At 39.7% G+C, this 139,427-nt stretch overlaps 1 protein-coding gene across 1 annotated transcript; it reads right to left on the reverse strand.

Annotated features, from left to right (window-relative positions):
- Positions 1–5,185: 5,185 nt before the first annotated feature.
- On the reverse strand, positions 5,186–105,923 carry AMMECR1 (AMMECR nuclear protein 1). Its single transcript, XM_054169702.1, has 7 exons — positions 105,752–105,923; positions 79,310–79,844; positions 44,958–45,068; positions 20,928–21,042; positions 12,847–12,937; positions 11,124–11,220; positions 5,186–7,338 (listed from the first exon to the last, which is right to left on the reverse strand). Exons 1-7 carry the CDS (start codon positions 105,921–105,923, stop codon positions 7,224–7,226), a joined length of 1,236 nt encoding a protein of 411 aa, XP_054025677.1. The 3' UTR covers positions 5,186–7,223.
- Positions 105,924–139,427: the final 33,504 nt, after the last annotated feature.

Consider the following 139,427-nt stretch of genomic DNA (forward strand, 5'->3'; position numbering starts at 1 on the left):
TGTGTGCTTTGTACTCAAAGTGATTTTGCTGTAAATCTGTCCCGCAGCTTTTAGAGTATCTTAGTCAAAGCCCTTTTTTAAATGATTTACTTTTTCTTCAGGGTCAATTTTGTACTTTTAAACAATTATTTCTGCATTTACTGAGTCATTATTTCAGTGCTGCAGAGGATGCAGCAGGCAGAACAGGGAGCTTAGCTACACCACCATCACCAACCAAACTGTGCTGGGGAGCTAGAGTTGGCTTAGGCACTGGACTGAATCACAAAGCAGTTCCAGTTACCCAAGCCCAGTGTTATCCAGGCACGGACTGGTATGGCAAGGGCACGGAGGAATGTGAAGAGAGGCTCAACTGCCACAGAATGCTGTTCCCTCTGAATACTGAGTGTCAAAAATTTTGTAAACTTTCTCATGTGCTAAAACTCAATTATGAGGTAACATTTACAAATAAGGGGTAGTTTGTGTACTTGTTTTTGTATTTTGGTCTGATCTTATTTTTCCACTGTTGTGCTCTAAGTCCAGGGCAAATAGTTGTTAAACCTTTGAACTAAAACAAATAAATGCATTTTAATGGATCCTGTACAGTTTTGTTATCATTCTTGTGGTGGGTTGAAGTTTCCCCCCCAGGCTCTGACTCTGTCTTGTTTGAGACTTTTTAAAACCAGGTAAGAAAACCAAACCTGATTTTCCAATTCAGTTTGTAGATAGGGGAATACATATTCTTACCTGATTTGTTGATTTTCTGTCTGGGGCAGGCTGTACTGCTAGATGTAGCTTACCGTGCACAAGGCAGTTTCTGTATGTGAGAACAATGATTACTGGGATTTCTGGAAGGTTGAAGCATTTAGGTATGACCTATGTCTGTTATCTGTCAATCAACACAAACCAAGCCTGAGTTCACTGACAGACCTCTCTGTAGGACATAAACGCCTTAATTACTGTTTAAATAGTCCCTGTTGGTGTAATTCAGTTGAAGAGCTCAGGACACAGTATTATGATGCTTTCTCTCCACTACTTCTACTGTTCTTGCCCAAACTTCAGTAGTGTCTTTTCTTTCCTGTTCTACGTGACTTCAGTAAAAGATAGCAGAACATGTACAAAAGTTTTCAGCTCAAAACTTTGGTCTGAAAGCAACTGTAATTAAGGTAGTCAGATAATCTCACACCAGGTATGGTGGCAAAGTACTTTTAATGCACTTCAGAAAAGTTTCAGGATGTATTTAGAAGTACATTTAAATAGACTGCAGTAACATTGTGACCCAGTACATGTCAGACAAGCAGGTATTTCATTGTGTAAGATTTCTGCTAATCGTGTTCCTGGAAAAAGAACATGCTGGTTGTGCCCAACCTGTATTATTATACATGCAAGGTAAGAGTTTTAAGTTTCCACAGAGCTGGAGACTAGGAACTAATTCTCCAATTTAATTTCTCTTTAACAGTATAGAGACTGATGCAACAGCTGAAGTAGAAATCTAGTGTCAAGTGCTGGAAACTTGAGATGAACTAAGCAAGTAATTTCCTTTTTCAGGTACTGCTGATTATCTGCATCTCTAAGACTCTAATTGTAAGTCAGCCTTTCATTGTTTAATACCAAGCTATATGTAAGAATAAGCAAGTTTCCACCTCTGAAAGTGTTGAGCTAGTTTTATTTTAATAGTGGGATAACTACATAGCTGTCTAAAGTAGCAAGAGTGGGAAACTCTTGGTAGAAGCTGTGCCTTCTCTATGAGCTGAGAGTTTTAGGCAGGTTTAATCCAAGTCAGACCAATACGGAATCTGTGAGGTACTAAAACAATGGAAGCTATTTACTCAGTGCATTAAGAATTTGGCTCAGGGAACAAAGGTCTCCAAGTCAGTTTTACCTGCCTGGGTACTTTTGTGATCAGCAGGACCATGGATGTTTTGGTTCACAGGAACATGTTCCTTCCCTTCTCAAACAACTCCTTGGGATCAGCACAGTTATCCATACCAACAAAGTGGTTTGCCAAGGCTTCCACATCCAAGAAGCTCTGCCACCAAGCCAGACTTACTGCAGAGACACAGTTAAGGCTGTGCAGCAGGTTCTGGTGTGCTGTTCTAAGTAAAACAATTTAAGGGGCCCCACTGTGTTAAAACAAAAAGCTTTTGGGGAAGGGGAAAAGACTTCATCCCTGGTCCTCTGTTCTTTATAGGAACCTCCTCAGTCACTGCAAGCTCTACATTGTAAATTTTTTTCCTGCTGTAAAATTTGGCCAGGATGACAGTCTATATGTTAGCTAGATATGACATGAATGAAGCATATTGAAGTTATTGTAGGTGATACTTGGAAGATAGTCTCTGCTCACTACTTTGCCTACATGGCAAAATGTGTTACACACCAGTGTAACTGGTTCTGCAACAAAGTTTTGCTTCTAAAGGTTGAAACAAACCACTTACCCCTCTCAGACAGTAAGCAGCTCAAGCCTAGACAAAACTCCATGTCTAAAATTAAGACATTAAAAATACAAAACCGAAACAATAACTGACACAAATACTAACAAATACACTGCTATAAATAATAATGCAACTGATAAAAATGCTGCTTAACTTGGAGCATTCACTAAGTTCTGAACTAGCCTGAAAGCTGCAGGCACCTGTCCGCAATCTGTTCTGACAGTAGGCAAAACGGGAAGGCGGAATTAACCCCAGGGAGATATTTCTAACACATTGTTAGCCTTTAAGAGTAACACTGAGGAGAAATGCTTACATAAAAACTGACCAAGCCGCGGAATTAAGCAGACAAACGTGAAAAGAAATCGTGATTCTTTTTCCTTATTTTATTGGGTAAATGATTTAAAAGGTAATAACAATAGTGTTAAAACTACTACAATATCTTTCCACAGTCATATCTCACAGACCCACAGATAACCTTCTATATATTTTTTTTTTTAAACTTTTTTCCTCATTTTTCTCTTTTTTTAAGCCATACTTATATTAAAATGCCCATTTCAACAGTTTCTTCACACTAATAGCAATTAAATGTGGAAGGAAGAAGGATCTAGTTATAAAGGAAGGGGGTTCAGGTAATGTGTGATATTATTGTAATCAATCAAGTTACTAAGGAAGGAAGGAGAAGACAGAGGCCTTACAAGCTACGCCAGGTAGCTCTAAGCCCATTGCATGTCACCATTGCATTAAAGATAACTCAAGATGCTGGTGAACAATTTAAAGTAAAATTTTTTTTTTTTTTTTGTAACATATAAAACACTAAAATAACTTAGAAACTAGATCCAAATATCTTGAAAAGAATCAACTTTGATATACAAAAACAGTCATAAGTTGTTATAAAAGTTCCAAACAAAAGTTTGTTTTCTCAGTGCGTTTATGTACCAGCACAATTACTGGGTCCAGAGCAAAGAAAGATTTTTTTTTTTATCCTTTTTTTTTTTTTTTTAAATTTTATTTAACAGTAATAAAAAAAAAAAAAAGAGGAAAAACATATCTTTGTATATAAAGAATCATTGCTGGTCTTAAGAATAAATGTAACCAGAAACCCTTAAATCTGAGAGGCACACTTTGGGGTTTCTCTTTTTTTTCTTTTCTTTCTTTTTTCTTTTTTTTTATTTTTTTTTTTTAACTTTTTTTTTTTTTCTTAAACATAAAAGGAAAGTCACCAGTTTATTTAAATGGAGGAGAATTTCAGACTCCCCAAATAAACAATTCAATTAACATCACTAGCAAAAATCAGTTAGAAACTGTACAAAAATAAAAAAGTTAACATAATCCTGCAGGGTTTTTGTAAGGATTGGAAGGCAGGCTTTAGGAGCAGCATTTGGGCATGGCTGGAGGCTTCTTTGGTTCGATCTAACACACATAAGAGATGTAACCTACTCCAGACAACAATTTTAAAAACCTGCACATTTGAAGACGGTAAAGAGGTCTATATACAAACGCCAGGGTGTGCAACGTGATTCAACTGCCTGGATTTAATAGTGTATCTGAGGTCAGAACTCCAGTGTGCCCTCCTCCTGCTATGACCAGCAGTGGGGTTGAGATGGTGAAAAGTCAGTGCTACAGCAGTCTAGGCAGAAGGAAGGCCACTTGAAGCATGACTGAGTAAGAGGTTCATGTAGAGTCTATGGTTGTGTTGTCAAACTCGGCTTACAGAACAGGGGTTTTAGGAACATGAAGCAAAAAGAACTTAAAAAACCCCAACCCCAACAGTCTCTTTAATGAATAAGGCAAACTGAGTAGTACTCATAAAAAAAATAAGCATTCCAACTTAACAGTGACATAAGCTACTTGGCTGTATGCTCACACCTAATAAAGTAGTCCAAATTAAAAGAAAAATCTGAATCTAAACACATCAATCTACCCAAAAGGGTACTAAACAGAACTATCTGGGAAGGATGTTTAATGAAAGTAATGCTTGATCAGCTTTAAGCAAACAGACCTATTCTGTCCCAGTGCATGTCACAGTGAACAGCATGTTTTGTACAAATAAACCCACAATTACACAGAAACAATCCGTAGCATTTTCAGCACTTGCATGCTGAGGAGGTAGGTGCCCTAGAAAGACTGCCGACTGATTATGCTAATCTTGCTAAGAAATACCGTACAATCTGATTGACCACAGACTCCGTAACAGTTTTTTAATTAGCGATACAAAACTCTGGTCCAGAAGGGTCTGGTATTACCTCATTTCAGAAGCACACCTTTACGGTTTGTATAACACCTTTTCAACTATATTTGTAAGCAACAGCTACTAAGAGATAGACAAAAATGCATTGTGCATTATGCTGTATACAAAAAGGAGACAAAATTATCCTTTTCTCCCCCAAGCCATGGTGGGAAGTATTGCTGACCTTGTCCTTAAAAACCTGCAGGATTGTTTATTCATCAGTATATCATCCTTATTACACTGGTAAGAAATTCTGTATAACATCTGCATATATCGAAGATCTTTTAAAAAATCTGATATGATTTTAGATCCGCATGACCAGTCACGTGACCTGCTTGAGGTTGATTAGCACCTTTCAATACATATATATTTTTTTAATATATAATAGATCTTTTTAAAAAACTTCTAACAATGAGCTCATCACACATGAGCGTGCTGTAACGAGATGACAGATAAAGATGGGGTTGGATGACTTTTCTTCTTGTTTTGTGGGTTTTTGTGTGTGTGTGTGTGTTTTTTTTTCCTTTTTTTTTTTTTTTCCTTTTTTTTTTTTTTTTTTGCAGCAGAATGATTCAGTTTGTGCTCAGTTTCCCTATAAGGGCAAGAAAAGAAACCAACACAACTCTGTCAGGTAGCCACTTGTTCGCTATTTCCACTTGAAGACTAATCCATTTTAAAATGTTCCCCAAGTAGAAACAAGACAACGGTATCATCCAAAATAGCCTCTGTATAAACATCTATTAATTGTTGCAGTTTCTGGCTGGCATCTCATGGCTCCTGAACCTTCAGGCCCTCTGCTTGTAAATTAAGGCATCACAACTGAAAATGTTATATTTGGACATCAAATGCTGTGGATGAAGGAATACCAAAGACCTTCCACAAGAACCTCCATAGACATTAAGTAGCAAAGCTAATCTCACATAAGGGATGAACATAGTTTATCCGTGTCTGGGGTTTTGAAACCTTACTGAAATATTGTTACAATTAGGGTTTTTTTTTTAAACAACTGAATTTTAAATGATCTTACCTATCTGAATTGTAAATATCCATCTATTTACAAACATTCATTACTTAAAATCACTGGGATTTCTGCTTCCTGTGGATTACTCACTCCTATTAGGAAGGTCTTTTCTGTAAAAATGGCATGTATTGTCCCCTAGAATATGCAATGAACTATAGCAGGTATCAGTGGGAGTTCTGCAGGCACATAAGCAAGGAGCTGGGGCTTGCAAATATACCACACATACCTTTTACTAAATCCTGTTTTTACAGCAGGATAAAGTTCCAATCATTTTTTTTTTCTTCTACTATGTGGAGGGGTATCAGAATTATTATACAGTACTTAGAGCTCTCAAGTACTGTTTCTGTAATAGATGAAAATGTGAAATTATGGCATACTTGTCCTGTGCTCTTTTACAACAGTCTTTTTAAAAATGACCATTACCATTATCTAGCTATTCATGACTTGATAAAACTCAACAAGTTCAAAAGCAGAAGAAAGAACAAACCAGGGATATTTCTTTTTCCAAACCAGGTTTGCTATAAGAAGAAAAAAAAAAAATCACTTTAAAAAAATCCCCCCAAACCTGATGCCAGAGCAGACTCAATATAGTTTGCTAGAATGTCTGGCAGATTTGCTATATTCTTCTCTATGAATCTTATATATAAAGTATATAGTTATGTCATAGTCAAAGGCACTAAAATCTAAATCCATATTCTTCCTAATATGACATCTGCTACTCACCAACCTGCTTGTAAAAACAAATGTCACTTCTACTATGAGATCATCAGAAAGGCATCATTTCATTACAAACGTATTTTTATGACGAGTCTTGACAGAGCTGGATCGCCCTCGATTCCCAGCACAGCATGGGAGACAAAGCTACCTGGTAGCCCACTGTATTAGGTCATGCCCTATCAATTAGACCACTGGATTCTGAAAAGGCTTCAATGTTAACATCACCTCTCATTGTACATGTAATTGCTTTTCTTCATCCCAAAAAGCATTTTGTGTGTCAGCCTTGACATTTGGGCTGCATATGCTGGATCTGAAGATCAGGTACATAGCTACATGAAATCTTTACCATGAGGGTGAGACACTGTACACACAACATTGTTAATGAACGTTATGAAAATGCAGTTCATTGTCTAGAGTAATACCTGAATCTGATATGTTTCATTCCCTGTCACACCTAGTAATGCAAAAGCCAGGAATGCCTATTTGCAAAGCAAAGAATCCCTAACTGTAACCCTTAAACTCTTCCTTCCATCCACAGTTACAGAAAGCCTTGACTGATATAATTCAATGTTAATGAAGTAGAAATTTTAAATTCCATAAAAAACCCCAAGGGCTCTATATGCTGCAAAAAAATCTGCAGTGACTCAATAATAAAAAAGTATGGGATCTTTGTAATAATGTAGTTTCCCCACCCGTTGCCATGATGAGCCTAACCAAGAAGCCTCAACATGGCAACGGAAACTATCATCATAAAATGGTACAGTAATAGAGATAGCTAGACCAAGAAGGGGCAGGGTCTCCTGGGAAGAGGTCTGCAGAGAGGTCCAGTGACTGGTCATGCGGCTCAGTGTCAGGAATAATGGTTGTATGGTGGAAGGGGGTGCCCAATACCATTTTGGAAGTGATGATGCTGACGATGGGCAAGGTACTCTGTGTAGCTCATTGTCATCTTCTCACTACGGTACCTAGAAAAGAGCAAAGAAGCAAATTCAAGAGCTATTACCAGGAAACTACAAGTAGCACTAAAAATATTGCAGTCATGGTATGTTCAGTAGTAACAGCTCTGTACTTCAGATGCTTGGAATAAGACTGTCTTCAGTTGCACAAGGGCAGGCAGGGAACTGTCATGGCTGTGTCATTCTTGAACCACATGGCAAACTGCAGCATAAGTGCTTATCAAACAAAACTGTTAAAAACTATTGCCCACTATGCTGCTTCAAGTAGAGGGAAGAGAAACTCATGACAATTTATTGAGAATGTGTCTCATCTTCAGCCAACTCTCTACGTAAAACCTAGGAGAAAAACTGTAAACAAGCACTACAGATTTTTGGGCTGTTTTTAAGTAATATATTGTCTGCCAAATTCCACTTTTAAAATAAACCCAGCTATATTAAATGAGTTACATTCTTTCTAGACTAGAATAATAGAATATCTCAAGTTGATAGTCCTTAAGGATCCCTTCTATGTCCAACTCCCTGCTCCTCACAGGACTACCTAAAACTAAACCATATGCCTAAGAGCATTGTGCAGATTCTCCTGAACTCTTGGCTGGCTTAATGCCAAGACCACTTCCCTTGGGAGTCTGTTCCACCCTCTTAATGAAGAGCTTTTCCTTAATGTCCAGTCTGAGTCTCTCCTGATGCAGCTTCATTCCATTTCCTTGTGTCCTGTCATTGGTCACCAGAGAGATCAGCACCTCCCCACTCCTCTGCCCCCTTGAGGAAGCTGTAGACTGTGATGAGATCCCTCCTCAGTGATGTGGTCACCCCTCAGCTTTCTCCTCCAAGCTGAAAAAAACAAATGACCTCAGCTGCTCCTCCCAAGTCTTGTCCTTGAGGCTTTTCACCATCTTAGAGAGTCCAGAGGGGCCACACCAGTGCAGTATGGTGGGACAATCAGCTCCTTCAACTGGCTAGCAATTCTCTGCTTAATGCAGCCCAGGACACAGTTGGCCCTTTTAGCTGACAGAGCATACTGTTGGCTCATATTTGACTTGCCATCAACCCAACACCCCAGATCCCTTTAAGTGGGGCTGATCTCCAGCCTTTCATCCCCCAATTCACGTATTTATAACCAGGGTTATCCTGTCCCAGGTAGATTACGTGGTAGTTGCTCTTGTCAGATTTCATACAGTTGGTGACTGCCCAGCTCTCTAGTCTATGCAGATCTTTGCAAGGCCTTTCTGCCCTCAAGGAAGTCCACAGTTCCTCCTAGTTTCATATTACCAGCAACCTTAATGTACTCCTGGGTCCAGGTCATTTATACAAACATTAAAGAGCACTGGCTCTAAAACTGAGCCCTGGGGAACTGCACTGGTGACTGGCCAGCAGCCTCATGTAACCCCATCTCTTAAAACTCTGAGCCTGACCTGTCAGCCGGTTGCTCACACAACATTAGGAGGGACTTGTCTAGCTGTAAGTTGAACATTTTGTCCTGAAGGATACTGTGAAAGATAGTATCAAAAGCTTTGCTACAATAAAACCCCCACATCTACTGGCTTCCTTTAATCAACTAGATGGGTGACCCTGGCATAAAAGGAAATTAAGGTAGTTAAGCAAGATGTTCCCCTCGTGAACCCAGCCTGGTTACAATCAATGACTCCATTATCTCCCAAGTGGTTTTCAGTAGCTCCCAGAATAACCTTCTCCATAATTTTACCAGGCATTCAAGTGAGACTGACAGGCCAGTAATGACCACAGTTCTTCCTTCTTACCCATCTTGAAAAATGGGACAACATTTGACAGATTCCACTCAACTTGGATCTCTCTAGACTTGAAAATTAACAGAGTGAGGCCCCACAATAACATCAGCCAGCTCTGTATGGCTAAAAGCAGCGTATTTTGGATATACTTGCATCGGTATTGCTTGACAACAAGGAATGTATCACCACAGTTACACTGATCTGTGAAAACTACACAAAACCACTATTCCACATTTCCATAAATGTCACTTAGAAAGACCTTGCATAAGAGATCTGACTGATGAGGTTTAGTGAGTCTAGCTACTGTGATGGAAAGGAGAAGTGGAAATACTTTATATGTCATTTTATTTCTGGAGTTGCTCTGGTTGTCCTCTCCTCTCTGAGTAAGGTCTGAAAAAACCACAACAGATGGCTCAAACGCTTGCACTCACAACCCAACACAAAACTTTAAACTACTGTGGAGCTCCCAACTGCAGCAATTAAAATGGCAAACACATTTGCTTCTGTTGCCTCTTTGCCAGAGGAACAGAGCAGAACACCTTATACTTTTTGCCTCAGGGGAAGTGTTTCAGAGCATCAAAGATGCCCACACCTACCTGATCCAGGAGTGTTTATTAATGGTGCATTAATTTAACAAATGGCTGCTGGTCCTTGCTGAGAGATTAGTTGAGCTCTTCCTGAGCTGATGTGAATGGTACATGGCACTCTGCGCTTGCCGAGTAAGCTGTCTGTGAATGAAATCCCCTGCCACTGGGAAACTAAACCATAAGCCTGGCAGTTAATGAAGCTGGTTGTAAGTGGGTTAAGGCAGGCCAAAGGCTGCCTGACTGGAATCACATCTGCTCATTTAAGCAGATAGAAAAGAAAATGCAGTTGCTGTCCTTACACATCCTAGGCCTCTAGAATTGGTACACTTCTTTCAGCTCTGCTGTATTTCAATTCTCTTCTTCAGAGCGTTGCCAGGACTTCTGGGTATTAACTTGGTTTTGCAGGCTGCCAACTATCTTCACTACAAGAGTAATCTATCTGAATATTTTTAGAACTAATCTTGTGACTCTGAGTCCTTAGAAGTTGATAAGAGATAGGAGGGATAACAGTTTTGGACAAAGGATTCTAACTTTGTTATTTGTCTTAATAGCATCTCAAGTGTGGCCTCCCTGAAGAGGATGAACAGTCAATACTTCCTTATGATGTAAGGTTCTAAAAATTCTTATTTCTCTGAGCACAGAACAGATAATGAGAATTTAGCAGTCATTTTGTGCTGCAAGTTTATGAAAATGTACTGTTTTAGAAGCGTTCATATAGACATTTACTCCTCCACCCCTCACCACAGCACTACAAAATTATGGGCAGAATATCTGCTGCTAATTCTAAAATAATTTTGCTCCCACTCACTAAGAAGCCCTCAAGAACACATGTTATGAAATTAGCAAAATCAAAATACACTAGTGTGTGAGAGAGTATGAAATAAAACACCAAGTTCATGTCTCCACTCCTGAGAATACACAGTTTAACTAGTGCACTGTCAGATCCACTACCTAGTTTGCATACCCAGCACCTGGTAAGAGAAGGGAAACCTGAACTGCACAGGAGAGAGAAAAGACCCAACACTTTCTTTGACAGCTGAACAGATTACTGGCTCTGAGAGGCCTCCATGACTTCACAGCAGCAGACCCATAGTGCACCATCTGCTCAAATACACATTGACAATGGCAAGAAATCCTTGTTAATAGCCCCTAATGATGTTTCAGCCAACGAAGAACCTGTAAAAGCAAGAGCTAATAAACTACTAATATTTTTCAGAGTTATTAAAGAAAATATGCAGGTACCCTGAAATATATGTGGGCTGATACTGAACAACAGCCTTTTCTTTCTTGCTTAGTGCCAATAATCTCTATGCAAGGTACAAGTCTGTACTGTTGTTATGAAAAAGAAAGCCATCATTAATTGTATATACAAGAAAGCTTACCATCAACATACGAAATAAGCACTTACCAGGAGCAAACACACCACAGTATTACAAAACCTGTAGTATCCTTTGATGCATACCTGGTTAGCTTTATTGTTTTCCTGAATTCATTAGTAATCAGAGCTTTGTAGCCTCCTTTCCTCAATAAGGAATCTATGGTTTGAATGTGGTCCCATCCTGTTGAATTTTACAGTAATAAAAATCAGTGAGAAATACAGGAATAAGAACAGATGCTGCAAAAACACAGTGCAGTGTGTAGTATTATTGATAATGGAAGAAGTGCTCTGCTGAAGTTCTATATAAAACACGGGTGGCTGTTCTCTGCTTCAGAACAGATGAAGGAAATACAACACACAAGATTTCTTTACACACAAAGTGTGTTAAGAAACACCACAGTTTGATCTTGTAGCTGAAATATTTTAGATGTGGACACATTACCTTCAGGTGTCCCAGACTGGGGCAAGACACAAAATTCAGCTTTCCTGAAATGTTCAGATATGATCATGGATCACAGTCACTTTATACATGATAAATGGGAATGACTCTATGAAAAATTAAACTTCTCTATAAAATAAAATTTAAAAGAATGATTAGTTGCATGTGTGCAGAGCACTTCAGAGATTACACTTCTTCATAAACATCACTTAACTTTACAGTGATATGTCTAATTTCAGAACTACTATATTGTGTTATAGGTGTCTGGGTAATAAAAAAGGGATGGATCAAAGAATACATGACTTTTTTCAGTAACATCTTAATGCTATTCAAAACTCCCTTTTATTGATTTAGAAAGCCTAGTATTTTAAGTAGGCGTTAGACGTGCCTATTCCAAAAGATACAATTAGGTTAGTCACATTGCTACATTAAAAAAGAGGGGGGAATTCTGGGTACACTAAAAATAAAAGCAGGTAGGTTTTGGGTACTCTAAAGAGCCAGATTGCAATGTCTGAAAGTTAAACACCATCACATGCCACCTCCACACCCTTAAACTGACTAAAACAGTCACTAAAATAGAGCTCAGAAAGCTTCTAAAGTGATTATCAATTAAATTATCTGATCTTCAGTAAAATTTTCATCCTGTTCCTTAACTCAATTAAAAAGAATAGGAAAAAAAAAAGAAAAGGCAAAAAGAAAAGGCAGCAATGCAAAATGTAAAAGATTGAGACAGACTGTCACCTTGGAAGGAAAAACCATAGTGAGTAGTTAGTCAGCTGCTTAGTCCAAAAGATTACTGTTCAACAAAATCTACTCCAGGATTTTTAATTCACAAACTTACTGTGCCTTTATTAATAGGGACTTTAATAACATTATTTTGGACTTCCATATTGGAAGTACTTCCCTTCTACACATTAAAATCTCAGAAAGCCAGTGTTCATGTGAAGAATTAAGACTAGCAGAAAGTAGCTAACTGAAAAATACCCCAAACAACTGACTTGGTCATTGCAAATTGAGGGCTAAATCAGCTGTTAATTGACCAGAAATCATGCCACTTAACAACTATATGAAAACTGGCAGCTTTTAACACCTCTGAAGTTGGCTGACTGCATTGTACCACCCCCTCCATATTTAATTTTTCTGCAGCTACACCGCATTTGTGGCTTGTCTAGAATACAGCTACAGTTTACTACAGCCTTACAAAGGGGACCAATACTGGCAGGTAGTTGGCATTTGATATAAGAGTCTTCTTACAATTAAGTATCGCTCCATCATCTGACATCAGTGCAAGGTCAAATATTGCATTTTAGATTTATATGCATGTTTAAATTCTTCACCAGATCATATGAAATAAAGTGCAACAATGACCTTGCTCCTTTGCAACCTCCGGTAAGTAGGTGGCGGTGCGTTTTGATCCTTTTTCATTGATGAATTCTATTCTAATGCCATGTACACCCACCTGCAAGAAATTGGTAGCTTCATTAGTACATTACAAAAAAAAGGCTACAAGAGACTTCTAACATGATAAAAACCAACATGGGACCCTTTCAGTGCTTAATACCATTTTGCAGAGTTTCAACAGGTGGTACTGACTTGATTGTATTCTCAAAAGGAAAGCCAGCTGAGCTGCAAAAGTCATTCTGTCTCTGGGTCTACTTTCTCCCTCTGATGCAATCAGCAGCGTTGTTGCTGATAAAAGCACCTGGCCTCCAGATGCAATTTGCAGGCAACAAAACAGCTGGCAAATCTAATGACACTTTAATTAAGAGCATTAATTTTGTTCACAGTTACAGCTGAACGATGAAAGGTTTGTCACACTATGAACTCAAGTCTGGAGCCCTCAAAAGTTCTGCTGCTAATGTATGATGAGGAAAAGGAGATATTCTAAAGTGTTCTGCCTCAAACTCTTATTTCCATGCTATTAAGTACTCCAATATGCCAGTATGGAAACCAAAATTACTAACACCAAGGAATCAGAAGTCTATAGGGTTGAACTGCAAAAAAAAGGAGAATTAAACCTCATAAAAAGCAGCTAGGCACCTTTCCAGGGCATTGTTTAAACACTCCTATTTTCAATGTACAATGATTCTGAGAGTACCTGCACTTGGATCAGGCATGCCATAAAAGATACTCCATTGCCAGTAAATTTTGAGTTGCCTTTGAGTTCTGTGTGTAAACACAAAGCATTAGTAGATGGACATTTTTATTTTCATGCCCACATAACTAAGGTGTTATTTCCCTTTAAAGCCAAAAGTTCCCAACATTGTATGTGGACACAAAGAATTTATGTTTTAAAGTGTATCATGTTACTTGGTATGGCACTTCTTTTTTGGACACAAAATTAACCAAAAAATGTTGTAACCATTTCTCCAGTGACAATCTATTTTACTGTAGCTGCATGACAAAAAAAAGAAAAAAAAAAAAAAATCAAATAAGGATCATTTATACAAACTCTACCACGTGTTCAGTTAACATTTTTGCTTATATTAAGGCTATTTTTCGTTCTTTCTAATAATTATACATGACGTAAGCATGGGGAGACAGGCGGAGGAGTCTCTCTTGTGGCTGGCCATGGCTGCAGCTCAACATTTCTTAAGTAGGAAAATTTACTTTGAGACAAACAAATTTAAATCACTGCAGATTTTAATGTGACATTTCATTACCAAACACAGCTAAACCTAACTTTTGTAACTTGGATATATAATCAGTAGAGAGCTCAAATTTGTATACTCAGATGATGTAATTATGAACCCAAAGGACCCGAAATTAAAATGAAATAGTTTTAGAGGCAGAACTGACCCTACCAAGTTTTTTTTCCAAGAACTGAGTAAGTTTTTGCAGCTGCTGACCTTGTGGCTGTCAATGTTCAATTGCCTAAGCACTAAAATAAAATACTTTCAGGTTTTGCCCACCATCAGATCCTGCAGAGTATTAGAATCTAAATTCAACGCCACTGTTCTGCAGAAAAGCCATCATGTAGCATTCATGGGAGATTAACCAGAAGCACTAGTGACATCTTAAGTACAATGCAAAATTAAAGCAGGAGGTAATTGCATTGCCCTGGATGCTTCCCATTAACCATTTTAATGGAATTTTAGGCCCATCTCTGAAAAAGAGAGAGATGTAGAGCCAAATGAACAAGGCAACACAACTAAACCCACAATTCCTCTGGTTGGGAAAATTTCCTAGCATTCTGTGAAGCATGAATTCCAGCTGCATAGCTGAGCAGAACTCTGAGACCAGTACAACTGACTTCTCATTGTTTTGCTCCAGTTAATAAAAAACAGGCCTGAATTAAACAAATGGAAGCCACACACAAGCAAAATAAGAACGAACCATGCTAAGACTGGCATAGGCAGAGTTAGGAATTTATTTCGACTTCCTCAAGAGACCAATGTTCCTGCATTAATGAAAACCTCTGTGAAATTTCCCTAAATATTGCTAAATTGGAAGGTAAAGGGTAGGTATGCATTTGGAAAACATTAACTGGACTGTAACTGGTTTGCTTTACCTGGCTCAGCACAGAATTTTCACAGAATCACATAATCACTACAGTGAAAATACCTTTAAGATCATCAAGCCCAACCACGGGCATGCTCCTCACTCTTAAAAGTACTGATACACTACAGGTAAGGCTTTGTAGAATAACATCATCTGTGTAGTTCAGAAAAACCAACCAATCTCCTTGTGCAGATGGAATTGAAGATCTGTCTCTCCTATTACCATTTATTAGGGAAATTCCTACAGACAGATATCCTTCTGAGCTGCAAAAAGACCACACCAGTGCCCTTACAGCCTCCCAGATGAACAGCACAGCTGCTACTGAGAGAGGAAAGTGAGATAAGGAGAGAGACTTAGAAATGCAGCAAGCTAATCTCCAAAAGAAACTTCTGTAAGGTTTTAGAGCATAAAATACTATAGATTATTGTGGATATGGACTTTTTGGCCCACTGTATAAGTAGACATGGACTTAAAACTAGGTCCAGTTGCATTATGAATTAAAACCCACAGACCTTTCACCACATCTAAGGATTTCATGAAACCACATTTATACTTTCAATGCTGAAGTGATCTCAATAGAACTTGAGACTTTGTTGTGTATTTACACACATTCTTTCTCAAACTAATCATTATCATACATACACCTCAGGATGGGGGAAAACACACATGTACCATATCTATGGCTGTGCCAGGTGCTTCTGGCACTTGCTAGATTTCTGCCCATAATACCTCACACTCTCTCAGCTGGGCTCTGAAAAACTTCTTCCAAATCCACCCCAAAACTGAAGTTCAAGCAATTCTCATGCTCAACTGTTCTGCCTCAAAGCTCCACACAGTTTACAACTTTGTTCCTCTTGTGACCCTCCAACCATACTGGGATAAAGAAATAATAATATTCTCATTAATCAACATGGAATTAGGATAAGAATCTAAAGCATCAAGCCTTATTGAAATGTAAGCTTCTAGTCCACTGCAGAGAAAATTATCATCAAATAATCATTCTGATGGTTTTATGTACTGCACTGAAATCTGTAAGAGATTTGCAAGCAATTATGACTAATTAGTTCAAGATGAGTTACTGTAAACATTTTTATCAGAAATCCATTCAAGCAAATAAGGAATCTGGTACAAAGACTCCACACAGAATACCCCAGTGCTGGAGTAGTGCAGCACCTCCTTGGTGTTAGAAACAAGCGTCTGGCTGTTCCTTAAGTTCACTCCCCATCTGCTGTTCTCCACTGAAGACTAGAGATATGGCTGGATGCACAGCCCCTTAAACCACCACAGACTGTTGTGGCCTCTTGGTTCTACCAGCAGAAGCACTCACATAACTACATGATAAACCAGACTGGGCTGCTCTGGGCTACGGCTCATCCTTCTCTGATTTACAGTTTCTGAGCTCAGTCTTTACCAGTGACGAGCCATAAATATTTTCAGACAAACATGCTGGCCTATCATTTGTGCAGTTTTCCTTATGACACCACACAACATGCAACTTTCTGCTTTGTTGACCTAACTGGTACTTTAGAAACAGCTGTACACAAACTTGTCTGGAAGTGGAATGCTTCAGGTTGAGTATTGCTACCTATTAGAAGCTGTACCCACTTTTTATTAGCTGAATTCTACAGCTTTTTAACCCCACATTCACAGCAAATATGTTGGCTTCTTTCTGATCATCCTGAGTAGGGCTCAAATACTACATTCTGATGTAACAATGGAAGCAAAAGACAGCTCAGGAGATATGCTCTCTGCTTCATGATTTTTTCAATGAATCATTTCTTTACATACATAGTATCACTGAATATCACCCAAAGAGAATGAAATACTGAGAGCAAGACTCTTTGTTCTCTGTTCTAAGGAAAATAAGCTGCAAGAGTTGATAGTGCCACTGCACTTGCAGAAAGGAAAGAATTTTGACAACTCTTGAATGTACCAACTTTATCAACAATGAAAAGCCACCTTTCAGTCAATGCTACTGGCTGCAAATCTTTGAGCTAATATTTAAACCAGTGCATATAGGCTAAAGGCCTTTTGTATCAACACTGCAAGCTTGTACAGTTCTGCAGATTTTACTTTACTGAAGAACAGCAACTTCAGGGCAAAGATCTCATTCAGGGTATTTTAAGGAAGAGCTGTTGCTCAATTCTAGTTATTTATTACCCTGCTTTCCATAAAGTTTCATCTTATAATTGCACACAAACATTATTTTTCACATTTTAATAAAAAAATGGGGAGAAGCTCTGAATTAGCAAGTCAGGCTTTACCTTCTAGCAAAAGCCCCCCAGAGTCTTAATTTAATGAGAAAAAATTAAAACAATATAGTTGTTTGCTATAACATGAAATCAAGAGGGAGTGACTAGAGGCATTTTGCTTTTCTGTATTTCTAGGAAAAAAAGCACACAGGGGATAGATTAAATCATTGGCCATTGTCACATACCTTGCAGCCATATTCACTGGAGGAAGCAGATCCTCTAGCACCAAAGCTGGAATTACAAGACCTACAACATGATCTCACTTTATATATGCCATTTCCAGGATGGAAATGCACTCACAGGACCTCCCAAGCGTAGATTTACAAGCTTCACAAACCAAAGACAAGTTCTTTCTAAAGGACCCAAAGCACTGACACTTCACAACTATCTATTCAAAACTCATCTACATTCCTTTTGGGGTGCTGCTAACTACACACACACTTCCCAGTGCAACATGAGGGATGCAAGTGTATTGCCATTATGAATCATTATCAAAAATAGAGGCAGCCTGCAGCAGAAACTCAAATCTGTGCAGAAAAGGACTAGGTAGAAAGACAGATCAAAAAGATGAGCTCAGAGACTGGAAATACTGAGTTTATGTGGGGAAGGAATGACTGCTATCAATATCAAATGTCTTTAACAGGACTTTATGACTTGTCTCACAAGTAGTCTTTTGACATCTAATCTTTAATAAATGGGTAGTATTATCAAAAAAAGAAATACACCTGAGAGTTTCTCATGTTGCCTGTTTCTTTGAGAAGGAAAAGTTGTGAAACTCCACCCCAGCAACAACTGGCCCCCCACAATATTTCATGTGTTCAATTCGAAGCCTTACATCTGTTCAAGCGTTGCAGTACACTGCAATTCATATAATGTCACATGGAAGTAGGAATGCTCAGTTATGTTTTAGGAAGCATCCTCATGAACCATGGCACTGACATCCTTTAAAGGTTTGTACTTTCTCTTATAAAAGGTGAAAATGGCAGCAATTTGAAAAATCAAATGGGAGCTAAAAGCAGTTGATTCAGTCTGAACTTTTGTTTCCTTGGTTGAAGTTTCTGCTGCAAAACGATCTCCCATTACTTTTTACAACTGAAATATTAATTTATTTTGTTTGGGAAGATAATTCATTAATGAGAGAAAAGAAGATCTACTGATCCTGAGCCATGTCTTCAAATGATCTTGTCTCTAAGCCATCAGAACACTGTTTAGTTGTCTGAACTGGCAATTCTGAAATACTGTGACCTCTGTCAGCAGTTTGCTGAATTGGCTCCCACACATGCCCACAGAAGGAAGGCCTCCTAACTAGGGTGATGTTTTTCAGAACAATCTGGAAAATTAGCATTACACTAAATGAATCTCTCTTTACATCACATTACAGACATCTTGAAACGTCTTTTTGCCATTAATATTGCATAAGTGCAGCTCCCGAACCAGAAACACAGCTGACGTAAGCTGTCTTCACTGACAGGGGCACAAACAGTGGTGAATCATTCTTTTAAGGACTAACAATTACAAATTTTATCTTTCTCATATTCAAACGAACTCCCCTGCCCCTTTTGCATGGAAAGCTTGTGGACCATCCCCAAGTATGTATGCTACAATCTCTTGAGAAATGTGTTTAAGTTACAGGAAAAACAAGAAAAAAACCCCAGTCAAACCATGGAGCCTAGTTTGTGACCCTTTTTCATAAGAGTTCTGAGGAATTTGCTATGGGTTTTAAAAACCTATTATTAAAAAAACCTAAGTGGGACAGAGTATCTAAGCAAATGGGTAACAAGGGAATAACATTTATATTTTTGTCCCTTCCATTCATTCTTCCCTCCTCACTCAGGGCTTCCATTAAGAATTGTGACAATCCATGAAAATCAGTCAGACCACAGCTTTGCATTAAGCTTGTTTACACTACTGTTGATGTCTCAAGGATTTGGCAACAAGATATAGAAAGGGCATAAATAGTAAAAGCCTCCTTTGTTTCACACAAGTATTAAAGTTATGAATTGGAAGTCTCCTAAGAGGGAGAGTAGATTTCTGAATTCAGACTTCAGTTTCACCTCCTCTTTAAGTATGAATATTGTGGTCATCTCAGGAATTTACTATTGAGAGGAATTAAAAAAGCATCTAATCATATTAATAGAATACCACATGGAAAGAGCTAAGTGCTATTATATTACATATTTCACACAAGACACATTTTCAGAGTGTATTTATAGTCTGTTTTTTAATAAATTACAATAAATGAGGTTAAATTGGTAACATGACACTGGTTAGTACCAGAAGCCAACCTATTAAAGCAGAAAAACTATACCAGTTTTAATTTTGACTTATGGCTTGGTTTCATATTAGAAGTCACTACAGTTTTGATTACTTGAAAACATTGTCTAAAGTGTTCTTAAAGACTCACTAACAAGACTAACTGCTCTGAATCTTCTTGTAGGGAATGCACATACAGCTAAGATTTATTTTTGGTCTGACAGTACATAAAAAATGAGTAATTCTGATTATGGTGAAAATGCTGATGAACCCCAAAGAAACTTGCATCCATCTCATTCAGCCTTACCTATCAGAAAGTAAGATGCCCTTGTCATTGCCTTGAACTGGAAATGCATTTTTAATAGACTTGCAGCTGTTGTAGAATTTGTAATGCTAAGGTTACTTTTAGATACCACTATTCTGATACAGCAGAGTGTCTCATATTTTAACAGCAAGTGAAATTTCTGTTCAATATACATCTGTTGTGTGTGAATACAACAGAAAGCCTATTTTTTATCTTAGAAAACCCTAAATATTTAGTAGGACTAAGTCATTACTATCACTTGTTGGTGTCTCTGGCTCCTGCTTTCCTACATGACAACTTACGTCCTCTATAGTCTCAAAAAGCAAAACAACAGTCATACTGACTGAGTGAGATCTTAAGTCCAGTAACTTGGCTTTTTTTTTTTTGCAAATGATCAGGAAAAAAGCAAAATAATGCAGAATAACACTTCCTTCAGATTTCCTTCCCAGAAATAATTCTGAAAGCAGCATTTGCTTCTTCATCTCTTTTATACTGCTGTTCCAAGAAAATGCATGCAGGTTTCTCAGAACCTAACAATTAAAGTAGATTCAGCTCCATACAGAACTAGCAAAGGAAAACAAGAGTAATTATTTACTTGGCCTCATTCTATGAGGGCTTTGTGGCATCTGTACAGGTTGTTTGCTTTGAAAGCACAGAAAGTTTTAGCAGCAATAAATGGCTCACTCCTACAACCTAGAAAAGCCTTGTTTAGAGACTGCTGGTTTTCTGCAGTGCTTGTTTCCAGCAGCATACATCAGACCATTAACTTTCATACTGGAACATCCTCCTTCCAGAATCAATGGACTGATCTACCATGTTTCTGTAGTTAGCTGTGCTTCAAAAGAGGTCTCAGACAATACCTTGCTTGATGGAGTCTTAGACATAAGTACAGCTGTGCAGGCCACGCTGACTTTGAGTGCCTCAGTGGGCAAGAATGCAACTTTATTCCATTTTCATGGCTCAGACTTTTAAGGTGATGACAGTCCTGTCAAAATGATCTTTTGAATCTGTACACAAAACAACATGTAGAGTGCAAAACAGTGACAAGAACCCACATAGGTTATTCAAACGGTGTGACTTCTGCTATAGATGTTCATGGTATCAAAATAATTTCCTTAACAGATATGCAAGGTCCTTACCTCCCAGTCCATGTAGTCACATACATCTTCAAAGTTAGTGAGTAGAGACACTGAGCAGAAAAGCCGTGGCAGCTCATCCCTCGTCATTGGGGGGAAACGACTATCTTTAAGGGCACTGTTGAAGACAAAACAGAATTTTGAGAGGATTTTTTTTGTTTGTTTGGGTTTTCTAAGCTCAAGGATCTAGTGAATCAACTGAGAAATATAAAGGACAAAAAAAAGTAAATCCTGATGAAATGATGACCAGTTGGATAATCCAGTTGCCATTGTAACCAGCACTCCCAGCCCTCTCCTTAGACATTTGTTTCAGCTCTTGGCTGGCCAGTCAGGTGGTGTTCTGAGGGCCATTCCTTCCTGACCGATTTTGCCACCATGGCAATCTTATTAATGAAGCAGCAGAATGTTTTTGGAAAAAGTTACAAAAGCAATGTCTCTTTGACTTGCAATTTAGCAAATCCCTTGTAGAAGGGATTAAACTGTACAGCAGAGAGGGGACATTCTGTAGCCTGCAATAATCAAACACATAATACAGTAATCAAACTGCTGAACTTAATTATTCAGTGAAAAAAATCCAAACAAGGAGAGTATTCTCTTAAAAAAAAATAATAATTCATGCTTACTGGCAAAGGGGAACATGAAAAAGTAAAAACATCCAAGGGCTCTACAGGCCTGTAAACCTACAGGACTTGAAGCTGTTCTGTGAAGCAGAGGTGATGATTAGTAACAGGGAAGCATGCTAACAGCTAAGCTAATCCTCTGGCTAATGTACTTGTTCTAGAGACAAACATACACCTAATAGTAAAATTCAGCACAGGAGCAATCTGTACACATTCTAGCAGTTAACAGACAAGAAGCAGTACCGTGAGTAAGAACATCTGTAACAACCTACTTGCAGAAGTTTGGTTAAGAACCAGTTAAATTGTAAAGGGAAGGTTAAAGTGAAGATATCTCAGAATTTTTTGTTCTCTTAAGCTTCAAAATATGACATGTATGAATACAAACTTGCTCATCTCCAACAAGAACTGCTACATGAGCTTTTGGATGAGTAAGGAGAATTCAAGATAAGAAGCCTACTACAGTACTTCTGCGCTCTTCACATGGCTCATTGTTTCATCTAACAATTAGATCATTATTCCCTTTACCTGGCATACAGCCAGTGGTTGCCATTACTGATATAATTGCAGCCATAGAGTTTAGAATATGGCTGAAGTCTCTGCATCAAACACCACCATTTTCTACAAGGAGTGGTGTAACTTTATTAAGCAGCCCAAATAAGGGCACCAAGAAAAAAAAACATTAGGTAAAAGAAATTATATGTATAACCAGAAATAGCTTCCCATCAGAATTAATACCATACACTGAAGAGTTAAAATAGCACCCTTACTCTGGGGCAGCAGCATGGCAGGCTTTTCCCCTGACATGCTACAACTGCAAAAAAAAAACAAAAAAAAAAAGGATCCCAGTATTGGAATTTAGACTAGAAGCCCTTTTCCAAGAGTCAGTATTTTTATGTTACAATAGGTCATAAATTTAGGTTCTAATAATGAAGATTAATTCATTTTGTAATTAACAGCCAGCAGGCCTATGCTACCCATAATTTAAGTCCAGGCAACCCCAGAGCAAGTTGCCTTAGATGGGAGAGATGATGCTGGGACTGTAACTAGCCAAGATAAATCTTCTCGTATTTATGCTGGGATAGACAGACCTACACAGACCCGTGAAGAACAGGGAACACGTTGGGAGATTCAAAGCATAACGTGTGATATTTAACCAGTGACTTTCACTGAAGATGTTCCAAAGGATGCTATTCTCCAAGGTTTTGTTGATGGGATTTGTAAAGCTAGCTTTGTAACAGCTGGCAACCAGGCAAAGCTACCATCCTCCATTGCCTGGCCTTTTGGAGCAACCTCAGAGATCAATTCATGTAGCCACAGCATAAGGGCATCATATGAAAACATGAACAGCTAATGCAGCCTTTGCATCCCTCCATGTCAGGACAGGGAAGAACCCAACCACCTGTAAAGGGAGGATACTGACAACAAGGACAGCTCAGACCAAAAGTCCATCTAGTGTGGTGTTAAGTAATAACCAACAACAGCTGCAAAATCAATGAATGTAAGCACACAGTCAATATCCTGGGCTGCTTTCTTAGAATACTCTCCAGGAATCCAGCTACTTATAGTGGAGGTATTTGGAGCCAGACGTGGTATCTATGAACTTAAAAGCTCTAAACAGGTTTATTTAACAAATCCATTAATATGCACTTTTAACATTTTACCCCATCTTTTAGTAAAAACTAAAAAAATATGTTCAGAAACCCCAAACCTCTGAAAATCTACAGGTTTGCTTATATGCAAATGTCTCATTTCCCTGAGGTGTGCTGTAGCTCTATCATGTAACCACTGCTGAGGAGCATCCAGACTGATACTGCATGCACAGATATTGCCAATACTTCTTTAAAGCTGGTTTTCCTAAATTATGCAACCATCTTACTATGCAAAAACACTTCCTATATTGTAAGAATTTACAACCTTCAAAAGAAAGAATATTTTTTTTGCACAACTTTCTTTCACTTTCTACAGCTGCCAAAATTGCCACTTTTTGAGGCAAAAGTTGTCTGCTGTCTGGGTGTACACCCAGTCCTAATAATGCCAGCAGCAGAACTATAATGCAGATTACCCCTCTGAAGATATTCAGCAATGGCATCACTTAGATGAGAATCCATCTTTAATCTGACATGCTCTAGGTTGTACAGCAACACCATACAATGCATGTGCAAAGCAAAGCCTGCCTGCTTGAATGCTGAGGTAATAAGCTGAAATAAGATGGGTGACTCATGACAAATTTGAATATTGATGACAAGCTCAGATATGAAGCCTTCACCTGAACACAGTGGAAACACAAAGGCAAAGGCATGAAAGCCTCAGGCATACACAGCAAACAAAGTGGTTCAGATTTAATGACAGCAGAGTAATGCAGTGAGTACTGCACACTTACACAGAGCAAGCCTAGCTAGCCAATTCCATTATTCAGTAACAGAACACCAGCACAAGTATCTTGTTTTCATGTAACTACCTCATGATAACTAAAATACTGTTGATCAGATGGCAGTGCCATTTCAACTGCACCTAGTTCCTTCAGAACTGCTACCTGCTATTTTTTCTTTACAGCCTGAAAAGTTGCTCAACACCTCCATGACTATACACTTCTGTGCAGGTGTCCTGTCTCTTCAGCAGAATGAATGGTGATAAGTGAGGTATCTGGCAGAAGATCAGAGATTTGAGTAAGTCTGACACCACTGTGACTGATCAGGACAGAATACTGCTGCTATTCTGTTCCTCCTTTCCCTGTCTCCAGATCTCATATTGCAATTTGTTTTCATCTTTCAAAAAAGCTTTGTCTCCATTGTTATGTAAGTTAAGCCAAAATTTACCTGGGGAAATTTGTGTTGACAAGCCATCAGCAATGGGAACAAAGCCTGCTGAAGGGAAATGCCAACAAGAACACATTCATCTGGGCTGGCTGCACATGAAATACCCAGTCTGCTAATGCAAAAGTTTTGAAACTAAAATAGTCCAATAATTCTGTCAGGTGTCAGTTTTAGAAGAATTAGCTTAAAACTTAATAATCCTGCCCTGAAGAGGTTGATCTAGGTGTATCATATACTGCTTGAAACCTGGGAAGTGTTTGCCTTGTTAAGTACTGTATGTTACAGTTAGAGTATTGGTCACCTTCTCAATCACGCTTTTACTAGTACCACAGTTGAAACTATAAAGTGTCAGATACCTTTTGAAAACCTTAAAGAAAAGCAACTCAGTATCATCGCTTTGAAGATTAACTGTTTTAATTTCTCCATTTTTAAATGTTTGCATAGCAGGACACAAGTCTTTAGAGATGCTTTCCATCAGAATTCAGCCATTATCCTTAAGGCTAAACTTAAGCTCTGTGGGTGCTGAATACATCACCATCTACTCACTATTCTGATGTCAGTAAAACAAGTGGATGGTATCCTGTAGAGTTCCTCATGGGCAGCTGTCTACAGTGCACAAACCTAAGCTCTCAATAGCATCACCCCTCAGAAATGTCAGCAGATCTCAACACTTAAAAGGCAAAAAAAGCTTGCATGAGCTTTTTTCTTCTGGTGTTCCTGTTCTGGGAAGGAAGAATGAGAATTTCTAGAGGCAGCAGCTTGGCACTCCCTATACACTTCATATGCTCCACAAAGCTGTATGTGTGTAAATTCAGAGTTCTGCCTCACTTGCTATGTCTGTCTCTTGGTGACCAAAGTGAGTGTAAGATACAGACAAGACAGTGTCTGCTGCTTTTCCTCAAAAGCTTGTCACTGGTCTGAGCCGTTCAGAATGTCACTGTGTAATTGTGTGTGGGCTGTCTTGATGAGAAGAAGAGACTTTGTTCTGTTTATTTGTAGAATTAGAATGTGATTTTAGTCTCATTCAAAGACATTTTCTTCTGTTAATTCTTCCATTAGACAGAAGGATTTGTATGGAACCAAATCTGCCATATTAGATACCTGGTTTAAAAAAAGAAAAGAAGTACTAACTCCATTATTTTTTCAGTTGAACTTAGAATTAAGGAAAAGTAAGTGGAAATAATTAATAAAGTCAGATAAAACCACTCCTAAAGAAAAAAAAATCTCTAATTCTAAAAAGCCTTTTCTACCTCAGCTGTCCCTTAGTCCTTAATGGACAGAGCTAATTTACACATATTGCTGCAGACTACATGGCAGTACGTGGTAGCAACAAGTTGAAAGGCAACATTACTTTTTCCATATGGAGTTCTGCTCCACATTAAAAGTGAAGCAGGCAAAGTCAAAATTGAATCCTCTTCAAAGAAAACTATTTTTAGACACAAAATGCACACAACACACACACAGCCCTTCTGGTTAAATATTTATGCAGTCTTGGCTGTCCTAATAAGATCAAGTAAATTGCCAGTCAAAGAAACAAATAACCCCCCCAAAAAACCAACAAACAAACCAACACAAAACAAAGTGTTGCTCAACTATCAAGTTTTTCTTCAGCAGAGCTATGCTACACAAATCTCAGCTTCTCAAATGAAGTTTATTCGGCCAGAAGCTCTCAAGAAAGGTTTTTCAACAATTTCCTTTCCCATGTGCCACTCCTCCTGGTATCTGGGATACAGAAAAGCTTGCAAACACTTTAAAGACACTGAAAAGCTTTAAAGAAAACAAAACTGTTCTACATCTCTTGAGTTACCATTACAAACAGCATGAAGTTTAGCAAAAAGTAAAATAAAGGTTTGCAGTCCTCAAGAACACACCTTGGTTTTGTAAAATAGCACTAGAGAACCTCTTAAGAATCATCTAAAGTAACAGTATGAGCAGGTGAGCAAAAATGCAATACTTCAGTGTGTTGTCCATCTGTAATTTCTGTAGGTTATAAAAATGCTTTAAAAAAAGTTAAGTTTCATCCCTGAGAACCTACAGCTCCTAAATGTGATGGGTAACAAACAGCAGGGCACAAAATGAGGCAATAGGAAATAGTAACAGAGACACTTTACTCACTTCGGAAGTGCCTGAAAGGTCTTTGTGATAGAATTTAAAAGTTTCACAGTATCAAAGCATCAAAATCAGTAAAGGAGATTTAAGTGTAAACAAATGAGGGCATGAAAGTCATTAAATACTTGGGGTTTTTTTGTCAGTTGTTATTTAATGACAATTATTACCAATGAAATTTCTCACCAAACCTGGTTTTGGTGATGGTCACATCTACAGACCCAAACTGGATAGAGAGTTTAGGCAACACTGGATACACTGGAAATTACTTCAGAGGCTTAAACATGACAGAGGGGAAGGAGATGCAAAGGAAGCTGTCAAACAGCGTGCCTGATGTAAGTAATACTTTTATAGGAAGTGTAAATGAGGCAGAGACATGAAGTGACTCATGCAATTTAGGAGGCTTGCACAGTGACTCAGTGACAGAATCAAGAATAGAATCCAAGATCCCGGACTCCTAAAAATCTACTTTTTGTGACAGCCTCTCTTTCACAATCTGCTCAGCCCACCATGTGGAAACATAGCTCCCAGAGGATTAATCACTGTAGAACTGATACATTTAATCAAATTATTCCAATTAAAAAAACCTCTGTATCGTTACATTCTCAGTTTTCTATTATTGAATTGAGTTAAAGCAAATTTTATTTTTTTTTTTTTGGATATCTAAAAAATTCTTCAGGTATTATCAGCACTATGGGAAAACAGCTAAAGATCTCATTTTACAAACTACTACCCTCTGCTGACAAATGGTGCACTGCCATTACTTTTATGTGATAGGCGAAGGACTTAAATTCCATCTGCTCTGAAAACTCCTTTAGCTCAGTAAGAACAACTCTGAGCTTCTTTCACTGAGTAAAAGCAGAATTACCTTAGAAAACACACTGAACAGAGAAAAGGCCCTATGTCAATAAGCTGAGCCTGAAAGGGCCTCAATATTGTTCTTTAGTTAATTCAAAACATCCTGAAATTAATGAGTGTCAAACACGCTGGACTCAGGATAACTGCAAAGAGATGACAGCAACAAGGGAGACTTGGTGCCAGGGTTTCAGGAAGAAAAAAGTCAGTATTTATTGGTTGGGTTTTTTTTCCCCATTTCTGGGTTACTGATCAGTGAAGCTAATGAAGATTTTCACTTTTTCATTCAGAAGCTTCACTCTGGATGAATTTAAGGAACTCTTAAGAAGATCCCCCACCATTTTCCTAATGAAAAGCAACTTCATAACTCAGTTTGGCAGAGACCACAAAAAAAAACAAGCAGCTTCCAAGTCACGATCTGCAATTAATTTTTAAGCGAGAAAAGCAGGGCAGAGTGTGCTCTTCTTCAGAAAGTGAAATGGTTATGAATAAAATTCTCCTAGCTGGAAGAGATCAGACAGCCTAACACAACCCACATGACAGCCTTCTAACCACTTTATTTATGACTAGTGGAGTTTTGCCAACTTAAATGGAGATTTCAAGGAGTGATTTACATGCATCATCAAATCACTTGAATGCAAGGAAAAACAGATTTATTTACATTGTCTTTTTTTACTTTTTGGTCAGACTGGATTAATTTCCAGGAAACAAAACAACTGTGAATGACGTGTTTTCCCTGAACCCTCCCTTACCTTTGGGAGACAGAAAGGGAAAGAACAACATTTATACTTCCTCCACATTATGTTGCTAAGTGGCAGTCAGAGGGTAAAAAAAAAAAAGAAATACACACTTGTTGACATTTGGCATAAAAATACCTTGCTGAAGTTCTTAGCCCAATTCATAAGCACAAGTGCAGGTAATGACAACTGTGGTTAAGGGTGGGAGAAATAAAATATTCATCTGGCATTCTGGCCTTCCATTGATTTTGGGTTTTTTTAATTCCACAAAATTGATGTATGCCAGAAACTCTCCCAAATCCCTGTCTGGATCCAGACATGTACTTTAACAGGAAAAGGAACATTCTGATACTCTAACTTAGACAATTATTTTTGCTTTAAAAGAATACCCTTGCTCTAAAAGGCAAAGCATGTACATAAACTGCTTGGAAAGGCTCGTTTGAAAAGACAGCCTCTATTCACTGACTACATAAAACAATTAAGTTGCTATTTTAGGCAGCCAGGGGTACCTAAAATAAGCTGTTTGTGTGTCCTCCAAAATGCCTTAATTCTCTAGGAAGTGTGGAAATTGTTAATTGATTACTATCAGCAAGGCCACAGAAACAGGACATCATATACTAAGCCAGAAACACATCTGGTTGGTTTGCATGTGTCAAGAGTCATTCAGCCGTGCAGCACTGGATATTGTCAGAATTCTCTGAAAGATCAGAGGGCTGGAGCGCTTTTCCTATGAAGACATGCTGAGACGGTCGAGGATGTTCAGCCTGGAGAAGAGAAGGCTCTAGAGACCATATTGCAGCCTTCCGGTACCACAAGAGGGCTGCTGGAGAAGAACTTTTTATAAGGGCATAGAGTGACAGGATGAGGGGTGATGGCTTCAAATTGGAAGATTGATTTAGATTAGGCATTAAGAAAAAATTCTTCCCCATGAGGCTAGTGAGGCACTGGAAGAGGTTGCCCAGAGAAACTGTGGAGGCTCCAACCCTGGAAGTGTTCAAAAGCAGGCATTGAGCAACCTGGTCTCATAGGAGGTATCCCTGCCAGTGGCAGGGGGGTTGGAACTAGGTGATCTCTAAGGTCCCTTCCAACCCACACCATTGTATGATTCCATGATTCTTGCAGATGGCATAACAATGCTATAGAAGACATTAATGTAATACACTGATTAGAAACATACATAGTATCTGTCAAGAGGAAATCTAGAAATGGAGAGAGATAAAATGCAGTTTAGTGTTCTGTTTCAAATATTTGCCTGAGAGAACACTTCTCTTCACAAGATCCTGAAACAAACCAATACACTGAGTTTTTATTACTAGTTTCAAACTTCTGAGTGACAAGGAAGAAAAGAACCTCTGGGTAAAAGAAGAACCATCTACCAAAGAGAGAAACTTATTTGCTCACTTCAGTGGCTTCCTGGGCTCCTTTCCCAGTTAGGTAACAGAGGTAACAGGACAAGAACAACTACATCTCAAAGTCTTTTTTAAATTCAGATGTCAAAACCCCTAAAAACTTCATCTTTAGGGAGTTTGCTAAAGTCAAGACACCTAAAATTCTTGGTTGATAAAATTATTCATCTAAATCTAAGACATGCTGGGGAAAAGAAAAAAAACAAGAAAAGAAGGTTCTGACTGCTCCCTGCAGAACAAGGCCAGGGTAATTCACATCTCCCCCACAGGACGCCATCATTTCTGTAGTCTGTGACAGAGATGCCCAGCTGTGGTCTATACAAGCCATGTTCATGGTCTGGAACAAACCAGAACTGGCCGCTGCTGGTGATGACAGAACACAGCAAAACCTTACCGATCTCCACTTAGTGGGACTGCTTTCAAGAAGAAATCTTAGAGGATGGGGAGGGGAGGTGGGTGGGGACAGAAAGAAGAAATTGTATGACACCAGGAGTTAACTGAAGTGGTATGAAAAATTGTATGTATTTATGGCTGAAAACTAGAGATATGTGTCAGCCACCACTCAGATGGAAATTCGTGACAGATATATTTATCAAAATATTAAGTATTTTTCAATTACACAAGGAAAACAAAAAACTATTTCAGGTGTTTTGTTTAGAGTACTCTCGAAACCGTAACAGAGACAAAATTAGGATATACAGCCTTCAGATGTTTCCCCATCACTGCTTGCTTCAGTTGTGCATGAAGTATTTCTCACCACCTGTTTCTTGTGCTCTGTCACCTCACTGATTCTGCATTTGTGCAGAAACAGCTCCACTAGACAGCAGGCAATACAACAGTCACTACAGCATCACAGCATGCAGAGGTAAAGAGGTATGGAAATCTTAAAACATTTCTTTAATACACCCGGGGTTGATATTGACTGCAATTGGAAAAATCATTTAATGGCTTCAATTACATCCCTAACAATATTTTTATCTCTCTGTGTGTATTATGCCACTCTACCACACAATTAAAAACAAATTATACTGGTATTGCTGGTAAGGTTCTGGGTCCTTGTTGTTTTCCCCCAAACAAGTTCAGCAGTTGTTTAAATCAACAAAAGAGGTATTTACAGAGGGGGTACTTAAAACTTGCAGATAAATCCTTCCTTTAACCGCAAGAAATATCCCATGGCACTCTGCATTCTTCCAAATAAACCTGGTTTATCATTATGCCACAGTCGTGTTACTACTACGTGGACATATGCCTGAAAATAATTTATCTTTATTACTAACTACAACAGATTGGGGAAAGAACAAAGGCTTGTATGAAGAGGTCCTTGAGTCTAGGAGGATTTTATGCACATGCTGTTATGATCTTGGAATGGAAAAGTATGATCACAACAGTCACAGCTCCTGCAATCCACTCCCATTGGAAAGGTTATTGCAACCTGAACTAAAAAATATAATCCAAGACCCAATATTCTAGTGTCCTGGTTACAGTAGTTAAAAGTCAAGTTTTGATGGCCTCAACTTTTTAGTGTTTCCTGAAGCCAGAAATCTTACACTATGTTGCTTTCATGGTCCTTCTCCTTGAATGTGAAGAAAAAGCCAAGAAGCTACAGATTTTTTTCCCCCCATAGTATTTAATTTCTGCAGGGTACAAGGGGACCATTTTGCATTACTAGAGAAGATGCCCTACCACACTGAAATAAAATCAAACCCAAACAAAATGTTACATTACACTAAACTGTAACAGAGCCTCAGCACCAGTTAGAAGTATGAGTGCACAAAGGTATAGTAAATCCAAAGTCTTCACGTAACAGGCCAGTGAGAGGTGCTGCTCCCAGCACATTACAGCACAAAGTGAGCAGTTACTAAGCATGGCCCAGGTGCAGCAGAACTGCTCTAAATGCTATGTTCCATACATTCCATTCTTCCAGAACTGAACTAAGTCAGTTTGGAACATCCATGCAAAACAGTTGTCTGTACTCTGAACTGCTCAGCATGGAGCTGGAGCAGCATTTTCTGACTACAGGGGAGCACAAAGTAAAGCAGCTGTGTGCAGCAGTTTCTTAGGTGGTAGCTTCTTTTCTGCCTTTTCCCATATTGTCCCTTACCCCTCCCTGCAACATACTGGGCTAAGTAAGGATGAAGCAATTCAAAAAAGCATGACAATTTGTGTCATACTCATGCAAACATTCAGGAAGCTGGAAGGTGTCAATTGCCATGGAAATGTCCTGGTTTGATACATGAAAAGAAAATCCACAGCACTTAACCTCACAACATAACACAGTAAATTCGTCACAGTCATTCCAGATGCTTGTTTAAAAATTGCCTAACAAAACTGCCCAGGGTTTGGTGTGTAGGATTTTGTTTGGTGAACACATGATAACAGAGTAGTCACAAAACTCTAATTGAGCTCCAACTGGACTAAATTATAATGTCACTAAAAGGCTCTCCAGCAGATGGCAAAGTTTAGATAATTAACAAAAATGAACTGCTCAATTACATTTAGAACTGTACAGCCTAAGCAATGCTAACCACTCAAATCCCTAGGAGCATAAAAAGAAGTCTCTAGAATTCTCTTCATCTCCAGCAGGTCTCTCAATATTGACCTAACATCACCATTTTACCGCTAATAGTGAAGACAAAAATCTTGTAAGGCCACTTTATTGCTGAATTCAATCCTCATTTAATCAATTCACAAACCATTACTTCTCTCTAAAGATGCATTTGAGTCAATTTAAGAAAACAAGTTATCATGAAGTATTTTTAATTCTTTATGAACTTTTAGAAGCCTCATTTTATGCACATACAGAGAAATACATGCCTAAACACCTCAGCAATGCAGTGATCTATAAATACATGAATACAATTCCAACATTTATCCGTTTGATTTCCTGCAGCTCTAAAAAGGGTTTGTTTTTATTACATGGGAACAAGAGTACTTAACTTCCTCAGTATTTCTTTCCTCACCAGTAATCCCATAAACTATATTTATGTATAAAATGCAACGTAGTTGAATTTTTATTACTTGTCAATACAATTCACTTTAAAAACAATCAAGACAGTAAACGCTGGGGATGGAATTTTACAATTAAGCTCAGTTTTGTTACCGTTTGTCACAAATGCAGAAACTTGTTGATCAGGGCTTTGAACCAAAATGGGAGAAATTAAACCAAAAGGCACAGTAGAATATGCAGTAACTGAATTAAGAAGAACAAAAGAAAGATCATATTCACTGACTTGAGGTGCAGTTTCATAGAAAAGACTATGATAATAAAATATTCTGAGATATGAAGGTACTGATGAACATAGTCTGATAAATGAAAGGTGACAGAACCCAATCTTGAAACTCTTGAAAAAGTGCCTAAATTAAGAATAATCCAAGATCCACACTGTCTTACAGACTGGATATGACCACTCATAATACAGGGCACTGAGTAATATCCTGGCTCGCCTCCCAAGAGACACGTTCCATCAATATCACAACTCGGCTTGGATTATGTTGAAGCCAGATGTTTTTTTCTCTTATATATCCTGCAAAGAGATGCAAATCCGAGTGCTGTGTAAAGGTTGGTATATGAGCTCATGGCATCTTACTAAGTCTGAGTTGTTATAAATGTAGCAAAAAAGGCACGAGATTAGTCCTTTGTGGTGCATCCTACGTAACGACATACAGGGACAACAACAGGGAAAGAAAGAGCTGCTCCTTATTTCATGAGAATTGTGGTTTCTGGATACGTAATCCTGCTGTCATGGAGCCATCCTAGAATGCAGGCATGAGAATAGCTGCATGAGTACAGAACTTCATTCCCTGTGTAAGACAACAAGCAAGGCTTCTCAACATCTTTTTTTTCTGTTAATTTCATGCCTGTAGGTTTTCACTTCATACATGAATCTCATTAACAGATTAGGCTACAATTGTTCAGTGCCGTCACAGATCATCAATTAATACCAGACTGTTTAGATATATAAACACGTTCCACACAGCTGGGACTTTTGCTTCCTGCATTTCCTTACCTTGATCTTTGCACACAGGTAAGTTGTCTGCAAGCCATCCTCTTATTCTCCTTTTAGCACTCTGACACATACCTCTCATGAGAGCCCGTCACCACATCATCCCTTTATTCCTTCTAGTTTTCTACCACAATTCTGTCTGCTTAGGGTGGCACATTCAGTGCCACATGCAACTTACTCAGCTTACAGAAGTGATGGGATAGGGTATTCACTAATCATTGTATCTAAGGTCAAGATGCCTGAGCAACAGACCCTTTTGCAAGCTTAGCTGTCACTCTGTGTATGTTTTCCACTCTAAAACAGAGTCTGAGTAGCAAATAAAAACAGCTGAAGTGGAATGCAAAGGAAGTTATGAAATGAGTTCAGGTTGAGGCTATAGACAGGTGGAGCCTAAAAACTAACTTAAGTATTCAAGGCAATTAACAGCATTTGATGTACTTTACAGGTCTGCTCAGCTGCAGGATAGACTGTGACAGACCATGGAAGTATAAACACACAATGTTTAAGATTAACTGAAATGTGAAATCTGCAGTTTCTAATTAAATATTTTATATCACACCTTCGGTATGCCACCTTTTGAAGATGGCAGGAGTTTTGCCTTCACTGCAGTAAAGCATAAACCAGTCAATGGCTCCCTGCTCTGTTAGCTACCATGAACTTCTTACATTGCTACTCGTTTAACTGAGGGAGTTGGAACACCTTAAATCTGATTATTCCATGTTACATTATAATACAACATGGACACACAGAGAACTGGTTTATTCATAATTCTACCCACTGGAGCTACAATTGAACACATCTATTTAAGGTGTTTAATACTTGAACAGAAATAAGTTTCATTACCTTCCTAAAAAGCAACTCAAAGTGTTTCACCTCCTGAATGTCAGGAAAGCTTTAGTCAAACACACAGTTTTGTGGAATTGTATTTAACAGCTCTTGAAAATCTACATTACTGGTGGGGGGGAAAAAAAAATGCATTGTAGACTCCCATGAAACTGAAGAGGGTTTTCTGAGCAAGAAAACAGAAAGTCACCCTTTCAGTAATTGAAAAAGCAGCGCACACAAAGAGGGGGTTGCTGTACCGAATGAGGCTGCGTGCAGTGCAGAGCCCTCCACAGACAAAGCCCAGCTGCCGCTCTTTGCAATGAGGGATTAGCAGTCTAGGTCAAAGGAAAAAAAGCTTCTCTGTAGCTAAGTGAGCAAACTGCAGAATGCATCCTCAGCACAGATGAGAAAGGGCCATCTAACCAGCTTGCAAATTGTGCAGAAGCTTCTGCATACAAAAACAAAACCAGCATCAATTTCTTGACAGAACATGTAACACCATTTCTGATGAGAAGCAGTGATGCCCTGTCAGAGGGGTTGCAGTGACCTTGCAGTTACTTTAAAATTGCACTGCCCCTTTCTCTTCTTTGTGTTCATATATGTAACAGGCATTTTTTCTTCAGGGCAAACCCCATGTGCTCTGTGAGGCTTTACCAACAGCATCTGGAAGAAACTGTCCTAGAGAGGACAGAAGCAGCTCTTTCAATTGTCTTTCATAAGAACTGAGGCTATTGAAAATATGTGTATTTCCACCCAACTTGGTTTTTAAATGCAGACATTCAAATCTCTTTCAACCTTCAAACAGTTAAGTCAGATGACATTTTGGCTTTACACTGACCCTTCAGCTAAATGGGAGATAAGCCAGTATTTGAAGAAAAAGAATACTTAACTTTTTTGTTACATACTAAATACATTTCTATTCTAAATCATTAGAAACTTTTCTTATGGAGGAAAGAATGACTAGTCTCCTAAACTGAGAAATACTGTTTGAATGTACTAGTGTGAATATCTTTCTAATCTGGTTTTTGTTTACAAATAAAGCACTGGCAATTAGGCTGGTATCTGAAGAGGTGAATTACATGTCACAGGTAGCTTGGGACCTATTTCAGTTTATGGTATTACAGAAGTATAAGTAATTTGAATTACTTGAATTAGAAGCATCAAAAAAGTTGTACTCTTCAAAGATCCAAGAGCTTTTCTTTTCTTCCTCTGCCAAGTCAAACCAAATTAAAACTAGGTAAATGTACTCACCTGAAAAATTCAGTAAAAAGAAAAAGGTGTAACATTAGTCACTTCAGCTAAGTTCCATTTCCTCACCGAGAGAAGGCTGATATTCCTGATTCTATACACTGGCTTGCACAACTGTGAGTAAGTGCCATTACCATAAAGGCCTTTCTCAGTGAACTGGCGTTGCAACTCATGACAAACGGGGAAGTTCCCAGGAGCTATGCCCAGGCTCATCAGAGCACTCTAGAACATCTGTACAAGTTCCCCAAGTCCTTACGGGAGTTCTTTATCCACTGTACTTCTCCAGCCTAGAGATTGCTTGGCTGGCTACTGACCCTTTAGAGCTGCGCTCAGAAAAAACAAATCCTCCCAATGCATCAGAACAGTAAACCTACATTTAAGCATGTGAACTGACAGACACTGGAGCTTGGATATTGTATTTAAAACAGATGCATGTCACCATCCACTATCAGCCCTCAATATCTTTGCTTTAAGAACTGAGTGTTATCAGTCCTACTGAAATTGGTACCGACGACCAAAAAGAGCTGTTCTCCGCCACGGTCAAAAAGCTATTCTCTGCCTGTTAATTACAGCTGCATTTAGAAAAGTTTTATTTAAAAGCTTTGAAAAACTCATATTAAAGAAGGCATCTCTGAGTGTAGAAACATTTTTTGGATCCACATCAACTATTTATACACTTCCACAGCACCAAGTGCTTTGTGAACTGTATCAATACACTGGCATTTACATAGCTAAGGAATCAAGAGATGTTCAACTTCTGTTTCTAGAATAAAGGCTATCACCAACATACATTTGTATGGAGGTTATACATATATATATCACTCCCTACACTTTCATGGAGTACAGCTGGAAATGGCAGAATTTGAGAAGCACATCAAAAATTCAAAGGGAAGAGACAAACCTGGAGTGGTTCTGTCCCTAATACTGTATTTTAAAATTATGTCAGAAAAAAAAACCTAAACAAATTTTTTTATATCAATATATCCCTCATACAATGCATCAAATGAATAGTAAAACTTCTGTCATTTGTAAATGGTGAAATTCAAGACAGATCAGCTTTCTCCCACTGCTGAGATCACATGTTCACAAATACATCCATGGGAGCACTGGGGCCTACAGGACTTTTGGACAACTTCAGAATCTGATGTCTCTTTAAGCTCCAAAGTCTTCAGACATTCTTCAGCATTTTATATAGCTCGTATGTCCCACCTGAGGTAGACACGCTATGTCTTCTTCCAAGAGGTTTGCTATCATCTCATCTGTACAGCTCAAGAACACTACTTCTCTCTTCCTAGTGTCAAATTCAATGAGTTTGAAACTGGTCTCTGTTGGTATAATTTAAAAATACCAGAAAATTCTGCTGCAGTTTACAAGATCATTTTAATTCTTGTTACTCTGGTCTATGGAAAATGGTAAACTCAATATACAAGCCTTCAACATCTTTATGTTCAAGTGAACACAGATAACAAGGACTTTTGGAGCCTGGTGTCCCACACCCAGTTTGTGCTATTTCTTCTTTAAACTGTCTTAAGGAAGCATCAGAAAACACCTAAATGGAGGAGGTGCTGACAGACTGAAAACTTTAATTGAGACTCCTTTCCCACAGTACCTCCCACACAAAGCTGCAGTCTAAAGACATTAGCTGCTTATAAGCATAAGAGAATTCTTTTCCTTTAACCTCGCTTAATCCCTTAACTTGTATTAAAACAGTAGATTTCACCAAAAATTAGCTCCTTGAGCCAAACAAAGCTGTTAAGCCTTCTGCTGGGTGAGGTACCCAATATACCACTGCTACACCTCAATTTCCAGTGTCCTAGGAAGCAGGGGATAAAGTACTTCAACAGCTTTCTTGTATTTAGCATTGGTCAGTATGAGGAGCAGGAAGGTTTCTCTACCATCCCCTCACCTTAGCAATAAATCTGTGGGAAATGTCCCTTACTGTGTATTAAAAAACATCTACTGCAAAGCTGCGAACAGCCAGAGAAACTTGCCCACAAGCAGGTAACTTCTATGCCAACTTCTTCCATTCTGTCCTAGCTAAGAGCTTCCAGATATGCAAACCCTTTCCTTTACAACACAAGTGCTCCAGGACACACCAAATCTACACCTCTCTGTTGTGCGAGTGCACAGCCCTGTCTTGTGTTCTTCAGCACTACCCATAACCCCCTGTGTTTTTCTAGTGCTTAAGTGATCGCCACCAAAATTCTGTAATAAAAGCAAATTCCATTCTAAAAAGATTTGAAGAAAACATTTTGAAGATGTTCCCTTTAAGAGTATCAAACACAAAGATTAAATTGACCAAAAACTATGGAGTTCCAACAACTCTCCATAGTAGTAATGGAAAAGTAAAGAGGCATGGCAATGTAGAGCTTTGCTAGGAAAACTAGAGTGGCCAGTTCCCCTGGCCCCACCCTCTCTCCCAAATGGTTATGTCAAGGTAATATTCAAAGACAAATACAAATCTGACTTCCAACCAAACTAGCATTTCAACTCAGCCAGAATTCTGCTTTTGAACTAACAGGGTGTGCACCACTTTCTTAGCGTAATAGAGGAGACTGTGTGGGAGAAGCACAAAATTAAAGAGCATCGTGGGAAAGACTGGAGTTACAAATGTCATGGCTCCTCCCTGAAACACATCTGGAAAGTCTGCTGGACGGTCCCAGTTACTCATTCACGTTCAGTCAAATTTCAGCAATATCAGATATGCTCAAAATGCCACAAACTACATCAACTAACACAAGCTGATCAGGGCTTTTTCAGAGCATGCATTCTATGAGAAGCCTATTTTTGAAATTCCTCATTTTTATTGCATCTTTTCTTTTCTGTAAATAAGATGACGAAATAGGTTTTGAAATTCTGGACGGTTTCCTCACACCAAATTCTACTGCTGAGAGCTTAGACTTCCAACAGTCCTAGCAAGATTCCCTCCAAACTTTGCTGAGCCACTTCATAGAGATATAAGAATTTGCTAAATTTCCAGTTACCTTTCGTAAGTCAAATCACAGAGTTTTTTCCACCACAGTAATGCATTCCCTTGTGTGAATTATGGAATTCATATTCCATAATTCAGTTTTCCCAGCAAAACAGTAAAATGGTTATCAATATTTGATAACCCTGGATCTGTTTTAAAAGCTTTGGTAGGACATCATTATGTGCTCCTCCTTTTATAAAGATAATATCTAAGAACTGTCCTTCCATTTGTGCTTTCAGGAAGTGTTGCTAAGGAAACAGACTATCAGCTACCAAGCTACCATTAGTTCCAAGGGTCTAGAAAAGCTTTTCTCAGGAAAAATAGACCAACAATTACAAACCCCCCTATCCTTTTATTTTTTAATAAAGGGGAAAAAAAAAGGATTAAGGCAGCACTGCTACATCCCCAACACACACAACATACAAGAAATGTATATTCACTAGGGCATGCTGCTTCTCCCTCCTAAGCAACATTTTCTTTACATTTCAGAATGAAATAAGGACAAGTGTTTAACTCATCCTTAAAGCAAATGTTCAGGGTTTCTTCCACTTCTAGAGCCGGTACTTTGCCCTTTGAGAAAAGGCAGTAGACAGCTCTGTTAAGCAACACTTCCCTGAAATAACGACCTGGCACTGTGTGCACAAAAATCATTACAGACCTACTTACTGAACTGACTCACAGAGAGGAACTAAGCCTGGCTCAATAAATTCAAATTTGTATACTTCAATTAGAGTTTCTGGTACTGTGAGTTTACATCAAAATCCATTTTACTACTAAATAATTATATTCCACTAAAACAGATCTGATGATTTACCCAAATTAAAGCAGTGTTATTTGTAAAATTAATGTCTACACTGGTTTAGCAATAAGGTTTTTTCAGCTCAGATGAAATTTAGAAATATGAAGAGCTCCAAGTTTCATTGAAGTCTCATCTCTGTACAGATGACATGGATTTGGCTCAGGCTCCTTTCTTTTGCGAAGGAGTTTAGTGACTGGAGATTGCTACAAAGTCACGAGAATCACTTAAATCACTCTGCTGCTGAATACATGACAAGAAGGATCTGCCTTATACTAGACACTGGAAGATGCCTATGTCATGGCAACCCCCTCCACTACCAATCTTTCAGTGGGCACAAATTAAGAGAGAAGCAGTTCTGTAAATTTTTCAGCATCCTTGAACCTTCCATAGGGCCAGAGACCCAGTCCTGAGCTGAGGAAAAAACACTCAGTACACCATTCTAAGTGTCCTACCTTCCCAGGAAAGCAGGATGCTCTGAAATCACCCCTAACTGTAGCCTCTCTAGGACAGAACCTCATCACTCAGCAAAGGGATGTGATGGTGCAAGTGAAAGACACGTGCTGTGACCACCTGAGGAGCTCCAGCTGCCCTGCAGTTGTGCTGTCTCAAATGGCTTTGACAGCATCCATGGCACTTTTAGTGTTAAAGCTTAGTGGATTTTTTTAAGTTGAAATCCCACTAAAAACAACTAACTGGGGTCATGAGGGGTGAATGCAGTTAGGAGTTACACATTCCAGATGGCTATCACCACTGACTTCTCACACATTCAGTGGGATTCACTGGTTGTCTATCCACTCAGCTAGACATGAACCATGCTACCACAGATCTCCCTAAGCACCTGTTCTCACCATGACACCCTCCCTCTGTTGCTGGTCATCCTTTAGTAGGGGCAAAATCTCTGCCCTCCATCTTCATAAGGGAACCTTGAAAACTCAAGAGGCAACCAGCATATACCTGCTTTTCATGGAAACATATGAATGGGGTAGCAGCAACACACTTCATGGCTTTAAAGACAATGTTAAACACACAAGAACAGCATAATGCTGGTGAGTTTGGGCTACATTGCACTCTGTAGAGTTTAATTTGGAAAGTGACAGTGTGAGCTTCATCTCACAATTACCAGGCACTTTTCATTGGTGGCCACCAGACAGAGCAGTAATATGAGTAAAAAAAGCTGACTTGCAGCCATGGCCTACTATAAATCAAAGCCACAAAATAAGACAGCCTGCAAAGTATTAAGTGAGCACACAGACAATAACGTGCTCTGAAGTATTACATGAAATGCTATTTGCAGGAATTAATTCAGACCACGATTTCCGTGAACAGTGAAGGTCACAACAAATGTCAGCAACACATAATTCCAAAGTGGCAGTCAGATACACGAGTAGGCTTCACCCTGGATCAACAGCAATGACTCCCTATACTCATAGCAGCTTTGCCTGATGACAGTAAGAGGCTGTGGGAAGTTAGCACAGAGCTGTGGAGGTTGATTACAGAGAAGGTTGAACAAGACTATGATTAGTAAAAAAGAAAACAGGAATTAAACAAAGTAGTAACCTCAGCTGGCAACAGAGGGAAGCCACTCTGTCTGCACAGATACTTGCCTCTAGTCTTTAGTAAATAAGGCCAACGTCAATAGTAATGTGATCAGTCATTCAATATCTTTCTATTTTGCCCCTTAAATAACTGTGCCATACTGTAGTCTTGCAGCTGGATGGAGGAAAGGGTCAATGTTTTTCCACAGAAAGCAGGCAAGTTATATGGCAGTGACGAAGACTTGAAGCTGCTGACAAATATAGAACAGTAGATGATGCCACTGGTAGCCAAATCAAGGGTGAGAAAGTTGGGTTGCAGGTTTTATTTCTTTCCATCTTGTGCTTCTTATCCCAAGTTTCCCTCTTTGTTTTCTTTTCCTGATCAACCACATCTCAGCTGAATGTCTGAGAGCAGTTAGATTTCTCACAGGTGAAGTAAGTAGAGCACACAACAAAAAGACTGATTACATCAAATATTCAGTAGATAAAGGCCTATGCTAGTTAAGGAGGGTGGGCTACATATTATTTGAAAATTGAAATCCAGTTTTCAGCTGCTGTGCTAATGCACTTCAGGCCTGGAATCCTCCCAGTTTTCTTCACTGCATTCCATGACAGAAGACTCTGTCATGTAACATCTCCCTGTATCTGCTGCTTTTCTATACCACTCACAACATACATATTCTAGTCTTGAGAGGATAAAGCAATGCAGAGTTAAAATTTAATTTATACACTTTTTATATGCACTAGGTATAAAATATAACTTCAAATTCTATTAAATGAGGAGAAAAATAAACTGAAATGAATAAACAAAATTATTTTACTCAGTATCTCAAGCATCAGAGAGCAGTTTAGAAGTTCAGTACCAAACCCTAAGCTTGACTGCTGAAGAGAATACATGAAAAAGTAATTTATCAACCTGTTATGAATTTCTGTAGTAACCTGCATCCAAGTTCACTGTATTTTCTTGAAGGAGCTGGAAAACACAAGGTATTTTTCATAATCTGGATTGGTTTAATTTTACACATTCAGATGGGATATTCAATTAACACATGCAGTCTAAAGGACTATTTCGCCTACAAAACATTCAATACTGTAATACATTTTGGATAAGGTTAGAGGGTTAGATTTTTATCAACTAAATTGCCAAGTAAAATTGTATTTAAAAAATGAAAAAAATCACTAAAGCTGCATCTATCTTTTCATAAAGTTCTGCAGAAGTTTTTAATAATCTACTTCCTTTCCCCTGTGGCTCACTGAAAAAAAACTGTAGGGAAAATTGAATTGTAACACAGATTTTATTAGGAATACAGTACTAGCAGTTTTAACGATGAGTATTCTCATCCCTCCTCATGACTTAGGCAGATGCATCCAATTAATGATGAATCATTCCACACAGATTTCCTGTGTAAAACACTGGCTATACCACCACAACATCCTACACAGCTTAAAATAGGGAGGAGATACTCACTAGGTCACACAATCACCATTTTCGTTTACAGACCAGAAAAAAGGTGTTTTATTTGAGGAGTGCATGTGTGCAAGAAGGAAATTGTTCACTTCTGATTCCTGGTCGAACTATTACTGTGCTATTTTTGAAGAAACTATTGCATACAGATGGAGACATACACTATACAGAGTACAACATACAACCAGAGATCACATTTCAGGAAGTTTTATTTATTGCGACCCTAAGCACTACTCAGCATATCTGTAATAAATTCATGTCTGAAGGAAGCTGTGAATATGTTGATTGCTACAGCACCAGGGCACTTAAGAACAGCTGTTCTGTACTGTTTTACTCACTGAAAGTTGGGCCACAGTTCCACAAAAGGTGCTGAAAAAGATAAGAATGAACTAGACAAAAAACCTGGTTCTGTTTATCCAACCTGTATCTTCAGAGTAACTGAAGAAAAGTGTCAGCTAGTAAAATAAAGCCAGAAGAATATTTTCCTGTATCCTCAACTGAACTTTTTGGTCCAATTCCACTTTCTGGAGAGTCCATTCTCACTCTACCTACTTTGTTGTTTAATTTTTGCCTCCCCTGAAGAAGTTTTTGGTTTTGCTTTCAGGAGCTGTCGTATCTTCTGCAGAAGCCTGTTGCCCATGTACTGCTGGGTCAAGCCACAATGTCCTAATTTCTGATCCCTCCTAGGGAGGCCTGTGGAGCTCCAACTGAAAGTTCACAAACGTTTCAAAGGTGCTTCTGTTATTCCTCAAACGCTCTCCTCCGGAACCTCTGTCATTGAACAGACTAACACCACAAAGGAAACTGATCACAGGTACCTTTTGCTTTCTGATTTAAGCAACTGATAGAAGGGAACCACTTTTTCATATATGCAGGTATGAAATTTACATTGCAGTGGGTCACAGCTGAAGTTTGGTGGTGCCATAGATATGAAAAAGTTTACCCATAAAAGACAATAAAATCCAATATGCCACTAAATATAATCCTTTATTTAAAAAACAACTGATGATCTCTCAAAGATTTCTTCAGAATAGGATGGTGTAATTTCCTCCATTCTCTTATTTGAGGAATCACTGATTGACCCTCTTCACAGCGCAGTGTCAATATCCCCAGCATGTGGCCATCATTTAAATAGCACACTGAAAATGTTTCTGTTTCTTTTAATTTGCATTACTTCTCATACATTTGGACTTCAGCTTTCAGATTTGGAATGCAGACACAGGCATTTTTAAAGGTGTGCAGGATTTCACCCCTAGGTATCTCTGAGAATGGAAAAAAATCTACGGGCAACGAAGTCAACTTCTTTGGCTATCACCTTCTCCCTAGTCTTAGGAGGCAATTTCCTGTACAAGCTCATTGTTTTCAATCAGGGACTGTAAAGTACACACTTAAATGAAACACTCTTCAGTGCAGGGGGCAAGTTGATTTTCCTCCAGCCTGGCTCACTAACGGTTAAGATTTTAAGGCTTTTAACCTGCAACAGAGAAACCGCTTCGAATTACATTATAAGCATCGTCTCATTGACCATTTTGATTGTTGAGGTTTTAAAGGCTATAACCTGAAGCATTCCATATCACATAATAAATAAAACCAATACAATAGAGGTAAGTAGGTCTTTCAGAAGTCTGTAGAGACTCTGGGAGATGAGCAGTTGATTTCTTCAAGCTGAGCAGAGAAGCATGAAATGAACTTCAGCTTGCAACAAACAAACTAGGGAGACATGTAAGAAAGAACATGTCCCATTTTGGTGTTACTTAATACAAGAATTGACAAGGCTTTTTAACTGCAAAGAGGAAGACTCTGTAGTGGAGGAAGGCCTCAAAATCTAATGTGATCTGGAGGCACCAATTATTTTAAGTGATGACAATTATAGAGATCTACACATGCCAGAATAGAGTTTCTATTTTAAAGCACTATAAACAATCTATTGTAACCAAGTGGAACAAATTTCCATTGATTCTTTAGAAAACAAACTTAAGGAAACTTAGAAAACACAAGTAGAAAGCTTGCTACTAGCTCTAGTGATCATCTTATTAGTTTTCACTCTATGCAAAGGAAATGGAACAATATTAAGGTGAATGAATTTAGGTGTAGCTCAAAAAATGAAGGATTATGCTGCCAGGGAGTGAAGGATTATCATCACTTACCTCCCTCATCCAGAAGCTTCCCACTCAGGGGCTGGGATGTATCTGAAGAGTAACATGTAATGGAAATTTGTAGCATTAAATTAACTGCAGCTGATTGGAAGGACCTGATGGAGAAGAGGTGAGAATACCTGCTGTTTTAGGAGTGTGAATAGGATAATCCCCAAACCTGACTTTCTGGTATTCTGCCCTGAAATTAACTATTAAGGCTAAAATCTGTCTGAATACTGGGAAAAATACTATGACAGTCAGTTAAAATAAGCTACTGGAGAGTAGTTTTCCAAACCAATAAAAAGAAAAAAAGCTCCAGTTATGTTTTTTAATTGAAACCATAGCCTCCTGACACCGACAGTCAACTAACCAGGCACTTAGCATCCACAGGAGATACAAGTTTTCATTGACCAGTGACACAGACAAAAAACCCAAACACACCAAAGCACACCTATCATCTCCTCAGCAGACTAGTTAAATGTGTCAGTTAAGGCTATGGAAAACAAAGTCTTACCTAGTAAGTGTGTACTCCCTGAGTCCTGAATGCAGGTTCATGGCGGAAAAAGTACCTATGCATCCACGCAATCGTTTATCTCGACCGATCTTCCACGTTACAAACAATGGACTGTTGGGGAAGAAAGAACAGGCATGATCACAGGAGCAATACTGACAGTGTGACACTTCAGCAGCTGTGCCCTTTCATTTTGGGCAGGGGGGCAGATCTCTCAAATAACTGTATCTCAGCAGGCCATAACATTTGTAAATGCCCCTTGCAATTCTTCTGACTATCCTGGAAACATTGCTCAGTAGAAAATAAGATTAGCGTAAGAGTCAATGGACACCGAAATTGCTTGGGATATCCTCAGTGTCCCTCACTCTTAGCCATTAGCATTCTCCCATGAAAACCCTTGCCCAAGACACCCATACGTAAGGAACCCTTTACAGAAGGGAAAAATACCCCTGTCACACTAGACACCCCCTCACCTCAATACAAGTATTTTGGTCCTTCACACAAACTACCAGAAATCCTTGAAGGACAAGAAAATTTAGGAACACTCTCCTGAAACTTAAAAGAACTGCCTGAAGAAAGGATATTTTCTCCACGAATCCCAAGGTAGTATTTAAGAACATTAAAAATGACCAAGAGTGGAGCAAAATCTCAGTAAGTTGCCCCCATCTCAATTATATGAGTGGGAAAGTTACAAAGAAATACTTCTATCAGACAACGTTGTACCAACCTATACAGTAAGTTAACAAGAAATAGAGAAAGCATACAACTTTAGAATTGCAAGGACAACTTTGATCCCCCAGAGTACTCCATCAGTAAAGAAGCAACAGAAAATGACACAAGCTTGGACTTCTAAAGAGAATGCATCTAGCTCCTGGACACTCAGACCTCCCAGCTCTAATAAAGATTTCTAATCCTGAGATGATCAGGGATGTATAGAGAAGGAAAATGTACTCTTTTTCCAGAAAAGAGACAAATAAATGGATTACACAACCAAGACTGTACCTTCCCTTACTGTTAGGTTTAAAATAATGGGTTTTTTAAAAAGCACATCAGCTAAACTGCTTGGCACGGAGCACTCTTGGTCACAAACGGGTTCACACTTCTGCAGAACAAACCCCACCACACTCTCCCCAAATACAAGACACCTCCCCTTTAAATCCTGAAGTAAATCTGGTGTTAATTTTTGTGGAAAGTCACCACTCAGGCATAAACACATATTCTTTGTGGCCACACCGTGCTCAAGCTGGCAGAAGCAAGGTGCATCTCTGACATCGAGCACCTGTGACCACCACTCACAGGCTTAGGGAGGCCCAACTGATTTCTCTCCAGAGCTATTTGACCAGGCCCTGCTCTTCAGCGCTGCACATGTGTACAAACCACCAGGCTGAATTCATCTTGTCTTCCTTGATAGCTGTTTCCTACACAGTGTCCTTATTATATAATCCATAGCCACTGGTATCAAGATGTCCAACATTAGGTAACCTACCTCATGCTAACAATTGAGAAGCAGATTACCAAGCAAACAATTATCACATGTGCCTTTAAAAGGAAAGGAGCAGACTGAAAAGCACAGACAGTCCAAAAAACCCAATTCAAAACAAAACAAAAAAAACCCCACAAGAAATCAAGTCAGCTGCATCAAAAAATAAGAATTTCTTTTGTTACTACTATCTGCTGTAAATCATGAGCATATTTGCAACAATGCACTGTAAAGTTAACACCACCATGCTACACAACAGCTTTTGATAACTGTATCTGGACTGACCCCTCACCGGAAGGTTCAGTAAAAATATAATCTGCAAATTTCTCTGTACTGTAACAGAATCTCCCTTTCTAGACAGGCTGACCTTTTAACACATACTGAGGCTAAGAGCTTTCTGAGCTGCTTAGTCATTGCAAGCCTGCAAAGATGGACATAACTGTGCTGGGGGCATCGGTACCTGTGGGGTTTGGGCTCCCAGGGAGTAACTCTCATTCCTTTCTTCCTTCCATCCCATTTGCCATCTGATGTGACACAAGATACTCTTCATTATGTGGTGGCAGAGGATATGCCTCGGTCTCTACAGAACCAGTGCAGCACACTCAGTCCTCTCCTAACTTTCCAAACCAGTTATTATTGCCTGCTGGTAAGAGCAGCTTCCTCCTTATTTGATTAAACTGGACAAATTCCCTTCTTTCAGTAACGATGAATAGAAGAGGAAGCTGAAGTCATATCTTCCCTTCGGATTTCCTTTTTTTTACTCCCCCTCCTCCCTGCATCTTTTTTTAACATTGATAAAAACTGGAGAGCATGAAGGGAGTAGTACCTATCATTTAGTATCAGGCAGGTTATTACACTGTTCTCTGGTCAGATCAGCAAATGGCATTTCACTCACCTTTTCAAGAAAGGGACCACAGGCCCCCTGCAAGGTATCAACACAATTATTAGATTGTACGGGCACTGAAGACACTCTCTACCCTTGCACAGAAACAAGCTTGAATAAGATTCAAATTGGACTTTAGGATTATTCTCTTGACCTTTATCTTTGGATTATGAGATTTATTAACTGTAATACACTTAGTGGAGGGCTGTAGTTCAGGGAAAAAGACATGCATTTACTTTCTTGTCAAAATGGAATTCCTTCTAGGATGCATCAGTACTGCTGCTTTGAAAGAACAATAGAAGAAAATGCCCAGAGACATCACTGAATGTCAAAGAGATTACTGAACATTTGCATATTCTTTGGAGTCCCTGTCAATGAGTACCACCAGCAAAAGTAAAGGTTATATACATATATTTTTGCACTAGTGGAAGTATTAATAATAACCTACAGATTGGACTAAATGTAAACCTCTCTCCACTGTGTAAATGATCTACCACTGGCAGCTATACGTGCTACACATCACAAAATGTGGCTAAAGATCTTTTTCCAACCTTTTGACTTTGGTATTCCCTCACATTTGCCTTCCTGTTCCTCACGGGCCACTAAAGGTATCAGCATGTCTGCACTACAGGTTTAAGCCTACTGAACAGAATTTATTTTCTTAGTTACTATCACAGATGTCTTCGAAGTGCAATGTGGACCAAAGCATCAGTATGGGCAGTGACCCTAAAGGATCCATACTCTTAAGATCCAAGAAGTAAGGCTGAACTTTCAGGACTCATGAGGAATAACAACGTCATGTAATTCTGTTCACATATTGTTCACATTTTTCATCTTAAAAATTACTAAAGGGACAGCCCCCCCCCAAATGAAAGTGAGAAGGCTGCCTCAGAACTTCACTGAAGTTAAGAACCTCTGGAAACATTCTGATTTCCTGCTGAAATATTTTCCCAGTCAGCTTGGACCTAGCTATTCTTGTGCCAACATTGTCCTTTAGTTTAAATAGTTCTATTCCCTTCCTGGTTATTATTCCCTAAAATATTTGTAAAAAGAATTTGTATGCCTCTTCAGACCCAACTTTGCTGAACTAAACAGGTTGTGTTCATTTAGTTTCCTCTAAAAGGGGATTGTTCCATTCTGACCATCACAGCTCTTCTCTATGCCTCTGTCCAGTTTAAATTTACTTCTTGAAGATCAGTGGCCAGAGGAGTGTGCAGAATTACAGAGGAGGGGCTTGAACATGCATTAAGGATTCGAGCTCTGAAACACAAACACCAATTGCTACATTTCAGAATTAATTCTCACCGCCTAACATGAAGTCCAGATCTCCTATTCCAAACTTCACAGAGCACTCCTAATCTTACACAAAGACAATAGAAAACCTCCTCCTAGAACCTAGACAAGCTATGCAGAGAAAAAGAATGTTTCTTTCAAGTGATTTCTTTTGCTTTTTCTTGGCATTCTTGGTTTCAGATGCTTGCCCATTTTCTCCAAGCCTGCAAATTTTTTCTTGTACTTTGAAGCCAATAACCCACAAAATAAACTTGCCATCTAACAAAACTGCAAATCTGAGACCTGGGACTAAATGCCAACCTCTACAGATACCGATGTCAGGAACAGCTAAGTAAATATGTACATTTTCATCATGAGAAAAAAAAAACCAAACCTTATTTTCATCTGTTATCTGTTTTTCTTGGAATGAAAAGGAGGGCTTTCTTAAGCAACACACTGTTAGACCTAAAATTTGTACTTCTGGGCCCTTGAAAGAAACCAGAAAAGAACAACAGAAGAAAAAGTCTTCAGTAAAAAGCAGAAGAGGCGGCAGATGCGACACCGAGTCCTTCTAATCCAGTGACATACAGCAAGGATACAGCTCATATGCTGGAGGTTCAAGTGCTCTTTTTGGCTGGACAAATTTGAGCTCATATCCTACAAGAGTGGGAGTGCATATTGAACTGAATTGTGCTCACCTTTCTGACTCTGTGCTTTCCTAGGTGGGCTGTAACAACTTCAAGCAGTTCTCTTATTCAGTTTAGGGTGAAGCCTCCTCTGGAAAAGCAAAACTGCTCCAAGCTTGGGAGTGAGCATTCCTGAACCAAGAGACTTGGAAATGTTCTTGACCAATAGGTGGCCCAGCTTCTGGCAGATCTTGCTGACAATGTTAAGGGAGTGATGCAGAGCACCCTGAATACTCAGTGGATGAAAGCTGAGGAAAGATGTTTCAAACTGTACAGAAACAGGAGGGACCAAATCCAGGCTCTTAGAAACATCTGTACATATCATAATCATTTCAGAAGGGGCTTTATCAGATTTTTTGCTTGTTTGTGAGCCACGCTGAAAAAATATTTCCCTCCTAAACTGTTGACAGGAGCCACAGCAAATTCACAAGTGTCCTGAAGACTATAAACTTTCCATGCAACTGTTGCCTAATTTGCTGTTTATTGAGAAGTCTTGCCTGGCTCTAATCTAAACAGCAGGCAACTATTTCAGTTCTTTGCTACTGAAGTTGTCAGGCTCTATTCCACACAAACCAGCTGATCATACATACTGGTTTTCCCTGATCTCAGTTGCAAAATTGAATTAAAGAGACAGCTGCAATGCAGTACGAGTTTGAACTAATACAGCTTCATTGTATACAACTGCTCTCATTAAAATGGGCATGCATACATACATAGCCTGTCTGTCTCCTTGACAGGCTACTGAAATATATGTCTGTATGCAACACCCTGAACGCTGATCTTAAAGGCCAGCCAGAAATGTGTGGCTGAGGCACAGGAGCATGGGTCACCCGATCAGAGTTCTGACCCATGTGTCACTTCAGCTACTATTACACTATTTTCATTAATGAAGAAACTAAGACAGCCCTGTACTTTACTTGAGCATTAATCTGTTACAGCTTCAGGTGAAGGGCACAAGGTATAAATTTCTATAAACATTGGAAGTATAAAAAATAATCTCTTACAGAGCACGCTCAATGCCCTGAGCATATTTCTTATTCATGCTCTACAATCAAAATCATCAAACCAATTACTGGCCTGCTTGCTATATGTTACTGAAAATATTTAGACTGAAAGCAGAAGTGTGCAAGCTATTTTAGTAGTCAGTCAGCTATCACAGCAAGAGTCAGCATCCCAATAACTTACACTGACATCATGCAGAAAGCACTGTTAAAAATATCCCCTTTTAATCTAAAGCAGCACTGAATACAAGCTGTCTTTTATTTACCAGTACATTTAATTAAAAATTGAAGGGATTCTTTAAGTTGGGCCATGGGGGAGAAGCTAAGATGTGTGAACAATGTTCTTCTGGTACTGTCAGAAGCAGCAAGAAAAAGTTTTCTTTTTATGGACAGGGAGGAAAAGAGAGGGGAGGTAGATGGGAAGAACAAGGGAAAAGAAGGGTAACAGAATATTTCTTTTCTTTTCAAAAGATGAGTGAGAACTTTTGTTTCACTTGAAGACTTCTGAAAAACCTTGTAGGACTTTGAAGTGAAAAAGATTAAGCTTGATGAACTGGGAGGTAAAATGATATTTAGACAGACATGTTAATTGTAGTTCTTTAACCTACCATCTTTCATGACCAGAGAAGGGAACAAATTGTCTACAACCCTAATGTTACTTGACACCCAGGGCTGTAGGATCAGACACTTTTCAAAGTCAGCACACTTATCCCTTTGTAAGACCAGAGTGCTTCCAGTTCAGCTGTGCAGTTCACCAAGCAACAGCACGCCCCAAAAGCACTCAACAAGCAAAGTTGCAAGGGCAGCGTTTGCCTTTTTGTTTTGCAGAAGTGAACAAGCTACTGTTCCCAATTCCAGAAGTTTAAACATTTAGATTTTTTAACATAAAGCTTACTCTGTCTTATTCGGAATCATGTCACACCTTCAAATAATGCCATAATACTGTTTCAAACCAGAAGCATCTGGAGAAAGAGAAAATAAAGTTTATGATGACAACAGTACCCTGCAATCCCTTGCACAAGTAATGCCAGCCTTATGCAGAATCCCAGAAAGCAGCCTCCTGCTAAGTGATCCACACTAAATTTTGTTATACTCCAGGCTGTGCCATTCCCAGATTTCACAATTCAGGGAGTTAATTTGCACTTCTCAATCCAAGAGGTCACTGCTTAGTCATGAGGGAGGCAGGAACACATACACCCAAGAGATTTTAACCACTTTTACACTGAGGGAGGCAGGGCATTGGCCCAGGTTGCCCAGAGAGGTGGTAGATGCCCCATCCCTGGAAACATTCCAGCTCAGGTTGAACAGGGCTGAGCAACCTGTTGTAGTGGCAGACATCCCTGCTCACTGCAGGAGGGTTGGACTAGATGAACTTTGAAGTCCCTTCCAAACCAAACCACTCTGTGAGTCTACGAGGTTTATCAAAGGCATTTGTACATATGCTCTGAGGCTCAGGAGGGGCAGATGTTACCTCATTTGTGATGAAAGGGGAAACTTGATGGATAGTGTTATGGAGCTGGTCAACAATAACAACAAAATCTGGTATGTGCCTTTCTGCAACAGCCACACAAGCATGCAATGTAGTGTGGGAATGTTTTGGGTTACTAGATAAATTCAAGGACCTCCTCGAGGGAATAAGGGAGAATGGCAACAATGCCCATGCCCCAAGTATAAAGACAGAATTTGGTAAACGTAGACAATTAACATGTTAGATTTGCTGCAAGAGGAGCAAGAAAAAGTCAGGAACTCCTCAGAAGAAAGGAAATTTCCTCAAAAGAAATATGCACAAGTGCAAAGACCAACAACCACAGTAACAGATACTCTTGCAGAAAATGGAAATGAATCAGGTAATTGAAAGAAAGCAGCAAGTCACAAGGAAAAGAGGCACAACGAATACAATCTGCAACATGAGATATGAGTATTAATGAACATAAATGAAAACAACTATCATTTATGATAGAATGATAGAGAAAGACAAGGAAAATGCTGGCCAGCTACTTAACTCAGAGACTTCTGGAAACATCTGGCAACAGAAGATGCTGAAAAGATCAAACTGTAAAATGATCAATTAAAAAAATTCTAATGATAAGAAACATGAATGCTGGAACTGCCAGCCTGGGAGGACCTACAGCTGCTACGCTCAGCGTATTCCCAAGCCTCCAAAACCAGGCCACTGTTGCAAATACCCTAAATATATTTGATTCTGCCCATTAACAAAAGGAGAGACCAAATGGCCTCCTGATGTTTACTGCAGACTCCTTTTCTGATTTTGTAGGCTGCAATGTAAGAGAACACAGGGACAGTTCATGTGCAACTATCTGTTAAACTGTGGGAGAGACAACTGCTGTTACAAATCTCCAGGATTAAAAACATCTGAGCAAAACCACATTCACCTTATACTTCTATGTAGCAGTATTACAGAACTGAGAAAGAGAGATATGTAACATTAACCATATCCTAAAGATTAAAGAAAAAAGCATTATTGCTTCAAAGAACATAAGAGCGAGTAGCTTGAGAGAGATTCAAGGTGCTTTTCAACATTTGAGTGTATAAGCACTTCCTGAGTCAAGAATAGCCGTCACTTTCTTCAGCAACTTATCTACAAATTCAAAGTGAGCTCTGAAGTGAAAATTTAGAGAAGCCTTGATAACATTTCTCCTATTCTGAAAGCCAGTATAAAGAGTCTTTGGGGGCTAGATGCAAACAAGAAGCTGGTTTTCCCACTACAGTGCCACTTAACACATTTTGACACGAGCTAAAAAGCACTATTTGCTTGACTACTTTTACACACCTGGAGAAAGAATTAGCTACAGAGTAGAAGCGTTAGAAATCCATTAGCCTGCCTGTGTTCAATCACGCACAGAGAGAAAACACCCCAACTCTACTAGCAGAATGACTTCATCTAGCAAAACTCATGAAGACTGGAGCACATCGCAGGGGGGAAGCCATAGATTTTCCTGAACAGGAGAGGATTTATTCTGAGAGAACATTTTTCTTCCTTGTGGGAAATATGCTAAGATTCCTAAATACAGTCAATATTGCATTACTCCTTCAATACATTTAGTCAACAAAGAATTTTCATTATTACTATCTGAAGCTTCAGAAGCTAGAAATGAGATCTGCAATTTTGTAGCTTAAAATACAATATAACTACTGAAAACGTTATTAAATACTTCTAAGGGCATGGCATATTCTTTCAGTCATTCTCAGGACTGAATGATCAAATAAACAACTCTTCCAACTACTGCATTTCATAGAATCATAGAACTGTTTCATCTGTAAAAGCCCTCTAAGATCATTGAGTGTAACCACTGACCTAACACCATCATGCCCACTAAACCATGTCTCAAAGTCCCGTATGTTTTTTTCAGCACCTTCAGGTGTGGAGCAGCCTGTTCCAATGCTGGACAGCCCTTTGGGGAAAGAAATTGTTCCTCATGTCCAATTAGCTAGGACTGCTGGTAAATGATGGAAAGTGGCTTGGTGAGTACTTCCACCAGCTCCCTCAGTATCCTCAGGTGTATGCCCTCTATCTCCAAAGACTGTGTCTGTCTAAGCAGTGCAGCGGGTCACTAACCATCTCCTCTTGAACTTCAGAAACACACATTTAGAGACTTCTTTCCACATAGCAATGCATTTGGTGGTTTTCCTGAAATCACTACACACCCTAGAGAGAGATCAGCTTCACAGTCAAAACCAAAGCTGCTAGGTGTGAATTTGTTAGCAAGTTCTGCTTAGCTAAGCAGCTAATCTTAAGAAAGGTCAGAAAGCAGCTACTATTTAAAGAAAATCTAGTTTAAACAACAGCATAATCAGGGTTAAAAATAAGAGGGCTGACTGCTTACTGACAGGTCATTTTCTAAAGGGATCCTGCAACACCTTAAATAAGACTGCATTCAATAAATTAAAATTCATTTACAAAATTGACATATAGTCACAAGTAGAGCCAGACTGTGTGGCTTTCATTTAGCTGCAGAACCAGTGCTGCTGGTTTTGGACACAATGTTAGACAGGCTAAAGAAATATGGGCAGCATTCCAGAAAAGAGAAGGTAAAAGTAACAAATTCTAAAGAAAAGACAATGACTTTCAGGTATGCCCACACTGGACACTCAGTCAGACACTGCTCTGTATTTATTAAGTTGTTCCTTTGCACCCTCTCCCTTCAACTCTCACAAGACAATCCATCAACCTCATGAAACAAATTGAGTTTCTATGACATATGTTCTTAAGTTCACTGTTCACTTTGCTAAAATAAATATTTACATGTTACAAATTCCAGAACTACTCAGAAATCACACAAGTTGGTTATAAAGGCTTATTTAGCATTGCTAAAAAAAGATTTTAATATTTTCAGTTCCTCAGAGATGCAAATTGACAGTAAAAGTGATGATCTACACAAAGCAGAGAATCATGGCTCAGAACAAAAGCAGCTTTACCCATTTGTGTACTCTAGACAGTTTTATTGTTGCCAACCCTTAACTGTCCATGACATAACTGTCCTTTCAACAACCTTCAACATCTTAACATCTCTCACACAGATACTCCTCAAGGCAGCATGGGTGGCCATGACTGAGCACTTGGTCTGCAGCAGCACAGGTCACCTGGAAATTCCTCAGGGTGACCCTTTCCATATAGGTCATCTCATTACTTGCCTCATTGCTCTGGGTCACTGATATATCTGCAAGTCTATGTATCTTGTCTTAGAGCAAGACATTTGAATTTTCCTCCAAAATGGAAGGTTTCTTCCCCAAATTCCCATAGTGACAACTTCAAGTGGGTACAAATGGAGCTTGTCCAAGGGACTGATTCATCACAGTGTCAGTACAGACACACACAGCTGAGTATTTATACAGTAACCCAGAGGACAGACCAGTTAATCAGCTCACACTGCTTCAAATTACAGTGCTTCAACAGTGCTCCAATTGCAATTCTTGTCCACCACAAACCAAAGATCATGAAGCAGTTATACCTTTTCTATACCCCAATCAGTAGATAGGAGGCTTATACATCTTGATAGCTACTAAATCATCAAGTTAATTTAAGTCATCTAGAAGTGAGTATCTTCTAAACATCAATCCCAAGGGCTCTACTTCAGATACTTAAGTCATCTGCGTTCCCAAGGCACTAAGATCATGTTTAAGTGGGGATCCAACAATGATCCTATGCAGTTAGGTCTGAAAGGGTATAGGCATGGCTATATCTTTTAAGATTTTTAAATTAAAAACAAATAAAATTCAACCTTAAAAATAGAGACAGCTTTCAAAGTATGACCCAAGTATTAGCCAATGCAGTATCACAAGATCCCTCCAGCACCTTGGGCGCTGATCTTAGCAACAGCAAAGTTAACACAGCCTTAGAGTTTACTATTTCTTGTCAGAATCATGCCTGCAAGAGGGGAAACCATTAGTCATTCCAAATTTAAAATACTCCTTGCAATGATGAAGAACCTGGCACGAAGCTGTCACCCACACAAAGGAGGGAGGGGAGGACATGATTTAAATGTAGACATAAGGAAGGAAAAAGCAAGAAGTAAAATTGAAAATCCACAGCTCCCTCAGAAGATTGTGGAAGCAAAGGAACAGTTAGGAAAGAGGAGTTTGTTCTTCTCCCTCTGAATGCTGAGTAGAACAAATCTGTCAGTGTCAAATAATAAAAGCTAACAACATGAAAAGGAACTACCAGAATGGAACAAGGGGTTACATCCTCTTTAAAACACAGCAATGGTGATGTCAAGGCTCCTCGCCAGGGTATTATCACAGCACTTTCTGTGATCATGCACACCATGATCCCCTGCTTTCCATATTTACCTCTGACTAGTCGGTTTAGCCTTCTATCCTGTAAACTTCTCCTAATCCTATCCAAGTCCTGACCAGCAAGGTAAACTATTAACACATTCCACAGAACCAACCAACCAAATATTTCTGTTTCAACACCAAAAAGTCACTAAAGACAATAATCAGCTTTGCTTTTTTAAAAAGGCTTATTGGTTTATATATATTCTTTCCATTAAAGGTGCCCACAAATCTCTCAGCAGATGTTGAGGTGGAGCAATGCAGCTTGAAGAGAGACAACCCTGAGCTACCTCCAGGCAAGTGTGTTTATCAGAGAGGTACAGCACTGTACACGTGAAAGCAGTTAGGATGGCACTGCTCTTAGTCTGGTTGATTCTGGCTCTTATTAAACACTAGATCAGGGATTTGAACTGTACATTGTTTTGTAACAAAGCCATAACCACACAGCACCTTTCTGGATGAGCACTGCTTGTGACACACCATATACAAGGTATTACAGAATGGGAATAAATTACCAAAAATCAGAATTTATTCAACAAACACTACAGAAATAAACGGCAGAGATGGAGAAGCCACAGAAACCCATTTCTACACAGCTCAACATGAGAAGTAGTAGGGCATTGTATAGTCTTAATGTCAAATATCACTGGTATATACAAACCCCAAACCCAATTACTTATTTGGGACCTGGCCACTAAAGTGTGTGCTCCTCCTCCATGAGACTCTGACCTTCTCATGCTTCAAAACTCATTATTCTGCCCACTGTGCTTATTTAAGTATTTCAGGTATCTTTTCATTCCCTTCCCCTTTCCCTTCCATCTCCTCTTCCATTTCTGTCCTCCCTCCATCTTTGTCATACTTAATGTAACTCTCTTTGTGAACAGCTTGTGAAAATGAGGGAGAAGGAAAAGTGACACTCAAATTACTGCATTCCACACACCCATTACTAGTCAGTGAAGGCTGAGGCTTTCTCCCTGAACAAGTTGCTATTTGCTTCCATAAATTCTGAAACCCTCATTTTGAGCATTCAGCACATTCCCCAAAACTCACTAAAAAGTTATGAGAAAGTGGATTTTGAATTTTGGAATGCAAACATGAAGACTGAACTCCTCTTATCAAATAATGCTTAATCTTTCAAGACAGCACACACATGTTTATTAAAACAGGCTTCTTAATGCGTGCAGAGTAAGGACTGGACCACCAGATAAACTTGTGCTCTAATGCCAAAAGCAACCAAGAATAAGAGTCAGCATATTCTAGGTAGTTAAGACAACATAATTTCTAACATTTATTAAAATTATATAACAATATGTATATTTACATTATAAAACTGTTCACATTTATGCTCTGACCTACTTAAGCAAATCGTTTTTCCCTAATTGCACAATTATGAACCAGAGCAGAAAAATCAGACTTTATGAAGTTAATAAATCAATTCAGTATCATTACAAATTATTAACATTATTACTTCAGAGTCTGCAGTCACCTGATTACGACTTTCTATTTAAATATTTCCAAGAAATATTATTTTGCTTGCTGATACCTTTATTACTAATCATACATTACATTTCTTTTAATCCACTCAAACTAACTTCAGATTATACATTGAAACTACTGTCTCCTTAACAGAAACTACTCACAAAATCCATTAAAGCAAAGCTGCTGTTTTCTCCCTGGCTACTCCTACCTTTCTCATACCCCAGAAGACAATTCATGATTTTATGTTCCCTTTTACAGCCGCAGACAGAAAACCCAGGAAAATGCTGGGGTTTGAGCCAATAAATAGTTTGCAACAAGTAACTTTGGCTACATTAAGTGGTCTGAACTGGCCAAGTCCCAGATAAAAATCACCTCCCCACCCCATTTTCAAAGTGTGCTGTTTAAAGCCAGATGCTGGCCTCAGATCTAAAAAAATGAGCTCAAAACTCATGTACCCCATGTTTAGATGTAGTCAGATTAACAAACATGTTAACAAATTAACAAGGGTTCAAATTAACAAGCACTTAAAAGGACTTCACTACTTATCCTTCAACAACACCATGCGGTCTCCTCTGAGAGGAGCAAGTAGTCCTGAGTAAGAAGTACTAATGCCAAAGAAAAACATTGTAAAGGGTGCAATGAAGGCATCCTAAAAACATGCAATTGGAAGCTTTGCAAGTCAAAGTTGAAACGATTTTGGTACCGAAGACCTTTTGTATAGTTTACGGCCATTATACTTACAAACTGGAGTGGAGACAAAATATTTTTTCAATTAATACTTCGAAAGTATTCAGCAGAAGCCTTTCTTAAAACTCCATGAAGTAAAATACATCCAAACACAAATGTTTTAAGACCACCACATTGCAAATGCTTTAGAACACTGCATAAGATCTCCAGAACATCTACCCTGTAAAAGAATAGCGAAGAGAAGGCTAAAGGGATCAGATCAGAATAGCTCCAGCTCTTAGATTCTCTCTTTCCTAGTAAGTCACTAGTAAGAATGCAGCAAACATTAGTTTTGAGGTGCTGGTATAATGTTTCCTCTTCTTGACTAGCAGCATGTTTCAGGGATAAAATTAGTTTTGGAAGCTAATAGAGAAAAAGCATTCTGTAGGCACTGAAAGTCTGGAAGGTCAGTGTCACAGCACTGCCTGCATTCTTGTGAGAGAGCAAGCAATTCCATGCTCTCCTGGAAATGCTTCATATTAAATACAACCCAAAAGCCAGAGAATATTGTTTTGCATAGATTTCAGACAGCAGCTTAACACACAAGTCCTAGCTTAGAGTCTACACATAGTACCTTTAAAAGAAAGTCTGTTCTTATTGCCAAAGAAGATGCTGAATTTTTCCTTCTGATAGCCTGACAGTTCTTCTTAAAGCACCAATGACCACTAGCAACTGGGATGCTGGGTTCACATAAATTGCCTTTTTTTGTTGTTGTTATGCTGAAATATTACCTGAAGCAGTTAGTCAAGACATCAGAGAGTTGTAGTTTTTAAAAGGTCACACAAAATTTTATTAGAGCTATAAGCAGGATTCTCCTGCTACAGATAAATCACAGCTGAAATTCATTAAAACACGAGTTAACTGTGAGGCATGCTGTTCTTTCAATATATTAGATAAGTGAGTAGGAGCAGGTAGAAATGTATGCAATTTGTTCTGGAAAATAACTTTGTTAATTAAATTCACACACAAGACACTAGACATACAGTCACAAAGGCATCCGCTTGGACCTTTAAAATGGTTTTTGTTCATTGCCAAATACTCGATGCATGCTGAGACATAAGCACCTCAGGGCACAACATAAACAGCTGAACAAAAAATTTCTGCCAATAACTGAGAATTTGCCAAGCCTGTGAGAAATTAACACACAGGAGGTTTCAGCTTAAGTGGAACTTAGTTCAAAGGAAAGAGAAATGCTTCAAGAAACCTAAGAAAATCTGGAACTACACAGGATTATTTTTTCTTAATAGCAGTAATATGTTAGACAACTCATACACCAAGGTATCAGTTACCAGGAGCCTGCAATTCAGCCAAATATTCACAACTATGCCTTTAAAAATCACTGATCCTTCTTTATGTTAAACTACATATTCTAAAGGTCCACTGAATAGCAGCTGCTTCCAAGAGACTTGAAACTTAAGGAAGGCTACAATAACAAGATACATTAGAGTACACTTGAATATCTTCTAAATCGGTAACTCAGAAAAATTACTAAACACTCGATTATTTTGGTACTGGCTGAGGCAGCTCACCATAATGTTGCAAGACAAACTAAAACCCAAACCTCAGCAGAATTTGAATTCGCCCTCTAATTCAGACTTACTAACTCTACAGCTGGAATACATTAATCCCTTGTATCACAAGAATTACTATTAAATTGCTGCACTCCAGACTGCACTATTTGTGCAGAACTAGCCATGTAATTTAACCTAAGAGACAGCAGTTCAAAGGCAGGCTGAACACAGTGCTGGAGCTACAGCCAAATGGGATTTATGTTTTTGCCATGGAAATGATACGCTGAAGACAGCACTTCTAAGACCGACAAAGAGGGTTCAAAACCAAGGAGTTCTCTCTGGTATGAAAGTAATGTCTGAAAGTATTGTCTGCTATTGGAGGCTGGATGCTTTTAAATAAGACAGACACCTGTCAGTCAGCATAGCTATAAAATAGAGAGATGTCATGCCTTCAGATGAACTAGATGATCTCTCAAATGTCTTTCTACCCCTTAAATCACAAATGACTGCATAGATGGTTGAGTAAGAGCAAAGTTCAGAGCTATTGCTTAAACAAAACCAGCCTCACCCAACCTTCCCATTCCCAGGCAGATTGCCTCCCTCCTTCTGGAACAAATATGTGAGATTGGGGAATGGACCTGGTTAAAAATATCTCTCTCCCTGTTGCCAGTTTAACTTAGACCAAGCTTGTTTCTCTGTTCTGTTTCACTGTGCAGGAGTGCGTTTGGGGACACCAGCTCAAAAAGAGAGGAAAAGGCAAAAGGGGCAGTGAAAATGGGCAAGGACAATGACTGCTTACATCAGCACTCCACAAGAAGTGCATGCAGCTTAAACAAAAGGAACAGCAGTAAGATTTTAACAGAAATATGATTACTTTTATTAGAACAGTCTATATTGCTGGCAAAAGCAGCAGAGCTTTCAGACACATGGCTGCTTTAGCAGATTAGGCAAAGCACAGGACAGAACAAAACTGTTCAGAATGTAAACACAACCATGCTAACCTTGAACACAAAAAGCACTTGGCATTTAGGCAACAGAGAAGTTGTTATAGTGACAAGCCAGAGGAGCAGTGGCCCCTTTGAAAGAGAGAGAAACTGTAGTTAGTCAGTCTTTTGCCATCTCAAGCATTCATGTGGTCACAAGTTGGGTCAGAGATAATGACTTAAAAGCAATCCACCCTCCAGTTCCTATTACTGCATCCTGTTGAACTAGGGATCTTCCTTGCAGCAAACAGACTTGAAGACTAAAGCAGAAGCAGGCAGAAGTATCAGATATCTTTACTAGACACAGAGCTAGCTGTATTTATGACATCTGACAGTCAGTCTGCACACCACTCATCAGGTACGTTGACTACTCAGTGATTCCACAAAGAGAACTGCAGTCCACGAGATCCATGCTAGCAGCAGTAGTGTAGGAAAACAGGATGGGTGCTCTGGAGAACAAACTCAGGTCTTTGTACAGGAGACTTACAATCAGGAATTTCACAGTGTTTTTTCCAAAAAGCTGCCAGTTCCACATGCAAGGCTGGAGAGGGAGGCTAAGACAGGAAACCCATGATACAGAGGGAAAGGATTTAGGCATGATGGGAACAGGAAGAACTTGTTAGGCATGCCCATTAGTCATGCTGGTGTCAGCCAGACTGGCATGCTAATCAGAGTTTTGGAACTTAAAAACACCTACGCTGCTGCTAGAAATTTCAGAAGTAACACGTACAAAGCCCAAATGCTTGGCCTCACCTGACACCCTCAAAGTAACAAGCATCTCCAAGGCTTGATGGAAGGAGGGCAAATCAATACAGGATAACACTGACAGGTTACCAGCTAACTCAGCAATTCCAGCTGGAACAACAAACATCTGGTGGGGAATGGCACTGTATGTGACAGACACAAACATTTTATGTTGTAAAGTATTACAGGAGAAGAGAAACCAAATGAACTTACGACATAAGACACACAATCAAGTAATAAAGACCCATCGACTGCACTACCAGTTCAGGGAGATGCAGAGTTACAGCCTTAGGAAAGGTTTTAACAGTGGGTAACTGAAATCTCCCAATATAACGCAGACCCTGTGCCTCAGTGGAAAGAGATGTAGAGCATTTTTTTGTTTTACCCAGCTAATGACTGCTTCCTTAGAAACTAGTGCTTGGAAAGATGCCTTTTTTGGGTTAGCTTTGAATGGCACACAGGACTTAGTTAAAGGGTATCAACAGGAAACCCTCTCTACAACTGTGCCTGCACTCCAATTATATTTCAAAATTGTAGTTGGCTACAAGAGGCCATAAAAATATTTAGCATACAGATAATTAATTTCAAGTAAGAGAATGCTGTTCAAAAAACAAATAAATAATGAAGTAATCAGTAATCCCCTCAAGCCATTCCCACTAAAATAACCCCCAAACAAATCAACCAGCCTAAACACACAACCCTCAAAGGAGTGATCCAAACGGCAAAAAGTTTTACAGCCTGGAGGTTGTTAAAAACAAAACCACCACCTATAAAAATAATAAAATAAAACCAAAGCAGACAGAATTCTGCATTAAAATACCTGGTAATACATTCACCACAGTTAGAAGAGAAAACAAAAGCAGTCAAAAACACCTCAGCCCCCGCAACAAAAGCTTACACCTTGCATGACTGAATAATGAAAGTAAGGGGAACATCAGAGAGAGGTCAGCTTTTGAAAACTAAGTTAGACTGATGGGAACAGAAGAGATTATCAAATGCACAGTAGTCAAAAGTAAACAGTAAGTAATGAACTGAAAATGTTTGGGTAGCACCTTGAAAAGTTACTTCACTTCAAAAGCAGGAAAACAAGTAGAAAACCAGGGGCCTGTGTTGCAAACCAAGGTGAAAAAACAATACAGGGGTGATGGCACCAATGCATAGAAGCTCACTGACACCCTTTTCCCACTCTTTACTGGTGAAGCAACTGGGGAGACTTTCAGGCCATCTTCATAGTATATAGATCAGAGGGCCTAGGTCAACTTGAATTATGTACAGGGGAATACTACATGGACAAATTAGATGTAGTTCACCTCAATCAGGCATTTACAGTACAGCTTCAACCCTGAAACTGGAAAACTGCTGGGCCACTGGCTGCCAGCATTAATTCCAGTGCATATAAATGAGCCTGAAGGGACCAGCACTACAGAAAAGCAAATATGATTTCCAGTCCTTCAAAGTAATCATGGACAGATCACAGTGCACAGAGACAACCACAGTCTGGTGGAAAGAGTATGTGTGGCTTCTGCAAAAACAAAATTTACCCAAACCACACCACTGCCCTGCAGCTGGAGCCAGATTATAGATCCCTCTCAGTCTGGGACTGCGCTGTTGAATTGACTGAATATCTGGGTGGAACACTGGATAGTCTTATGGAAGGGATCAATGAGGATTGTTTTGGAAAAATACTTGTGTCAACTTAAGTCACCCAAGAGAGGCTCAAGACTTACTGTGACAGCCTGCATCTTCCACTCCTACATATTACAGGCTCCTGACAAACCTCATAAACTTAAACCCATGATGCACAGGTTTACTGTACCTCACAATGTTTGCAACTATGTGCTTAAAAGCACCATGACACACCCAGATCAACTCAGCGTGGGGGGGGAATCCCATTACCTTGTTTAGCCTTACATTGCAGCCTGTAAGCTTTGTTCTGATGACTAGGGAATTGGATGTAGGGCAAACACCTGGCAATACTGCTAACAGCAGATACATGAAAGGAAGCTTGTCAGATGTGATTGCTTTTCTTCCACAGCTTCTGGACATACTCACAGACACCAATCTACCTGCTGTTGGTGCAAAAGCTAGGAAAGGTCACTGAGGGAAGTTCACAAAAATCAAGTTGAAACCCCAGTATTTCCAGAGGTATCTCTAGCACTGCTGCAGACAATTGCAGGCAAATGGTCTCACCCAGGAGAGCAGTCATGTTCTCAGATCAGGAAACAAATCCAGGTTAATACAACTTAAGCTGCAGTTCTTGGCAGCCTAAAATTAATAAAGGACAGTTGCAATGGTCCTATCTCTTCCCAGACTGCAAAGGAAGATGCAATCTCTTAAGCCAGCTCTGGCATTTAGCATGCTGAAAGACTCAGCAAAAAGTCTTACAACTCAGCAAAAATAATAACCTAACAAAAAGTGGTAGAGTATCTGCTGCTGACTTATCAAGCTGAAACAGCACAGCAAGCACACACTGATCAATGCAAGTAGTACAAGTGAGGGTGTGGGGCACACACGAGGATGTTTTGTCTGCCACAAACATGCATTCTCATCCAAAAATTGCATGTAACTCACATTAGTTCCCCAAACCAGCAGACTATAGTCACACCATTAGTTATGCCTGCAGTAGATTTGGAATGTGAGTGAAGTCAGACTGTGAAACTACAGTCCAGTTCTGTAATGTCATTCAAGTGGCTCTCAGGATACAAACGCTATTCCACACTAACAACACCCGAGGAAACCAAAATTCTGGAAGACCTAGAATTAACCTCAAGCAAAGAGACTACAATGTTTCCACAGCAAAGCTTAACCACTTCTTTCTAAATTTAAATATTCTTTCAAACATCACATGAGATACAAACAGTCTCTCACAACTCTGTACAGAACACTTTCAGTAAGATCCCTTCAGATGTCAAAACTGAATTTCAAACGCCAGGAAAATAACCAGGGTGCATTTTCGTTTTGGTGCATTGAAACCTGTATTTTCATCATTTGTTTTGTTTTTCTTCACTAGATACAATTTTATGAAAGCAAAAAGCTAATTACATCTCCAACTCAGCTTTGGAAATTATGCAACATTTCTGAAGCTATCTGTAGCTATTACAGCTACACTGGGCACCAGCAAAACACACACAGCCTTTCCAAAGTAATACCAGAGCCCTCTGAAAACACTGTGTGCTGCATCTCTGTCACACAAATATATGGTATCAGATTGCTATTTTCGTTAAAGATAATTAAGTTTGTTTGCTACCAAAAAGCCACAACAGCTCACTATCTGTGAGCAGATTCACACAACCATAAGTCAGTTATTCTGGGAATTAACTGAAAAAAGAAATCACCAAAACCCAGCTGTGGACAACATCACTGACCTGAAGGGCAGTACTGTTTTGTTGTTATTAAATCCATACATTGGTTAGTCAATGAGGTCTCTAAAGAACAAACCACTCAATCTTTATTCCAGAAGACTAAAGATTCAACCATCCTACTGCCCATTTGCTTTTAAAATCAACACACTTAAAACAGTAGATGGCTTTTAAAGGACTATAAAAGAAGCCTATAAATTCCTTGAAAAGAGCAGAGCCATCCAAGTTGTTCCTTTTTGGATTTCTCAGTGCAATGCTTTAAGGTGCCAGGCCTCCTATTTTCATCTCTTCCAAGGCAGAGGAATTCAACTACTGCCTCACTCACTCACCAGACTGATGCCACAATTATTCAGCACACCTGACAGCTGGAGGTTGCCACCTTTTTTTCTTTTGGTAACTTGTGACAGATGGGTCTACCCTGTGATCAGCAAGTTGTACTGAAACTAAAGCATGGATTTACATGCTGGACTTTGCTCATGTACAGCCACTGGTATGACACCGACCCCAACCATAGCACTGAGCTCTGTGCCAGATGATACAGGTGAAATGGACATGGCATGTTCCACCTCAGCAGTTTACTTTGTGGTGTGAGGCCAAACACTTCCTTTGACCATCATTTCCAGTTCCCTCTCCTTAAAGGTTACCACTCCCTCAACCACATTCAAGCTGAAAACACAGGTAGCAGTGGCCATCCTTCAACCGAGAGGGGAAACCTCAGCTAAAGTGAGGGGAAACAAAGGAACAACCGTTTGAAAACACCGATAAACAAAGACATTGTCAGCTGCAGAAGCATTATTCATCTACCATCACTTTGCCCTGCTGGGGGTGTTTGAAAAAAACCAACTAACTCACTCACCGAAACTAAGCTTTGCTCAAAAGGTTGTTCACATACAGCAATTTCAAAATCTATCAATTTCAAGTTTCCTGACATCTGAATGTAAGTGTGTAAGCTCTGACCTCTCCAAATACCTCAGGGTGAAGGTGTCATTTCAGCTCCCTGTTACTCCGTTTCCTGGAACCTGTGCCCCTAAACTGCTCCATTTCTTTGCTGTCATCAACTGCTTTCCAAATCAAAACCCATTTTGTTAGCTGGGTGGGGTCAGTAGTTAAGTCTCCAATATTGCTAGTTTTAAAAAATTGCTGCTTAACAAATACTGTGTCATTGGACTTGTCATTTCCTTGGGTTTTATTCTGGCAACGCTTCTTATAAACTGCAGCAACACTCCCTTCAGAAAAGCAGCACCTCTGTTCCCTGTTCAACATGAACCACTACCAAGTTATGGTTCAGTTCCAATTCAGTGAAAAATTATTTATACACATAACATTCTCCAAATTCATTACCTGTATACAGCTCTGATATTGACCAATGTTTGCCTCTATTCATCTCCACCTCAAGAAAGACATAAATCTTACTCAAGCCAAAAGCAAAGTGAAAAGAACAATAAAAGCTTCTCTGCCAAAATGAAACAGTTCATGAGAAAACAAATCCCAGTGACTAAGTCAGCAATCCTGCTAGACCTGAATGGGTCACAGAGACCCAGCTTGTCTCTGAACTCATTCTGAAACAATTTGCTTCAAGTAAGTTACTCTGCTTTTTATCAGAAGTTGCATAGAGAGAGTTCATCTATCAATTCTTAGAGGTATGATATTAAACTTCACCTATCATTATCATTCTCCAATAGTAATAGTTCCCTTAAAAGAAAAGCATCACTGCCACAGTTTGGAAGACCAATCCCCATATTCAGAGACAGACTCCATCAGCGACAGAATCAAACTCCTCTGTCAGAGTATCTGTGGATCATTACTAACTCCTATGGCTGTACCAAAGGACATCGACAACTTACCAACTTCTGCAAGTGTCAATGTGAAAAAAAAGGGGTGGAAATAATTTTTAAGCTACAAATAAACTGACAAAATGGAGAAAATATGCTTTGTCACAGTAGCCTAATAACTGACAAAAATAACCTTTTTATTCTTGATGTTCACCACCAGTAGATCTCTCAATCTAAAACATATTACCAAAGCAGAAGCCACTAGGGGACTGGGATTATTGCCATCTGCGAGTCCCCTTCCACAGCAGGGCCACAAGAAGGAAAAAAACCACCCACCCTGATGCCTAGAACCTAAATCTGCTCCAATGAACTCAGACAGAATGAGGGACCGGTTACCCGTGGTGGCTCAGTTGGTAGCACATAAGACCCTTAATGGGAAGCTTGCGAATTCAAGCCTGCAGTGGGCACTAGTATCCTCCCTACTCTAGTCATGAGGTCTGTGGTGACAGGTTGGACTCGATCTTTGAGGTCTCTTCCAACCTTAGTGATACTGAATACCTTTTAAACTATCAAAACTATTATGCTCATTCCCAAAGGCAATGCATCATGTATTTCTGTGATCAAGTCCCTACTAACCCTATTAAAGGTTACTATAAAGCCACACAGCTCCAGTAAGTAGAAACTTTACACTCTAAAACTTAGTCACATTCATTTTATATCTGTTTATTCTTCTGGGAGTACTGGCATCAAGTTTGAACAGTTAATTTGTTTCCCAACCTTGTACCCTTACAACTCCATTACGATCTACCCCTTCTTGGGAAGTGGGGGGTGGATGAGGCATTGGGGAGGATTACTGATAATGTACATCACTTCTGGCTAAAGATAACCCAAACTACAAGTGGGTGAAGATCAGAAAAATACTTGGGAAAGTATGGTTATACAGTCAGTGCTTGTACCTTCCTTGCCATCTTACCTTCTCTTTCTGCTCATCTTCATTTTTCAATGTTCAGTGAATCAAGAAATCTTGTTTCACTACAGAACCATAGTTTGCTGGCTCTACCAGGGCATCAAATGCCTATCTGTACCCTTCTCTCAGTTCTGAAATGTCCATGAAAGAACGGCGTACACACGAGTAGGACGAACAGCATGTCTAGAGCAAAAACAATTACGCACTATGATTTTGGAAGGTCTTGTCTTTGACATGCACTAGCAGATTAAAATTGTCTGATCTCAGAAAGGATGCACTGAACAGTAGCCTAAAAATACAAAGAGTACTCAGACTAAGAGAACTCAAATAGGGGAAACTATCCTGGACAAAAAAAATAACACACTGAAAAATCTGTGACTTAATTGAGAAGCAACAGTAGCATTTGAAGGAGTCAAGCTAACATGAGTACAACCATGATTAATTTCAGATAAAATGGAGACTAGTTAAAAAGCCAAGTTGCCAATTTAGGCAAAAATATCCTGAGTTTAGTCTGCAAAGCTTCCTGGCAGAGTAATGCAGTCAAGGGAATAGAACGATTTTAACAATTACCAATTTCTCTCACTTATTAACTTAAAGAAAAGCAGGTTGAAGTACCTAACTGTTTTCAGTAAGAATGCATAGTAGAGAGACTGGGGGGTCTTGTCCAGGTTTGTCCACCACAATGACATGGTCAGGAACAAACCACAAGCCTTCCATGCCTCACTGCAGTGATTTATCCTTCAAGTCACACTTCCCTCCTAGTGGCACTCAGAGTTTTAATGGCTCATCAGTATTTTTATGACAGATTATCTATTTCTTTTTAGATTAATCCAATCACTTAAAACTAAATAGAGACCTATCTGTGGAACCATCTGACGATTACTGAATTCTCTGCAACAGCCTCTTCCAAGAAATTTCTGCATCTCCAAAAACCTAAACTCAAGAGTCACAATGTTAAGAGAACATACTGGACTGCTTTAGTTTTCTACTCCAGAGCAATTTCCACAGAACAGTCTACATAAAATGACAACCAAGAAATGATATTATGCTTATGCTGCCTAATTTTTGGATGTCTGTGATCCATACATTTCAATGACTACTTCCCAGAGGAGAAGCAAATACCTTGCATCTCCAATTTGTAACACACGGCCTTTTAAGGTGAAACTACATCTAAGTGTATTTCAATGTCTTAGCACTTTTTCTTGGGAAAAACCCCCAAGCAAAAACCAAACCAAAAACCAAACCAAAAAAGCCCACCAAAACACACATAAAAACATTTTTAAACCAACACAAAATCTCAGCGAAAACTTCAGAAAGAATCAGACATATAGCCTCCATAACTCAATTTATGAATCCTGACATTCTCTAGTGGGCTGCAAAAATTTACAGCAATCATACCAGGAACCATTCAGGATCAGTTATTTAGAAGAGACAAAAGTTCTTTATTCCAGTCACTTAGAATAAAACACATTGCAGCAGCAGAGCGCTCATCACCTTCTATCCTCGTCTATCCTGTCTGGTGTAACTACCTTCAGCTTATAACAAGTAAGACCCACCTGCTGCTGAGCATCTCTGACACATCTAAAGGGGAAGGAAACACACTTAAGTTCACAGAACAGTACTGGGCAGTACGCAGCCTTTGAGTAGGTCACTCCAAGACATTTACATTACATGTGTTAAAGTAATACTTTGTGTTTAGGAGGAGACTTGATGGGGTGCTTGGTGCCATGGTTTAGTTGATTAGATGGTGTTGGACGATGGGTTGGACACAATGATCTCGAAGGTCTCTTCCAAACTGGTTTATTCTGTTCTACTTTAAAAGAAAAAAAAGAGAGACAGACAGCTGGCACCAAATAACCTGAAGCACAGTACCACAGATTTTGTATTCTCCCAGAAAGAGGCATTACTGAGAGCCACGTTTTGCAGTGGCTTTAATTTCAATGTTAAAATACAGTCCAAGCACAGCAAACCACAATATTTCATCCTTGAGCTGCAAAGAGACCACAATGGTAAGCATAGATGGGAATACTTGTCTCACTTCAATCTTTTTCTTCTGTGAAATAAGAGAAAGGTAATTTGCATTCTATTTATCCTTCTTTAGAAGTCTTTCCTTTTAATGCTCAGTTTTATCCAGCATTCCTTCCAAATGGAAAGCACAATTTTCACTTTCTTTCAACTTCTATTCCAGTATTCTACAAGAATCCAGATATTACAGTGGCAAGTATCCCACATGAGATTTTTGCCACCTGCCTGTTTTACTTTTTAGTTATGGTTGAACTGAACCAAAGCCATCATTATGCTCCTATTTCTTAAGGAAGAGCAAGTCTAATCACTACAATTTCACGTTCTATCAGCATGTTAATAGGAATTAGTTTTAGTATCACATCTCCATTTGGGTAACTGCTTGTGCAACAACATACTGAAAGATCTTGCCTAATGTTGCCTCACTTGCAGTTTTTCATCTCAGCCACTGGCTTGATGAAGTTTTGTTCCCCTCATGCATAAGGGATGTATCACTTGCAATAACTCCCCTTCCTTCAGGCACTGCAAGCAGTCTTTGAAGAGGGTTTATTTCCTTACTACAAGTATACCTTTGCTGTGTGTTTTTCTCCCACCTCCTCAGCCTCCAACACTGTCTCTGCAGAAAGACTACTTAAGAGAAGGCTGGTGCAACACTCTTCTGACTGGTATTCACTGCCTGTTTGACAATCAAAGTACTGAGGACTAAAAAAATTTCCCTCCTTATAAAGCTTAGATGCAAGCTCTACACCTAGCACATCATCTTCCCAAACAGTCAATTTTTTAGCACATCTATTTATACAGGAAAGAATTGCCTTGCAATTTACCATTCACTGGCAGCTGAATTTCTTTTGTTCCTTTACTGGATAAGGGAAATGGTGTGGCACCCAGCCCTTATACTGGGTTGGAAGTGACCAGATTTACTTAGCTGGCCCACACTGTTGCCCATCAGTGCAGAATCACACACTTACTACCACCTTTCCCAATACACCAAAGCTTGTGAACTGTACCGTTTCATCAATACACTTCTTATCTCTGTGCAAAATGCCACATGGAAAACAAAGGAAGTGAGTGAACTCTGTAGAAAGGATGAAGCAGATCTGATGCTGATTAGAAGAGGGTTATGACAAGGAGCTTTCCTTCTCTCTCCTTTTTCAAACACAGACTCCGAGTACCATCCCAGTAAAGTAGGCAGTGTCACAGATACTGGAACCCATCATGTGCCAGCAAAGCCTGGACAGGAGGTGTCTTTGTCAGGAGAGGGGCAAAGGATACATTACAGGATTATGTCTGTGGCTCGCACATTAAAAACACCACAGCCCTAAGCAGGATGTTACTAAAAGTGCCACAGAGTTCATTGGGGAGAAGGGTTTAAAATGAGATTTTCTATGGCATTACAGATTGCGAGAACTCACTCCCTACAACACAGAAAGGCACAAGTGCTCTGAGAAGACACACACAGCTCCACACAGCTGCTGTCCCAGTGACCTTGCCACAACTCAGTGGAGCTGTTCTGCATTCTGTAAGATGTCATTCCCATGAAATTAGCACTTTAATAACCTTGGCTGCAAGTACTCAGTGTGGCAAAGCATAACCACATATTCACAACAAGCAATGCCTTCCAGGAAGCTATCAAAGCCAAGTCAGATCACAAAAATTTAAGACGTATCCTATGAGACATATAAACATACATGCAGTCTGCTAGGGGAACAGCAAGAGCAAAGAGATGTAACAAATACAACAAACACCTCAACAAATAAATGTTTATGGCCAGAGGCACAGGGGTATCGTGCTAAACAAATAAAGCCCTTGACACTGATCCCTTCTGTCAAGACCCCAGTAATGAAAGTGAGGAGCTTTTTTCAAATGGTCATACAAGCAAGCCAGGAAAGAAACCTGCTGTTGTTTACAGCACTGGTCTGAGAAACACTACTACTTGTGGTCAGTCAGCATCTACCACAGCACTAAGGAACAGTAATCTAGATAATACATCAATCCAAATCAACTGTGTGCTATCTGAACCCACCACCAGGACCAACTTAACAGCTACATTCCATTACACTCCCTCTCTAGACTGCTCTCTTATTAGGACATGATTTTGAGAAATTCTGAATTAACTAAGGTAGAGCTGCCCCATCTTGTTATTCAAATACTAACTTTGCAATGCTAAACTGAGCATCAGTGTAACACCCCACTCCTTAGGAGCATAAACATCATAAGAGAAGGTCAAGCATTTTCCTAATGCTTTGCTAAGGAAGGTCAGGGCCTGACCAAATTTGTTTTGGCCTCCTGCCTAGCAACAGTTTCTGTATTGTCCAAACTCTGACATGTCTACTATTATTTTTAAATAATTTGCCTCTTTCTTGCCTTCATACAGGCTTTTACCAAAGAAACCGCCAAGATACGGCTCAGAAAACTTTTGTATTAATATAGTAGCACTTCTGCTTCTGAAGACAATAATTTGATGCTATGGAAAACCTGCACTTAACTGCAAACAAGTAATTAATGTAAAAATAGACAGCTTGGCATACCAAGCTGGTTCCCTTAATTACAGCATGAGTCTTGAGAGCACCAAGAACTATGGACTGGATCATGCATTATTTCATTCACTGATTCACACCAAGCTGAGCTAGCTTCCAAACTTCTATTTCCTGGTTACCTCCTAGTTGTCAACAACAGCAACTACTGAACATCTTTCTGACGATGAGCAGTTCAACAGGACCTGTAAGGCTCACTAACAGAACTGTCCATACATTTAAATGAGATCTACTTGTTTCTTAACAGATAGGACAAAAAGTGCCAACATTACATTTCTCCTGCTTTGGCATTCAAGGCAAGGTAACATTACCTTTATGAATTTATAAATACATGATGCCTGAACAGGAGGCAGATCTCTGCACTTTTTCAGTAACTCAAAATATTTGCACTCTTAAAGTTCATTAAGTTCTCAACAATTTCTAATGAAGAATATTAGAATTCGATGTACACACACAGTAAATCAAATCTGCAAAACCCACAGAAATCTTTATCAGGAAATCATCTTCACAAGATAGAAGAAAGCATAACAAAAATATGAACATAACTAAAACAAAGGAGGCAACAAAAATGAATGACCAGAGTGATGGCACAGGGAGAGGTGGCTGCTGACTCCTCCTCACCCTACACAGGGCATGAGAACAATTAACTTCTGCAAAACCAGGACTGCAGTGAATCAGAGCATTTATTGTAACTCAGTGGTGACCGCTTTTAGCAGAAGAAACAAAGCCAGGGTCCATCCACAAGACTGTCTATGATGTCATCTCATGTACTAATAGAAACTACCTCATTTGGACAGAAGAACAGCTCACTAAAATGAGCTTATGAAGAAAAAGCACCCTCAAATTATAGTTAACCTAATTTGGAGTTCATCATATGAGTATCTTCACCATTCATGAATATTATCAAAAGACAAACCTATTGGCACAGCTAAGCTCTTTCTGAAGCCGTGCTGCTTCATCCTTTTTCCCCCTCTGCTGTCCAAGACACATTCACCACTCCTGCTTTCAAATATGCTGGGAATTCCCTGCTGAGCACTGCCAACACCAGCCAAAATACACATTTTCTGCTGTACTGTATTTTAAAAGCATCTACTGCAGAATGCCTCTGAAAGAACCACCACTTTGTACTCCAACATTTAATATTCCACTGTAAAGACCATATTAAGTCAGAAAAGAATACTGACGCTTACACAAAACCACACAACACGCACACAAAAAGCAGAATGAAGTCAGACAGACACACAGTCATGCAAGAACACTTCCCTGTCTGCATGTTTCGTTGCTGTGTTTTTTGGTTGTGACCAGTGTTGATCTTTAGCCATGACCAAGCGATCATTAGAGCTGTTGTGTAATGCTACTGTGACAATAAATACACATTATTTCAGAGTCTGCCACGCAAATGAGTCTCTGCTGCCATACAACTAAGTTCTCCAGAGAAACAACAAAATCTCCAAGTTTTAACATCAGGAATAGCTGAGCAGGCACTGTGGAAGAAGAACACTGTTGTTTGAGGATTTTTAAAAGACAATATGAAATTCATGTTTTGGTAGGCTTCCAGGCTAATATTCACAAAAATGCCTGTAAGGAAACATATACCCAAGGCAAGCAAGGAGTCAAGCACAACACTCTAACTTTAAAACACTGCAATAAATTGTAGGCTAAAGCAGGAAGTCAAGACTGCAGCCAAGAAACAAGAAATTGAGAAAAGCATGTAATCCTGTGAAGGTGCAAGCGTAGTATTTTACATGTATGGATACACATATGTGCATACCTACAGACAACCCTAACCTTTCTTCAATGTCTTAAAAAAAAGCATCAGACAGTAATTTATCGCTGTGGGGGGGAAGAAGCTTTGGGACTGCACAGGAAGATTTGAAACTATTTCAATCTTTCCTAGCAAATCACCACCATTAGTGGCAAAACAGTATCAAGACACAGTAACTAAGACAAAAAATGGGATGGTCAGTAATAAATCCTCAAACCACTTCTCTACTACAGAGTCAAGTCACACTCACTCTGAGCAGTCACAGCTTTGAGAATGGGAAAACTACTGGGCACAAGATTAGCTTGTTCCACTTTTTAAAATTGTACTGAATTCAAGTATCTCCAAACTTCACTAACAAAGACATAAGGTAATGTAGTACTGTCACCCCATACCATTCTAGAATATGCAAATTGGCAGATCTTGCACCTGACAGCAATGAAATACAAAGATCAGGCATATCAACATTGCAGCATGTGTATCTCTGCAGCCTGCAGTCAAATGGAACAGTTGCTGCAAAACACTAGGTCATCAACGAAGAAAGGAACTGAAGGATTCCCAAGCTAAGTCTTTAGGTCAAGACTGGAAATCACCTACAAAATATTTCAATGCAGTGGCTTTCAACCACAGAAGGCAGTCAAACCATACAGATTACTCCTGTGGCAAAGAACACAGTTGCCAGCACCACTTCTGTCTGAGGGCTAGAGCCTCCACACGTGCGTGTAGCTGGCAGCCTGTGCAGGCACAGCAGCTCTGATACTTCCCTACAGCACCAGCTCTGCCACAGGTACTCAGATCAGCTACACACACAATTTTGTGCCTCTGGCACAGTTCCCCCAACAGAAGAGGAGGATATGAGCAAGCCATCATCTAGGCATTGACTGTACTCATGGAAAACATCTTTCCCAAGAGTTCCTCAGCCAGATGTGAAGCAGGGCACAGGCTGCATCAGCCATTACAGGTGCAAAATCTTGTTCTTGGTCACTGTGTGTCAGATGACAAGGGCAGAACAAAATTTCCCACAGTAATTGTGTCAAGAATGGGTGGTTGCTGCTAAAATAATCCTGTTTGCTAGCAGGTGACCTTCAGAAAGGGACTACCAGAAACAAATATCTGGCAAATGAGTTAACTTGGCTGGATTGCCTTACAGTGTCTCCCCCACAAAGATACTGATGTTAAAATTAAGCAAACAGGATGAAGAGTTTGAGGCAGATGCTGTGCACAATCAAAAACTTGGAAAAGTGATTTCTGTGTGCCAAGGGGAATCTTCACAGTGAGCAGAGAAGTGAGAATCTTCAAGGAAAAAAAGTCCTCCTCATTGCCCACAACACAGCATCAACTGAACTCCACACGCTCACCCTTCTCATCCTGTCACAACCTCCTTGCTCACACTTGCACTTCCACTCAAACATTTTTCTACTACAAGAAAAGAAGTATTGAGTAGTGTGAATCTTAAGCCCTTTCACACTGGTTCTACAATAGAAGGCAGGACATGGTACTGGCTCCACTGGTCAGAGGCACAGGGTGCATTGCACAAGACCAAACCAGAAAGGAAATAAAGGGCCACGAGTTGCTTGTCAGAAACGTGAAAAAACACAGGGTAAAAAAAAACTTCTCCGTTTTAACTCCTCCCTAAAAGCTTTTTCCAATTCTTCCCAAATCCCCTTACAATTTATTTCTATTGCCACTTCTAAAAATCCTTGTTTTAATCAATTGCAGTGTTCCAAAATTTTACTCAAACTGAAGTGCTATTCAGACACTGTTCTTGAAACTCAAAGTCACAACTTCTTTCTGGGGCAGCATTTTTCAAGCTTTGTATCAACGTCCACTCCTCCAGGATCATTTTTACACTAGCTTGCGAGTGGGCAAGGGGAAAGCACATGCCCTGCAGGACACAGCCCAACAGAAGAAGGGAAGGAGTAGCTTAGAGAGCAACTCGAAGTACAATTCTAAGTAGAAGAAAGCTCTTCAATTAAGACAGTGATAGAATAAAATGTTGGCAGATCAATGGAAGCCTACAGCAGCAGAGGAAGAAGCCTGTGGCTGGAGGGATCTGCTGAACCTATTCTCACAAAGACAGTGCTGGACAGATTCAGTATCTTCAAGCTATCTTGGCACCATGAGTCACTCTCTCCAAGCCTTCAGCTTGCCAGCAATACTCCTGACCAACACCCCGTATCCTGTGCTTCAGGAACTACAATCAGAGACATGAAAATGGCAACTTTTCCATCCATGCATGGGCTGCACTAGAGTTCAAACTCTGCACCTTTTCAAAACAGGCATTTTGTCTCATTCCTACCAACCACTCTGAAATTCTTTCCCTTCAAGCCCTGCTGAGGTACTCATCTTGGCATCAAAAAGTTACAAAAATCCAGAGGTGTCACAAGCAGGTTTTGTTCAAAGAGACAACACAGCAGAACCCCTTGTCCAAATGATTCAGCCACCTGCTTTTCTTTGATCGTGCCCAGTTTCACATTTCAAAGACCTGCAAGGAATGAGTCATGCCTGTCTGAGGATACCTGCTCACAGGTCTTTCATCTTCCCTGTAATTAATGTAATTTAAAAACCATATTTCTACAATTCACATACAGACTTATTTTAGACTACAACTTGCAGAACAAGTATTTTGGTCTACAGACAAAACCTCCAAAAGCATTCCAGACAGAAGGCTGCAACATACACACATTGAAATATGACAGTTCTCAGTCCTTTTTGGGTTTTTTTGCTGTGCAAGATGAAGCTCAGCTTCCAAGACACCGCTATAACTTTGTGCACTACCCAGTACGTGATGACACTGCCTGCAACTCTTTCCAAGGCTGGAAGTCATGGTGCCTCTGAAGACCCAGCAGGAGTGATTTATTCACCGACCCAGAACTTTACGTGGAATACCTAACAACTTTTCCAAAGTTGCTTCCACAACTGCACAAACAATCAGCTCACAAGACTGCTGAAAGCAGCAGTTCTGCCATCTGTCTGCTTATTCCCACCTCACACTTGTGCAGGCACAAGTGTTTGTGAAGCCATGCAACCATCTAGAGGGAACCAAGATCTGTGAAAAGTAACCAGGGGAAAAAAATAAAATGACTATTCGATCATGGCTCAATCTGTAGAGCCATGCGCTCCGGCACAAGCATGGGAACCAGCAGAAAAGATAGCACCGGTTTTCATGGCAGCACCATTTTCAGAAGTCCATCGACACAACTTTTCACCAACTACATCTTAACACACATCTAAATTTCAGAAAAATACAAATCATTTTGCTTAATCTGCTATTGTGTTCTTGTTAAAGTAAGAAGAAGGAGAAGAAAGGTGAAGCGACCTACTGGCTACTAGAAAACACTCCAGTGGCGAGACCTTCACCCCTGCCTCAGTTTCCTCCACTAATAAAACAGAGACATTAGCACTTATCTGCTCAACAAAACATGCTGCAATACAATCAGAAAACATAACAACACAGTACTATTGTCAGGAAGACCCAGACAGAATTCATCTCTCTTACAGTGTGAAAGAGTTAAACAGCACAAAGCTGATGCTGTAACCTGTAGTGGTCTGGGATGGAGAACAGACACAGGACAATGAAAGGCAAAATGGCTACTCAGAGCAGCAGTTCCTAAACAGTTGGTATCTACAAAAGGACAGACATGGATTTACAAAAGACCTAGGTAAAGAAACTCACAGTGGAGTCTCCCTGCCCTCCTTTCATTATTGGTACTCTGATGTAATCACATAGGAGTTATGAAGAGCATATAGGGAAGACTTGCTGGGGTGGCAGGTTAAGTAGGAATCCACAGAGCTGGGTTGTCATGACAGCAGCTGAAAGTATGCAAGAGATGTATAGATCCTGGGTGTTAGAACAGCAAGGACTCCAAATAAGATCATTAATATATTACAGTATTTTCAGCACTGCAAAGCATACACTACACCCCATTAAGAAACATGGACTGCATGATAACCATTTGCGTTGGTGAGGGTGCTCAAGGGTCTAGGACACACAAAGACCTGTATTCACTAAATACTGATAAAGTATGGGGTCACACAGAGCCGACATGCCATACTTAGGACCGAACAAGCAACATGCACTCTGGTGGACCAATGCCCTTAAGTCTCAGCTGAAGCTTTGAAACTCACCACATGAGCTCCATCCCATTTAAAAAGAAAGTGAAACAGTGGAAACTTAATTCCAACAGCCCCTTATGTTCGCTTTGCATTCAAACACAATAGGAGCATGCAGCAATGTAGTAACTCATCCAGCTGAAAGGAAGCAACTTCCTGTAAGACCGAAGTTACTCCCTGAAGTGTCTGAACTCCTTCTCCAACAGAACACCCAGTTCCCCAGCACAGGCAGGCTGCAGGTGCTGACATGCTGGGCAATGCTATCCTGGCAGGTCACGTCCAAAGGTGGGAGGGCAGAGTTCAAGACAAACACTAAACAAGAGTGGCCAGGGATGGGAATGAAGCAGGCCCTTGGTGGACACTCTTGCAAGGAGAGCGATGGGAGTAACAGGTGTTTATGTGATCTGTTCAAAACTCTGGGAGTCTGATGTGGTGGAGTACTCAGGGACTCAGGACGTCTAACACTGGGTGATCTTCAGGGGTTGTTGCAAAGCAAGGACGCTGCGCAGTTTGAGACCAAAGTAGTGTTACGAGTGCCTGGCACAGGGAACATACTGGTACACCGGTGCTCACAAATAGCACAACAGGTCTCTTGCACTGGGTACTCACCATCCAACATTGGTGAAGCAGAGGCCCGACCTCATGCAGAGCTGGTGGACAGAAACTGCCTAATAAAGGGGTTCCAGTAAGAGCTACTGGTGGAATGAGCATGGAGCGGTCTACTCAGGCACCTCTGTACACAGGCAAGGAGCGGGGAAAGGGCACTGACACGGGGTGTGGTGTGAGACACCCGCAGCCAGACGAAACCAGGGCACCGTCGAGCCCGGCAAAACGTGCTCGCACAAAAGCGAGAGAGCTCAGGGCAGGTACCAAATGGCCCGGCCAGAGGTGTCAGGGAACCGGGATAAGATGCCACTCGGGAATTCCGGACACACCGGGCCAGACGGCAGGGACTAACAGTGCTACAGGGCACCGGGGTGCTTCCCAAGGCGAACCGGGCGAGGGAGGGCAACGCGGCCCCCAGGGCACACACCGGGGAGCCCAGCTGGTTCCCGCACAGCGGCGGGGCGGGGGCGCCCGCGGGCCAGGCCCCGGGACAGGCGAGCGGCGCGGGGCCAAGCGAGGACAGGGGCCGGGCGGCGGCGCGGTAGGTGCCGCGCGAGGAGGCGGGTGCCGGCAGAGTGCCCAGCCGGAGGGGAACCGGTTGGGACAAGCGCACACGAGGCGCCCACGAGGGCGGTCCGGGGCACGGCGGCGGCGATACTCACTAGGGGTCGTTGGTGAAGCGGGGGCTCCGCGGGGGCTGGTAGCCGTACAGGTGACAGTAGAGCACATCGAAGCAGAAGCAGCACATCTCGGCCGACACCACCATCTTCCTGCAGCCGGGCCCGCCAGAGCCGGCGCCGGGGGAGGAGAGCAGCGAGGCGGCGGCCGGTGGGGAGAGGCCGGCGGAGCCCCCGCCGCAGCTGGGCGGCAGCGGCGAGGAGAGAGCGCAGCCGGCGGCGCCCCCCGCCAGCGCCCCAAGGCCGTTGAGGCGCGGGCCCCCTGACGGGGGCAACGTCCCCGGCTCGCCCCCCGCCGCCGCCGCCCCGCCGCAGTGGGAGCCGTTGCCGCCGCCTCCCGCGCCGGCCGAGCCCGAGGGAGGGGAACTGGAGAGTTTCTGCTTCTTCACCCCGCAGCAACCCGCCGCCATCTTGGAGCCGTCTCCCCCCACGCAGCGCTTCCGACCCATGGCGGGGGGGCCGGCCGACCGGCCGGGGGACGTGCGGCGGTCCGCTCCGCCTCCTGCCGGGCCCGCTCCGCCTGCAACGGGGAGGGGGCGGGAGAAAGGCGGCGGGAAAGGGGGAAGGATGAATGGGGAGCGGGAGAGAGGAAGATGAAGAAGGGGAGAGACAGAGAGAGCTGTGTTAGAGCGACCGGGTGAGTGGCCCCGGCTGGTAGGGCCGGGTTGAAGGGGCAGTGCGGCCCGCAGGTGTGGCGGCTGCGGCGGGGCCTGGCGGCCTTGCCTTTCCCCTCCCCTCTACACGCCGAGCCACCTCTCTCGCCTTCCCCCCGCGCTGTTTCTCCTCCCTTCTGCCAGGGAAGTGGAGCAACTCCACCCCGCGTGCTGAAAAAAATGTAGAATAAAATAAAACCCACAAACCCTAGCTTCACAGGAGCCGCATGGCAGAAGTAAAGCCCTTGAGATGGTTAAAAACACCCCGCTAAATAATTCAAGTGACCTGAGATGCCTTTCTCTTGGGAAGAGAAGGGAGGGGGGAAAGTGCTGGAGTCGGCAGGCTGGCAGCCTGGTGAGAGTGCTTGGATACACCTATTAAACATTCAGTCGTGATGGCTAAAAGCCATGGTCTTTCTGTATAAATATATTTCTTTTTTAATTACAGCTTTGGTAATTACTTCACGTCAAATAAGTAGCAGCGCAGAGCATAGGCCCTCAGCTACAGGGCAAGCAGCTGTGACCTGGTGAGACCATGGCCCCTGGTGCCTGCAACACACACAGGCTTCCTCACGTCGAGACCTCTAGGGAGTCCAGAGGGAAAAAGACGGGAGTCACTGCACTGCTTCAGTCATCTGAAATTAGGAGTGCCAAACTATCCTGGTAGGAAAGGACATGTGCTTTATGTTAGTCTCTCATATAGATAATGTGTATGTATGAAGATCCTTGCAGAGGGCCATAGAGTACTTCAAAAGCTGTGTGTATGTATATTTAGAAAATAACACCTCACTCGTCAGGGTTGTGCAGCTATCTCTGGCATGGGATGTAACAGCTGTTTAACGCAGAATAGCAGCAATACAATATCAAGGAAGACAAGGGAGTGAGGATGGCCAAAAAAGAATTAAAGTAATATCACAAGTTTAGAGAGAATTGTCATTATCCAAGCTAAAATGCAGTCTCAGAAAGTTTTCACAATTCAAAGCTACTTAAGAGAGTGGAATGGTTTGGGAATGGTTTCTCCAGCATTCTCATGGTCCAAATTCTGGATCTTGAATTATGGATTTGAAGAGAAAATACCACATTATTAGAGTTCTAATAGTAATGGATTAAAAAGATTATTTGAAGGTTTCTGTCCAAATACAGGCCTAAACTTCTCTTGCCTTGACCGTGACTCATCCCCTTAAGTGAAACAGCTGCAGAGAATAATAGCAAATAAAAAGGAGAAGAATTAAATGGTGTAAAGGAATCTCTTCCATTTTTACTGTTTCTATTTGGAGCTGGAGAATGCTTGTGAAGGGAACCCAGTTTCTCTCTCTCAAACAACTTTCAAGTTTCTCTCGAAACAAAGGCAGTGTTTTCCACTTAGGAGATGCATTTGTTTAAAACCAGTTAGCAGTGACACCTTCTGTTGCTTTTGGGAAAATAGTTTCTCCAGGTATTGAATTCTGGCGTTTTCTATGTTTTTAACCATCCCACATTATTTAACACCAACATTTACAAAAAGCATCGAGTAACTGCAAAAGCTTACAGTATAGACACAAATACAAACCCTTCATTCCACTGTGACAGATTATTTGTAAGGTTTGGATTAAGTTTCAGAGCTAGGGCAGATATCCTTATGCAGTATCAAGACTGCTGCTAGTGCACAGCAATCATTTCAGAGTTTGTATTGCATTTCAGCGATGGCTGAATAAAAAGGTGAATTAAACACATTACTTACTCTTTAAAAACATCCTACTTTATTCACCTCTGCAGATGTTCTTTTCTATATTTGCCTAGAGTTGCGGTCCTATCTTACCTGAGTGCAATGTAATGTAAACCATATCTCTCTGTTGTAGAGACAATAGCAAATACATAAGCCCAACTGTGGAAATTATTTTTAGTGGAGTCAGGAAGACACAATTGTATTATCAAATATTCTTCTCAGTATCTCAAAGTAGAGAGAAGTACAGGCTCACAGAACACTTTTGTATAGCTCAGTGAAAAATTCCCATCTATATTTCAAAAAGAGTTTATTCTTTGGCTAAGATGGCTTAAGTTAACTGCAGCAGCTCTTTCATTGGCCCTTTGCTCAGTCTCAAAGACCTTTAAATTTCTTATTACAAGGAGCCCTGAATATGTTAAGTTCCTTCATGTATATAGTACTTCCATATTTTGCTAACTGTGGCAGATTTTCTCCTGTTGGCTGGTGACTGTGCTGTGCCTCACAGGCAGTCAAATGTACTGAGTGAGCTCAGTATAAAACCCACACTTTGAGCAGTACAAGCAGTCAGTGCAGTTGTGCAATTAGATCAGTTTATTTTAGGTGTGATGTAGCTCTCCTCTATGACTCCAGCTGTTTAGAACTATTGCTGACCTCAAGTCCTAAAGCCCTAGTGATTTAAGAATTGTTAACTTGTCACAAGCAAGAGACCACAATTAATTTTTTAATTAAAAATCACTCCTGGTGATTCTTGAGAAAAGCTGTTGGAGAATTGATGGTATGAAAACCAGAATTATTTGCAGAAAAATATTTCTCTCTGATCCAAAGATGCTCTTCAATTACCCTTCTTAAACAAAAAAATCAGAATGGCTAGTATCTGGGGGAAATGATGTCTTAACAGACATTGTTCAGTTCCTTTTGAATCTGAGGTTGAATTTGCATTGACTGTAGGAGAAGTCAGATTGTTTTCAGTGTAGGCCAAAAGATTTATGTTCTTAGTATCTTATAATCTAATTACGAGACAAGAACAACCAGATCAAGGAAACAATGAGCCAAAATTGGGCTGCATCAGTAAGCAGGAGTGATATAATCCTAGCCTTTTTAGTATCAATTCTTTTAATAGGCACTGTGACAGGTGAGGGATTTAAAAGAGTACTTAAAATAGCACGTTTAGGCTGTGGCTCCATGTGCATTTTTGCAGTAGTAATGTTGGCTTAAGCAGCTCTACCTCAGCTAATTGTTCTCCTTCCTGTCCCACCCATTCTGTTGTGTTCATGCAGCTGTTTGTGCAGATGTGAGGCAGAAGATCAAATTGAAAATAAGTTATTCTTTTCCTTTGATTATTTTTCAGCCAAAACAGTTCTCCCATCTGATCTATCAGAGGGCTGCACAAAAATCAGTATTGGCCTATTGGAGTGGTCATACAAAATTGAGAATTAATAGTTTGGTCAGCTTAAACAGTATTGGTGAAAAATAAGATGAAGCAAGTGGCATTGCACATATTTATGGGAAAACTGTCAGAAATCACAGAAGTGCCTGAATTTTAAATAATAGGTGAAGAAAGCCAGTTGAGGAAGGATAGGAAAGATACAGGGTGGACAAAAGGCCTTGAAAGTGAAGTAGTTTATACATGAAACTGTAGAAAAATCAGTGCTAAAGAATGGGAACCAGAAAGGCTCTCTTTGCAAACTATGTCACTTTTCACTTTCTCAGAACTGAAGGAAACAAAGTCCAAAAACTAAGCACTGTGAATAGCCAGCACCTCTGTGAAGTTGTCAGCTATTTTTGTAGTTATTATTCTAGAAAAGAATCTGTACTTCTCCCCAAATTCAAAGGTTAAATTCTATCTTCCCTTCATAGTGAACTTTTCTGGATGGGCCTGCCATAAACTGGAAGGTTTGCATGCTGAGAATTCCTTCAGTCTGAGGAGTTTCCACACTTGGTGGAGACAGTCTAGACAGCTCTTCCTTTGCCCTGCAGCACACAAGGCATTATGGGTGTAGCTTGGGAGAAAGTGAGTTTGCTTGTGTTGCCTTTTCACATTATTGCCAAACTGGTCTATCACACTCTTGAGGCTCATTTGAGTGTTGATGAGTATATTCTGCTTAGGCAGAAGAGTTTTTGTTTCTCATTCAGTGTGCTCCCTGTCTCAGCTGTCCCCAGGAGAAATTAGACGTAGCTTGGAATCTAGGCCAGAAAGTGTGCACAAAATCCAATAAAGTTAATGCAAGTTAACTTGCACATGTCTGAGAGCAGTAATTGTTCCTACCCGTTAGAGGCCATATCCTGCCATTGTTCCATATATCAAGCCTCTATTGAAGTCTCTTCTAAAAAATCTTGTACAAAAAGTCATCTCAGGATGTGCTACCAGGCTGAAGACAAAAGGTCCTCACATGTTGTGTTACTGGAATCCTGGCCCTGTTTCATATTCTGAGCTATGTTATAATTTCGCCATACTGTAATACAATCTGTGTTATTTTAAAATTAACATTGTTTTACAGACATTTTTCCCTCTGAAGCAAATTTAGGGTTTGATTCTGTTAAGCCATCTGTGCACGGAGCTTGCACCGCAAAAGTGGGCATTGCTTTGGTAAAAAAACAACCAACAAACACAATAAGCCACCCCAAACAAACAAACAAACAAGGAGCCCCCACCAAAAGAACCCCCCAAAATAAATAAACAAAAAGCACCTCCAAACTCTCACATATTCTAAAATGTTATTTTTCAAACTTGGATGGGAGAGTTTGCTACCTAGAAGTAAAAATGTTTTATGTGTCAATGGAGTCAGAGAACATAGTTAATTAAAAACTTAAGGATCAAAGAACTTGCAATAAATGAAAGGTGAGGATACTAGGAGCTTTTCAATGGAATTCTTTTCACTTAATTCTGTGAGCTGGAATTTCCTCAAATACTATGTTAATGCAGTATCCTGTCCTTTTTGAATGTATTTTTCCATTGCACAGTGATGAAAGAAGATGAAGCTTACGCAGCCATATTCTCAGTATAAGTTCACCGTGGTTTCATTGAGGTCAGCGGAGCTACAGTGATTTATGCTAGCTGATACATTAATAATAAGCCTTAGGACATAATTTTTGACATGGCTGTTTTTAGATGGTCTCCTACACAAAATGTTTTCCACTACTGTACAGCAACCGTGTGTGTTAACAGCATTCCTCCTTTTTGACCAGTCTGAGGTGCTAGTTTCGTGAGTTTTAAGTTAATACATTTAAAACAATACATGGGTGTCTGTTTATCCAGTGCAGTCATACAGCCATCCCTAATGAAACCCAGGAACAATCTAATAGGACACAACAATTGAGGTGTATTAGGAAAACAATGTAATCATGAATTTCCAAAGGTATACGTAAGCTAGGTGGGTGGAATGCAGCTGCTGAGAATTAAAATCTGGTCAGGACACCACAGTTACATGCCTGTTTATTTCTAAGAATTGTAATAGGTCTTTAGCCATCCCAAGTGGTCAGCATATGATTTAGTATTTCATCTAAAAATACCAAAATGAACCTTTCATGTATATTTATTTAATGCAAGGAGCAGAAATTTCTGCAAAGAGGGGAATGTTAGCAATGTTAATTGATTGCTAGCAGTGTTAATTGATTAGGATGACAGAACACTCCCGTGTAAGGAAGCTAACAGGCATAAATTTTCATCTCCCTTTTGATGTATGACTGTGTTGGGCATCTTTTTTCTAGGTATCATTTAATTTTCTTTTGAAATTATTTAATGTCTTCTATTTCCCACTTTTGCTATCATTCTGCACATGTTACCTAGCTTTTGGTGCAAAGAAATGCCACCTCTGTGTCTCTAATGGTCCATTCTGAACTCCAGTTCATGCACCCTAGCTCTGGTGTCTTTCTTCCTTTCAGAGAAGTGAGATACCCTTTTCTTTTCTCCAAAGACTGAATAACTTTTTTCTTTAATCTTTGTGAGCAGCAAAACTCAGTGAATTCTTCTGCTTGCCCTTTACCATTCTCACTTCTATTAAAGAACCTGTTAAGACAGCCAAAAATTACTTCCACCATTCCAGGTGGGACCATCTAATCACTTTATGGTTTTAGTCATACCTCATGAAATATTCTGGCTATTGTTTTGAAAGAAAATTCATTAGCTGCAGTAGACTATTGGAACTTACAAAAATATGCATGTCAGTCATAAGTAGTTCTCCTTCAGTATGTAATATATTATTATCAAATGTAGTTTTTCCCCTAGAATTATTAGTATTCTTTATACTTGGTGCCTAAATTACTTAACCTTAGCTCTTACAGTGCTTCTGATCTGTAGATGTCATCCTGAATGTCCTTTCTGTGGCTAGCTTTATAAAATCACCCTTTATGCCACCTTCTTGCACTTATATGTCTCTTTTCTTGCACAAAGGAAAAACTGACATATGCTAGTGTATTTCTGTAAAGGTGGTGCTGCTTCAGTGATATCAGCCTCTAACTGCTAAAAGCACTACATTCATTGTCTTAAAAGAGCCTAGAGATATAAATAGAATGTTAATTAACAGCAGATGTTGCCCTTTGTGGTGAAAAGCTAGCAGGGTTCCAGCAAAACCCTTCTCATTGCAGTTGTTAGTTTCATCGTTGGCAATTTGTGAGTGCAGCTTCAGTAAGACTGAGCCTCACAGCACTTCAGAGTCACATCTCACCCTCACCCTTCTCTGCTTTCACCTGTTCAGTCCACCAGATACTTCTGGATCTTTTGTCTTTTGAATGTGGCAGCAAAAGCCAAACAGCTCATGTGCACTGCATCCATAACTTTCATATGTCTTCAAGGCTTTAGAGGAGACTAATAAGCCTGAACCCCAAGTTCTGCAAGTTTCTGAATCAAATGGAAACTGTGGGAATTGGTAACATTCAGTACCTCACTTACTCATAGTTACTTATTCATTAGTATTACTGTTTCTTTTCTGTAGAATTAATGTTCTCCAGCATGATGCTAATGTACTTTCTATTGCAGAAGTCAGTTCTCCTTTCAGACATGTATGCATCACATTACTCCAATGAAGTCAATAGAATTTCACCATTACAGAATGATGACTTCCAAATCAGGCCTTTTAAACCTGTGGGTTCCCTTGTAAATGGGTGAATGATTTGTTTGTTCCTAGGCCTCCTGAGCTATCCTCTGCTTTCAAAGAAATTGATATAGATACATGTCCACACAGACATGAATTTCAGTAAACAAAACTGTGTGTCTTCCATTCATATCTCCTAGACTTGTATGCTCATTCTAGGGAAGGGCCTTTAGACTGCCTGACAGAAGTGATCATTTTGGTAGCTGTTATTTAATGTGCCAAATAAATACATTATATTCATTTCAATAATAAGCAACTGATAATTGTGCAAGCTTCAACAAAGTTTCACCCAGTTCTTGGCACAGTAGCATCAGCCTTTTTGTTCACCCTTCCTTTAATTCACTATTTCTGGCATTCCTATTTTTGCAGAATCTGTATAACTTAGTCCCTCCTATCTGAGATTGCAGCAGCTAAAGGCAGACCTTTTGTTTTTTAATGTGATAGTTATTTTAATGAAGTAAAAATTTGGAAGAGTAAAGTAAATAGTATTTCTTCAACTATGAAAGAAGTCATAGCATTCAGCTATTCAGCTTTTAATGTGTTTCTGTTAACTGTTACAAAACATGAAGCTACTATCTCTGACGGGTAGAAGTATCTGGGACCATCAGAACTTGAGTCTGAGCTTTGGTTTACATACTTCTTTTTTCTCAGTGCTTTCTTCCTGGTTAATATTTTAATAACCTTCTGACTGCCATAGATTGCACAGGGGTAATGTATCTTGATTTGAGGAAATGACCATTTCCATGCTGAAAAAAAGTAACTGAGATAAAACCATATCCTTCTGTTACTTCAGCTGATAAAAAAAGTGCTTTCGTTGTGTATTTTAAAGCAAGGCTATCATTACATTAATCTAGCAGTTCCAGTTGCAAATAGGATTCTGGATTTGTTACCATCTCCCTTGAAAATGCATCTTTATAATAATTCATTAATTTTGGTTAGCATTTCTAAAGAGCATGTCAGGATTGGAAAAGTCACTCTGACATACTTGAGGAAAAACCTGGCACGGCATGGCAGTTCTATGGAACTGGTGCTGAAGTATTTCAGGGCTGTCATTGCCATTGCAAAGGTAAGTCCTTACAGTTTAGATTAGGGAGTTAGAAGAATTTTGAAAATAACTTCATAATATCCCCACACACAAAACAAAACACACAGAAAAAAAAATCAAAGTCTGAATTCTCGGTTTTTCTATTGCTTAGTTTGTGTTTATTTTCACAGGTCAAAGTCCCACTCTCCAATGTTATCATACTCAAATCCTGTGGTGACCTGTGTCACACCTCTGTATTTTCTCTTGCAACAGAACAGTTGCATGAAAACTTGTGTCTTTCATTGAACCGTCTTTGGGCATTATATATTGGGGTATAGTTTGTGTTGTTAGATGCATGTGGCTCAAGCACGTGTGCTTACAGTGTATTACATCTACATTTAAAAATACTACCTCATGATAATCTCATTCACTGCATTTTAAATAGAAGACTTGGAGCTTATCAAATCTACTTCTGTTTCTAAAGCTACCCTTATTTTAAACCTGTTTCTTTACCTGGTTAAATCAGAACTGAAACTTATCAAAGAAAAAAATTACATTTGCCCTTTGATGAACAAATTACCAAGCATTACATGTTCAGAGTGAAAAATGGAGAGCATTTTATTTTATGAGTCCACTAACTAATAGTGAATTAGAATAAAACTCCAGTGGGAACACATTTGACATTCACATGAATAACAGATGAGTTCATTATGATCCCCTGCTTATAAAAAGAATGGCAAATGAATTCATAATTATTGAGCATTTAAAAATAACACATTCCCCCAAAAGATACAATTCTACGCTAAGTACTCTGCTGTAGTTCAGCTGCAGGGCTTTGAAGAACCTGAAAGGAAATGGTAGCACAGCATATAGCTGAAACTGAATGGCAGACTGATGATGTGGTCATTTGCCACATTCTTTAACTGGTTAGTAGCCAAGGTGATGAAGATTCATATTCTATTTAATGCATTTGAATTAATTCTGAATTTTTTAGATTACTCTTGCTTCCAAAGCAGAGAATGAAGATTAGGTATATGGTGCATGAGAGGATTATGCTGGGCATATGTATAAAGACAAGGATTACAGCACATATGGCTGCTGACATGTCCTCATGTTGTAAGTGCCTGTGGGCATCTCATTTGAAATATATATTAGAGCTGGATTGTAGGGCTTTTTTGTTGATGGCTATGTGGTTGTATATATGACATTCAGAACAGTTATTTTTTTAGAAGTGACATTCTCAAATACTTGCCAAGCTGTCACATTAGCATAGTGCTCACAGCCTGACAGGAGACAGCCCTTCCATGCATGGTAACCTCTGTCCTGTGGTGACACTAAGAAAAAAAGGGTATCAAAGGTTGCCTTGTCTGACAGGCGGAGAGGGAAGTAAGAGATGCCGAGAACAAAGTTCAGAGAATAACACAGAGAACTTCAAGAGGAAGGGAAGGGGAAGAAGGAAAATCCTGTTCTTTGAACTACCTGAAACAAGGACAGAAACAGAAAAGGGATCAGAAGGAGATCACATGGAGATTGTTCTAAGTTCTGTCAGCACCTAAATAGGGGTAGAATATTTGTCTCCCCAAATCTTGCATGTGATTTTGATAGCCTTTATGTAGGTGGAATGAAGATCGGGATTTTCTGTGTGAGTTCTGACACCATGGGTAGCCCTTCTTGGTTATCCAAGGAGTAGAGAGTTAATGCCATATGTGATTTGTGTATTCCTCTTCCCAATAGAGAGATGAGGAGTTATGTGCATGTAGAGTTTAAAGTCACATTGCTAACATGTTTTCTTGAGCCCCCTTCTCTTTAGCAGCAGCCTAGGTTCTATGTTGCCATCAGCTATGCTGTCATAAAGGTATCAGAAGAAAAATGTGATCATGCTGTATATCAATCAGAAGTCTGAAGCTGCAGTCCATCATAAGATAGACTTTAAGACCAACTTAGCTGGTGTACTTGAGAAAAAGGACTGTAAAACCAAAAAAAAAAAGCAGGGTAGGAAGTAGAGAAAGAAGTGTCTCAGGATTGCAGAGGGTGAGGGCCATGCTGTGCAGTCATGGTCACAAAGACTAGAAATTCACTGTCACCAGATACAGAATTCAGTAACACAGTATACTTTTCTACTTAAATAGTTGGGAAAAATATATCAAAATATCAAAAACCCCACATTTGTGCTACACAAAGTTTGTGAATTATTTGAGACACTGCTAAACGAATATAAAATTACCTGGTTTGGAACAAGAATTATCAGATGAGCTTTAGGGGTTGCATAGCTGACAGTGGAAGAATTTGATTTATACACTGATGAATTACATTGCTTTTAATGGTCTGTTGGCATTATCTGAGTTAACTTCTGAGTTTGGATGCATGTCCAGACAACTAGGGCTGAGTGGATGCTTCAGAGGGAGGTGAAAAATGCTCAAACCTAAATCTAATAGATAAAACCTAATTGTTTATCAAGGAAACTAATGGAGCATCAGGGAAACTAACTCCTTTCTGAGTCCTGTGGATTGCTGCCTGAAGTATGTGGTTTGATTACACTTAACTGTCTTAATGCAGAGTTTCAGTTCTGATGAGTCCCATGAGGACATTGCAGGAAACCTGATGTGAGTGGTATGAACTGTTATGTTCATCCATTCACAGATTCCAAGAACAAGGACATAGTAATAGCTGTTTGTTGCATATTCCTCTTCCCCACACACACACCTCCCAAAAGATAATGAAAAGATTAAAAGTTTGGAGGTTTGGGGCTTGTTTTGCAAAGCTGATACATTATGAATGCATTTCTTATGAAACCTCTGAAGTTTCTGCTTTAAAACATTTAACATCTGTTGGGAGGATAGTGACTTGTTTATACAGCATTTAGTGTTACAATAAATTAGTGATTGTCAATATTTGAAGTAATTGTTAATGTAAATGAGTGCATGAGGACAGAAATTCTGTGCTAGCCCTCCAGCTGATTACAGTGGCAAATGTCTACTTTTTACTTATCAAAATCTGGTGGCATTATCTTACTTTAACTGCTTAGAAGTTAGGACATCAAAACACAGTCTGCTTTTAAAATACTGAGTAAGACACTAAAGTCAGTGTCACACCATCTCTGGTCATCAATGTCCAACCATATGCTGTTTCAGCAAGGTCACTCTGGTCATCATCCAACATTAGTGTGCAAATCATTATCGTGAGAAACACTCTCAGATAGCTTCCTGTTCATTACCAAAGCATTAGATTCAAAGTTATTTCAGTGATTGATTTTAAACTGCTGGGTGAAGCAGGGTGTCCTGTTGCATCGGCCTTCTGTGAAGAGCTTGTAGAAAGCTGTAAATTGGTGACTTTTGACAAAATCAGACTACTGTAGTCACTAATATTCCCTTTGGAAAATGAGGAAAGGATAAGTGTTAGAAAGGAGTTAAGACTTGGAATAGGTGAGTCCTGACTAAGAGAATCAGTGGATCAGCCATCTCTGAGAAGGAAGGGAAAAATTCATTCAAGATTTACCTTTTTTTAATGTTAACAGGTATAATTGTCAGGAGATGTGGAGATTTTATATTAGGATTAAAGTCTTGGCTTCAGAATGTGCTTAGAGTAAGACAAATCTCACTCTGAATCACTTCAATTTGTGATATGATGTCTTGCAGCAGATAGCAAAACATGTTTGTTCTAAATCTTACGAAACAATAATTACAGTAAGTAAAGGCAATTGGCAGTGATTGAAATACTAATCATACACTGTTTTTCAAACAGTTCCTTAAAGTGACCTCAGCCTATGATTTTACTGCTAGGGAACAAACCTCTCTCAAATTGCATTTGTCTACCCCCGAAATGTGCTGCAAGGGTACACTACCCAAATTAAGGGTAATTGCTAATAATTCATTCACCAGAAGGTTTGTTATTACCGGTTTTGTTTGTGTGAAACAAAGATTAAAAAATAGTTCTCTTTCTTGCAAACTGCTGTGCAAATTTCATCTGCTCTTATGAGATGTCGTTATCTCATAGAAATAATACGAGATTCCTCTCAGAACAGGGGAAAAGGATAACCAAATACAATTTAGGTCTCAAATACATTTTTGGAGTTTAGTTGGTAGAATGCTATTTATGTATGTGCTAAATCTGTGATGTGTGTTCTACTCTTTATGTTCTACTTCCAAGTAGTTACCATAAAAATTCATGCCAAGAAAGGCATAAAGCTTGTCATGTGTATGTGCCATGTATTTAGCAGAAAGTGTGTACAGAATGGGTTTTTTCTTCAATTTTTATTTTTGCTTTACCCCATCTTATATCCCAGTGCTTTTTGCCACTCTCATTCAAAATGTCAAGAATCGTAGAATGGTTTGGGTTGGAAGGAACCTTAAAGATCATCTAGTTCCACTCCACTGCCACGGGCAGGGACACCTCCTACTAGACCTGGGTTGCTCAAGGCCCCATCCAACCTGGCTTTGAACACTTCCAGACTTGGAGCCTCCACAGTTTCTCTGGGCAACCTGTTCCAGTGCCTCACCAACCTCATGGAGAAAAATTTCCTCCCATAGCTAATCTAAATCTAAGAACTTAGAGAGAGGTTCCTTGGGAAAACATACATATCCACTGCAGTCTCTACATTTGTATTCAATAATGTAAAAACCACATCTTAGCTCTTGTGGAGACATGCTGTATGAAATTTCAAAGAGATTACAGTATGCAAGTTGCTCTAAGAGCTATTCCTTTTAGCTACCATGTTGATAATTATCTTTTTCTTTAGAAGATGTCTCACTGCTTTGCAGTTGTATTTATTTCAAAGGATGGGAAAGTCTCTTAAAATGAGTGGTATTTTTACATAGAAAATGTAAAAGAAGAAAAAAGCTAAAACGTCACCATTGTAATGTTCAAGCTACCTGATGGCCTCTGGATGTAACCCTTCCCATTTCCAGATTGTTGCCTTTTCTTAGTGCTAGGGGACACAGTAAATGCTACTCACAGCCACCAGACAAGATGAGGAGAATCCAATTAATTCCTTACCCGTTGTAATTTAGGAATTATATTCACCAGATGATTACAATTCAGCTATATACATCATTATATTTATTAACATATGAACACATTTGAATTTCTTACTCATGAGCTTGCATATCACTGCCTGTTCACCAGCGGTACAAGAAAATGGGGGTTTATGTTAATTTATAATGAATTTGTTCTTGCTTGCAAGCACGGGAAACATGCAATGCAACACTCACTGCAAGAGAATTTTTAAATCCAAGTGGTTTATTTTAGTAGGCTGCTTGGAAACATTTGCTTTATGTTTTTATTGTAGCAGATTTTTACTGGTTTTCCTTCTCTATGTAAACTAAGTGCAGAGGTTTAATGTTTTAGATCATGTTCCTTCAAGCACCTGCATATATACCTCTACATGTTAAACACTCAGTAACTACACTGCCTGTTTTCAAAGTATGGAGGAAATAGCCATTCCTTTTTTAGAGGTAATGTATTGATTGTAGTGTTTTGGTTTTGTTTGCCTATTGTTATTCTTCAGAGATAGGATCCAAGGATTTTGGAAACCAATGGAAAGGTCATGGGCTTTGGATTGAGGTCTCAGGATGGAAGAATAGATTCTTCCATATGTCAGAGCCAGCTGAAAAAGAAGGGAAAAAGATCCTAGTTGTTCAAGGTTCAACTATGCATGGTTGGTCTGAGCATGGGTTAGAGATGTTTAGTGGCAGTATGAGACTGAAGATCAGAGTGTGGGATTCTGCCATAACTATCCATTTTTTCCATCATCATTATGCCAGGACAAGTGTGAAATGATAGATGCAGGAGCCAACCCAAACATTCTCTTTGCTCTGGCAAGCTGCAAGTGCAGTCTGTCCTGTACTGCCTAAACTATGCAAACTGGATAGATGTGGTGCTTACCTGAGCAGAGAACCAGCTCCTGGGTGCTTGGCCTTGGTGGTGGCAACCCCTCCTAAGGACTGTGTAAAGGGCTGCAAAAGGGCAGAGCTCCTCCTGCTGTTAAACTGCCTTTATTGTCAAACGCTGTCAGAGCCTGGTACAAACCAGTGCTGCATGTCAGTGCCTATGCTGCATAACTTCTAGTTGACTGGAGAGATAAAAATAATGCCTGACATAAATCAACTTCATTCTGCCTCAGGACATAATTTAAATACCTTCTCCTGGGTGTTCTTCCCTCTTTACAAAAGAAGCAAATTCACTTTCTAGCCTTCACACTCTTAATTGTAGAAAATGTTTAATGAGGGACTGTGTCCTGGTGAGAGCAGAGCTACCACTGCACAAGGAGTTGAGCAATAGCTGGGGACACTGTGTCAGGAAACAGAAAGTTATTTTAGAAAAGCTTTTGGATATTTCCTTTCCCAAGACTATAGGAGTAAAATGTTGCTTGAATTTATAAATAGAGCTGGATTTTTTCTAAATGATTTTTAAATTCCTAGAATAACAGAGGGCTGAAAGGACTGGGGCTCTTTGTTTTCATTTTTGACATTAGCTTGAACTAGACAAATAATTTCAAGTGAAACAATAGGGAAAATGTGAAAACATTTTCTAATTTTTAAAGGAAATATTTTAACATACTGAAACTGAAATACTGTTTTCTTCTCCAAAATTAGTCACAATAAACAAAAATCTAGTGTTTCAGGTTTACCCCAAAGTCAAATGACTAGGATTTTTGGTTTATAGGAAAAAAAGATTCTGCATGAGCTCTGTGAACTGAGGTTTCTGCTTGCTTCTCTCTGACTTTTTGGTTTGATTATTGAACTGGAGAAAACTGCACTTGCTAGCTCTGTTTATGAAATCTTCACAAGACACTGTCCTGATAATTTTTATGAGACTTGTGAAAAGATATTTGCTTACACCACTGTCAGTGTGTTAATGACAGTAGCTCCTCACTTGCACTGTACCAGTGTTAGACCTTGAGCCTCGCTGCAAACTGCCTGTGCTGTGCTCCTACTGTTTTGTATGAAAATGTAGTCTGCAAGGATTTGTGATTTCAGCAGGCTACACATGAGCAGGAGGAAATCTCACTTCTAATGTGATTGTGGGATACCAACCTAATGTATCATTACCTCAGTGTACACTGAGTAAAAGTGACCTTATCCATCACAGATCTTTCACTTGTACTTTGTGTTCCTATTCTCTTTCAGGTTCCTATTTTTCTCTTTGTTCCTTGTTCTCTTGTCATCCACCAGTTCATTTCAAATAAATGTGACAGTTATATTTTTCATGTACAGTTACAGAGCAGGAGATGGGAAGAGCCAGGCTCTGTCTTTTTCTCAGGCTGATCTGGGCAACTCAAAGGCTAAATCTTGAAATCTGAGGTTCTTCTTTCATTATTTTTGTTGACCCTATGTGGCTGGCTTGAAGAGATCCTTAAGCACTTCAGGAGGTGTTTTGCTCAGTCATCATGAACACTGTGGACCTGTGGAAGCTCAAGAAGCTGATATGATTCCCACAAAACCTTATCAGATCTTTCCTAAGAGAAGTGAAGTAGATAATGAATTCAGGTACCATGTCTGCATTCAGAACACATAATGTGAGCATGTGTGTGACTACAGATTTGCGTGTATGGTTTTCTGTCTCTCATATGGTAGTTGTTTGGGTGTTAGGGTTTTGTTTGGGGGGTTGTTTTAATGTATTACAAAGAAAATTTGCTAGAGTTGATCTAGTAACTAAAATCTTCAGCAAGAGGGTGACATTGTGGACAGTGAAAAACTTACTAAGAGCTAGCCTTGTAATCAAAATAGCTAACAGGAGTTTTCAATCTAGAGACAAAAATGAGCAAAAAGAGAGGAAGGAAGCACTGTCAGTGCAGTTTTACAGATGGAGAAGGGGCCAAGCCTTGATTCAGTAAAGTATGGAGGCAGAACCTGATTTTTAGCATTTCCAAATGTGTACATTTCAACATATTCTGTTTGATACTGGGAATGCTTTATGCCTACGCAGTTCTAATTTTAACTGTTCTGATTTGTTTTTTTTTTTTTTTACTATCAAAGAGAGGGACTTTTATAGTTTCTCTTTAAGTTGATTTCTTAAATACAGCAGAACATCTCCATTCTCAGCACAACAGTAGATTTTCAGTTTTTGCTTAGGTCTGTGGGGGTTTTTCCCCCAAAATTTAACAGCATCTGTTCTATCGGAGACAGAAGCAGGGAAGAACAGATTTACATACATTGACTGGATGTGCTGACTTTTCAGTGCAAAACACCGGGGTGGTTGTGTTGCATCCAAGTAAGAGTCTTAGCCTGGAAGGGATATTGACATTGACATTGACCTGAAAACACAGGCATGGTGTAATGGATCTTAAAATTGGCTGGACTGTTTCTGGATGCTTGTGTTGTTCAGAATTCACATGAAAACCCGTGTGCCCAGCATAAGCAGGTGAGACCTCTTCTCGGTAGTATAACCTTAAAGACATGCAGGAAATCAGGAAAATGGTACATTCAAGCTGCTTGTCTTTGTCCTGTGCTCTGGTAGTAGTTTGGGTTCAACGATGCTGAGGATGGAGAGTTTTTATCCTCACATATGCCTTGACACACTCTAGTGGTAGAAACTTGCAGTGCCACTGAGGCAGTAGAGGCAGACGGTTTCTTTTCTTTTTGCTGCAAAAATATAGATACAGTGGATGAAAATTGTGGTGATCATTATTTAAAGTAACCTGGCTGTTCCACAACTACTGTTCAAGCCCTGTGCTCTAAGAAAACTTGTCTTTCTTTTTGTGTTTTAATATATAAAATACTGACACAGGGTTTTCACTCGTTCAATGTTTGTAGAGAGTTTTGAGCCGCACACTGTAACCTGACTGAATCATTGACATATGGCCACAATATTTATGCAATATATCAAAGTCAATAGACAGCACCTATCCACAAGTCCTGGGCACTTAATCCTTTAGTGGTAATGGATACAGATCTTGGGCAACCTCATCTTTTAACCAACTATCGTTAAATAGTAAATCAATAACCACATAAAAAGTTTATAGATAAACTCTAAACTCAGTGGTTTTGCTTATCGAACTAATCATAAATGATTCACTGTTTTGTCTTCTGAGCAGACATAATGGACCATTTGGCTGCCTCAGCTATTTTATTTTTTCCCTTCTTAGAGCTGCTCTGTGGTAAAATCCCTCAGATAATGCAGTCAAGTATCTAAATACATGCTTTTTCAGCACAGCAAGTATAAAAATAGCTCAGCCTATGGCCAAGTGTTTTTTCCAGCATCAAGAATTTTCTGTTGCAGTACTTTTGTTTTGGCTGTGGGCTACTTCTGATCTCTAGATTCATTGCTGTTACAGTTTGTGTTGCAGTAGGGTGGAGTACCTTTCTGTGATTTACTGCAATTACACACTAACAAGACTGAAGTGTTTTGCATAGCACAACTCTTTGAAAATTTCAAAATTCTTTTGTGGTTGCATCCTAATGAAAACAAAATCCTGTTTCACACAAAACAAAAAAGGTAGAATAGTTTCATTCTCATTTAATGTTTGAATTTATGACTGTTGCTTACACAGCCCAAGCAGATTACATGTATCTAAGGCCCTGCCTGTTCTTTTTTCCTTATTCTTCCTTCTTTATTTCAATGACTTCTTCTGTTCTTTCCACAGCTTGACATGACTGCATGTTTCCTCTGCAGTAAACCTGTCCACTAGTCAGGGTAATATTGGGGGGCTCTATGTACCCAAATTTCTCATCTTTCATTCTCTTTTTGCTTTAGATTTGTACCTTTTCCCACCTGACATTCAGAGCCCTTAACTTGGTATTGTATATTAGGCTTTATTTTGCTCATCCATTAAGCAACTTTCAAGCCTTGCTGTTTGGTTGTCTGGATATAAAACACTCAGTTTAGACTGACTGTTACTGCTCTGCCTCTCAGGCTTTTTAATCTTATGTTTTGTAAGAACTTTTCTCTTTATATGGCTAAGTTACTCCAACAACAGTAAATCTAAATGTTCTGGCTAAATGCAGATACACAAAAATATGCCTTTCCTCCAGCTCCATAGAGATGCTTGCTTTGGATTTAAGAGTGAGCATTTTTTAGCTTTTCCAATCCCAAACATTGGAAAGATGCTGACCCAAAATCAGAACCAGGGCGATCAAGTATATATCTCATTGAAGTCGTTTGGAACACTGCCAGTTTACACTGGGAATGAATTAGACCTTGGGTTTTTGTATCCTCGTTTGAACTGGCATCCTAAAATATCATTGTCAAACTAGATATATCATACATTTGTAGTTATGTCATAATAATTATGTCATTATTAGTGATTAGATCTGCTTTAAAGTTTTTGTCCTTGTCCTGTTGCCAAGTTCCATGAGGACGTAAGCTGTGAGTTAGACTGGAGCCCTGAATTATTTTTTCCTGTGGAGTGGACAGTGCTTTCAACATCAGGCATCTGTTTTTCATTCACACATATCTATGTGCAGCCCTGTTTGGATAATACATTGTTTTTCCTTACTCTTCTGCAGTAGTATAATTAGAAATGGAACAGCATTTAGCAGTCTCTGGGAGCTCTGCTGTCTGGAGACCCACGCTCCTGGTTAGCATAGCTGAGAAGGCCTAACTCTGGGGAACAACTCACTGCCCATTTAAAGGCAATACTGTTCAATCTGTCTCAGGTAACCCAGGATTATATCTATTCTTTTACATTGCTCTCTATTAATTTTGATTTGGAACCTAATCCAGGCAGAGAGTAAATCAAGTCAGAAAAAAAAGATAGATGAGTGAACATCCAGGAGTATCACCTTGAAAGATTCAGCCACTTGTGTCTAATGAATCATCAGCAGTTAGCCTGAAGTCTGGACTTTGTAAAGCTGCAGCACTGGAGGTATCTCCTGGCATTCACTGATACAATAATCACTGTTGAACTATTCAACTTTTGATAATGAATGTGCTTGCTTTGTCCATCTTTGCATTTTAAGCTAAGGTCAGATGACTCTCTAATTTATTTTAGCATCTATTTTACGTTCCCATTATAATTAAATGAACATCTGAAGTTTGCATATCAATGCTTTAAAAGTCCCCTCAGGGGCTTCCTTGATGAGATGGGGGTCTTTCTCTTTTTAAGACAGAAAGGGTCAAACATGGAGCAGAGAAATTGGTATCTAGAGAAAATGTCAATAGTTTCAGTGGACAACAGGGGGAAAAAACAACAACAAAGCATCAAACTAACTTGAATACCTTTGGGCAAGCCGTCTCGGTTACATGGAACATTTATGTGCTCTGGTACAGTCAAATGAATATGACTGTCTTGCATTCAGAGCCACTTTGGATTCCAAAATCATACAACTCTTTTCATTGCTAGTTTAGTAAAGGTGATGGGTTGGTGGAGTCTTCCATCTAATATATCCAGGCCATATCTTGCAGTGCAGATTTTACTAAAAACATATCTGTTATTTCTTTGTAAATTTCTTTGAAATTAAGATTCCTTCTTTAGTCCCTTTCCTCTGGACAATGAAGAGCTTTCTTAAAAACATCACCAAATAAAGATATTTTGGGCTATGAGACTACAAGCTTTGTTCTGTAGCTACTGTTCCATTCTTTTGCTTCAAAACGCTAATCCTAGGAGGCTTAGCTTGGAAGTTTTAAATAGTTCTTCCTTCTGTTTAAATAGTTTGGTTGCCTTCATGAAAAAAAGCCAAGTTTCTGTTAAAATACAGGAAATACATGATGGAAGTGCACAGGGATTATAAAGAAAGCCAGTGTATTATGACCTAAAAACTCTGTGAAGTGGCTCATTTATTTGCCCTATGACTCTGTAAAGTCACTAGATAGACAAATGCATTATGCAAATAGAGAACTGGAGGCAGAGGTTATGTGATGCCCAAGGCCATTCAGTGAGTCAAAGCTGAGCCAGGGTGAAGTTACCATTTTAGTGTGCCTATTAATAGCACTAGCACAGACAAACTGCGTGAAAGAACTAAATTTGGGGGCGGTGTGATGTCAGCGCGCTCTGCAAGGATGAAATATCATTTGTTTCTGTCTAACTCTAAAATGGTGACATTATTAGACATAAATATGACTAGTTCAAGGTCTTATCTGAAGGCCTCCTCCTACTTCTAATAATCTCTTTCCTATTTCGCAGCTGAGGCTTTTTGGTTTTCCTTTGCAAACAGAAATATGACTAATTTCATTAGGTTTGCACCTTTAGATTTTGAGGAGTGACAGCTGGCATCAAGAAAGACATAGTCACAGCATAAATAATTTAGGGTTAAATGTGAGACAGTGTTAGTGAAAGCTGAATTTTGCTTGCTTTTGTTGTGCTTGTTAAAATTAGTACTGACATTTAGCAAGCCATTGCTGCATTGATATATTATGTTCTTTGAGTTTATGTACTTTTCTAGCTTTAGATAAAATTAGGGACTTTAGTTACTAACAGGGCATGGCAGAGGAAATGATATCACATAGTGAGGAGAGGTTGTAGTTAGGATCTGCTGTATGTCATTGGTATGTGTAGTGACTTCCTGAGACTTAGTCTTAGATGCCTTTGCTAATGATTCTCCTTATGATTGCTGACCTGGTCATTGTATGTACAAAAACCAAAGTCAACCAAGACTTGAGAAATGTCCACTAGGGCTGGCTAAAGAAACATTGACAGATTTGTTGGGGAAGATTAAGGAGTCTATTTCAGCTGTGTTTCACTGGAGCTGATGTCTAGGAAGCCAAAAATGGTATCAGGGATTGTATCTGTCTATCTTGCAGACTACAAAGCATATTCATGAAACATTAATGCAATGATGTATTTTCCCAATTAGTTTTAAGGAAAATTACTAAGTGATTCAGCTAAGTCAGTCTTTATATAAAAACATTTTGAAGTGTCCAGCTTACCTGGTTCAAAAAATTTTGCTTATGTTTTGGCAACAAATTAGGTGGCTCACATGCCAGAAATCCAGTCTTTTCATCCAAAGGATTTTCTTATTTTCAGTGCAGTTAAGGTAAAATCAACCAGTGATTGCAGCAGAACTGCTTCTTGTAGCCTCTGTTTTGTGTAGCCTCAGACACCTCACCTTTAAACAGATCTCTGATACAGTGCACCCCCTGTTGCTCCTCTGAAGGCAGCCTGCCATCTTGAGGGAATTTAAATACTTGAATATTGTGGAATCTGCAGTGATTGATTCCAGTTTTAGGGATGGAATTTCAGTCCTAAGTTTTGCAAAGATATCTTTCAGAACTTATTTTGAAAAGAACAGCCATTTATTTCTAAATGTTAATTGCAATTGAAGGCTATCTAGCCTTCCCTTTATTAATACTGCAGCCTGTGAAAAGACAAGTCAAACATACCCTAATCTATATGGTTGTAGAATCTATACAGAAATGAAGATATGATGCTCTGGCATGGTTTTGGCCAAAAAAGAAAAAAAAAGTCTTGGTGTATGAGATCTGTTGCTTTGGTGTCAAACAGACAGATCAGTCCAGATCTGTACTATAGTCTCTGACTTTCACCCATGTGGCATTCAATTTCATTTTCTTTTGGGTAAAAGGAACTAAGGGTCTAACACTCTCAGATTTCCATACCCTGCACTTAAGAGCAGCCTGTTGGACGGCCTGGTTAAAATGGGGTTTGAACGAAAAAGGATAAGTCTTAACATGAAAACAACTTTTTGGTACTTGTTTACTCTTAAAATAAATTCAGTATACACTAATCTGTGCAGCCTTGTAATAGATTTCCTAGATACCTCAGAGTATCAGCAAAAGCCAGCTTTGCTCTGTTCATTCTTCTCTAACAAAGAGTGGCAGTTTCATTTGTGTGTCTTAAAGAAGTTGATATTATTGCATTGATGTTATCTTTGTAGAGAAATGCAAGTGATGGCAAAAGTAGCAACATCTGCTAAAGTTATAGCACCTATTTATTCATCCATGCATTACATCCGGGAACTGATTCTTTTCTCACTTTGGTTAACATGTATCATAGTAATCCAGAAAACAGTCCTGGAGCCATTACAGTATTGCTGCAACTTGCAAAAACATATGGTATTGATCATGCTCTATCTTAAAAAAAAAGGATAGGATTCTTGCTCCCATCTCACTGCTTCAGTGTATTCTCCTAATTCTCTGTTTGTTCTTGGGCCAACATTGTCGTACAACTTAAATAATTAATTTTCCAGATGATACCTTTATGAGTAGCACTCATTCCTGGCTCACTGTTATGGTACAGATTGTTCTTGCTGTATTCTGTGTGACAAAGACTATATAATATTCCAAACAGGGAATCATCAGCACTACACTGTCTCTAGTGTCTTTAGTGCCATACTGTAACATGGACTTGTCTTTTTCTGAACTGTATCACATCAGAAAGTGTTGGGTGGAAGCCACTGCACTTTGCTGTCTCCCCCTTTCTTCCCACTCTCTTTGCAAGATGTCCTGTTTCATCTCTATTCCTGTGTCACTCTCATCCTGCTGTCCAGGCCTTGTAGCCCCCATCTCATCTTTCCCAGGCAGTCCTTACTACCTCCCTGTGCCTCTCCAACTCTTCGCAAAGGCAAAAGCTGAGGCTAAGGTAAGAGCCAGAAGCAGGCCAAGGCATGCTCATGCTGTGGGCTGATGAGGGAAGAAATGAACACAGGATAGGAGGGAAAAGGGCTGCAGAGCATCTTTGTGCTTCTGCTGCCACCTGGGAGAAGGCTGGGGACTGATAGTGCTGATGGGGTCAACAGCCACAGAGATGATAAAGCTGAGCTGCTGGGACTAGCCAAGCAGTGCCTACCTCCTCACAGGCCTGTGCAGCTTGCCACTCTAGCCTGCTCCCTCATCTGCTTGCTCCAGCCTCTGGTAAGCCTTAAGTTTGTACTATTATTTCCTCTCAATTACATTACTCTCCAATAGCTGTCCTCAGGATCAATGCAGCCTCTCAGCCTATCACTGGTAAAATCTGTCTGATTTTTTGTTGCAGAGCCCCACTCAGTGACAATATTAGCATTCAGACCTAGCTCTTGAAGAATTCTTGTGCTATTCACCTTTTGTTGATGATTCCTCTTTCAATGCAGTCCCTCAACTGGATTTAATAGAATTGGTCTTATGCAAAGGGACAGCCAGGAAAAATAAAAGTGTTGCTTCAATTTTAATGAAGGTCTCAGCCACCTGATTGGGTTGTTGCAGTGTAGTTAAGTGCCTGCATGCCAATAGATCCAGTGAGGCTATAGACACTTTTAGTCTTGCCATTTACAGAGTAGTGCAGGGCCAATTAAACCTTTTTTTTTTTTTTTTTAAACTGGATTTAAACTAAAATTTAAAAGGGCAAACAAAATAGCCAGGTGGAGAGAATGGAAGTGGCCATTCATCATGTCTGGGCTCGTGCACAGTAACTTATTTGTTGTAACTTTAGTGTGTGAGGATGTTGTTAAAACTGGAGACACCTGCTTCTGCGGTTGTTCAAGTGAAGGAATACTTGTGGGTTTGACTCACGTTCTGACTCTAGACCATGTTCTATGGTCTGTCAGCATGTGTTTCATTTTAGCCATTACTCTTATTGATAGCCATTAGCCCCTTATATATACTTGTCTCTAGGCAAGGAACATTAGGTGTGAGTAACGGAGTGCCTGGCATCATAGCTGCTGAGTTATAAATTAGTACATTTATAGAGTCAGTTAATCTTCAGTATCTCGTGTGTGGCTGATTTAATGTATAGGCACAAACACACACAAAAGTGTATTAACATAGCATGAGTGTATCCAAAGTGGAGAACATCTGGAGAATTGCTAATCCCCAAGGTCTATATTCCTTCTATATTTTCAGCTTCCAGAGAGCTCCTGTGTACAGGAGTTTGTTTCAAAAACAAGAAGTTAATAATTCCTAGATGACATCTGCTTCTTCATTATTTAGATTATTTCCTTTCAGCACATATTGTGAAACAACACACATTGTCCTTCTAATAATAATTTTGAGTAACGACATTTTCTAATCTGAGCCCAAGCAAGCATCACTTGAGTAGTTATCTGTGCAGGTGTATCACTGTGTCAAGTTTTACCTCATCAAATTTCTAGAACACTCCATTCTGCACACATCTGTCCTGTTGGTAGAACTCCTTTCATTCGACTTCTGTTTGTATTGAGAGTAACTTCTTGTTTTGAGAGAGAGACAAACAGAGAGAAATACAGGATCTAGATTTCCATGCGTGCCTTGTAACTTGTCTAATGACATACAGTTAGCAGTAAACACCCAAATGCTTTTCTAACTTAGCAAAACACATCCAGCTACAATAATTTCTTTCTGCCTGCAGTCTCTGGGATATGTGTCAAATCTCAAGATCTTCAGCAAGCTGAGTGCTGACATTTGGGACTGAGTCTAAAGACAGAGGTAAGGATTAAAGGATTAATTAATATTTCTCATTAAACTAAGTATCAGTCACTTCAGTGAAACTGAGGCAGAGATGCACCAGTGGGAGGAGAGAGCCAAGCTCAGAGATCAGTTTTATGTTCATAAGCAACAGAGACAGTATCATAGAGGCTTTCAGGAGCAAAAATACCACTTTCAGAGCCTGAGCTTAAATCTATTGATACCATCTGAAGTTTTCACTTTTTGCTACTAGTGCTCTGAGCTGTAACTCTTTATATCCTGCATGGCTTTTTTTTATTTAAAAAAAATCTTTGCATATCAACATCAGGACTTTTCCCACATTAAATATCAAGCTTTAAAGACCTTCAGTCCATTCATGTGTACATGCAACATTTCTCCCATCCCATCTCTAGCTGCTTTTGTAAATCACTCAAGAAACATTTACAAGCTAGAAAATGAAAAAAAATCTCCTGTATTGAAAAAAACAAAGGTGGTGTTTGAGTGAGTTCCTAAAATGCTGTTTCAAAGATTGTGCTAACTTTTGTTTCTGCTGCAGACTATAATGTCAAAGCATTTTGACAGGAAATATTATGGTGCTACAATTGTACAGGATGCTCTTGTCTGCTCTGGCAGCAGATACGGGTAGCTTCCTATTGCTTAGTCTATCCGAGGGCCTCCCTACCTCTAGTCCAAAGTCAGGCTTTCTAAAACCTCTCCTAACAGGACAACAAACACCAAGTTGCAGTCAAATATGTGGATGATGTACATTAAGCCCTAGGGACAATCTCTGTTTGCAGTCATCTATTACTGAACATGAAAGGATAAAGCATAAAGCAATTCCTGTTTTTCTAAAAAGCCTGAAGTACAGGAAAGGACCAAAGCAATCCCTTTGCAATATCTGTCTCTAGAGATTCCCAGAATTTGGTTTGTACATTCATTAGACATGAACTGTGTTCACATTCCTGTGGTAGTATGTCTAAGTAAAATGTCTCTGAGGATCTTAAACTATTTTTACAAGTATTTCAATAAAATCGTATGTCCTATAAAATTGGAATCTCATTCTTGCAGACCTCACTCAGTGCATTTCTGTGAGCACATATAGCTGCATGATATAACCTGCTCATTTTGAGTACAGCTCAATCCCCTGCATTGGTTTTATGCTTTGTATGTCTTTGTAGTGTTGGTGCACTGCTCTGTGGCAGCTTAAAGGTAGAATAGCAGAGCCAGCACACAAGATGAACAAGCTGTGCATATAGCTGTAAATCAGCAGGAGCAGGTCTTCCTTCTAATGTTTCCATCTCCCGTACATAAAAACATTCCCTGATCTGAATAATTTGCTGAGCTAAATAATAAGGCTAGCGATATACCTAAAATAGAGATGATCAGGCAAAAGAAATATCCACAGTTTCAATCAGGATTACAAATTACAGATCTTCAAAAGATACTATAATGTAAGGAAAAAAGCCCCAGTCCCTGGAACTGATCAAAATTAGTGTCAGTCATTGATTTCTAGAACACACAAAGACATGGTGAGTATAGATGTGTTACTTACAAGTGCTGAGGATTTTAGGGAACGAAAATGGAGACCAGGAGCTGGAGACTGCCTGCCATGCCAGCAGTGTTGATTTGGAAGCGATGGACACAAATAAACGTTCAGCAAAGCTTAAAAAGCTGCAATGCAAGGCTAGCCAAAAGTGTCCATGTCCTTACCGTGCTGTGGCTGGCAGGCAATCCGTGTCTGGGAGCCTTCAGTCCCTCTAATCAGGCTCCGGGGATTTTGTTTGCTAGAGAGATTGTCCTTTAAGTGAACAGTGCAGGAAAACAGAGAAATAAAGAGAAATGAGCAAATTGTACAAGGCAAATAGCTGCAGGTCTTTAGCATGCTCCCTGCGTTTTCCTGAGCTGCATCTGCAGTAGAGAAAATATCCCAAAAATAGCTCAGGCTGCCAATGACTTGCTGAAACCTGAGAAAGAATTGCTGAATTTAAAGATCTGGGTTGCTGTGGGTGTATGATTAAAGTGAGAAATTGCTGGCAGGAAGAACCTAGGATGAAACCACTTAAGGAGTAACTTGTGAGTTCACCGGTATCAGAATGGGAGCTGACCTCTGATTTCCCCCTCCTCCACCCAATGCCAGTTAACCCTTAAGAGTTCAACATGGAAGAAAATTCTGCAATAGCAGATGGAAGGACCAAAAAAAATTCTTTTCACCTGTAGTATCTGTGAGATAGTGACAATACTTTACAGCAGTGCCCTATTTCCTGAACTTCAAAGCAGTCAGGCAAGCTGATGTTTTGCTGAGGTCTTGGAAATGGCACAGTTCTAACTTCTGAAAAGCTCTCACTCTTGTGTAGGGTTTAAAAACCCCTTTCAGCCATATGTGGTCCATCGAGTGAAGGGGATTTCAGTTGAAGTTTTGAGGAAGGACAGATAAAATAACACTTCAGGAAATTTTCTGCAAACATTGGCTCAGGGACAAAATATCAAGAACTGCCAGAATGTTTGGCACAGCCTTGGAGGAGACACTGGTATCTCTATACCCAGGACAAATTACAGTAGCTTAAGGACTACTCCAGGTTATTCTGGTCTGTAAGCGTCCCCTATGAATTCTCTGTGCTTATACAGATCACTGGACTGTAGCTTACTTTAGCTCCAGTCCTCATCTTGTCCTTTGGCATTTTTGTATGTTACTTCCCTGATTTAGACAAGAACAAGAAGCAGTTGGCACAAAGCTGGGTACATTGGCTTCACATCAGTTAAGTTTCCCAAGTAGTGCCAAAAGTAACCCTCAGTAACCTATTTAGGACAGTATTAAAGCTGCCAGAGCATGGACTAGGACCTAGTCCCCAGATTGCTTTGTGCTGACACTGAAAAGAGAAAAAGCTTCAAGTACTAGAACTGGGTTAGGTTCAGGCCACACAGGGCTGGTTTATGAGAAGCTATTGCTTTGGGAAGCAATTGTACATCTGAGAAAAGAGATGAATATTGCCCTTACTTCAGAATGTGCTTCTGTTCTGTAGTGTCAGGTTTATAAGATGTGCCAAACAATAATGGGAGACCAAATATTTATTGTGCTTCAACTATAGTGGGGTGTGTGTGTGTGTGTTCACTTAGTCACTCTGATAGGAGTGTCCACTTTAAGTGATGAAGATGTGGTGCTTTAAGAGTATCTGAGTGTTTTGGGCGTATTTAATATATACTACTTGCTGTAGTTTCACACTCACAGAGTTGTTTACTGAGGCAAGTAATTAAGCATTTGACCTATGATAATAAACAGATGTTTAAGCTACACATGTATAAGCTGAGAATGCCTCACTATGACCTTCCCATTGATAGGTTCTTCAGAGAAAAAGGCCATTTTCAGGTCGTTTGGTCTGTCTAGAGTTCTAACTGTTCTCATCCTATGTGTTGTTCTAGGAACTAGAAGAGTAGATGATACTGGAAGTAGGCTGGTTATTTTATTTGTATTTGTACCCCAGCAGGCACTTTCTGAAGGGTTTCTGCTGACCAAAAGGAAATGTAGAAAATTAGAACTTACAGCCTAAATAAATAATGACTCATGTTACAGCATTCACTCTCAGGCAGAAGGCAGTAAACACACATATCTAGTGTTGGTATATATTATCTCATAAATTTCATGGTGAGTTCAAGAAGCCTGATTACTAATCTTCTAAAACCACCTAATGCAAACCTCTGTTCCTGGCTTTGAAGGAGCAAGGGATAATACAAAAGACTTTGTAGGCACCTTTTCTTGTGAGTTAATTGTTGTAGTTTGAGCTGGGTGCCCCCCTGGTGCATTCACTTCCTGTGTCCAGAAGTCCAGCCCAGAGGGATGGACACAGGAAATTGTGTATTCCCTACCATAATTCTTTGCACCACTATAAGATCCAGTGCGGAGTCTGGCACTTCCTCTTTCCTTCTCTCTCCGAGACTTGGTAACTGGGGGAGAGATCTCCCGGCCATGGGCCTGATTGGGCCCAAGGCCACAGGGGGATGGGCAGTCTCAGGCCTGGCCAGCTGAGACTAGCCCAGCAGAGGGAGGGGGAAGAAGGAGCCCTGGGGGTTTTGGATGCACCCTCAGGTGGGGATGGGATCTTTCTTTGTCACTGCGCTTTGGGTTTTATGTAACATTCACTGCTTTCTATTTAAACTTTCATCACCTTTGCAATCCGTTTGCCTGAGTCGTTATTTCTGCCTGTGGTGGGGAGGGGACCTGCCCCAACCCATTACATTAATAAAACCCAATCCCAGTAAAAATGACAGCTAGTAGGTAATTAGTCATCTATGGTACACTGCTAGTGATATATCAGCATAAGAATACCATTAGAGGCTAGTGTCTGTGTGTTAGCAGATGAACTATGCATTAAAAAATGAGATTTTTTTTCTCCATAAATGAGGCCATTAATTCACTCTTTTTGTCTCTTCTTGCTATGAAGAGGCTGCTAATGCAACACAATAAGAAAGTGCTTCGTCTCAAACAATTGGAAACTTAGTATTTTGAGCCATCCTCTTTTTGTTCCTTTCTCTTTTGTTGAATTTCATTAGTACTGAGAGTCTAGATCATCAATTATAGATATGAGATAATGCATATTTTTGTATTTTTTAACTTAAACATACCATAGGGCAAAAGAGAATAGAACATGACAGAATTCTGAGCAGAGAGCAAATGAGTGATTTGACATAGGAACAAAGATGTTAGCATACTTTCATCGTTCTTATAGTGAGGCACTAATAGTTATGGTGCCTATCAAACAGATGTATGGAGAATGAACATCTTCCACTTAGAATGATGCTTCATATCACGATGCCTCTAAATTATCTAATATGCTCTTGAATGTTTGAATGCTCTTGTTCTTCATTTCTTCAATTCAGTCATTTCTTTAATACCATATAACTTGTGCTTTGCCCAGTGTAAGCTGAGTACTGCCTTTCATCTTGATTTCTTTGGAAAGAAGGGGAGAATTATCTGAAACCAGTGTTGTCCCCACTGTCACTTTAAAAACCAGGCCTTAAGCCTGTTCTATTGCTCTGAGCTTATATTCCTCAACCTCATGTTTCAAAAACAAGGGTTTGTTTCCCAACAGGTCACTACCTGTTTTATAATATCTAGAAAGATTCTCACAAGCTGCAGAATAAGATTGTTTATTGGACATGCTGGTTTTGAGCTTTATCTTCAGTTAGTAGGTTAGAAAGGGAATTAGGGTCTTAAGCATGTAAGAGTGACCAAACACTCCATGGATATGTAATAAGTACAAGGAATAAATGTATTGGGTAGGTGTGATTTTGTGAAAACTGCTGTATAAATAACTGTGAAAACTTTGCCACAGGATCCACCTTGCACTTTGGGGAGCAATCTCACAAAGGATGCCTCTTGAGTGCTAAATAAATGGAAAAGCCGCTTCTCGTCTAAGAATTTTTTGATTCTGGTGTCACCACCAGGAGTGATTTATCTGTGAGCTTATTGAATAGTCTTGTGTGATCAGTAAATCATCTGCTGTGTGTCCATAGGCAGATCAGGAGCTGGACTTCACCTTTTGTTAAGGTTTGAGGGTCCTTGCCTGTAGGTGTCAATTGATCTGGAGAAACAAAGTCCTGTTTCTACCAGTGTAATCGAGTCACCAGACTAATGTGGCTGTAAATGAGAACTCTGTTACAAAAATACTGAGTGAAATAAAGCAGGAAAGGTGGATCTTTCACACACTTCACTGGGGCAGGCTGTCACCAACTGGTTTTCCTATTAGACAGTCCCTAGTTAAGAGAGCTCTTTGGAGAATGAACTTCAGAATGGTGTCTGAAAACCATGTAAACCACAGAAGCAGAAGAATTTCCAGTGAATTGAGAGATAATTGGCTTTTTTATGACAATGTTGGGATTTGTACAAAACCAACATTTTGCATTATCCAAAACTGTGACCATGATTTGAAAAGAAGGGCCTCAAGTGCCAAGCCTGGTAAGGTCAGTGGTAAAAGACAGAGTAGCTTACACTGCATTATGGAAACTTGAAGGATTGATTTATCTAAGGTAACTTGGAGTTAAAAAGACCAAAATTCATATGAGAGCTTTCTGAACAAGATAATAATTAAATTAATATAATACCCTGGCTAATAGGTTGTAGAAGATTCTTGTTTTAATAACATGAGGGAACATTGAAAAATGGTCCCAATGAAATCAATAGAAGAACTCCTTTGGATTCAGGGTGCCAGAGAGGTCCTAAATAAAGTAGTAAACTTGGAGAAGATCTTCTGGGAGTTCCTGTTAATGGTGAAATTATCAATGGCCTTGAGAATGAAGTCATACATTAGCCTTTCATGAATTGGTAGAAATGTAATGCCCAGCTCAAACAGCTATGTAGTACCCACGGAGGCAGATATCTTCCCTTTATCTGTACCCTGTGAAGTGTTACTAGTTGTGCTGAATATGTGTCATTTCTATAAATCCTTTGTTAAAACAGCTAAAGTAGTGGGTAGAGCTTAACCAAGAGTTATTGTTTGAAACAGTTGCAGGCATAATCCCAGTTCTTCAATGAGAATGTGAGATGTAAAGTGAGATGTATTTCTTTGTCTTATGAAATAATTTGGAAGGTTGTATGATAGGACCAAAGAAGCAAAACCAGTAAATCTTGAGATTTGATTTGATGAAATTTAATTTTAATCTTTTTCTGAACTTAGAACTAAAAAATGTCAGTGTTCAGAGCACTTTTCATGGGTTTTACTAAGCTATCACTAAATCACACCAAAATATTTTTCCCAAAGTTTAGTATTGTGGGGTTACACTGCATCTACTTAATAAACATCATTGAAGGTTCTTTGGGGTATTTCAAAGGATTTCTTCATTTCATTTCAGGTATGAAATCAGCCTTCTTCTGTGATGCCTTTCATGTCCTATGACTCTAGATGCTGTGTTCGATATTAAAGGAAAATTCAAACCCAGTAGTTTAGAAAATGCCAATCTCTAAATATAAGGTCCACTAGATTTTGGAATAGTCTGTTGCTAAACAGAGTGAAATGCCAGTGATTCTCAGAGTGTGTGTTAGTTTCATATGGATTTTTTGGGGCTTTCTATTATGTCCCCGAAGGCATCACTGGTGTCCCAGGGCATATCATTAAGAATGAGCATCCATACTTTGAAGAATGTGAATTGTTTCAACAGTAAATGTCTGGGTTTGATAGGACAGGGCAATCTGAGGTTAATGGCTTTGATCACTGCAACTGCCCTTTCCTTGTTTCAGTACATCCATCCCTAGCTAGCACAGCTGCCTATCTTGGCAGTGTGCAAAATGTCTCAAATATTTCATGTTATGACAGGAACCTGAGAATTCAGGCCCCTTCCTGTACCTGACAGCTGATTCACACACGCTTGCTGCAATGTATTTCTCCTGCTCTGGCTCAGGCTAATGAGGCACAGACACTTGCTGTTACCTACCAGGCATTCTTCATTCATACTTTCTCCTCTCTCTGTTTTTTGTCTTTCTGCCCCTGTGTGGGACTTCTTCCTTTGTGTTTAAAACCCACTTTTAATCCTCATTTTCCATGCCAAGCACATTGTTACTGTGGCTCATCCCACCTTATTCCAGACATATACTGTTACCATGTATTTTGTTTTCTTCCTTAGCTGGAGACCTGCTGTTGTGATGGATAAGTCTCGTCCTGTGTAACTACAGGAAAGGTGCCAGTATAATAGAAACTATTTGTAGAATTTGTTTTCTTCTCTACAGAGGATTGGCTAGAAGATTTTTCAAGATCAGATAAAGATTCTGTTACAGTTAGTGAAAAAGAAAATATGACACCTAAAACGAGAGGAAAGCCACAATGCTGCCTTCCCTCTAGGCATTGAGTTTCTCATCAGTTGTCATTGCAAATTTCCACAACTGCTTTTGGCACCATTTCAAAAATTCTAACTCTGTGCTGGGCTTTGTTTGATTAATGACTAGTTCCAGAGATTTTCTTCCTGATCCTCACATGAGACATAAAGAATTATCAATTGCCTCAGCCATGTCTGGGAGCAGAGTCTGTCAAGGATATAGTTGGCTTCCCTGAGTTTATAATGAAACATCTTATTGTGTTCCCTGCCCTAAGGTACTAATTTGCTACATTCTGCATCTGATTGGCCTGAGCACTGCAGGCTTGCCTTAGCAGAGTGAGAGAATATAAAAAGAAATTGCTATTAACAGCCACTAAACACACAATTATTCCCATGTTATGAAGCCTTCAGATTGGCCTTACTCTCTTGGTTCAGTTTCATATATATAGAACAAAATAGTCCAAAGCAGCTGACACCTGGATACTAACAATTCCATTACTAAGTTTTAATATAAACCCTTGGGAAAATAATAAGCAAAATTGTCCTGGTTTTGCTCCATTGTACAGCTGTAAATCCAAATAATTCTTTGTAAACTTAGACATTTCACATCATTGTAGAAGTTGAGTTAGCTAATTGGTACATCCTTTCTTGAAATGAGCTTCACAGTGACAAAAAAGAAAGGTACTTTTATCTCACGATTAGCCCAATTTCTACATGCGGGCACTCTGTGAAAAGAGTTGCAGCTTTATTGCTGGGCTTGGTTTTCTTCTGAAGCGTACAAATCAGAAAAGGTTCTGTTAGAAGTCAGCTGCAGCCTGAAGCCCATCAGTGTTATTCTGTTAGATATGTTGACTGTGTGGAAAATTTGCTGTTGCAGTTGCTGCATTGCCTTTCCTTTCTCTTACTATCATTATCTGTCTCCAGTGCAGTGATTCTGTTCTAAGATGGCTTAGAGGTTCCTCTTCTTTAAACATACTTTTTATATCTCTGCTGCCTGCAGTCAAATGATATAAATATCCTGGGAATGTTTGCAGAGCAAAATAGTATCAAAGTAGGCCTTTGAGGTAAGGTAGTGATTCTATAACAAAGAAAAGAAACAGAGGAAAGAACTTAAATGACTTGTCAAGAGCTGCACAAGAAGAATATGTCAAGATCCAGACTACAGCCCAAGAACATGCTGCCTTTTATTTTTCCCTTTTCTTGAGTCTATAGCTTATTTGTGGTGCATTTTGAAATGGGAAATATGGAAGTGTTCAAAACCAGTTAGAAATTAAAAAACACACAGAAAGACCAAACAACAAACAAACAAGCAAGGAGGAATAAAGAATAAAATGCAATGTCAGTAAGGTTTTGTACCATCGTGCCAAAATTCCTCATCCCCTCAGATTTGTTGCTACCTTTTTTTGTCCCTTGGAGCTCTTTGCTCTGCATCTCCATGGCAGTGATATTTTTACCAGCTCAAGGTGTTTTTTCTGTGAGTGAAGATGTCAAACGCCTTCTGCGGCTACACGTACCCCCGAAGTTTTGTGTTTCTCAGTTTAGGTAGCACTGTCTGTAGGAAACACTGTGTTGACTGATACCTGGAATCAGGAAAGCTCTGAAGATAAGTTTGCATTGCAGGAGGGCTATACGTAGGACTGTATTTAGGGCTATATTTAACCATTCTTTCATTAAGTGTAATTTTCATGTCTGAGTTACTTCAGTTCCATTCTGAGCTATCTTCAGCACTAGGTATTTCTCATCTCCCCCTACATAGGCAAACTTTTGATTTCCAGAGACAAGATTTGTAGAGGTTGAATCAGAAGTCTAACTGGTTAAGACAGTTCTTCCCTTCCTGTCCAAATAGCCTGCCAGTTCCAACACCAGTTTATCTGATGTGTAAAAGGGCCAGGGCTTCATAAAATTACTCTTTTGCTTCAACAGTTTAATCCCTCAGTCTTTTTTCAATAAAAATTCTCATGGCTGCAGTAGGAATTCTGTCTGAGGCCTGTAGAATCCTACCCAAGATCTAACTGTGCTGTTTGCAATTATTAGTTATAACACACTGAAAAATTAACCAGTATGAATCCCTAGTGGATCTAATTCTGACCTCTGAGCAAAATGAGTGTAGACAAGAAGCTGAAGTGTTGTACTTAATATTAAACAAGGGAAATAATTTGATGGTATTTTAAGAATGTCACATTGGTTAATGAAAAAGAGAAACCCAAAACTAATGTTTAAAAGCAGTTCCACATAATCAGCCTCAAAGACTGTGGTACAGGATTCCTGTGTTACGGTTAATGGAAAATAATGTTTGTTTGGACGACTAGAAGTGGAGGTTTTAATCTGATGATTTGTTCCATGCAACACATTTTTCCACTACCACACCATGCTTTTCAGTAGCGTCACTTGTAAGCCCCTCCCAAGTTTTAAATGTGTGGGGTAAAGGTTAGTGTCAGTGCTTTAAGTTTAATATGAAGTTCTCATTGGATGCAAAATAGCAGCTTACAGGAAAGTGAAATTTCAGTATCCTGGTGTCCCTGGGGCAGATACATTGCTATGCTTTCACCCCTCACATGTTTCATATTTAATGATCAGGAGGTTGTTACAGTCCTATTTGCACTGTACAGAAGCCTCTTCAAATAGATGAGATTTTCTAGTGCACATGTTCTATTCCTGGTAGTCACACCCCTTTCACTTGGACTGTCTACAGAAGACATTGAAAAGAAACAGGGGAAGAAGGACATTATGACCATCTTGAGCCCGTGGGTGCCTGAGCTTGTGGCAGTCTAAATCACTTTGGGCTAATGGCAGAGAGAGAAGTAGGGAATCAAATGTCCTCTAAATGCTTCCTCAGCTCGACTGAATTCACATGACAGCAGTGATCTTTTGCTAGGTCCTTAGGGAGTACATTCTGTAAAATACAAATTTCTTTGCCTTTTGATGTATGTTTCTACTGATGCCTGTCCTTTGCTATGACGTTCCAATTCTGCATCATTTCAAAGAAGAGTTTGGTCTCAGAGGCACTTTTAGCCCAGTGCCTGCCAGCTCACCTTTGGTTTTTTGTCAGCATTTCTTGTGCTTTCCCTGGGATGGAGCTTTGGGCTTTTTTAACAGAAAACTTGTGTTTATTTATTTTCTTTAATCATGGAAGCCATTTAATCAGAATATTTAATTATGTTTCTCTCCATTTCAGCTCTGGAGCCAGTTTGGGTTTATTTTAATTCAAACAAGATTTTCTAAATTAAGCCCTTTTTCAGTGGCTTTCAACTCAATTAGAGACCAGAATCTTAACTTCTGTTTAGGGCAGACATTGACAAAAGTCTGTAAGTCTTTTTTTAACTCAGACTGACTTCAGTGATACTATGCAAGGTACTTTAAAAATGAGTGTGTGCTTTGGGGCTTTGCTAGCCAGGGAATGGGAATTTTAATGTGTTTTACCAGGCCAAAGAAGAAATGAAATGCAAACTATTTGGTTTATAACTGCCCTTAGAAATTACTGATTGAATTTTCCATGTCAATGAGTATTTTATTGACATCTTAAGTCCCAGGTAAATGGAGTTAGCAGAAGAGAGTGCTCGCAAGCCTTGAGCAGGACTGTGCCCTGAACATGTGATGTCAGAAAAAAACGGACAGTCTGTTACCTAGGTTTTTGGCAGCCTGTAGAGCCACTGCTTGAGTTCACTGGCAGCAGGCTGTTTTACTTATAGTGCAGCTTTCACTGAGTAATCAAAAGGCTGCAGCCAGATTCCCTGATAGTACACTAGGGAATTGGGTGGTCTAATGGAGCAGATTAGTCAGGTGTGTCTATATCTTTCTAAGGCAGCAACTGCCTCCAAGTATGTTTAATTTTCACCACTGCAAGTAAGCAGACATTTTTACTGTTTATCCAGGAGAAATGCAACTGGTGTAGAAAAATTTCCCAGTAAGAGCTTTAAAATGCAGCTTCAAGCACAGATGTAGCAAACAAGAAACACCTCTCGAAAGGAAAAGAGAACCTGTGCTATGAGCAAACCCTCCCTGAATGTTGTGCACTGGGTTTCATTGCTAGAGGGCAGCATTGTATAAACAATGAGAGTCTTGACAGCTTAAGGCCCTCAGCATCCAATCGCTCTGAACGTAGATGTTCCTGTCAGTGCTTTCTTAGTTTTATGATCAGGATTCAATTAAAAAAAGCTATTTCTACTATGCCATTTCAGTGATGTTGACATTCATATATCTACATTTCCCTTGTTTCTGTTTGGCTTGTCATAAATGCTTAAGAGACAGTTGCCTTCATCATTTTTCTTCTTGCAACAGTTCACATAAGTAAAGAGGTGATGAGATGTTAGGAACAGTTTCCCAATTAGTTTTATTTACTACATGAAAACCATGTACAATTAATTAATCCATTTTCCTTCTTTCCCAGTAGATAGCATCTGCAAAATATTTATGTGTTGATTCCTGAAACAGAAAGGTGTAAAATTTGTGATGAATTATTTATTGCTTACTTATGAGTGTTGCTTTGCATTCTGTCTCAGAAGGATGTGCCTGTGCTTCATGTTGTTCCTCTTTGGCTATTCCTTATTCTGCTAATTCAGTGCTTGCTCTACATGCAGCTTAAAACCAAGAATAGAATCACAGTGCTCATAAAAACCCAGGCACTGTAACAATGCTTAGGATAACTTTTCATTTCAAATACTTGTACAACCCAGTTTTCAAATACAAAGAATTATAAAATGTAAATATCTGCATTTAATTTAAATATCTGCAAATAGTTTTAGTAAAACTGTTGAGGTTGTTATGGAGGGATAGAGCCTTTTATGGCATAGAAGGCAGATTATGAAAACCAGTCTTTTAAAATGTGGGAACTGATCTGGGGATTCTAGGTGGGATATCTTTGTCAGACTCCTAAAAACATCTCCAAACTGAGAGCTACACTGGATATTTGATTATAGTTGCTGTGGGTATTGCAGCTTTTAGCCTCCTGTAGAGATTTATTTTGGTTGTTAATTCATTTGACACATTTCACAGAAGTAAGCAAAAGCATCTTCAGAGCTGCCCTAAACTTTCCTTGGCTAGGCTCACTCTCAGGCATGCTGCCTGTGTCTGAGGAGGGCTGGACTTTGCATTCCAGCCCTGACCCTGACTGTGCAATTTGTGCTGGAAAGCTGTTGGCATGCTTCATGCAGAACGGGCTGTGAGGGAGCACTTATGTAGAGTTTATCTTGCTAGACAGCCCAGGTTTCACAGGAGAATCCTCAGTGTCTTTTTAGGGAACCTTCATGTACTTGTAAACCAGTGTGAATCTAGGGGAAGATACCAGAGGTAACATTGGTCACACGGATTCTTCCATGTTGTCCCAGATCCTTTCCTTGTCGCATTTAAGCTCCGCTTGATGTCCTTCAAGATCTGTGAGGCCATGGTTACTTCTTTAAACTCCTTTACTGCCTGATGGCCTACAGGATTCCCCCTATTTTCCTTAGAGCCAGATGTTCAAGAAGCATTTTTTTCTGCCAAGTCAAATCTGGTCCCTCATCCTACCAGGTCACTCTCATCCCCCTGAACCTGTTTCTCACTCCTGAGTACAGAAAGGAGAACTCTGCCAGAGAAGATTTAAGATGTAAGATCCTTTCTGAATATGAGGATTGTCATTACTTAGACATAGTAGATATTGAGTGAATGTCATTACTTAGGCATAGCAAATATTGATACTGTTACAAATTTCTTTCACTCACATTAAAAACAACAACAAAACAAACAAACAATTTTTAATTTAGTTACAAAACCAAGGCCATCTTCTAAAGGGCAAAATAGTACTGTTGAAAACAATGGGGTGAACTGGCTCACACCAGCATCAAACATGTTCTTACTGGTCTCTTGAGTTTTGCCAGTAATGTCTGCTAATAAAAATACAGCCTGTAACTTGCAAACTCTGTGTTTAAAAAAAAATCTAAACTAAGCAATTAATCTGTATTTAGGGAAATGATGGGAAGGATGGAAAGTCAGAAAAAGTTCGGTATTGAACCCTCAAAGGTTTTTTGCTTCAGCTAGTAAGTTGAAAGACGGGCTTTTGTGTGTGATCACTATTTCCCACTGTGCTGAGGGCGGTTTGCTTAAACCACTAGGGTCTGACTCGGCAAGACGTTCCATGTATACAAACCCTTAGAACCAGAGAGAGCTGCTCTTCAGACTAGGTGCACGCTCTGGCCTCTCAGAAGGACATTCCTAGTGACTGAGCATGTGAAACCTTATTGGACACTAGTGTGGAATAAGCGGGGTTTTAGCTCTTGCTAGCCTTCTGCAACCAACCAACAAACCCCACTGGAATTAGGGCCTACTGATACCCACTGTGGACAGTCTCAGCAAAGGAGCCATGGGGATATTGTCGGTCCTGCTTCTTGGACATGAGCCCCTGTGGTGCTGAGACAACCACCTGATACTGAGCCTCACCTGAGAGCTGTGGCAGCTCCTTCCACAACCAGCAGCAGTCTTTCCACTTCTCACAGTGAGAGATGAGAGATGAAAGGTTTTTGGTACCTTCCTGCTCTTGCAGGCTAGAATAACCTTCCCAGGAGGGTCATCCCATCACTGCCTCTTGTGTGGTTTCTTCCTCTTATCTGTGCCTGCCACAAACCAACTTATGCTGGCAACAGAGTTCTGGAAGGGGTACCACACAGTTCTAATCTCCAGCATCTTTCTGCAGGGTTGAGCAGCAGACTTCAGTCTCTGCAGGCTGCCAAGCTGCTTCCTTTCTTCAAAGCTACAATCAGTTCATTTTTTAACTTTATGCCTGTATTTGCAGGCTCTTGGTATAAAATTTCTTTTGGTGGTTTGTCTAGTTTTTAATTTCACAACTAAAGAACAAAAAACACTTTTAAACCTTCCTTTAAAAAACTTTTTTTTTTTTTGAAGAACAAACTTCTGGGATGTAAAAAGCAGCCAAAGACACACAGTACTGAATAAGTCCAATTATACTGCATTCTTGTGGCTGAGTAAGACACAGAACAACTAAAACAAACTAACATAAACAGGGAATGCCAAATTAAATACTTACATTTGTATAGTGCAAGAGGATCCTGGGCTCAGGAATGTAATTCAATCTTTATTTATTTTTTAAGTAGGCAGTGCATAAAATAGTTTGGGATCTTTGCAATGCATCTCCAAGGTAGTGGAATACTTTTTGACTAAAGAGTCAGCTAATACAGTATTGTAAGGGGACTAAGTGTTTGCTCAGCGTGCAAGAGAGCTTTGACAAATCTAAAGAAAGGATCACTGAGGCAGTCATGGCTCTTCATAATGCAAAAGCAAATTATCAAATGGATACCTGACACCAAATGGGGAGAGAGAATTTGGGTGTCTAATTGACGCACACAATCTGCTTAGCATTGGAAGTGTGAAGTTCTACTTGAAGCAAAAATGATTGTGGTATGTAAGGAATGCAGATGTTTATCTATATATCATTGCCACTGGGCCTTCTCACAGTCCTCCTAAGAACTGTGCTGCAGAAAGGGCTTTTGGACTTTTCCAAAACAAATCTGACCTTCCCATCACTCCCCACGTCAATGTGCTTTGTACAAAAGGAGATACACGACAAAATAGCTGCAGCATAATAGAGATGTTAGGAACTGGCCCTAGTACATAATTTATGTAGAAAGATTTCATTTGGAGGTAGTGCAATTCACTCCCAAGCTACTCACTCTATGCCAGCAACTTCTGCACTGCTTCTAAGGTCTACCAGCCTTGTATCAGATGCTGGCAACTGGTCCCTGAAGCACTGACACCCAAAATGGCTATTTCTTGCTGTTAGGTTGAATTGAAGGAACTACAGTGTATTAAATATTTTACTAGTTATTTTTCTATGCATACAAACGCCAGCAGCCATTACTGGGGTATTTGAGGAATGTGGGATGTATCCACAAATGATAATGCAGGTGAATTATAACCTGCATTAAGTGGTGGTCCTGTTAAGATCTACATAGGTAATCAATATTGCCAGATTCGTCCGCCTTTATGGAGAGTTGGTTTCTGCTCAACCTTGTTTTCTCTACTCAACTCTACTCAAATTTTCTGTCTGCTCTATATTATCTCAATAACAATAATAATCAGGAATTCCAGACCCATACTCCAGATTTACTCTGTTACAAATGTGTATAGAGTTTGCCTTGAAGGCTGTGATAAAATGGTTCTATGGCTTAATGTAAATGTAAACACTGAAGGGAAGAGGGAGTCTCTCATTATCCTCCTTTGTCAAACTCTTACTCCAGTCATTATAAAGAATCTCTGTCAATGTTTTTTATTTCTTTGAATCAGTCACTAAAGGAAGGTGTCAGAGAACTGCAGTATTTGGAGTCCTGTCTTGGGGTTTACACCTTACAACCTCCTGGAGTTATAATCCCCCTATCTCTGGCACTTTGCCTGGCATCAGTTATGAGAACAATCACAGAATCACAGAAGGCACAAAACTCTCAAGCTAGCAGGTCCAAGTGTTTGTGAGGAATTAAAAAATGTTGTCATCCTGAATTACTTCAGCCTATCAGTCTATCAAAGGAATCTTTAACCTTCTGTTTTCCTTCCCATCTTTTTTTTTTCTTTTCTTTGAACATCTGTTTTATTCTCCTTCGTCTCTCCAACTGGCTGTAGCAAAGCAAATCTGTCAGGTTTTTCTGGAGTTTTTCCCCTTTAATATTCAGTCTGCACAGCCTCCACACAAAAGGTCACCAACCTTGGCTTTCTCTTATGCAGTTAATACTGGCTTTATGTTGTAATCCCACTTGAGTTTGCTGATCAGCCCTGCACCATCCCCAGCTGTTATGATATGTAAACCAAAGCATTGAGATGTCATTGTTAAGAACAGTGGCCTAGCTTTAGCTATTCAAATGCATATTTAGTGCCTTATAAGAGGCTGTATTCTTCCATAGCAGTTTCCACAGAACTGCCATGGTTCTGGAAATCAGGCCACTCATCAGTGTGCCTACATATGGATATAGGCACTTTGGTGGAGATGAAAAATAAAAAGCAAAGCTGATATTAGAGTTAATACCCCTTTGGTTCATATCCCATGTTGTTGCTTTGAAATCTATGGTACCCAGCCAGCTTCAGTCCCTGAGTGCCTTGCCCACTGAACCAGGCCAGAAGTGATCTGTCTTTTGGCTGTGAAACATTGGTGGCATTTAAAGAGAATCCAGGGTCCCCTGCAGGATTGCAAGTCCTGCCAGCAAACCTGCTCCAGTACGGGCTTTCCAAGGGGTCCCAGCCTCCTTTGGGCACATCCACCTGCTCCACCATGGAGACCTCCATGGGCTGCAGGGAAATAATGCCTCACCATGGGCTGCAGAGGAATCTCTGCTCTGGCACCAGAAGCACCTCCTTCTCCTTAAATCATAGAATCATTCAAGCTCGAAAAGACCCCTGGGATCAAGTCCAACCATTTACCCTGCTCTACAAAGTTCACCCCTAAATCATATCCCCAAGTACCAGATCTATATGACCTTTAAACACAGCCCAGGATGGTGACTCAACCACATCCCTAGGCAGCATATTCCAATGTCTGACCACTCTTTCTGTGAAATTATTTTTCCAAATGTCTTCCTTCTTTATTGACTTTGATGTCTGCACAGCTGTTTCTCTCACATTCTCACTTCTCTCTTCTGGTTGCTGTTGGACAGCAGATTTCCCCCAGAGGTGCTACCTGGTCAGCCTTGACCAGCAATGGGTCCGTCTTGGAACTGGCTAGTTGTATCAGACATGGAGGAAGCTCCTGGCATCTTCTCACAGAAACCATCCCTGTAGCCCACCTGCTACCAAAACCTTGCCAAGCAAACTCAATACAACTATTTTGAAAGGCATCTTCACCTCTTGACACTATAAGAAGAACGCTTTCCCTAGGCATCACGTATGTCAGTGCTGTTATGGAAACACTGGGGAGAGCTATTTGCTCCCCATGCTCATCCATGAGGGATGCTATTTGCAAAGCATGGTAGGCATTGTGCTATTACAGAAGCTTCTGGGGCTGCTGTAATTCTTGATAGAATTCTTGGTCTTTTGGAGGGTCAGGATCTTCTCATCCAAGTAATCTGCACTGGTGGAGTGGGAAAGTTAATGTACAGTAATCATCCTAAGAGTGTAAGACTGCGTGTGGACAGAAAGTGAGATGGTATACTGGAGTGTATGTTGAGATATATATAATCCCTGTTTACCTACCTTCTTTTCTACCTTCAAATCCTATTAATGATATATTAGAGCAGAGTGGAGCTAACACCATAAAGCACATTGCACCCATTTGCATTGCCTGTGCAGTCTGTATTATGGGGCAGGACATGAACTCATGGATACTGAGAAGTGCCCCAGAATTGTTCTCCCTGGAGTACATATGTATATACGTATACGTAGGATGAATGAGCCTGTGAGCTTCAGACTTTAATAGGCTTTCTGGGCCTAAGAAAGCAACCTCATTTTATCCTGTTGTCAGGGAGCAGCTCACAGGGTTTAGCTGCAGATGTGAAGGGAGCATGTAGGGCCTGGCTGCTCTGGCAGCACTGCTTCCTGTGCACTCCTCTGCTTCCCAACAAGGGAACCTCCACATTCTACCCAGTGGACTATGGTAAAAATTAACAGAGTAAACTTGATGTTTATGATTTCCTCCTCTGCAGCATTTCTATCAAATTTGGTACCTGAATTCCTAAAGGGCTGTGATTTTCTAGATATAATTGCCAGGTTTGGGGGGCTCACAGGATGTCCGCATAATCAGTGCCCAAGGGAAGCTCCAAGAGAACAGCTGGAGCCTTGCTCAGAGCTCTGTTCTGTGAAAGGTAATGGAAAACTTTACTGTTCTGTTTTGGTGCTGAGTAACTTGATCTATGTGGTTATTTTTATTCTTTTCTGTTTACATTCTTAGTGCCTTTTTCTGATTTTTAGACATATATGTACTTTTCCCTTCGATCTCCTGGTAGCTCCTGGATAGAATTCTCCTTCCCCCTAAAACCACAGACAAATGCAGATTAAAGGTGTTTTTGCAGGAGATCTATATTCATACTGTCACTCTCTGGATTAAGATTACAGTGGTTTATGTATGTGCAGCTGCTTTCTAATTAAAGCCCACATCTGCCCTGGCTTTAACACCAGTCAACTCTAGTGAAGCCATTAACCCTCTCTGTTACTTCTGTCCTTTGTCTATGGGCACATGAAAGGATAAGTGGATGGAGAAATGAAAACCCAAAGGCACAGATCTCAACCTTATTGTGTTTATGCTCGGTGCATTTTGAGAGGGAAGGACATGGAAGCCAGGTCTCTTTCTGTTCCCTCAATCTTGATAAGTTTCTGGCTTTTAGTCTAATGTAGCACGCATTCAAGGCTTGGCTGCAGTCTTTCATTCTGCTACTCAGAGACTTTTTACATTATCATGTTGGCTCCCCTTCACCCATTTAGTTGTTTACAACCTCTGACAGGGCCCATCTAGGATGGACATGCATTGTGTAAACTGGGTTACCCTGTCATCCATCCACCCAAAGGATCCCTGCTGTCAAAGGAAGGAATCTTTAGTAATTTCTCACATGTTTTCTGTTGCTTCAGCTGTACAAAAGAAGTAGGAGAGCCCTGTGGTCTGGCTCTGGAGACTGCTCTTTGCTTATGTCCAGCCTGTAGAATTCAGCAGGCAATGTCATCCAGAAGGGATTTTTATATGATTCCTCTAAATGATAGATGAGATAAATGAGTACAGATGAAAGTTTTGTCTCATTTCCTTGGGACTGAGCAATAAAATAGAGAATCTGTAATATGAATTTTAAAAAAACCACAACCAAATAAAAAACCTAAGGAAAATTTGACCTTTTTGACTCTCTGAGCACTGTTTAGACTTTGAAAACTGAGTCAGCCCAAGTTTATGGCTTATTATGCAGGCTGCACTTGATAACTTCTGAAACTTCATCCAAATGAACTATTCAGATCCTGGGTGGAGTAACACTAATGGTGATGATGTAACAGACCTGAGGTCAACGCATCTCCTCCCAGTGTGTGGTCTGTGAATAATATGTGGGCCTGTGGGTCCCAGAAGCAGTGATCTCTTTGTGAAGGAATTTGTAAAAAAGGGTAGCTGTATCACACTTAATACTCCCATTTCCTCAAAGAATCCATTCACTGCTAAGGAGGAAGGAACATGCCTTTTCACCATTCATCTTTCAAAGAGCACTGAAAAGTGAAGAAGTTCTGGCCAGGTGTAGCTGGGTACACCTGAAGAAAGTCTCTGTTTGGAAGGAGTGCCTGCAAAATAACCTGAAATCAATGTATGGTGTGGGTGGCTGACAGTTGCTGAGTGCAGAACATTTTTGTTTTGATGCCCACAAATGTATTGAATTGTAATGGGTCGGCACTGACAATCCCAGAATATAACAGAGGCTATTAAACAGTCTCTTCTCTCTAAACATGACTGCTATAGCACTGCTACAGATGTTGCACATTTCAGAACATTAGTCCTGATGGCTTCTTCCCTCACTTGACAAATGTCCTGCATAGAAGTGAATGGCTACATGGTAGATTTAAGGGGAAAATAGTGGGATAGTTTTTAATGTGAAAGTTTAACCTTCCTGTATATTTTCTGTTCCCCAAAACACTGCTCAGATTTGAAATGTTAAGTTCCAGAGTTTAACAGAGCAGTTCTACATCTTGCTCTTTAATACTGTCTCTTCCTGTGTATAGCAGAATGGGTGCTATCATGATTTTATCCTAGCTTTTTTTTATATCCTGTACTTTCATGTTGTGAACTGCAAAAATTATTCTTGACTTGTTGAAGTAAAGCTTGTGGATTGATAAAAAAAATCAGTGGGCCTCATGGGTGGATGGATGTCTTTGTGCATATTCAGATGGGCTTTTTTCAAATGTCTTCACACACACACAAAATCACAGAATGGTAGAGATGAAAGTGACCTCTGGAGGTCATTAAGTCTAAACCCCTCCCCACCCACCCCCTCAAGCAGGGTAAGATAGAGAAGGTCACACAGGAACACATCCAGGCAGGTTTGGAATGACTCCAGAGTTGGAGACTCCACCAGCTTTCTGGGCAGCCTCTTCCAGAGCTCTGTCACCCTTAAATGAAAGAGAGGGCTTTTTATTTGCCTCAACGTGACATATGCATATAAAGTACATATTGCCATATTGATAAACATTCTTTGTAACCTCTCATGATACCCCTTGCCTATCTATTCTAGGGCCCATGGAGAAGTTCAGGTGAGAACCAGGGCACCGTGAAAGCGATGAAACAAGGCCACAGTATGCCTTAAAGCTTCAGAGTAGCTGCTTCCTATATACTTCTTGATGGCTAATGTGTTACATGCAACATATAAGATAAATACCATCATGTACATTCTTATTTGTCAGTAGGTCCCCTGGGAGCACTTGTGCAAGTTTTGCAAAAATGTAGCAACTTATTGAAGTATACTAATGGCTAAGGAGCATGGGCACTGCCAGACAGATGAGTCCGTTTGGACTGATAACTGTGTTCCTGTTTTGTTAGCAGAAAGACACCTTCAGCAGAGGTACTTTTACCTCAGGTATATCCCTCATATGGCCCTTTGTGTGCATCTGCGTATCTGTTTGTGCCTAGAGGCCACTATATTTATTTAAGAATGGTATCCTGTTCTTCAAAATAAGTAGAAAACTGAATACCAACCAGCCTTGGTACTTGGGAGACATGTTTGCAGGGTTGGAATTCTGCCAGTGTTTCTAGGCTGTTCTCTCTTATTAGCGATTGAGAGAGGTGTTGCAGTGAAGAGAGAGAAGTATGCTTTTCTGGAAAATGACTCAGAGAGGATCCTCATGTGCTTTTTAGTTATCATTTGTATGCTCAGTCATGAGAATTCCTGGGTTTTTACCAGTTGCTGTTGGACTGTTGACTTGAAAGGGAGAAAATAAAGAGCCTGTGACTACCCACTGAGGCTTGGGCAAGAAAACTCATTCTGAACACGAAAAAGGGACTTTGAGAAGTTCTTGCTGTGGATGGAGCGTAGCAATCTTGTGGGTGATAGTTCTCATGAGTAGTCTGTTTTCCTCACATTAGGGGTTTTTTTGTTACATTCAACTGACATTATCTGTTTTGTTTGGGAACTGATTTAGATCAACACGTTTTCAGAGACGAGGAGTGTGCATTGTCACCCAGGCCTGGTGATAACTATGATGCATGTTAGAGTATAATAATGAAAATCTAATAATCAAATGCAGCTTTTTTTCTGTTAGTTTTAATAATTCATAACACATCCTCTGACTTAGGAATTTATATGTGTAAAATGACTGTGGCAAGCTGGGTCTCTGAGGAGATAGAAGGTCTGAATAAGCATAATTTATGTATCATAAAAGTGTAGGCAACTGGCCTGTGTATTGATATTTGACAGGGAATGAACTGAAAGCAAGAGTGCACGCAATTTTGCAGAGATATGGATGGATTAGCCAGACTTGTTATTTTTTATGAAAATTATACTTAGTCATACTTTATGCTTAATTATGCTTAGTCATACCTTAGATGCAGTTACTGGAATAAATGTAGATTATGCCCTAGAGGTAAGAGTCACCTCTGTTCCAGCAGTGCCTGTGCAATTAAAACCACATTGGAGGGAACGTATTGCTTTAATTCATTGGTATAATCTTCAAGTGAGGCCTTTCTCTAAGTTAATGACCAAACAGACCTTATGTCCTAATGGTCAACACTCTTTACTGCTTTACTGTGGTAATTAAACCATGTTTCTTCCACTATACTAGTTTTCTGAGTAATGTTCCATTTAGTAACTCCATTTCCAGCCATTATTCCTTGTGAAACTGAGAAAGAGAAACCAATATATTTATTTTTTTTAATCTGAGGAGAATGCATCTCGAAACCAAACTTGCTAAAGCTTATTGTTGCTCTTCCTATTGTTGCTCTTTCTTCAAGTCTTGCCTCTTTATTGCAGATTGTCAAATTGTGTATGAAATCTCCTGTCCAGCATTTATTCACAGACTGGCTTTGGACCAAAAATGACCCCTTTATTTGTTCAGAACTCACCTTACTCATGCAAGAATGGTGTGTTATTTTCCTAATGAACAGCTGCATTTTAATTACATGGTCTGGGAATAGCTATCGACTGATGAAATACAGTGTGCTCAGCCTTCAGTGAATAAATGCAATCACCACTCTTTTGTCACAAAACCCCACTCTCTTGTCTGGAATTGTTGCAGCAGCATTCCTCAAAAGAGGAATTTCTGAAGGGAACTATGTCCCTAAACCGGCTAACCCAACAGCAATTTCCTTCCTGTTCTTACCCATTGTGAAAATAACCCTGGCAAAGCTGAATTAACATGGCCTCATACTCAGGACATTTGTAAATAGAAAGTAAAACCTGCAGAAGTATGAAATACACACAACTGAACAACAAGCATTATAAAAAGAAGCTCTGCATTTCAGAAAACAGATTTCCTTTTCTCTGGCCTTGTGCTGGCATGGAAGGCCTTTCTGAATCTGTAGGACATGCAGAAATAGCTAATAATTTTAAAATTAGTTTTACTGTTCTTTTTTTCCTAAAGCCTGAGCTGCCAGAATAATTTGATTCTACAAGCATCTTAGTTTTCAAAATAAGCCCTCGAGCCCCTTGATGTGAGAAAAGCTCAGAAACACAAACTAGAAAGACTTCAAATCTCATGGTCGATTAAGAAGAGCATTTCAGTTTGGCTTTTGCTTTAAGGAAGGAGAAGTTGATTTATTTTTTAAATGCTTGAGATGGACAGATTTTAGTATCTCTCACACTTTATTACTGCTTAATTATGGCCCTTCTGAAATGGTGAGAGACGCTCAAACTGTGGCAAAATGTAACCAGTTCCAACTAAAACCTTTTGGCTCCACAAATAACCTCATTATATATTGCCACCAGTAGTTGCTCTGCTGAAGCAAGGCTGACTCACAGCGCTGAGACACCTTCTTGCAGCTGCTGAAGGCAAAAGCATATATCCCCATGACACTGCTACTTCTAATGGGATCCTTCCAGCACACGTAGTGCCAGGAGCAAAGTAAAAGCTCTTTCCTTGTAGCCTTTAATTGAACTAAGTTCTCTTTGATTCAACAGTTAGTTTTGCCTGAGCAATGAGTGCAGAACTAGGTCATACAAATAGTTTCAGTATAGATCAAAAGATTATTGTATGTGAGTATTAGCAACTAAGATTATGGATATTAATGAAGAGACACAGTGTGCTTACCATCTGCAGATGTTGGAGTGGGTGGATAAGGTTTGGGTTTTAGCAAATTGGAAACAACCTGATACTTCCCCCCCACCCCCTTTTGTTAGTTATTAAATGATTCTTAAACCAGATAACAGTGACTAATTTGGCCAATGAATGTAATGGAATGAAAACAAGTACAGAAACAAAGCAAAGAAAGAAAGGAGAGAGAAAAAACAACAACACAGGAGCTTTACCTTGTAATTAGTGATATGTAATTGCTGGTGGTGCCAGAAGGAAACTTCTCCATAACTAGTAAGGGTCATTTTTCAGTTTTAGCTGTTCAGATTTCAGTCAACATTTGAACACATGATAAATATGAATGGCAGAGATTGTTGTTTCTGACTTGTACAAGGTTTAGAATACTCATGTATCCTGTGTCAGACAATAAATCTACGGTTCAAAGGAAGAAATGTATGTACAGAAATTGTTATCCATCTTATTATAGAACTAATTATGTAATATTTTCTGATCATAGGCTCTTATATTTTAAGAATTTGATACAGAAAATCAATCTTCATATTTTGTTTAGAGAGTTGCATGGGTTTTGCTGGTGTTTCTTTCTTCCTGCTGCTGTGAGAAAAATCTCCTATATATATTTTTATGTGCTAACTGTGGCAGAGTTGCTTTTCTGACACTTTGCTTACTTTAAAGAAGGAAACAGTCCCCAACCCATGGAGCACATCTGTCAGTCTTGACTGCTGTTAGGGCAAGAGTCTGCTTCTAAAGGGAACGCTGACTGAATTTTCCTGGTGTTATAGATCATGTACCATCAAACTCAGATGACAGCAGATTTGTTTAAACATAGATTAAAGAGGAATCTTAGCTAATTTCTGGCTGTTTCTGGCACACAGAACCAATTTATCTTTATGGCTCTTTAAGAGAGATTTGCAGTGAACACAATCCGCTTGTCTTCTTTCTCTATGATCCCACATCTTTCCTGGACAACTTTTCAGCTTCATTGTTTTTTCTTAGGTTAGTTACCTATTATTTTCTTTTTCTTCCTTCCTAAATCTCATTGTGGCCATGCATCCTTGGGTAGGAAGGATAGTACTTGTTGAATCCAAATATTGCCTTGCTATGTTCTGCAGAGAACATCCAAGTTCCAATGCTGTGGTGGCACGTCACGTCATAGTTCTACAAGGAACCCTTCACCTGCCAGAAATGCCAGTACAACATGGTTCTGTTCAACTTTGGCTATGTTTTTCCTGTTCAGGGAAACATGAGGGACACTTGGGTGTATGTGCAACACCTGTTTTCACCTCTTAAGCCTCATGTTGTATCTGGGGTTGTTCTCTCTTCACATATGAAGGTAAACTACCACAGGATTTGCCATTCTCTGAGTGTACAGTTTGTTTTATTCGGGAGTGGGCACTATCGGACTCTGCAGAGGAGCAGGCCTGGAGAGAAGAGCAAACACAGCATGGCCAGTGCTGTAACCGGTGCTGCCAGTGTGACTCCAAAGGAAGAGCTGCTCTGTTCATGTTCTGAGGCAGCTAAGAGATTTGGGCTAAGAACAAGCGCTGAACCAGCCCCACACCAGCAGGAGTACTCAAGAGCTCTTTCCTTCTCAGTCTGCATAGCACAAAGGAAATGCCACAATGATGAAGTGACTTGCCTGAGGCTACACAGAAAATCAGTGGCAGCGTTCAGCACTGAATCTCCTGAGGCAGAGGAATGCTTATGCTTTGAACCACAGTGCTGCTCTGTAGACCTTCTATCAGCTCATTACATAATGTTAGTCTTATTAATGATCACCATTTTAATCTAACCAGAGCAAATGAACCTTAGACTGCTTTGATGAAGATGGATGCATTACATGATAGTTGCAGGATGCTAGAGCTGTCCAAGAACATTTTAAGTTGAATGTATTTGATGTTATGCAGATATAAAAAGACTGCAGGTGGCTGCTCTCTCAGCTTCACCTCTTGACTTTTGGACTGTGTCTCTACAGAGGATTTTCAAAGATTTCGATGTCAGGACAACAGACAATGGAAGGCTGCCCAGATACAACTTGTGTCCTACTGTGAGGGAAAGAAATGACCATCTTCATGTTCAGCTTCTCTGTGCATGAGTATTTCATTTTGGCCAAGAGACGTAGAAAAGAAATAAACAGAAGAACTCCACTTTCAGTAAAAACTCCGACTTACAGAGCCTGTTAGAACAAAGGGTTTCAAACAATCTCAGTAATAATCTGTAAGCTACTGACTGACTGTAGAAAAAAAAAAAAGAGATTTAGAATTGTGGCAATATGGAAGGATTTTTAGTTGACCTAGAAAAAAAAAGGCATAAATTATCTGTTAGATTTTATTTTCTTTTAATACTGCTGGAGGGGTGGGATTGAGAGAAACTGGTTTTCATTGCCTTTTAAGTGATCAATCTCATCAATTGTGTATGCCTTCCTTATAAGTTTTTGTAGGGGTAGTCCTACGTTATATGCAAAACCGTCTCGTATTAGACGAATACAATCAAAACATGTCCAGTGGGCACTGGAACTGTATTAAATATTCTCCAGAATGGTTTCTTTCATCACCGGTGAATTTGGAAAGCAAACAAATGAGATGGGTGAAAAATATGTATTTAGATCACAGCATGTAAGAAAGGGATCTCAGTGCAATAGCCCGTCACCTTTTGCGGTTTTTTGTTCAGAAAATTCTGAACTTGCCGTAAAATGTATTATTAGTGAGAAGCTTCAAAGCACAACATTCTTCCCTCCCACTCGTGCAAGGATTCTTAACATAATCATATGGTTAAACTAATTATGTAAAATAGCTTTTTAGCAATTAATATTTGAGTGAAAGCTTGCTCTAAATTGAAATCATAATGGTTCTTTGTTACACTCTCAGCTTTCACAAAGAGGCTGTTTAGCTAAGCTCTTTTTGTACAAACAAAACAATAAAAAACCAAGTGTGAAAAACATTATTTTAGGACTTTTGTACTGGGGAATATCAGCCTCTTTGCTGATACTGGAGCACATTTCTCTGTAATTCCAAATCTTTTATCTTGGAATAATTTTATGTAATCAGTACTGTGCTTTTTCACTGCAATCACAAGGTTTCATTAATTTTTTCGAAGCTGTTAAAAGAGAGAGTAGTACTTTGGCATGGATTCACAACAAGCTTTGATGAGTTCCAGAAAAGTGACTGTTACACAAATACAAGGAATGAAAAGAACTTGTTATCTTTAACAAGAGCTTGATTGGATGTAATAAAAGTTCCTTGTTAATTTACTGAAGTTAGCAGCTATGTTGGTAATGAATTTATAATCAACAACATTTGATCTTTTGCGGAAGCTTTTGCCCCTTTCTCCCCCCCAAAATGCTTCTGGAGAGAGTCCAGATAATTTCCTTTAATAGGGATTAAAACTTTAAAGAGAGTGTTGCTTTATAGTGACCCTTTTTGGCAGTTTATCAGAACACTTATGCAGCTGGTAAATGTAACTACAAAATTCTGTAGAGAGATGACTATTTTTCCTTAAACAATCTCTCCTCTCCCCTCCCTGCCACGGGCAGCACATTGTTTACAGCAACACTGACAAAATAAAGAATCACAAAAATGAGTTACGTGAACAGGAAAGCTTTGATTCTATGGGAACAGCTCCAAAAATGGTTTTTTGTGTGTAATGCATGTTAAATGAAGTCATTATCCTGGAGTTTTGAAATAATTCTAGCCAAAGAGACATAAGTTGTTTTTTTAAGTAATTATGTTACATTCAGAGTTCTGAGAAATTGTCTGTGCTTTTAACACGGATTGGGGCTGACATTCACACGTGTACACACACAAAGGCTGCTGAAGTGCTGTGCTGCTTTTGCAGAGAAGTTTTCCTGTTGACTCATTTTGATTTTATGGTCCTTTTTACAAACTAGTATTGCTGGAATTTGGTGTTTTAGTGAGGAGGAGGTCATATGTCTGTTGTTGTTCTGTGAATTTTTTTGAAGTGTCCCAATCACCTCTATATTCCCTTAAGTTCCAACCCCTGCCAAGTACTATCCTGGTCTACAGGGGTGAACACCAATAGCATAGTGACAGATGGACAGGGTAGACAGGCAGCCCATATAATCCATCCTATGCTGGTTTTATATGTCTATAAAAATGCAATAAAGGAAAGGATCTCATTAGGTGGAGGCAGGGGGCTGATTGATTTGCAGGCCACACTCAGTTTATAGCTGCCTTCTGTGTGAAAGTCCACCTTACCGCGTGAGTTTACCCTGTTTGCTGTGGCTTGGTTAGTTAGACTTCATTTAGTTCTGGTAATGTGGAGCATTTTTCATGTCTTTGTGGTGACTTTTACCCCAATTTAGCACCTAAGTATGAATCCACTCTCATTTTACTCTGTAGAAGTAAAACCCTTAAGGCAGAGGTCAGGAGAAAAGCTGAGTGAAATGGTCCTACCAACTGTGGGTTGCCTGAGAAGGCAGAAGCTATTTAATTGAAAGGGAAACTCAATACTGTCAAAGCTCTTGTTTCACCCACCCTCTATTTTTCTGCATTGCAACAAACACCACCTCCAAATATTCAAAGAGGCTAAAGGAAATATACTTTGTACATAGTCTGTCTCACTGCCTCTAAGAACAATCTGTTTAATCTTTTGTTGTTGGACTCTTTCTAGAGAAGAGGTTTTGTCCTGTCAAAGAAATAAGAGCCCCTTATTTTAAAGTTATAAAAAGGGCAGTGGGGCAGAGAACAGTGGCTGTGCTGGCCATGCAACTTCCTTCCTCAGTGCTGCCAAACAGGGCTGCAGGGGGATCCAGAGAGATCCCTGCACTGCAGAGTACGAGCGAGCTGTGTTAGCGCTGAGCAGTGGCTCATCTGTTGTAGTACCTGCTCATGGGTGTGGAGCAGCAGTTCCTGACTTGCGAGGAGCAGGGGCCAGTTTATGACTCTTCTGCTGACCTTGGGCAAACTACATTATCACCCCGAGCCTCAGTTTCCCTGTATGCAAAATGGAATTAGGAACCATTGTCCTTCAGAGGTTAAAAGTATCTCTCTTTCATCTTGGGCAAGACTAGGAAAACAGAATCTGTTGCCCATACACAATGTATTTTTTTGGAATCCCACCTAAATAAATTATGACAAATTCCTGGCGAGAACTCTTGATCCAGTCTTATGGAATCATGCATGTTTTTCTTCGTGTGTGAATCTGGTGAAGCTTTTCCTCAACTATCTCCTGTGTCCATGAGTTCTAGAGATATTATTCTGCATTACTTTCCTTTTATCAGTTTTTCAGTTGTTGCCTCGAAGTTTTATTGGATATGTTCATATATTGGATATATTCATAGACATTCGTAATAATTTAAGGGAAGGACTAGTCTTAAATTAAAAACAGGTTTTAAGTCCAGTAGAAGTTGTTTCAGTGTTTAGGACTATTAATGTTCAAAAAACTGTCAACTTTAAGAGGGCTGTCATTTGAAGAGTTGCAAGTTCTCACTATTCATGACATTTTAATTTTTTTCCCCTTCTTTACTGGATATCTAAAAGTTTCTCTTTAATCTTAAGAGAATAAAGTGAGAAAATTGGCAAACTTAAAAATAAGTAACAGTCTTCCAGCCAATAGTGGTTTGATAAATGGCATCATCATGCCAGAATTTAGTCAGAGAATTCTAGTTACCATTATAAAACCTTCCATGGTTTTTAAAGTGTTTGCAGCCCATTGGGAAAAATCTGTCTGGGTATTTAGCTTAATCTCTAGTATTATTATTAATATTATTATCAATCTCTGTTACAACTGTTGTTGTTGTCTTCCTCCCCTCTACTGTCTTTTCATTCAAAGAAAGGAGGAAACGAACAGCTCCCATGTGATGCAGTTACTCATCCTTACCCTTTGATACTACACATTACCCCCATGGAGTTGATTCTTCAAAGCCATTGACTGGGTTTGAGGAGCCAGTTTCTGTTAATTTTAATGTAGATTGGACATCCATCCCCTAAACCAGCTTTGAAAAATGTCCACCAGATTCTTTATGGGTCTTCATGGAGGCGACAAAATGTTTACCTAGTTATGTAACTCCATTTCCCCAAATACTGCTTACATAAAATTAGAGGTCATCTTAATTCCTCATGTTTAAAGAGATCAGTTTTCCAGTTCAGCCCTTTTTGGTTTTTTTTTCATTTCTACTGAGTTCTTTATATGTCACAGTTTCAAAGGGGAATGTCACTTTTGGAAAGGATCTAGTAGATATTCTATGATACTGTTTTTGCATGCAAGGGAAGTGGTACCTTGGGTTTTGGTATGCACCCTGTAACAATTACTTTATCTCCTGTTCTCCTTTTCTGGACACTGACAGCCTTCTTCAGAAAACTGCTTTCTTTCCATCTTGCTCCAAATGATGTATTTAAAATACATTTCACCTGAAATATGCAGGCTCTCAAAACTACAGAAACAGAAAAAGGGGAGGGAGGAGGAGAGCTGCCTATTCCAACAAATTAAGCAGCAAACACAAGTAGATTTTCCCCGCACACACATAGCCCAGCAGTAGTCTGCATTCCCTTTCCCATGCATTGCCACCTTTACATCTGAACAGACTGTGGGAAATAAGGAGAGCAAACCTCAACTCTTATGTTAGGCCATCTTCCTTAGAGGTATCTGCTCTGCAAACCTTTCCTTTGAAAAAAGTTTGCAATGTATATAAACAGAAGTATCCTCAGTTACAGAACATGGATGGCTGCTAAATTGCATTTAAATTGTCCGTGTTTAATTTATGTTCTGTGCTGTCTTCCTTGTATATATCCCTTAGTTATGTTTTTGTCAGTTGTGTTTCTTTAAATGTATTATAAATCTGTATTTCCCTCATAAACCGGTCTGGAAAAGGGCATCTGTACTGGAAACTGGTTTTAGTGACTTGACACTTTGGCTCTTTTATGTTGTGAAACAAGTTTTAATTTTCTTAACATAGGCCAGGCATGGTACATAAACCTCTTCCCCCCCAGGGAGGCTTTTATGTTTGATTCCTTTAGTGGCAAAGCTTTTGAATTTCTCCCCTTGATTGACTTGATTATGATCTTCCCAGTGTATATCCTTCATGTTGATGAATTCCTGGTAGGGATCCTCAAAGGAGTTTACAAGCCTCAATGGTAGATGAAACAGAAGAATTAAATTATCCCTACAAAAGCTGCTACTAGTGAAAATAGGAAGTTAAATATTAGTGCTGCAGATTTCTTTCTTCTTTGGGTTTCTAATTCGATACACTGGGGAAAGATTAATTTTTAAAGAATAGATGCACTGAGGTTTCTGCCAGGGGACTCTGAATCTGCACACATTCAGAACCTAGTTGGGACCTAGTAGGTTAGAACCCTGTAGACATTGTCCCTGCTTACCCTGCTCTCGCACTTTGTTAACATGTTTTGGGACTGCGTGGATCTAACTGTCCTTGATGAAGGTCATCTTCTCACTTAAGGGAAGATGGTTGGTAGAATCTCACTGCTGCAGGGAGCAGCTAATCTGGCATTCCATAAAACAACTAAGTTGCATGTGGCCACCATAATGGACATCTTGCAGCCCTGAATACACATTTTGCTAGAGGGATGCTGCTTGGAGTATACATACATGGCAGGCAATACTTCTGTTACTTGTGTTACTCAACATGTTGCATCAGAAAGTCTAGAGTTTGCATTAGGAAATGTGATCAAATCTTCAGGATATGGTTGGCTTCCTTAATCATTGGCTCTTGCAGGTCACTGCTGCCCAGCTTCCATTCAGCTGTCAGCACTACACACAGGAAGGCAGCTCAAATCATCTTGAACCTCACTTTGTTCACTGGTGTGAACTTGGCCACATCTTACTCATAGTGTTTTGTAAGTGCAAGACAGACTCTGTGTAAGCACTGCTCAGCAACAACTAAGAGGTCCTCATGTTATCAACACTGTTCCAGCTCAAATCCAAACTGTAGCCCCATACCAGCTACTGCAAAGAAAATTAACTCTATCCCAGCTCAAACCAGCACATTCAGAAAAGGAAAGTAAGTGGAGAAAGGCAGGATGATTATAGCATTTTTCACAAACTCTTTTTTCCTTATCAGAAAACTGTAATTGGGACATTTTCACAAATTAATTCAGATAGACTGGAGTTGATAAAGAAGAACTGGAAGAGCAGGCAGGACAGACAGAGGTCTGACTTGCGTGAAAACAGGCATTAATTTAGGCCTGGACATCTGTGCGTCTAAATTCTTTTCAAAGCACATAAAATGGAAATAATACAGAAATGAAATGCAGGAAAGCATGAATCCCTCCCAGTGCAGAGCTCTGCCTCCCTCCTGCACTGGCTTTAAGTCTCTCAGCTGTCGTTTGTCGTTGTTGTTAGAGCTGGCTGAAAATCGTCCAAATTTTATGAAAACTGTCATGACCTTTTTTCCTGACTTGACAAATAAAAGGATGTTTTTTCAGGGTGGGGAGAAGTGTTATTATCTCTAGTGAAAGCAAGTTTATTTTTTTTAAACTCTTTTAACGGTTGTTGTTTCTATTTTGGTAGATCTGTGTATGGAAAATGCTGCCAGAATGCTAACACTGCACGCTGCCAGAAATCAGTTCTGATTTGCTTCTTTCTTGCCGTCCCATTATAAAAATGAAATGATTAGGGGTTTAATTACGGGTTATCTTATTCAAGCAAGTATCCAATCTATTTTTAACACTCTGGACTCCTCTGTGTGGTCTCCTGCAGCAGTGTTTTCAAAGAGTACTGGCAGAAGAGATATTTTTTTTAATAGTTTTGAAATTGCTGCTATTCAGTAGATCAAAGAAGGCAAAAAGCACGGGTCTGTTAAGATCTTGGGCTTGAGCTAGTTCCTGGTGGTAACTTTTTGACCCTAACAGCAGTGGCATGCTTGTATCACATCCCATACCTGTTTTCCTGGGGAACCTCTTGCTGGCTTTTGCTGTGTCTTGAGGCAAATCCATGCTGCAAAGAATTGGGATTGTTTTTTCCCCCAAATGGAAGGTTATTAATTCTGGAAATGGTTCCAATTGAAGATCAGAACGTACCTAATACAGAGCTGTGTTTTCAGACAGCAGGATCAATAAATGAATGTGAATTGCATAAAAATAACTTCAGTGAGAAACCTCTTGAATTAGCCATGGTTTTGGAATGTGCAGGCCAGAGAAATGTGCACTATGAGAAAATACTTCTCCATGCAGTTTCTGGTAAGGTTCTGATATTTCCAGGGCTTTGTGGTTATTTTCAGACCCCAAAAAATAAATCTGACGGTGCAGATAAAGCCTTGGATTTGCACTTTTGGAGTGAGATCACACTGAAGTTTGCGATGTCTTGTTTGTTTCACAATGTGCTAGGGATGATCTCCTTGATGACAGTGAAGCTTTGAGCTGTAAAAGCTGGAGTTTGACCCAGTATAGCTTTTCCAGGTAGGACTGGCAGATACCTGCCCTTTCCCCCAAGACCATCATGCTGTTACTGTGCCAAATATATTGCCATTTGTGAACCATGTAAGGAAATCATTTTTACTCTGTGACCAGACGTTTGGCTATGAATATTTGATCGTCCACTCTAGTGGTGGGGCCAGGGGTGGGGGGGGAGTATTTCTGGAAATAAGGTTCACCCTACAGAGAAGGTATGCCAAACATGGGAGCCAAGACCACAGCAGGAAGGCTTGCATGCAAACAAACAATGAAGTGCTGCACAGGAAACTGCTCAAGAATTTGCAGAGTCAATCGACCATAGTTGTTCAGCAAGATACAAGGCAGGACTGGTGTGGTGGTTTCTTCACCCTTTGTTTTCCATCATAGAGCTTTTGCTCATGCTTGCCATCTGTGCAACTGTAAGAGTTCTCTTTTCCCCTTCTTTTGCTTCCTTCCCTCTTACTATCTCCGATCAGGAGTGAATATCTATGTCGCAGAAGGGTACGTCTAAGGAAAGCAGAATAAGCACTCCCAAACATTCAGCTCTCTAAAACTAGAGGTACATTGTAGGAGTTTCAATCATTGTTTTGCTTAATTTTATTTCTCCTTTTATTCTCCAGGCTAACTTTTTAACAGCAAACCTTACCAATAAGATGGCAGAAAACCCCCACTGTTCTCCAGTAGCCTTCAGCATTTTTGAGTTGGTGGCCAAAACTAATTGAATTTGTGGAAAGAGAAAATAATGAGGAAAATGCAGATGAGGTAAAGGAAAAGCTTCAGGGAGTGAACTAGAATGTAGATGAGGGAAATGAGATCCTGGGAATAGCCAGTTCTAGAATGGCTTTGACTTTATCAATGAATCTGAATTGGAAAGGCACTATTTATTATTGCCTTGTTTAATGATGTAGTGTGCTAACAGTTTAACTGTCACATAGGGGCACTTTTCCCAAGTAGCATGACAGGCTCATGGGACTGTTGTTTCCCCACTGTCAGTGGGACACTGCACTTTCTTGTTCAGCTCTGTTCTTTCTTTCTGGCACAAGTTTATTCAAAACTCTCATCCATCACTGCTGCCCTTTCACTGATATTATCAACTGCATAAATAAGATATTTGAAAAGGAATGTGTTTTGCAGTCTGAGGAGCAGAGGAACTGAAAGGCAAGGAGCCTAAGGAAATTGATAAGGCCTGTTAGGGGCGAGGAAGAGAATTAGGGTGGATGCTGTAGAACTGAGACAGTTGGGTAGGGCAAAAAATACTGAAGACTGAGTGCAAAACAAGACTGCAGCCTCAGGAATATACTCTAGTGGACAGGAGGGATATCACAGTGATATATGCTGGATGAGAGATTGAATTAGCTGTGGTGGTGACATGGGGATTATACAGTGCTGCAGCTTCTGCTCAGTCATGTGGATAAAACATATTCTCCATTGGGCTAGCTGCAAGTATAGTAGATCTCCCTAAATCTGCTTCTCATATGGTAATTTAACAGGGTTTTAGAACATCCCAAGTTCTTTCTTCCTGGGTTTACCATTAACATTTTGGCAAATCTTGTTAGGGAAGAAGTTAGGAAGCTTCCTTTTGCACTGAGAAAATGAATATTTGTAAATGACTCAACACAGAAGTTATGTAAATGGTCACCATGGTACTGGATGCTCCTGTAGAGCAGGTGAGCTGTATCTCTGAAGATGCAGCACAGACAGGTGCTCCTGGGGTGTGTCATCTCTGGGAGAGTTGGTTGTGTGATGTGATCTAATGAGAGAGACCTGCAAACCTGTAGAGGGTACCAGGGCCATCCTCCCTTGTTGAAATACATTGGCTGGTGGTTTTCTTTCTGAGTTGCCAGATTTTTCACGGAAAGCTTTTACAGTGACAGGATGTTTAGCTTTTTAATAAAGACACACATTCTGCACAACTTTATAGCATTCTTGAACTCTCTTCTACCATATATGTGCCTAAGCTTGGAATGTTTACATGGCTACCACTGATCTGATTCCAAGGGCCCACTAAAATGGAGTGCATTTCAAAACACTTAGCTTCTGCTGGGCAAAGGAGA

This window comes from Dryobates pubescens, chromosome 18, assembly GCF_014839835.1.
Source record: "Dryobates pubescens isolate bDryPub1 chromosome 18, bDryPub1.pri, whole genome shotgun sequence".
NCBI lineage: Eukaryota > Metazoa > Chordata > Aves > Piciformes > Picidae > Dryobates > Dryobates pubescens.

What these genes read in the sequence shown, in the direction of transcription:
- AMMECR1 (XM_054169702.1), bottom strand. Translation starts at nt 105,923, where the DNA reads ATGCTAAAGACCTGCAGCTATTTGCCTTGTACAATTTGCTCATTTCTC. An exon ending in AGGGAGTACACACTTACTAG is followed by an intron (nt 21,043 to 44,957) that starts GTAAGACTTTGT and finishes TGTCTTCAACAG; the next exon opens with TGCCCTTAAAGATAGTCGTT. An exon ending in AAAACAATAAAGCTAACCAG is followed by an intron (nt 7,339 to 11,123) that starts GTATGCATCAAA and finishes GCTCTTTTCTAG; the next exon opens with GTACCGTAGTGAGAAGATGA.